This window comes from Notolepis coatsorum (genome assembly GCF_963971535.1).
Source record: "Notolepis coatsorum genome assembly, chromosome: 17".
NCBI classification, from domain to species: Eukaryota; Metazoa; Chordata; class Actinopteri; order Aulopiformes; family Paralepididae; genus Notolepis; species Notolepis coatsorum.
Window position 1 is genome coordinate 70,616,229 of NC_140181.1, and position 144,179 is coordinate 70,760,407.

Here is a 144,179-nt window from a genome sequence, read left to right on the forward strand (position 1 = left end):
CTGTACTCCTCTACTGAAGGAGTTGTGTTCCTATTCTCCTGAAGGAGTTGTGTTCCTGTTCTCCTCTACTGAAGGAGTTGTGTTCCTGTTCTCCTCTACTGAAGGAGTTGTGTTCCTGTTCTCCTCTACTGAAGGAGTTGTGTTCCTGTTCTCTACTGAAGGAGTTGTGTTCCTGTTCTACTGAAGGAGTTGTATTCCTGTTCTACTGAAGGAGTTGTGTTCCTGTTCTACTGAAGGAGTTGTGTTCCTGTTCTCTACTGAAGGAGTTGTGTTCCTGTTCTCCTGAAGGAGTTGTGTTCCTGTTCTCCTCTACTGAAGGAGTTGTCTTCCTGTTCTACTGAAGGAGTTGTGTTCCTGTTCTACTGAAGGAGTTGTGTTCCTGTTCTCCTAAAGGAGTTGTGTTCCTGTTCTCTACTGAAGGAGTTGTGTTCTTGTTCTCCTCTACTGAAGGAGTTGTGTTCCTGTTCTACTGAAGGAGTTGTGTTCCTGTTCTCCTCTACTGAAGGAGTTGTGTTCCTGTTCTCCTCTACTGAAGGAGTTATGTTCCTGTTCTCCTCTACTGAAGGAGTTGTGTTCCTGTTCTACTGAAAGAGTTGTGTTCCTGTTCTACTGAAGGAGTTGTGTTCCTGTTCTCCTCTACTGAAGGAGTTGTGTTCCTGTTCTACTGAAGGAGTTGTGTTCCTGTTTTCCTCTACTGAAGGAGATGTGTTCCTGTTCTACTGAAGGGGTTCTGTTCCTGTTCTACTAAAGGAGTTGTGTTCCTGTTCTACTGAAGGAGTTCTGTTCCTGTTCTCTACTGAAGGAGTTGTGTTCCTGTTCTCCTCTACTGAAGGAGTTGTGTTCCTGTTCTACTGAAGGAGTTGTGTTCCTGTTCTCCTCTACTGAAGGAGATGTGTTCCTGTTCTACTGAAGGAGTTGTGTTCCTGTTCTACTGAAGGAGTTGTGTTCCTGTTCTCCTCTACTGAAGGAGTTGTGTTCCTGTTCTACTGAAGGAGTTGTGTTCCTGTTCTACTGAAGGAGTTGTGTTCCTGTTCTACTAAAGGAGTTGTGTTCCTGTTCTACTGAAGGAGTTGTGTTCCTGTTCTCCTCTACTGAAGGAGTTGTGTTCCTGTTCTACTGAAGGAGTTGTGTTCCTGTTCTACTGAAGGAGTTGTGTTCCTGTTCTACTAAAGGAGTTGTGTTCCTGTTCTACTGAAGGAGTTGTGTTCCTGTTCTACTAAAGGAGTTGTGTTCCTGTTCTCCTCTACTGAAGGAGTTGTGTTCCTGTTCTACTGAAGGAGTTGTGTTCCTGTTCTCCTCTACTGAAGGAGATGTGTTCCTGTTCTACTGAAGGAGTTCTGTTCCTGTTCTACTAAAGGAGTTGTGTTCCTGTTCTACTGAAGGAGTTGTGTTCCTGTTCTCTACTGAAGGAGTTGTGTTCGTGTTCTCCTGAAAGAGTTGTGTTCCTGTTCTCCTCTACTGAAGGAGTTGTGTTCCTGTTCTACTGAAGGAGTTGTGTTCTTGTTCTCCTCTACTGAAGGAGATGTGTTCCTGTTCTACTGAAGGAGTTGTGTTCCTGTTCTACTGAAGGAGTTGTGTTCCTGTTCTCCTCTACTGAAGGAGTTGTGTTCCTGTTCTACTGAAGGAGTTGTGTTCCTGTTCTACTGAAGGAGTTGTGTTCCTGTTCTACTAAAGGAGTTGTGTTCCTGTTCTACTGAAGGAGTTGTGTTCCTGTTCTCCTCTACTGAAGGAGTTGTGTTCCTGTTCTACTGAAGGAGTTGTGTTCCTGTTCTACTGAAGGAGTTGTGTTCCTGTTCTACTAAAGGAGTTGTGTTCCTGTTCTACTGAAGGAGTTGTGTTCCTGTTCTACTAAAGGAGTTGTGTTCCTGTTCTACTGAAGAAGTTGTGTTCCTGTTCTCCTAAAGGAGTTGTGTTCCTGTTCTCCTCTACTGAAGGAGTTGTGTTCCTGTTCTACTGAAGGAGTTGTGTTCCTGTTCTCCTCTACTGAAGGAGTTGTGTTCCTGTTCTACTGGAGGAGTTGTGTTCCTGTTCTACTGAAGGAGTTGTGTTCCTGTTCTCTACTGAAGGAGTTGTGTTCCTGTTCTACTGAAGGAGTTGTGTTCCTGTTCTCTACTGAAGGAGTTGTGTTCCTGTTCTACTGAAGGAGGTGTGTTCTTGTTCTACTAAAGCAGTTGTGTTCCTGTTCGACTGAAGGAGTTGTGTTCCTGTTCTCCTCTACTGAAGGAGTTGTGTTCCTGTTCTACTGAAGGAGTTGTGTTCCTGTTCTCCTCTACTGAAGGAGTTGTGTTCCTGTTCTCTACTGAAGGAGTTGTGTTCCTGTTCTCCTCTACTGAAGGAGTTGTGTTCCTGTTCTACTGAAGGAGTTGTGTTCCTGTTCTCCTCTACTGAAGGAGTTGTGTTCCTGTTCTCTACTGAAGGAGTTGTGTTCATGTTCTCCTCTACTGAAGGAGTTGTGTTCCTGTTCTACTGAAGGAGTTGTGTTCCTGTTCTCCTCTACTGAAGGAGTTGTGTTCCTGTTCTACTGAAGGAGTTGTGTTCCTGTTCTACTGAAGGAGTTGTGTTCCTGTTCTCTACTGAAGGAGTTGTGTTCCTGTTCTCATCTACTGAAGGAGTTGTGTTCCTGTTCTCCTCTACTAAAGGAGTTGTGTTCATGTTCTACTAAAGGAGTTGTGTTCCTGTTCTCCTCTACTAAAGGAGTTGTGTTCCTGTTCTACTGAAGGAGTTGTGTTCCTGTTCTCTACTGAAGGAGTTGTGTTCCTGTCTCCTCTACTGAAGGAGTTGTGTTCCTGTTCTCTACTGAAGGAGTTGTGTTCCTGTTCTCCTCTACTGAAGGAGTTGTGTTCCTGTTCTCCTCTACTAAAGGAGTTGTGTTCCTGTTCTACTAAAGGAGTTGTGTTCCTGTTCTACTGAAGGAGTTGTGTTCCTGTTCTCTACTGAAGGAGTTGTGTTCCTGTTCTCCTCTACTGAAGGAGTTGTGTTCCTGTTCTCCTCTACTAAAGGAGTTGTGTTCCCGTTCTCCTCTACTAAAGGAGTTGTGTTCCTGTTCTACTGAAGGAGTTGTGTTCCTGTTCTCTACTGAAGGAGTTGTGTTCCTGTTCTCCTCTACTGAAGGAGTTGTGTTCCTGTTCTCCTCTACTAAAGGAGTTGTGTTCCCGTTCTCCTCTACTAAAGGAGTTGTGTTCCTGTTCTACTGAAGGAGTTGTGTTCCTGTTCTCTACTGAAGGAGTTGTGTTCCTGTTATCCTCTACTGAAGGAGTTGTGTTCCTGTTCTCTACTAAAGGAGTTGTGTTCCTGTTCTACTAAAGGAGTTGTGTTCCAGTTCTCATCTACTAAAGGAGTTGTGTTCCTGTTCTACTGAAGGAGTTGTGTTCCTGTTCTCTACTGAAGGAGTTGTGTTCCTGTTCTTCTAAAGGAGTTGTGTTCCTGTTCTCCTCTACTAAAGGAGTTGTGTTCCTGTTCTACTGAAGGAGTTGTGTTCCTGTTCTCTACTGAAGGAGTTGTGTTCCTGTTCTCCTCTACTGAAGGAGTTGTGTTCCTGTTCTACTGAAGGAGTTGTGTTCCTGTTCTCCTCTACTAAAGGAGTTGTGTTCCTGTTCTACTGAAGGAGTTGTGTTCCTGTTCTCTACTGAAGGAGTTGTGTTCCTGTTCTACTGAAGGAGTTGTGTTCCTGTTCTCTACTGAAGGAGTTGTGTTCCTGTTCTACTGAAGGAGGTGTGTTCTTGTTCTACTAAAGGAGTTGTGTTCCTGTTCTACTGAAGGAGTTGTGTTCCTGTTCTCCTCTACTGAAGGAGCTGTGTTCCTGTTCTCCTCTACTGAAGGAGTTGTGTTCCTGTTCTACTGAAGGAGTTGTGTTCCTGTTCTCCTCTACTGAAGGAGTTGTGTTCCTGTTCTCTACTGAATGAGTTGTGTTCCTGTTCTCCTCTACTGAAGGAGTTGTGTTCCTGTTCTACTGAAGGAGTTGTGTTCCTGTTCTCCTCTACTGAAGGAGTTGTGTTCCTGTTCTCTACTGAAGGAGTTGTGTTCATGTTCTCCTCTACTGAAGGAGTTGTGTTCCTGTTCTACTGAAGGAGTTGTGTTCCTGTTCTCCTCTACTGAAGGAGTTGTGTTCCTGTTCTACTGAAGGAGTTGTGTTCCTGTTCTACTGAAGGAGTTGTGTTCCTGTTCTCTACTGAAGGAGTTGTGTTCCTGTTCTCCTCTACTGAAGGAGTTGTGTTCGTGTTCTCCTGAAAGAGTTGTGTTCCTGTTCTCCTCTACTAAAGGAGTTGTGTTCCTGTTCTACTAAAGGAGTTGTGTTCCTGTTCTCCTCTACTAAAGGAGTTGTGTTCCTGTTCTACTGAAGGAGTTGTGTTCCTGTTCTCTACTGAAGGAGTTGTGTTCCTGTTCTCCTCTACTGAAGGAGTTGTGTTCCTGTTCTCTACTGAAGGAGTTGTGTTCCTGTTCTCCTCTACTGAAGGCGTTGTGTTCCTGTTCTCCTCTACTAAAGGAGTTGTGTTCCTGTTCTACTAAAGGAGTTGTGTTCCTGTTCTACTGAAGGAGTTGTGTTCCTGTTCTCTACTGAAGGAGTTGTGTTCCTGTTCTCCTCTACTGAAGGAGTTGTGTTCCTGTTCTCTTCTACTAAAGGAGTTGTGTTCCTGTTCTCCTCTACTAAAGGAGTTGTGTTCCTGTTCTACTGAAGGAGTTGTGTTCCTGTTCTCTACTGAAGGAGTTGTGGTCCTGTTCTCCTCTACTGAAGGAGTTGTGTTCCTGTTCTCTACTGAAGGAGTTGTGTTCCTGTTCTCCTCTACTGAAGGAGTTGTGTTCCTGTTCTCCTCTACTAAAGGAGTTGTGTTCCTGTTCTACTAAAGGAGTTGTGTTCCTGTTCTCCTCTACTAAAGGAGTTGTGTTCCTGTTCTACTGAAGGAGTTGTGTTCCTGTTCTCTACTGAAGGAGTTGTGTTCCTGTTCTACTAAAGGAGTTGTGTTCCTGTTCTCCTCTACTAAAGGAGTTGTGTTCCTGTTCTACTGAAGGAGTTGCGTTCCTGTTCTCTACTGAAGGAGTTGTGTTCCTGTTCTCCTCTACTGAAGGAGTTGTGTTCCTGTTCTACTGAAGGAGTTGTGTTCCTGTTCTCCTCTACTAAAGGAGTTGTGTTCCTGTTCTACTGAAGGAGTTGTGTTCCTGTTCTCTACTGAAGGAGTTGTGTTCCTGTTCTACTGAAGGAGTTGTGTTCCTGTTCTCCTCTACTAAAGGAGTTGTGTTCCTGTTCTACTGAAGGAGTTGTGTTCCTGTTCTCTACTGAAGGAGTTGTGTTCCTGTTCTCCTCTACTAAAGGAGTTGTGTTCCTGTTCTACTGAAGGAGTTGTGTTCCTGTTCTCCTCTACTAAAGGAGTTGTGTTCCTGTTCTACTGAAGGAGTTGTGTTCCTGTTCTCTACTAAAGGAGTTGTGTTCCTGTTCTACTAAAGGAGTTGTGTTCCTGTTCTCTACTGAAGGAGTTGTGTTCCTGTTCTCCTCTACTAAAGGAGTTGTGTTCCTGTTCTACTGAAGGAGTTGTGTTCCTCTTCTACTGAAGGAGTTGTGTTCCTGTTCTCTACAGTGGCTCGGGAGGTAGAGCAGTCGTCTGGCAATCCGGAGGTTCCCGGTTCCATTCCCGCTCCTCCCGGGCAGCGTGTCGATGTGTCCTTGAGCAAGACACTTAACCCCTAACTGCTCCCGGTGAGCAGGTTGGCACCTTGCATGGTCGCCTCTGCCGTCGGTGTGTGAATGTGTGAGTGAATGGGTAAAATGTGAGTAACAAATTGTAAAGCGCTTTGGATAAAAGCGCTATATAAAAAAGCAGCCATTTGAAGGAGTTGTGTTCCTGTTCTACTGAAGGAGTTGTGTTCCTGTTCTACTGAAGGAGTTGTGTTCCTGTTCTCTACTGAAGGAGTTGTGTTCCTGTTCTCCTCTACTAAAGGAGTTGTGTTCCTGTTCTACTGAAGGAGTTGTGTTCCTGTAACCCTCTACTAAAGGAGTTGTGTTCCTGTTCTACTGAAGGAGTTGTGTTCCTGTTCTCTACTAAAGGAGTTGTGTTCCTGTTCTAATAAAGGAGTTGTGTTCCTGTTCTCTACTGAAGGAGTTGTGTTCCTGTTCTCCTCTACTAAAGGAGTTGTGTTCCTGTTCTACTGAAGGAGTTGTGTTCCTGTTCTACTGAAGGAGTTGTGTTCCTGTTCTCTACTGAAGGAGTTGTGTTCCTGTTCTACTGAAGGAGTTGTGTTCCTGTTCTACTGAAGGAGTTGTGTTCCTGTTTTCTACTGAAGGAGTTGTGTTCCTGTCCTACTGAAGGAGTTGTGTTCCTGTTCTACTGAAGGAGTTGTGTTCCTGTTCTACTGAAGGAGTTGTGTTCCTGTTCTCTACTAAAGGAGTTGTGTTCCTGTTCTCCTCTACTAAAGGAGTTGTGTTCCTGTTCTACTGAAGGAGTTGTGTTCCTGTTCTCCTCTACTGAAGGAGTTGTGCTCCTGTTCTCTACTGAAGGAGTTGTGTTCCTGTTCTCCTCTACTAAAGGAGTTGTGTTCCTGTTCTACTAAAGGAGTTGTGTTCCTGTTCTCTACTGAAGGAGTTGTGTTCCTGTTCTACTCTACTAAAGGAGTTGTGTTCCTGTTCTACTGAAGGAGTTGTGTTCCTGTTCTCTACTGAAGGAGTTGTGTTCCTGTTCTCCTCTACTGAAGGAGTTGTGTTCCTGTTCTACTGAAGGAGTTGTGTTCCTGTTCTCTACTGAAGGAGTTGTGTTCCTGTTCTACTGAAGGAGTTGTGTTCCTGTTCTCTACTGAAGGAGTTGTGTTCCTGTTCTACTGAAGGAGTTGTGTTCCTGTTCTTTACTGAAGGAGTTGTGTTCCTGTTCTACTGAAGGAGTTGTGTTCCTGTTCTACTGAAGGAGGTGTGTTCTTGTTCTACTAAAGGAGTTGTGTTCCTGTTCTACTGAAGGAGTTGTGTTCCTGTTCTACTGAAGGAGTTGTGTTCCTGTTCTACTGAAGGAGTTGTGTTCCTGTTCTACTGAAGGAGTTGTGTTCCTGTTCTCCTAAAGGAGTTGTGTTCCTGTTCTCTACTGAAGGAGTTGTGTTCTTGTTCTCCTCTACTGAAGGAGTTGTGTTCCTGTTCTACTGAAGGAGTTGTGTTCCTGTTCTCCTCTACTGAAGGAGTTGTGTTCCTGTTCTCCTCTACTGAAGGAGTTATGTTCCTGTTCTCCTCTACTGAAGGAGTTGTGTTCCTGTTCTACTGAAAGAGTTGTGTTCCTGTTCTACTGAAGGAGTTGTGTTCCTGTTCTCCTCTACTGAAGGAGTTGTGTTCCTGTTCTACTGAAGGAGTTGTGTTCCTGTTCTCCTCTACTGAAGGAGATGTGTTCCTGTTCTACTGAAGGAGTTCTGTTCCTGTTCTACTAAAGGAGTTGTGTTCCTGTTCTACTGAAGGAGTTCTGTTCCTGTTCTCTCCTGAAAGAGTTGTGTTCCTGTTCTCCTCTACTGAAGGAGTTGTGTTCCTGTTCTACTGAAGGAGTTGTGTTCCTGTTCTCCTCTACTGAAGGAGATGTGTTCCTGTTCTACTGAAGGAGTTGTGTTCCTGTTCTACTGAAGGAGTTGTGTTCCTGTTCTCCTCTACTGAAGGAGTTGTGTTCCTGTTCTACTGAAGGAGTTGTGTTCCTGTTCTACTGAAGGAGTTGTGTTCCTGTTCTACTAAAGGAGTTGTGTTCCTGTTCTACTGAAGGAGTTGTGTTCCTGTTCTCCTCTACTGAAGGAGTTGTGTTCCTGTTCTACTGAAGGAGTTGTGTTCCTGTTCTACTGAAGGAGTTGTGTTCCTGTTCTACTAAAGGAGTTGTGTTCCTGTTCTACTGAAGGAGTTGTGTTCCTGTTCTACTAAAGGAGTTGTGTTCCTGTTCTCCTCTACTGAAGGAGTTGTGTTCCTGTTCTACTGAAGGAGTTGTGTTCCTGTTCTCCTCTACTGAAGGAGATGTGTTCCTGTTCTACTGAAGGAGTTCTGTTCCTGTTCTACTAAAGGAGTTGTGTTCCTGTTCTACTGAAGGAGTTGTGTTCCTGTTCTCTACTGAAGGAGTTGTGTTCGTGTTCTCCTGAAAGAGTTGTGTTCCTGTTCTCCTCTACTGAAGGAGTTGTGTTCCTGTTCTACTGAAGGAGTTGTGTTCCTGTTCTCCTCTACTGAAGGAGATGTGTTCCTGTTCTACTGAAGGAGTTGTGTTCCTGTTCTACTGAAGGAGTTGTGTTCCTGTTCTCCTCTACTGAAGGAGTTGTGTTCCTGTTCTACTGAAGGAGTTGTGTTCCTGTTCTACTGAAGGAGTTGTGTTCCTGTTCTACTAAAGGAGTTGTGTTCCTGTTCTACTGAAGGAGTTGTGTTCCTGTTCTCCTCTACTGAAGGAGTTGTGTTCCTGTTCTACTGAAGGAGTTGTGTTCCTGTTCTACTGAAGGAGTTGTGTTCCTGTTCTACTAAAGGAGTTGTGTTCCTGTTCTACTGAAGGAGTTGTGTTCCTGTTCTACTAAAGGAGTTGTGTTCCTGTTCTACTGAAGAAGTTGTGTTCCTGTTCTCCTAAAGGAGTTGTGTTCCTGTTCTCCTCTACTGAAGGAGTTGTGTTCCTGTTCTACTGAAGGAGTTGTGTTCCTGTTCTCCTCTACTGAAGGAGTTGTGTTCCTGTTCTACTGGAGGAGTTGTGTTCCTGTTCTACTGAAGGAGTTGTGTTCCTGTTCTCTACTGAAGGAGTTGTGTTCCTGTTCTACTGAAGGAGTTGTGTTCCTGTTCTCTACTGAAGGAGTTGTGTTCCTGTTCTACTGAAGGAGGTGTGTTCTTGTTCTACTAAAGCAGTTGTGTTCCTGTTCTACTGAAGGAGTTGTGTTCCTGTTCTCCTCTACTGAAGGAGCTGTGTTCCTGTTCTCCTCTACTGAAGGAGTTGTGTTCCTGTTCTACTGAAGGAGTTGTGTTCCTGTTCTCCTCTACTGAAGGAGTTGTGTTCCTGTTCTCTACTGAAGGAGTTGTGTTCATGTTCTCCTCTACTGAAGGAGTTGTGTTCCTGTTCTACTGAAGGAGTTGTGTTCCTGTTCTCCTCTACTGAAGGAGTTGTGTTCCTGTTCTACTGAAGGAGTTGTGTTCCTGTTCTACTGAAGGAGTTGTGTTCCTGTTCTCTACTGAAGGAGTTGTGTTCCTGTTCTCCTCTACTGAAGGAGTTGTGTTCCTGTTCTCCTCTACTAAAGGAGTTGTGTTCATGTTCTACTAAAGGAGTTGTGTTCCTGTTCTCCTCTACTAAAGGAGTTGTGTTCCTGTTCTACTGAAGGAGTTGTGTTCCTGTTCTCTACTGAAGTGGTTGTGTTCCTGTTCTCCTCTACTGAAGGAGTTGTGTTCCTGTTCTCTACTGAAGGAGTTGTGTTCCTGTTCTCCTCTACTAAAGGAGTTGTGTTCCTGTTCTACTAAAGGAGTTGTGTTCCTGTTCTACTGAAGGAGTTGTGTTCCTGTTCTCTACTGAAGGAGTTGTGTTCCTGTTCTCCTCTACTGAAGGAGTTGTGTTCCTGTTCTCCTCTACTAAAGGAGTTGTGTTCCTGTTCTCCTCTACTAAAGGAGTTGTGTTCCTGTTCTACTGAAGGAGTTGTGTTCCTGTTCTCTACTGAAGGAGTTGTGTTCCTGTTCTCCTCTACTGAAGGAGTTGTGTTCCTGTTCTCTACTGAATGAGTTGTGTTCCTGTTCTCCTCTACTAAAGGAGTTGTGTTCCTGTTCTACTAAAGGAGTTGTGTTCCAGTTCTCATCTACTAAAGGAGTTGTGTTCCTGTTCTACTGAAGGAGTTGTGTTCCTGTTCTCTACTGAAGGAGTTGTGTTCCTGTTCTTCTAAAGGAGTTGTGTTCCTGTTCTCCTCTACTAAAGGAGTTGTGTTCCTGTTCTACTGAAGGAGTTGTGTTCCTGTTCTCTACTGAAGGAGTTGTGTTCCTGTTCTCCTCTACTGAAGGAGTTGTGTTCCTGTTCTACTGAAGGAGTTGTGTTCCTGTTCTCCTCTACTAAAGGAGTTGTGTTCCTGTTCTACTGAAGGAGTTGTGTTCCTGTTCTCTACTGAAGGAGTTGTGTTCCTGTTCTACTGAAGGAGTTGTGTTCCTGTTCTCTACTGAATGAGTTGTGTTCCTGTTCTACTGAAGGAGGTGTGTTCTTGTTCTACTAAAGGAGTTGTGTTCCTGTTCTACTGAAGGAGTTGTGTTCCTGTTCTCCTCTACTGAAGGAGCTGTGTTCCTGTTCTCCTCTACTGAAGGAGTTGTGTTCCTGTTCTACTGAAGGAGTTGTGTTCCTGTTCTCCTCTACTGAAGGAGTTGTGTTCCTGTTCTCTACTGAATGAGTTGTGTTCCTGTTCTCCTCTACTAAAGGAGTTGTGTTCCTGTTCTACTAAAGGAGTTGTGTTCCTGTTCTCCTCTACTAAAGGAGTTGTGTTCCTGTTCTACTGAAGGAGTTGTGTTCCTGTTCTCTACTGAAGGAGTTGTGTTCCTGTTCTCCTCTACTGAAGGAGTTGTGTTCCTGTTCTCTACTGAAGGAGTTGTGTTCCTGTTCTCCTCTACTGAAGGAGTTGTGTTCCTGTTATCCTCTACTAAAGGAGTTGTGTTCCTGTTCTCCTCTACTGAAGGAGTTGTGTTCCTGTTCTCCTCTACTGAAGGAGTTGTGTTCCTGTTCTCCTCTACTGAAGGAGTTGTGTTCCTGTTCTCCTCTACTAAAGGAGTTGTGTTCCTGTTCTACTAAAGGAGTTGTGTTCCTGTTCTACTGAAGGAGTTGTGTTCCTGTTCTCTACTGAAGGAGTTGTGTTCCTGTTCTCCTCTACTGAAGGAGTTGTGTTCCTGTTCTCTTCTACTAAAGGAGTTGTGTTCCTGTGCTCCTCTACTAAAGGAGTTGTGTTCCTGTTCTACTGAAGGAGTTGTGTTCCTGTTCTCTACTGAAGGAGTTGTGTTCCTGTTCTCCTCTACTGAAGGAGTTGTGTTCCTGTTCTCCTCTACTAAAGGAGTTGTGTTCCTGTTCTACTAAAGGAGTTGTGTTCCTGTTCTCCTCTACTAAAGGAGTTGTGTTCCTGTTCTACTGAAGGAGTTATGTTCCTGTTCTCTACTGAAGGAGTTGTGTTCCTGTTCTACTAAAGGAGTTGTGTTCCTGTTCTCCTCTACTAAAGGAGTTGTGTTCCTGTTCTACTGAAGGAGTTGCGTTCCTGTTTTCTACTGAAGGAGTTGTGTTCCTGTTCTCCTCTACTGAAGGAGTTGTGTTCCTGTTCTACTGAAGGAGTTGTGTTCCTGTTCTCCTCTACTAAAGGAGTTGTGTTCCTGTTCTACTGAAGGAGTTGTGTTCCTGTTCTCTACTGAAGGAGTTGTGTTCCTGTTCTACTGAAGGAGTTGTGTTCCTGTTCTCCTCTACTAAAGGAGTTGTGTTCTACTGAATGAATGAATGAATGAAAACTTTATTTAACAGATTGCAGAATGGGTACAATACAGTACGGCTCAATACATACAATTGTTAAGGGGATGCAGACCTGAGAAAGACGTTTGTCTTGTTTCCATCAGGGTCCCCCATTTTCAATTCATATAGACATATATGACATACATGACATACAGATAGTCAGTACTGCTACATCTATACATTTATGACATACCAGATTTGCAAATACAGTACTGTTTGTGATACAGAAGGAGTCAAGAAAAGGGAGTATATACATTTGACGTAGAAACTGTACATTGGAGGTTGGGTGGGGGGGGTTGGGTACATTGGGATATTGACAACCATACTGGGTAATTTACATTGGAGGTGGTTGGGGGGGGGGGCGGGGGGCACACTGTATAAACAAGTAACACTGTACATTGAGGGGGGGGGGGAGGAGACACTGTACAAACAAACACAATTGTACATTGAACTATTGACAAAACCATACTAGGTAAATGACTGTACATTGGAGGGGGTTGGAATGATTGGGTTAGGATATTTACAGGGGCCAGTGTTGAATTGCAGTCTCCCGTAGGTGTCCCTTGAGAGAGGTTTTGAAAGTGGGTAGTGATCCACATTCCTTTACAGCTTTGGGTAGGGCGTTCCACATTGATGTGGCATAATTGCGAAACGTGTTTAGTCCCTTATTTGAGCCGAATCTGGGTTTGACATGATTTGTGGAGCTCCCTCTGGTGTTGTGAAGGAGTTGTGTTCCTGTTCTCTACTGAAGGAGTTGTGTTCCTGTTCTCCTCTACTAAAGGAGTTGTGTTCCTGTTCTACTGAAGGAGTTGTGTTCCTGTTCTCTACTGAAGGAGTTGTGTTCCTGTTCTCTACTAAAGGAGTTGTGTTCCTGTTCTACTAAAGGAGTTGTGTTCCTGTTCTACTGAAGGAGTTGTGTTCCTGTTCTACTGAAGGAGTTGTGTTCCTGTTCTCTACTGAAGGAGTTGTGTTCCTGTTCTACTGAAGGAGTTGTGTTCCTGTTCTACTGAAGGAGTTGTGTTCCTGTTCTCTACTGAAGGGGTTGTGTTCCTGTTCTCCTCTACTAAAGGAGTTGTGTTCCTGTTCTACTGAAGGAGTTGTGTTCCTGTAACCCTCTACTAAAGGAGTTGTGTTCCTGTTCTACTGAAGGAGTTGTGTTCCTGTTCTCTACTGAAGGAGTTGTGTTCCTGTTCTACTGAAGGAGTTGTGTTCCTGTTCTCCTCTACTAAAGGAGTTGTGTTCTACTGAAGGAGTTGTGTTCCTGTTCTCTACTGAAGGAGTTGTGTTCCTGTTCTCCTCTACTAAAGGAGTTGTGTTCCTGTTCTACTGAAGGAGTTGTGTTCCTGTTCTCTACTAAAGGAGTTGTGTTCCTGTTCTACTGAAGGAGTTGTGTTCCTGTTCTCTACTAAAGGAGTTGTGTTCCTGTTCTACTAAAGGAGTTGTGTTCCTGTTCTCTACTGAAGGAGTTGTGTTCCTGTTCTCCTCTACTAAAGGAGTTGTGTTCCTGTTCTACTGAAGGAGTTGTGTTCCTGTTCTACTGAAGGAGTTGTGTTCCTGTTCTCTACTGAAGGAGTTGTGTTCCTGTTCTACTGAAGGAGTTGTGTTCCTGTTCTACTGAAGGAGTTGTGTTCCTGTTCTCTACTGAAGGAGTTGTGTTCCTGTTCTCTACTAAAGGAGTTGTGTTCCTGTTCTACTGAAGGAGTTGTGTTCCTGTAACCCTCTACTAAAGGAGTTGTGTTCCTGTTCTACTGAAGGAGTTGTGTTCCTGTTCTCTACTAAAGGAGTTGTGTTCCTGTTCTACTAAAGGAGTTGTGTTCCTGTTCTCTACTGAAGGAGTTGTGTTCCTGTTCTCCTCTACTAAAGGAGTTGTGTTCCTGTTCTACTGAAGGAGTTGTGTTCCTGTTCTACTGAAGGAGTTGTGTTCCTGTTCTCTACTGAAGGAGTTGTGTTCCTGTTCTACTGAAGGAGTTGTGTTCTTGTTCTCTACTGAAGGAGTTGTGTTCATGTTCTACTAAAGGAGTTGTGTTCCTGTTCTCCTCTACTAAAGGAGTTGTGTTCCTGTTCTACTGAAGGAGTTGTGTTCCTGTTCTCTACTAAAGGAGTTGTGTTCCTGTTCTCCTCTACTAAAGGAGTTGTGTTCCTGTTCTACTGAAGGAGTTGTGTTCCTGTTCTCCTCTACTGAAGGAGTTGTGCTCCTGTTCTCTACTGAAGGAGTTGTGTTCCTGTTCTCCTCTACTAAAGGAGTTGTGTTCCTGTTCTACTAAAGGAGTTGTGTTCCTGTTCTCTACTGAAGGAGTTGTTTTCCTGTTCTCCTCTACTAAAGGAGTTGTGTTCCTGTTCTACTGAAGGAGTTGTGTTCCTGTTCTCTACTGAAGGAGTTGTGTTCCTGTTCTCCTCTACTGAAGGAGTTGTGTTCCTGTTCTACTGAAGGAGTTGTGTTCCTGTTCTCTACTGAAGGAGTTGTGTTCCTGTTCTACTGAAGGAGTTGTGTTCCTGTTCTCTACTGAAGGAGTTGTGTTCCTGTTCTACTGAAGGAGGTGTGTTCTTGTTCTACTAAAGGAGTTGTGTTCCTGTTCTACTGAAGGAGTTGTGTTCCTGTTCTACTGAAGGAGTTGTGTTTCTGTTCTCCTCTACTGAAGGAGTTGTGTTCCTGTTCTCTACTGAAGGAGTTGTGTTCCTGTTCTCTACTGAAGGAGTTGTGTTCCTGTTCTCCACTGAAGGAGTTGTGTTCCTGTTCTCCTCTACTGAAGGAGTTGTGTTCCTGTTCTCTACTAAAGGAGTTGTGTTCCTGTTCTCCTGAAGGAGTCATGTTCCTGTTCTACTGAAGGAGTTGTGTTCCTGTTCTACTGAAGGAGTTGTGTTCCTGTTCTCCTCTACTGAAGGAGTTGTGTTCCTGTTCTCCTCTACTGAAGGAGTTGTGTTCCTGTTCTACTGAAGGAGTTGTGTTCCTGTTCTCTACTGAAGGAGTTGTGTTCCTGTTCTCCTCTACTGAAGGAGTTGTGTTCCTGTGCTCCTCTACTGAAGGAGTTGTGTTCCTGTTCCAAGTATAAATTACAGGATGTACTCCTTTGCTTCAGAGCGAAGTGGGAAGATTGCATTTGCTTTTGTTATTTTACTTCCATATCCTTTTGTCTCTGCATGAATGTAAAAAATGATTAATAAATCTGCAAGCAATTATAAAGTTCTGTTTTGCATTTACAAGCAAACGTCAACCTCAGAATGAAAAAGTGTTACAAACAACAAAACAAAAACACCTTGAAATGAGAAATGGGTATATTTTGTTCTTAATTTGTCTGACCTATGTAGTTGGATAATTCCATGTTTTACACAACTATTGTAAAGGATGCAGAAAGACAAAAACTGTTTTCAAAACGACAAGATTACATGGATTCTGATAGGGGCTAATGGGACCCAATTTTGTCATTCAGAGGTGTCCTAGCATGTTTATTGCAAAGATGAGGGGTTGACTGAGCAATCTGCAATTCAATCTTGTCCTGTGCATTTTGTGTTTAGAATAGTGTTGTTGCACTCATCACTTGAACTGGTGAGTCACATTGCGCATACCGCAATGTAATAAATATTAAATAATGATCTAACTCCATCAAAAATATATATTTAGGCAAATGACATGATGTAAAAGTGTGACAATCACCAAGATCCAAGAGGAAGTTGACAATTAGATGTATTGTGACAACAGATGTAGGCTAAATAAGTCATTAGATCATTTTCATTTAAAATGTTTAATGGGCATTGCCAATTAATTTCAAAGCCATGTATAAACTATGAAACAGAGAACCATCATAACAATACAGCTGGGGTCTACAGTAAATGACTTTCAGCATAAATAGTGGCATTCTATATACTGTAGATATGTAGCCTAAACAAAGCCTGCCCAACCACAGAAGCCATAGTCCTACAAGAAGCTTAATACCTTGTTATGAGGAGTAGGCAGACAGGAGGTGTGTGTGTGTGTGTGTGTGTGTGTGTGTGTGTGTGTGTGTGTGTGTGTGTGTGTGTGTGTGTGTGTGTGTGCGTGCGTGCGTGCGTGCGTGCGTGCGTGCGTGCGTGCGTGCGTGCGTGCGCGCGCGCGTGGGTGGGTGCGTGCGTGCGTGCGTGTGTGTGCGTGCACGCGCATGCGTGCGTGTTGGGACACACACATAGAGTTGCAAAGGGTTGGAAACTATCCGGTAAATATTCTTATTTTTGAAGGAAATACACATAATAACTAGGCAATACTAGGTCTTGTGGCATGTTTTAGTTCAAATAAAGGAAATTCTGTTGAATTGCAACTCTGCACTGTGCATTCAATACACAGTCCACTCCTCCATCAGATAACTGCCAGCATCCAGAGACTAGTCTATATAATGAGGAGACAGATCACTGTGGTAAGTTTGAATGGGGAAATCCATAACACTAAAGATGGCGGCAACAACAAAAGTAAGTAATTAGGGCGCCCCAGTGGCGAACCACATAGCGCGCTCAGCCGCGACACGGCCGACCCGGGTTCGACTCCCGAACCCGTCGTTATTTGCCGAATGTCTTCCCCCCACTCTGTCTCCCATTCCTCATCTGTCTCTCCCTACTGGACTGCCCAGTAGAAATAAAGCGATAAAACGCCAAAAAATAAATCTTTAAAAAAAATAAAAGTAAGTAATTAAATGTTTAGTTTAGTAAAATTATAATTGACTGCATCTTGAGGTGAAATGTGAGTTTTAAAGATATTTACAATTAATAACAATATCTGCCAAAAGGCTTGAAATCGTCCAGTGAGTGGTTGCCATGGTAACCAAGGACTCTGGCAGAAACTACTGGATGGATGAAGTAAAAGATTTAAGTTGTGTTTCTTAAACGTCTCTTGCAGTGGGAAATTATTGAGTTCATGCAAAAGCTTGAAACTAGTTTTTCTGTACTTGTTTACGAGAACATAATCCTGCATTTCTTATCTTGTACTAATGTCAGGCTATATCTGTTGAAACTGTTACTGTTTACTTACTGTAAATCTTTACTCAAGATTTGTGAAAAATACTTGTCAAACTGTGGTTGTACTGGGCAGCACCCAGGTGTGAATGTATGTAACTATGTGAGTGTGAAGTAAGGCATTGCTGAAAAAGAGCATTCGTGCTCAGCGAACCTACCCTGGGTTACCAAGATGTTTTGCAATAAATTAAGTCTACACTTATATTTCAAACCAATGACAGTGCCTTAAGGAATCTCCATGCCTATTTTTTACAGTGAGGAGCCTCAACCACTCTAAAACCCTCTGCTCATGTTATTTCTTTAATGTTTCTTACAGGATTTGGATGTGAATGCTTATTTCAGATGTGTCACATCCATAACACCAGGATATCACATACATAACACAACTTCTCCCTCAACTGCATAGAATATAAACATTTTCAGCATTTGTTTTTCACATTTGACTTAAGAATTCACAGAGTATGTAGGCTGTCACAAAAGCCTGTTTATTTCATGTCACATCCATAACATTGATTGATTGATTGATTGATTGAAAACTTTATTAACAGATTGCAGAATGGGTACAGTACAGTACAGCTCAATACATACAATTGTTAAGGGGATGCAGACCAGAGAAAGACTTTACATTGGAGGTGGTTGGGTGGGTGGGGGGGGTGGGAGGTTGGGTAGTAGGGGTGGGTGGGGGACACTGTACAATTGTACAAGCAAAACTGTACATTGGAATATTGACAAGACCGTACTTGTTAGGACATTTACAGGGGCCAGTTTCGAATTGCAGTCTCCCGTAGGTGTTTTTTTAGAGTGTTTTTGAAAGTGGGTAGTGATTCACATTCCTTTACAGCTTTGGGTAGGGCGTTCCACATTGATGTGGCATAATTGCTAAACGTGTTTAGTCCCTTGTTTGAGCCGAATCTGGGTTTAACATGATTTGTGGAGCTCCCTCTGGTGTTGTGATCATGGTATTCACTGACCTTTGGGAAGTATTTTGACATGTACATGGGTACCTTGGTCGTGTAGTGTATCTTGTAGACCAGGCCCATTGCAAGTTGCTGTACTCTGTCGTCTACTCTAAGCCATCCTAGGTTGTCAAAGTGGGCAGGGGTGAGGTGGGTTCTAGGAGTAAGGTCAAGCAGTCTGACCAGTTTGTTTTGAGATGTTTGTAATTTAGTTTTTAGCGCCTTTGAGGTGCTTTGGTACCATGAGGTACAAGCATACTCATAGTACCCTTGAATGAGTGCTCCTGCCAGAGTCTTCAGGGTATTCTTGTTTACCAGTGAGGAGATCCGGTACAAGAATCGAGTTCATTGGTTGACTTTTTTATTACATTGGATGCCATTTTGTCACAGGAAAGATTTTCCTCTAGGATGGAACCCAGGTAGGTAATATCTTCTTTCCTTGTGACAATATTGTCACCCACTGTAACTGAGAAGCCGTCAGTCTTGCTGAGTTTGTTATTTGAACCGAAGAGAATGGACTCTGTTTTGCCCATGTGTAATGATAGTTTGTTATCAGCGAGCCATATGCAGATTTTGCCTAGTTCTGAGCTGAGGGTTTTTTCAACCTGTAACTTGTTCTTGTCGGAGACCAGCAGGGCTGAGTCGTGCGCAAACAGGAACAAGTTGCAGTCACAAGCTGACGACATGTCATTTGCATAAATTAGGAACAGTAGCGGACCTAGTATGCTTCCTTGTGGAACACCACAGCTCACTGTGAGGGGGGGGGGGGTAGGGTACCGTTTACCTCCACCATCTGCTCTCTCCCCTCCAGGTAGGATTGCATCCAGCTCACTGATAGACTATCAAAACCAATTGCTTTTAGCTTGTCAATCAGAATGGTGTGATTGACAGTGTCGAAGGCCTTTTGTAGGTCCAGCATGACCATGCCGCAGTATTTGCCCGCGTCCACCTCTTGTTTGATGTGGTCGTTTAAATAGAGAAGGCATGTGTCAGTGGAGTGGGATGTTCTGAAGCCAGATTGGAATTCGTAGATTAGATTTTTTTCCGCGAGGTATTTTTCGACCTGTTTGTATAAAAAAATTTCCATGACTTTCGAGATGGAGGTAAGGATAGAAACAGGGCACAGATTGTTTGTCATGTTGCCATATGATGACAATGTATTTAGATAATGTTGTGGGGTGTCTGCACTCTCCCTATAGGAGGTTCCATGATGAAATATGTTAATTATTTCATTTATGCTTAATCTGTGCATTTTCTGAGGCATTTTGTTGATTGTTTGGAGTCCCCGAGTCACATCCATAATGCTGGAATTGACCTGTTGTCTGACTGGATCAATGATGGAGGCAGACAACTTTGCTTCTACACTACTAAAGGCCCACGGGGCAGCAGGCCATTGATGCCCTTCTCTGTTTTTGGAAAAATCATTAGATTGCACAACAATGCCCGGTAGCATTTCTGGTTTTGGTCTGCCCCCAAACCACCTCTTTACATCTCTAATGACCTCTATATTGATTTATACAAGAATGATCTTAGGAATGGGGGTAGTCGGAGTCCTGTTCATTCACCGTGGAGGCTGGAAGAGCAGTAGTCCCCCCTGGGAGTGGGGAGGCCCTCAGGCGGCAGGTGACCTGGCCCTTGGGGGACAATATACGTCATCATCCCTCAGAACCGCACACTGATGTGTCACTCACTCACACACACACACACACACACACACACACACACACACACACACACACACACACACACACACACACACACACACACACACACACACACACACACACACACACACACACACACACACACACACACACACACACACACACCACATATATATATATTATTTTATTTAGTATAGAAAAGTCAACCGGAGTTTATGTTTAATAAATGTCAATCTACTTACATCCTCTCTGAGTGCTTTATGATGAATGCGCGTCGGCCAACTCTGCAACCAACTCCAGTGGCTAAATGGAAATTCATGAAGGATTAGCCACTTCACATGGTGTAGAGCAGTACTTCTCAAGGTGGGGTCCAGGCACCCAGGGGTCTTTGAGGAGGTTACAGAGGGCCCCCAGCTAAATTATAAATATTTAAATTGTACTATTATTTCATGCACTAAAAGTTCTAAGCCCAATTTGATAATGTATATGAATGACTGTTTTGATTATATGTTTCAGTCAACATAGGCAGCAGCTGTGGAAGTTCTGCAGGCGACCAACTCGTATTTAACTATGAATATCTTCTCAGATAGGGACACGATCACAGGATATGGGGCTAATTAATGCGTATCAGTTTAGGGGTCTGTGACACGAAAAAGGCTGAGAACTACTGGCATAGAGGTATATGGCAGTATCGCAAAGCAAGAATAAATCAATTGATATTCGGTCTATAGAGGGGCTAATCTGACAAATTTTTATATACTAAGCTGTAGTGTAAAGCACCCTGTGCATTCGTGCTGTGAAGGGTGATATAAATAAAAGTCATTCATTCATTTGTTGGTTTGTCTTACTAACAGTTCTCCTCAGTTACATGAAGGAATCATCCCAGTTATGTGAATGCTGCTGTGGCCGTCTGAGCGTAAGAGTTAGTGTGTCTACTAGAGAGCATGCGGGGAAAACAGTCACGACGAAGAATTATGCTCCATGAGTAATGTGGCCATAAATAAGTCCCTGGTCCTTTCCTACTTGTTTACACACAACAGAAAGGAGAGGAACGATAGAACCTGAATTATGCCCAAAAGACATGCAGAGAGTTATTCTCGCTGTATCACAATATATGGGACGAATTAAACAAACAAAAAGGCCCAGTGCTGAATCTCACCATTGCCATTTTTTGTTTTGCATATGGAGACAAGCTATTGACCTATCGCAAACCCCACCCCCTTGATCCTCCAATCACAACTGTTGCTTTCCTCTGGAAGAGAGGGCAGAGCTTGAGATAAGTCACACTGAAGTGGGGAGACCAAGTCATAACAGAAAGCAAACAAAAATACGTTGTATAAACAGTATAATGCATAATGAGAAATGCAGAGAGGAACATGCCAAAAATAGACTAGCGAGCGAAGTGAGAGGGGAGACGGAGAGCTCAGACATGATTATGATATTTCAATATTAATCAGCTCAGTAATATTTTAACAGGCACTAAAAATCCAATTCTGACCATATTGCCTCTGATCTCTTGGCCAATGATTATCATGTCCCGCGGAGGCCGAGGCTGCTTAAGAACTCTTGAGTGCTCTTCTAATGGGCCAGACGACTGGCCCGCAAACTGGGACCGACACACCATTTAAACTCATCCCTGAGTCGGACAGTCACTGGCCAGCCCCTCCATCATGTCCCCATGGAACGAGTCCCTCTTGACCCCCCCCCCCCCGAATTTCCCCACCATCCCATCTATAGATGAACCTCCTTTACCTGCTGCTCACATCTCCCTCTCTTGTGGGATCCTCGGACCCCCGCCCCCCCCCCTACCCCCGCTGACAGCACATGGCCATATCTGAGGAGGTGGGAGGTATAGAGGTGCCGCTGGCGGTGATTGATGAAAAAAGAGTCATCAATACTGTATGTACTAGGCCCATTCCCCGCGCTCCCACCACCCCGCCCATTAAACTTTAAACATGCAGACGTGTGATTACGCCTGTCAAGACGGAGAAGACAAGACACCAGTCTCTGAGGATACGACGTTCTGAGCTCTAAATCTCCCAAAGATGCTTCCGAAAGCCTTTGACACTATAGAAGATTATTGGAGAAAAGGTACCGCAATGAATATGACGATTCACCCAAGTCCGAGTAATCACAGGAATGTGATGGAGCAGATTCATGTACGCTGTGACAAGCTAATTATTTTGGTAATTGCATAATACCACGATTAACATAGTGCTGTAACATTAGCTACACGATTATGACAAGGAAAGGGCTCCTCCATCGTCAGTGGTGGAAAACATGTATGTATGTATGTGTGTGTGTGTGTGTGTGTGTGTGTGTGTGTGTGTGTGTGTGTGTGTGTGTGTGTGTGTGTGTGTGTGTGTGTGTGTGTGTGTGTGTGTGTGTGTGTGTGTGTGTGTTTGTGCGCGTGTGTGTGCGTGTGGTCGCGCACGTACGAGCCTGCATGTGTTTGTGTGTCCGGTTGAGGTAAGGGTAACAAAGCAGTACAGTGTGTGCGGCTGGCTGCCTGGGAGTCTCTCGCTAATGAGGCCTTATGTGTGATGCATGCGAGTCACACACGCAGACAATAGGGAACATTTAGTGTCTCCTCTCCATTCCGCACACATCACACACAGGCATCTTTTACTTACACATCCTCCGCCTCCTCCATCCACCTCCCCGGCATACAGAAGATGGAAACATCTGCCTCCATTTAAACGCTGTGTGGCACAGGTCTTCTAAACATTATAGGCTACAACAGGTGCATTTCAGACGGGAGGCAGGCGCTGCTGAAGAGCACGGCAGGCTGCAGCATACTCGCATTAGTTTACAACCGAATTCATTGACCGTTTGTGTTTTTAAATGATTCTTTTTAGCGTTTCTGACTGAATTGAAATTGTATGCTGCGTTAGATTATTAGGTTTAACTAGCTACATTTAGTGGCACTCCTATACTGTGCACGGTATACTGTAGCCTACCGTTTACATTTCTTTAAGCTAAATTAGTTGTATAGAAAAGCGAAATAAAATGTGGTGCAATGTTGAGTATGGCAAAACAGTGATGTAAAGGGGAGGGAGAGTGAGGAAGGGAGGGAGAGCGAGGGAGGGAGGGAGAGAGAGGGGGGAGGGAGAGAGAGGGAGGGAGGGAGAGCGAGGGAGGGAGGGAGAGAGAGGGGGGAGGGAGAGAGAGAGAGAGGGAGAGAGGGAGAGAGAGAGAGAGAGCGAGAGGGGGGGGAGGAAGAGAGAGAAAGAGAGAGAGAGTGAGAGGGGGAGGGAGAGAGAGCGAGGGAGAGGGGGGAGGGAGAGGGAGAGGGAGATGGAGAGCGAGAGAGAGAGAGAGAGAGAGAGAGAGAGAGAGAGAGAGAGAGAGAGAGAGAGAGAGAGAGATCTTACAGGTGTCGGACTAGGACCACGCACTCGATTGGGATAGCAGATAAGGCTACTGTGGTCACTCAGAAGCAGCACAGATAACATTGCGTCCTTGATTTGGAACTGTTTCAACAACTTAATTGTTTAGAAGTATTTCTGGAACCGTGTGTAAAGTTCGGTTCGCTGCCTGACAAGGCGCAGGGGATTACGAGCTGATTCGGAAACTCTCCCCACTTTCCCGGGCATCTCCTGCGTTACCGCCGCCGCGTGCGCTCCCATCGACTCTCAATTCGGCACGCTACTCCGGAGAGGATTTCGCAACACTGTAGTATTTTAGTCCACAAAATAGTATTTTTGGATAATAAAGAGCACAGGGTGAGTAATTTTCGGTTTCCCTTTTTATGGATTTTCATAGCCTACTATATATATTTTTATATGGCAAGATGAATGTGAAAAAAAATAGTTGTAGACATGCAGTCTGTAGGTTATTTAACTTAAATATGAGGTTACCCTAACGGAATTACTAACCCTATTATTATTATTATTATTATTATTATTATTATTATTATTATTATTATTATTATTATTATTATTATTATTATTATTATTATTATTATTAGTAGTATTAGTATTAGTATTATTAATATTATTATTATTGTTATTATTATTATAATAATCTCAGATCCACCAATTCATCATTTAAAATAGCCTAACTTGGTGTAGACTGCACATCTCTGTTTAGACATATTGTGTTTGACAGAAAGAAATAACTGTTTTGATTTCAGTAGGGTATATAGGATTTTATTATAATGAATTTTAAACTTAACATTTAGTAAATTCTTGTATATCTATATGGCCTATCTGTTAATAAAAGAGAGGACAATTAATTGTTGTTTGAGTGTATTTGTTTTTTCCCCTTCTTCCCACAGATATGGGCAGTAAGCCAGAAGAGGAATTTATTGTATAAAAAAACACCCTATAGGAAAAAAAAAAGAGGTGTTCGATGATTTCCAGGAAACAGCATCGTCTGAACATGGACAGTGGACACCCAGTAGAAATAAGGGACTAAAAAGATTGACCAGAATTGATAACTGAAGATATACACTTTTTCTCTCTGTGCACGTCAGTGAGGAGACATGTCCATGAAGTGAGATTCTGTGCCTAGCAGGGGAAGCTCTCGAGAGAAGTGCTTTTCCCCCACTTGAAGAGACTTGAATTATCCCTCATTAAACAAACACTGCCCCGCACGCCTTCCTCATCGAGCTGAGCTTGACACCTTTTCAGCGTACTTTTAATAAGCCCTGGTTTCAAAACAACCCTCTCTCCTGCCGAAACGGTTGATGTTCGATGCGGAAAACCAAAGACGGCTAGAGATGAAAAAGGAGGGGAAAACATGACAATGTACGCAACGTGTCGAAGCAAATCCGAGCCAGAGTCTTGTGCAGATCACGTAAAACGCAGTGGCATCTGAGGGTTTCAGCTTTTTAATAGGCTTTTCAATCTCTCGGTGCCCTGGACCTATATCTCTCCATCTCCTGTATCCATCTGCCCCCACTCCTTCTCCCTCCCATCGTCATCTTTGGCCATCTGCCCTTTGTGTTCTCGACCATACCTTCCTTGTTGTATACCTGATCCTTACAACTCTGCCTGTTTTGACGGTGGCCCAGTGATATAACCCCCCCCCAACCCCCCCGTGCAACCCTTCGATTGTCTCCGCAGCCTTCTGTGTGTGTCACCTTTTCATCCCCATAGTGTTCCTCTGACCGGTTTCCATCCTGGCCGGCACTATTCCAGCCAAGGGGGAGGAGGACTTCCTGACGCTCGCCGCCTCTCGGCTCAGCCGCCGGAAGCGCGTCATCGGGGCTGCAGTGGGCGTGGCCATGGTTCTGATCCTGTTGGTCGCCATCCCCCTTCTGGTCCACACCACCAAAGGGGGGAGCACGGGGGGGAGTGGGGGGACCCATTATGAAATGCTCGGTAGCTGCAGGATGGTGTGCGACCCCTACACCACCTCTCAGACCGGCCAGGAGCTGACGGCCGTGTCTCCGGCGCCCCAGGATTACTCCGGGCGTAAGACTAAGCCTGGACTCCGAGGGCCCCCGGGGAATCCCGGTCCACCGGGAGCACGCGGCCCCTCCGGAGAGCCGGGCAAGCCGGGACCACAGGGGCCCCCGGGCCCAGGCCCCGGTGGCTACACTCCCTCCCTCTACACCCCCAAGATCGCCTTCTACGCTGGGCTACGCAAACAGCACGAGGGGAATGAGGTGCTGAAGTTTGACGACGTGGTCACCAACGTAGGGAACTACTATGAGCCCAGCACCGGCAAGTTCACCTGCCCCCTGCCCGGCATCTACTACTTCACCTACCATGTCCTGATGAGGGGCGGGGACGGCACCAGCATGTGGGCGGACCTGAAGAAGAACGGACAGGTCAGTGTGTGTGGGTGTGTGTGTTCTTGTGTCTTTGTGTGCGCAGTGTGTGTCTGTGTGAGTGAGAGAGTGGGATCATGTGAGAGTGAGAGCGGGTACATACACGTAAATACACACACATACACACACATGCATGCACGCACACACACACACACGCACGCACGCACGCACGCACACACACACACACACACACACACACACACACACACAAACACACACGCACACACACCACACACACACATGTACACATGCACACACACTGCACACACACACCACGCATGCACGCACACACACACACACACACACACACACACACACACACACACACACACACACACACACACACACACACACGCACACACACCACACACACACATGCACACATGCACACACACGCACACGCACGCACGCACACACACACACACACACACACACACACGCGCACACACACACATGCACACACACACACACACATGCACACCAGTGCAAACAGATCTATCATTTCGTCAGTCCAGACCATCCCCTGTCTTACCATTGACTCACATTCACCTCTGCAGAACATTGAGCACAGTTCCCGGCACATCGCTCTCGTAGGACAGCTCAGCCGTGGCACTGCCAGCGAGTGAAACGGCAAATCCTCCTCATTACGGAGGAGTCATGCGTTATACTTTAAGAAATCACAGCTACAAACATTTGCATTCCCACATGTTCAGCACCGTGGCTAAATGACAGGTGGCAGGACGCCACAGCCGCCGAGAGGAACAGTCTAATTAGCAAGGATCATACGCAGAGCTTGATTATCGCCTAAACAGAAGTGCAAAAGAGCACGGGAGAAGTGTCTGTCAACGTGCCGACCAGTCAGTTTACACCCCCGCTAAATAAATAATGAATGTAAAATTGACAGTCCACTCATCCACTCGCTCATTCCCCAGACACTAATTAAAGACAGAGGGTGTGATGGGGAGGGGGTGGGGGGGTGCAGGGTTGGGGGAGGGGGGGATAAATCACAGGGATTTCATCAGAGAACTCAAAACTCAGGAAACATTTTCCTAAGTCACTATACATATTCATCAAGGACTCACTGTAGATGCAAATCTGCACGGATCCAAACCTTCATACCCTTAACATAGCTGAGACTGTGTCGTGCACACCCAGTACAAACAAACACACACACACACACACACACACACACACACACACACACACACACACACACACACACACACACACACACACACACACACACACACACACACACACACACACACACACACACACACACACACACACACACACACACACACACACACACACACACACACACACACACACACACACACACACACACACACACACACACACACACAGGATGATAATAGATAGACCTGCACTCATAACACAGCTGGACAGGTGCACTAAATAAGGCAAATTTATAGTGGATAGTCAGGATTTGATATATTTGCTTTAAAAAAAACTGCCTGTTGTTACAATATGGCATTCCATCATTATCCTGTATGGGATCAGAGAGGTGACCGTCTGTGTTTAAGGCTGCCTGTCTAATGTCCCATATTGTCATTCAAGTCATCCGAGCCTATTAAATCATTCATAACTCTTAGATTAGATCCCCAGAACACCAGCTATGCCCTCCTCCCCCCCGTCCCCCTCCCCCCTTGTTCATTGATTCTCCATTAATTATCTTTTCACTCAACTCAACTCAATTATTTAACCTCATCCAGGTCCATAACTTGCCCAATCAGATGGGCCCCTCCACACTCCTGTTAATCAGGCAGTTCATCTACCAGGGAAACTACCTCAATTGAGCTGCTGGCCATTTTGTTTAGGTGAAAATCTGGAGTAGATAAAACGCTACAGAGTCCCATGTCATGTGCGGGTGATATGGTGGAGCCCTAAGGCAGGCTAGCACTCTGCCCGAGGCCATACGAGTGTCCGTCAGAGGCTGGTGTTTACTAAATGGGGCCGCTGTGTCTGACATGTTGCATTCCTGATGCCAGAATCATACAGCCTGGTCTTCCCCCCACCCCCCATATCGCCGTAGGTGCGTAAAGTTCCTTATTGTCTGTCCATTTGGGTGGTTCTTCGAAACTAAAGTAAATTTAAAGACGCACTAATACAGATTTTTCAATGATTTGAAAGGAAGGCCATGTAGACTCAACCCACGAAACACACAATTGACCTATCTCAAGCCCTGCTCCTTTTTCTTGATCCTCCGAAATCACAGCAACGGTTGTGATTGGAGGATGAAGAAAGGAGGGCGGGGTTTGAGATAGGTCCATTATGTCGAGTGACGTCAAATGAGAGCCGTGTACCTCAATCGCTGAATTACATGCTTATTCCACGTGACTGTATGTGGTCGAGTCCACGTCGTCCTCATTTCAAGTGGTTGAACATCTTAGTGGATCTTTCAAAGTCGTGGAATTGCCACGGCTATAAACATTTGCCACCCCCGCGTGTGTGCGCTGACAGATGAGGTCATTTGTAACCTTGCACTTAGTGGGCGGCCAGTCAAAGGGATTGAGTATATCGGCGAGAGTGAATGGAGCACGGGAGCCATCACTGGGACATGCTCAGACATCCACTACCATGACAGTGAAAGGGAGAGCAAAAGAAGACAAGTGAGTTGACGGAGAGATCAGGGGAGGAGGAGAAGGAAGATAGATGACTTAATAGAGGTGTGGAGACAGTGGGCATGGTAGACGAGGCATCAGGGAGGCCGGTGGCGAAGGCCAGGATGAGAGATCAGGCCTGATGACCAATGGACGCCCACCCGCCGTGTGGCGGGCTTGACAAGTGATCAAGGCCGGCAGCCAGAGAGAACGCCGGGAGATGTGTCTAGATGTTGCGTTTCTAATAAAGCCTGTAAAATCAGCATGCTAATGAATCCCCGGGTCTCCCACGGGACTCCTCCAGGGAAGTAACTTCGCCCCGGCATCGTTGCTAATGAGTTCACAAGTTTATCTACTGTGGTGCCGGTGTAACTGTTGACGAATAGGCTGAACGTAAGCAGATGGTGACAGAGTGACATGGAAGGGGGTGCGCCGTGATCGCCTTCAGGCTCCTGGATGTGTGGAGGATGCGCTTACTGTGACACGGACACCTGTGTAGATCCATTACCGATCGCTTGAGCTAAATCCCCCGCTCTGTACAACCTATCCACCCATACCTCAATTTAAGGCTCACAAAGCGCCGGGGAAGGAACCACAGAGCCAGATAGAGTCCGGGGGGGGGGGGGATTCACGTTTGTACTGTCTGGACGTAAACGGCATACCTCTAATTCCAACTGTGTAATATATATTCTTTATACGTTTACCTTTTATACTGTATGCAAGTCATCCAGTCCCTGTGGAACATCACATTGATGTCATTGTGTTTTAAAAGCAATAAAACATTACAAAATGCTACTATACAAATAGCCATTCTGTTAACTAGGCGTGTAACGATTATTAAACTGGATTAATAGCTCAATCAGAGAAGACGACGGGTCCAAATCACATCATTATGACACTTAAATGATTTAACATTGTATCCAGCAGATTCCTTGACTTCGACGGTTGTGAACGCACTTCCCTTCGCCGTCAAAGCCAATGCGAATGTATGCCCCCCCGTTCCCAATTTATCATCGGAGATATATGGGGGTATGTGCTACTTAATATTCCGACTTGGTTCCAAATGTTATTAAGTGAGCATGAGTCTATGCTAATGCTGGCATGCTTTATAAGATGTCACAGGGGGCAATACGTCACGCCTGTTTTTTCAACGGAACATCTCCCCTTCCCCTCATTAACTTCCGTGGGGCCTGTTCATCGGTTAATTTATAGTCCCAGTCTGCTCCCACTGTGTATATTATATGATATCTTAGATACAACGTGAAAAGCAGACAAATAGACATTATACTGCCCTTGACTCCCGAGTTAATCTCTCCCTTGGTTCTTCACCTGTCATAGGCTCTTTTAATAGATTGGTTACAGTAAAGGTCAACCTATTTCACAAAGTAGTGTTAAAATGGCATGGCTTTGCTGTAATGACCTCTACCTGTATTAACTCCCCTCAGTACTGGGCACATAGATACGCAGGAGTTGAAATATAATTAGCCTTTTGGTGCAAGGTGTGTGGAAGAAGACCAGGCACCTAATGCACTTCTTCTCTATGAAGACAAGTATAATGAAATGTGTTTCTTTCTTCTTCAGTGGATACCATAACTCGTGAAAAGGGAGGTATTTGAACGCCTTTGAATAATAAAGGAATTAAAGACTGACTTCGATAAGTCACGTGTACCGGTACTCATAGTTAAGACCAATTATGTACTTTAGGGCCACAGGCTATAATACACAATGCCGATAACAATCGTCGGAAAGTGCTATGCTACAGTGGCTTGTCTCTGCGTAATCCCCAGTTTCCCCGTGGAGAGAGAAAACCTATCCAATAAATATTCTATTTCCACTGGCTTCGCCCCCCCCCCCCTTGCCCTGCCTGCCATGTGCTGGGGTCCCTTAGGTAAGTTTAAGAGCTACTTTTCTATTGTCTCCGCTCTAAGAGGTCAGTATATCACATCGAATGAATCCTGTCAGTTTTATTACCAGTGGAGCACGGCACCACGGATATAAACAAGACTTCATATGCCCTCACATCTCCCTGGTCTCACAAAATAGCCTCGCTTGATCAGTCGGTTACTCTAACCCCCCCCCCCCCCCCGAAACCCTCACTCCCCTTGTTCAACCCCCTGGCCCTTGGCTGGCTCTCTCTCTCTCTCTCTCTCTCTCTCTCTCTCTCTCTCTCTCTCTCTCTCTCTCTCTCTCTCTCTCTCTCTCTCTCTCTCTCTCTCTCTCTCTCTCTCTCTCTCTCTCTCTCTCTCTCTCTCTCTCTCTCTCTCTCTCTCTCTCTCTCTCTCTCTCTCTCTCTCTCTCTCTCTCTCTCTCTCTCTCTCTCTCTCTCTCTTTCTCATTCCTCATTTTGCTATCCTTGTCTATCTTATGCTCCACATTTATGCTTGTATAGAAAGTGACACAGCAGCTGCCCCACACCACCTTCCTCCCTCCCCCCCTCTGCTCCGCTCCTCTCCTCTCCTCTCAGCTCCTCTCCTCTCCTCTCCTCTCCTCTCCTCTCCTCTCCTCTCCTCTCCTCTCCTCTCCTCTCCTCTCCTCTCCTCTCCTCTCCTCTCCTCTCCTCTCCTCTCCTAAGGCCCCTGTCCCCAGGTGTGTTTACCAGAGGCCCTGTAATGAAAGGGACCAGGCGGAGACAGCGAGCGACAGCCAAAGGCGAACCCCCGGGGTCCCGGCCTCATGGCTCACAGCCCCTCCAGCCCCAGGATCAGCTCTGCGGGCAGCATGGCTCTCCCAGCTGTATCCCTCCTCCTCCGTCTTCTCTCCGGCCTAATCCCACTATGGCTCCCGCTACGCCTCTCTGTCTGGGGCCAGCATTTATGGATGACTTACATTATCCCTTCACACACAGGCGCGATTGAAGTCACAGATAACATGCAGTAGATCATAGATTGACGGGAAAAAACGACATTTTCTTTACTGAGTGATATTCGTGGTGTTATTCAAACATTCAAGCATGTGATTCGTGATAAGCTGTGACCAATCTGGCTACAGGAAACCCCCTATTCTTACATGTACTTGCTGCCTTGATATGGGCTTCAATGTGTTATTTTCATGTAGTTATCCAGTTGCAAAATTGTAGACAAAGGTATAAGAAGCGGAACGTATGATGTACATGTTGATCATAGCGCCACCATCTGGCTGACTGATGTGATTTGTTGTGAGGCAATGGCACACTATCATCTATCAGTGTGGCAACTTTAATGTCTCTCGTGTGATTTTTGTGAATATGGCCATACTTCTTTCCTAGGAGCAAACATGGGTGTCATGTTTGGTGACTATAGCACAACGTGTTTGCATCTAGTTTTAAGTTTAAAGGAACACGCCAACTAGGGTTGCCACCAAGAAATAGAAATAAGGGACACCTATCATCGAGCGTGCATTTTTTGGGAGGTTTTGGGGCGTTTTTTGGGCGAAAATTGGCAGATTTTGCCACTATATATATATATATATATATTTTTTTTTTTACTTTATTTCGGTTTTAGGGTTAGGGTTAGGGTTATGTTATTTAATTATTTTGGGGAGCCAGCCCCCCAAACTCCTGAAATGCATAGAAATCTATGAAATCGCGGTTAGGTGGCCGAGCGGAGATTGCGTTCGTCACCAACCCCGGAGCTGTGAGCTGGATTCGCCTGTTCGAATCCAGCTCACAGCTCCGGGGTTGTCACCAGCTTGGCTGGCCGTCTGCACTAATACAATTGGCTGTATTAGAGGGTGGGAGAAGCTGGTGGGGTGGGTCCGGGTCGTTGTAAACAGCGACTCCTACAGTTCGGTCGGGGCGCCTGCTAATCGCGGATAGGACTTGAGGGGGATAGTGTGGTCCTCCCACACGCTACGCCCTCTCGATGAGAATCCGCGCTGCCAGGTGAAAAGAAGCGGTGATTGGCTGGACGTGTGTCGGAGGAAGCACGTGGTAGCCTCCACTCTCCCAGATGATCTGACTGTGGGGGGTAAGTGCGCAGCGACCAGGAAGGGACTGGGAATTGGCATACGACTAACATTGGGATGGGAGAAAATCGGAGGAAAATGGAGGGGGAAAAAGATAAAAAAAAAAAAAAAAAAAATCTATGAAATCTAAATAAAACAATCTATGACATTTATGTTAAAAAGAGCTAGCCCCCCAAACCCCTAAAATACATAGAAATCTATGCATTTTGGAACAGTTACTATATATAGTCAAGAAAGCATTTAGTCATACTTAAAGTTTAAAGTGCTTTATTTGCTTTTAACATTGTTTAAATAAATTGGCTGAACTATAGCCTCAACTTGAGCATAATACTGTATGCATATAAAGTGCTGTAAAAACAAAGCCTGGGAACACTTTTACTGAAAGAGGACAATAATACAATGAAACACTTGTGTGACACAAATTAAAAGATTAATAAAAAATAAAGTGCAAAGAAGAGTAGGCTCCTGGCTGCCAGGGCAGGTAAATAGAAATACTGACATCTAGTTAAAAACACAACCAGATAAATAAGATGTAATATCCCATACCGAATCAATCTCAGGAGATGTTTCAGTCAGAACTGTGACACCTGTGCTTGGGTCCTTTGCGTTCTTATATTTCTGGCATGTTGTTCTCCTGAGGCATGCTGTTTGAGATCAGTCAGTCCACCATGCGCCACAGAAAACACACACCTACATACTTTGCAATTTGCTTTGTAAACATCTCCACTGACCCTATCAAGCCAGTGGTTTGCCTCTTCCCACTCAGGTCTGTATTTCTGGCAGCGTTTTGTCTTTTTAGGACGCGGTGGAGTCACAGTGTCTGCTGTAGACTTTCAAATCGTCTTCGAAAAGAAATCACGCAGCGCACAGACAGAGGATTGGCACAACGGCACAGAACTCTTCTTAGCAACGTGAAAGCGCTAATTCTCATTGGTCGGTGAGCTGCTGAGCGCACGCCCATCATACCAGAGTTGCCAAGTCTGTTTATTTCCCGCAACTTTTGGACACAATTTTGCTTGTTTTTGTAGGTCAGCTGGCTTATTTCTCTCACTAAACTGGCAACCTTAAAATACGGGACAAAGGGCGTCCCGTATCAGTTCAATACGGAACGCGTCTTTTAGTTTCCAATTACGGGACGATTCCGTATTTTAAGGGACGGGTGGCAACCCTAACACCAACAATTAGCTTACCGTCTTCTCCAGAGAGAGACAAGAAGATAGATACCAGTTTCCTCTCTGTGCTTTCAGTAGAAAGCTATCTGGCTACATGTAAGCCTAGCTTAGCACAATGAATGGAAGCGGACATGACTGGTTAGCCTTCGGGAGAGGTGTTAGTTGGACAATACCTAGGCTAACCGGCACTGTCCGCTTCCATTCATTGTGCTAAGTTAGGCTAACATGCAGCCAGATAGCTTTCTACTGAACGCACAGAGAGGAAACTGGTATCTATCTTCTTATCGCTCTCTGGAGAAGACGGTAAGCTAACTTCCCAAAATGTTGGCGCGTTCCTTTAAACTTAAAACTATATGCGAGGCAATCAGATTCACGACCCAATGCATTCTACCCTGAGTATCGGACTTTGCCTGCGGGGGAAAAAGAGCTCCATTTCATTGCACAGTTTGGCCAAAATAATGAGCAGGATGACATTATGCTTAGTGTCGATAGGAAGTCACAACAACAGCATAGAGAAATGGCCAAAGATGCAAATGCAATATCGGCTGTTGCCACAGATGTCAAGCATGATGACAATATAACCTTTAAGGATGACAAGGGATTTGTAGCGTTATTTGGTAGAGGGTCTTTTGAGGAACCGAGAAAGGGTAAACATTGCTTAGTTATTCTTATAAGTCTCGAATAACAGAGGGGCACCACCACATTCAGCTCGAGGGAGGAAATAATCGAATCAATTACCTTGTTTATATGCCACGCTACTAACCACAGAGAAATGTAGCGTGTCGTGTGTGTGTGTGTGTGTAGTCTCCACAATGTGAGCTGTAATGGAGCAGACCGTTGCTGTTGTACTAGTGTAGACCCAGCTGTAGCTGTGGTCAGTTTTTACGGTGCAGTAGCCAGGGCTGTGAAGCCCCAGGAGATGGACCGCCCTGCTCCCTTAATCAATCTGGTTTAGAGTGGACAGGGACACGCTTAACCGCTGGCCGCCAACGCGCTCCATGTCGGATGCAGCGTCCGTGACCTGCATCTCATTTGAAGCAGACCCTACTACACACACACTGACCAGGTGACGGAGAAAACAACTCCACCGCTGATAGATGGAGAACAATGAGCAGGGACCAGAGCCAAAATGGTGGTCGTGTAGAGGAGGTAGGGGGGGGGGGGGGGGGGGCGACCCTGCCGCTCTATAATTGACTGTTTTTAAATTGGAGTGTGCTTATTGGAGAGAAAGGGGGCCCCCCGAGTGATGGGAGTGACGTGCCGGTAGTTGAGTTGCAGATGATATTCTGGAGCTGTCGTGGGGACGCTGCGCGCCTCGTCTGGTGGCTGACAGAGATTGAGTGCTCCCAGCGTAGATGGACATTGGGCCAGACACAAGGCCACTGATGGCTGACACATAGCTGATGATTGGACTTGGTACACTAGCATTATTGATACATTCTGCTTGTGAGGCTGTGAATGTAGCCTAGTGTATAATAATACTTTTATTTTTTGGGGGGCATTTGTAGAAAAATACTTTGTTTAATACTTCAACTTTAAACTTCATGAATCTTTTGTGATGTCCACATAGATACTTTCTAAATGCCTATATATTTGATGTAGCTTACCTTTCCACTAAGGCATGATAAGTGTAATTGTATGTAGAGAAATCACTGAGTAATATAAGTCATATAAGATGTAAAGCCTCTAAACGTGTAAATCGGGAACAAAATGGACAAATCTCCTATTTCCTCTGTACTCGTAACTCAATCCAGGCATGTGTGTCTACAGTATGTGTCCACATGAGTAAACCCAATTAAATGTGTTAACAAACAAGTAAAGATCCAGTGCAGCTGAGTCAATACGGCCCGAACTCACAAACAGCATGCAAATGTGAAACTGTCGGGACTCTGCCACAGCCACTCGATATCATGCATATTGAGCTGACCTAGGATCATAAGCAACAGAGGATAGTGTTTCTGGCGCTGGCTGGCTTCCCCACAGACAACCTGTTGTCCCCAGCGAGTCCACTTATCTCCACAAACCAATCAGATATCTGTCCTTGGCTCCGGGCCCACGGCCACAGCGGAGCTGGTCCGCTGATCGATAAGAGACAGTGCGGCCGTGTTCTCAATCCAGCCCAGGGTCATAGGTCACTGCCCTCATCCATCTGTTTGTCCAGGGTGTAGACAGCGTCAGGACCTGATGTCATATACTCTCGCACCTCCTCAATTGAAAGTTGTTGATATGTGATGATCGGTGAGGCCACAAAAAAAAAGAAAAAAGAAAAAAGAAAAACTACATTGTGATGAGAAAGGAAGAGGTGTGACGTTGTTTGTCGTTTTTCGAAGATTGTAGTTTTGAGCATTAGAGCTGCTCTAACACGGCTGCTCTAGCGTCGTGACATTTGCAGGTATTCAGTTCATGCACTAATTGTCACTGTGTGTGTGTGTGTGTGTGGCTTCTGTGTGCGACAGGTAAGGGCCAGTGCTATCGCTCAGGACGCCGACCAGAATTACGACTATGCCTCCAACAGTGTGATCCTGCATTTGGACGTGGGCGACGAGGTGTGTGTGCAGCTGGACGGGGGCAAGGTCCACGGAGGAAACACTAACAAGTACAGCACCTTCTCCGGCTTCCTCATCTACCCAGACTGAGTCCAAAGCACCTGACAAGAGGACTGGAGTGATGGGAAAGACGGCAACATACACGGGACACTATCAACACATGCACACACGCTCGTACACATAAGAGCGTGCGCACACACACACACATACACACACACTTACATACATACAAAAGTGCATGCGCACAGACACACACATTGAGATTATAGTATGTGGTGGTAAGAGTCGTGGGGATAAGTGGAATTGTGTGATATCGAGCCAATCATCATGACCAAGTGCATTTATTGACCCCTTGTGTGTGTAAATATCGATTTCAGAATATGTACAGTACAGGTGCACAATACAATTGCACGTCGTGGCTCTGAAATATCCGAAATATTCTAACGTGTGCCAATTTGACTGACGTCGTGAGTCGTACGGTATGAGCCGACACCGTCGGTCTATTCGTTCATGGAGTCAAACCTGGTGTGGAGGTCGGCGTCAGGCTACATTCACACTGCAAGCCTTAGTGCTCAATTCGGATTCAGTGCTCAGATCCTCGCGGTACTGAACTGACCTGCATGCGCAAAAGAAAACATTAACAAAGACGTCACACAAAGTAAACACGGAGGCCACTGAAGGCAGCGTTTACAGTTTCATGTTTCATATTTTCATTTATAAGTTGATGTGCGGTGGAAGCCAGCGGATTTGTGAGCAGATGATAACGAGGATGAGGAGAAAAAGAGCCACATTTTCAATTATATGATGTAATTTTGTGGCGCAATGGCTGCTACTCCTGTACGGAGGTGTGCGTGGATGCGGAGTCCGAGCCAGGAGTGGTGGGATCATGACGTGAATGGCTTCACAGAAACAGATTTCATAGCTGTCTTCCATTATATTTGTATTCACGAGTGACTCCCGCCAGCGCAGAATTGTGACAAATGTCGATCCAGAGTGACGTAAAAGTCGCATGACTTCCGATATGACTGTTCAGGTCGTGTTGCAAAATATCTGACCTGTATCTGATTCAGGACCACAGATGAAAGTGGCCCAGATCAGAATTGAAAGGTTCAGATTCCATGTGATTTGTGCTGTTCACACTGTTATGAAAGGAAAACCCAGATTTGAGACACATCAGCTTTGGGCCACTCTTGCCCGCAGTCTGAACGTAGCCTGGCTTCTGTAAACCGAAATGTTCCTACGTTTTCTTTTCTTCACTTCATTCCCTCTTTGACCAAAATGGCCTGTCTTACCAACGTGGCGGTCGTATACATGACTCCCCACTGTTTCAAACTGAAATACCACGGTTGAATCCAAATATAAATCCCTGTTATGCATCACCAGGCAACAGTACCGATCACAGTAGGGACATCTGAATAAACACAGATGTCAGATCCCTCTTCTCACCATGAGACAGGACATGGCATGGTAAGACACTACGCAAAACAACATTCTACAGATAAGAAAACACGATGCATTTCATGGATGTTCATTGAGTTGTGTTATTAAGCCGACCTTAATTATCAAGTGCATTACTGTCCTTGTGTGTGTGTGAATGTATGTACTGTATGTGTGTGTGTGTGTGTGTGTGTGAATGGATGTGGATATAGATCTGTGAGATTATGAGCAGCATAGATGTGACAGCAGCTGCGTTTTACTTCCATTACATGCTGTACAATGCGTCACATCTTTCTTTTTGAGGAACCTCTTTCAAAGTGACATCATCTTATGTGTAAACACTGTAACCTTTGGGGTGGTTCTACCTGATAGGCTGAATAGGATGAGTAGAAAATTGCTATTAAAACTATCTACATCAACACTGTCCATCTCACTGTTCTTAAATGTCGTTTTCGGGAAGGTTTAGGTCTATCCGTACCAGGAAGGAAGGAAGCGTGTTCTGCGTTCTTTTCTCACTCTACACTCCTGACTAATTCAAATTTCAAATTTCAATAAAAATGTTGAGAGAGGACGCACGCACACACACACACACACAAACACACATCACCCGTCTTCAATTAGATATAGGAGTAAACATGTGGACCGTCTGTGCAGAATTGGAAACATGGCCCCGAGTGCGTGGACACTCGGCGGCCGGGATCGAACGGCTGACCACTGTCACTTACTGCTCCGCCATGGATTTCCAATATGTCTAAAGACACCGCCGGAGAAGCAAACATTAATATATCGATCTGCGCCAATAATATACACCCAAGCTCCATGAAGTCCGACTGATGTACTTTTAAAGCGAGACAATATCTCTGTTTTGCTAAAATGTTGGTTCTGTGTTTGATGGGACTTGAGTTTCTTTAATGTGGAATTTGAAGCAGGGATGTAATATAATGAGGTAATTTGTTTGAATTTGACTAGAAATAATCGAGGGAATCTGAAATGCTACGTAGCTAATGATGGTATATTTCTCTCAAGTCATTAGCATTTCCAGATTAAAAAAAAGAGGCTGTGCATGCAGATACTATAGGACATCATTTGCCAGGCTTGTTAGAGTGTGTCTTTATGTCTGGAAGTATATTATGCTTAGAGTGTTATGGTACATCGTTGTAAATGCCAAACATATTAGCAATCTATTAAATTGGACAAATAATACTCAACCCTATTATTCTTCATCACTTAGTCAGTGCATTAATCAATATGCAATGAAGGATAATTGTAATTTATATTCATATTACTGTAGCATTTTCTCAGCAGGGTCAACAGGAACGGCAATTATAGTCCAGGATTTCATCCGTTTTCATTTAGCTTGAAAAGTCAGAACTAGCTGTAAATAACTTTTTTTTTTTTTTTTTAAGAAGCTGAAGAAGTACAAAATACAGTTCATTAAAACATTTAAAACAAGAAAGGAGCATAAAAAATTTAAATAAAATAAAAGCCTATTTGATACAGAATTAAAAACAAATAAGATATGGTTAGAGATTATGAACAGGTGTGTTCTGAGTGCCAGTGGCGTGCACAGATAGGGCCGACGGGGGGCTTGAGCCCCTGCCCTTTTGCCCCAAGTGCCCATCCCAAGTTTGTATTATTTCTTTAGTCAAATATGAACACTGGGTGTTGGTGGGTTAAGTGCCCCTTTTGTAGCTTGAGCCTCTGCCCCCCAAATTATCTTGAGTTCCTGATGTGAGTGTGGAGACATTTGGAGGCTGGGGGGGGGCAGTGGAAAAGGCCCGGTCACTCCAGGTTCAGTGCCTGGTTCTTATTGCAGGCGAGAGGTTTGCATTTGCTGATCCGAAGGTGCGTGTGGGAGTGAAAAGCTAATATAACGCAGATCCGCCTTAGGTGGTGTAACGTTACCTTTCCACTGCATCATAGCTACCTTAAAGGAACACGCCAACATTTGGGGAAATTTGCTTACCGTCTTCTCCAGAGAGAGACAAGAAGACAGATACCAGTTTTCTCTCTGTGTGTTCGGTAGAAAGCTATCAGACTGCATGTTAGCTTAGCTTAGCACAATGAATGGAAGCAGACAGTGCCGGTTAGCCTTCGGGAGAGGTGTTAGTTGGACAATGCCAAGGCTAACCGGCACTGTCCGCTTCCATTCATTGTGCTAAGCTAGGCTAACATGCAGCCAGATAGCTTTCTACTGAACGCACAGAAAGGAAACTGGTATCCATCTTCTTGTCTCTCTCTGGAGAAGACGATAAGCTAGTTTTCTAAAATGTTGCCGTGTTCCTTTAAGTAACTATACACCATGGCCTGTGTGTGCAATTTAAGTAGTGTAAACCGTTACGCTCGGGGGAAACCCCAAACAATACAGTAGAATTCACTGTCCCCCAATCGGTTCATCTTAAATAGAATGTTGTACGAGTGGTTTACTTACAAAAACAACAAATCTTCAATATTTGATACCATGTTAACATTTTCCAAGATCATAGCACTGTAAATAAAACACATTACATTTTAAGTGGATCTCCAGCGTTAAGGAGGAGGGAAGCGTTTAATTAGAGTTGAGTTAATGGCATCGTGGATTTTAAAAAGGCTTTGGTGAATCTGATGCTTGTGGGAAGAGGAGGAGAGTGTCTGGCTGCCTGGAGCCCAGCCCCCTTTCTCTCCCTCCCTCCCTCTCTGGGCAGATTCCAGCTGAAAGTTAATTGGACGGGGAGAGGTCTGAGGAAGGCTGCACTGAGGCCCATTAGCGATTCCCCTGTCGAATGCAGAGCCACGAGGATCACAGACTCACAAATAGGCGGATTAAAATAATCAATAGAGTTGACTTCCATCGAACACACACACATATGTGCGCGCGCACATACACGCGAGGAGGCACGCACACAAGAGTAATTAGTTGACAACACATTCGGCAGTGGACTATGATACCCCCCTGAACCTTCTCTCTCTCACACGTCGGCTTCACACCCCAATAGCTGTGGTGGCTAATGAGGGGAAATAGCTGTGAGGAGAATGAGGAGAAGGTCAGGGTGTCGCTGAACAGCATTCTGCTGCTCATATCCTAGCGCTGTCACTGAATCACGCCGTGCCCCAGTGGGGAAGCTGGAGCAGACTATTTCAGCGTGATCATGTCAGAAATCAAGCCAAGGGCAAACCTTGTTTGAGGCTGGAATGTACAACCACCTAAAAAGCACCGGGGGGACAAATGACACATTTTCACATCTTAAAGGGGAACTATCTTATAAATGGCCTTTTTGAGTGTTTAGCATTGTTTCCTAGCTATGTGAACTTATATTAATATGATCTATGTCTCAAAATTCTCATATTGGTGCATTCTTCCAATTCTCCTCTCACAATATTCACCCTCACTGAACTGAGTCATCTGAAAATGTGCGCGATATGTGATGTCATAAAGACACCGCTGCATGATAATGTTGAGATACAAGATGAGCTGCACACAGTGGCACCTGCACCTGCAGCCCAGGCTCAAAACGGCTCGAGATCTTGAGGTAGAAAAATGCTGTTTTTGAGGACTTGATTAGAAATACAAAACAATGAATAAAAAAAATATATATATTACAGAGGTGTTCCATAGACTCACAGGAATTGTGTAAAAGTGCCCAAATAGTGAAAGAAATAGTAAAATAGTTCCCCTTTAAGTTTTTTTTCCCCCATCACTCAAATCCACACTCCTGACTAACTCTGCGTGCTTCAATCGTTACAAATAAAACAGCGGATGATAACTTCTTTCTCCTGTTCACGTTCACTCTTAACAATAATGTATATTATTTTCACATTTATGTGCAATACTATACATACTTAAAACTGGTGAGTTATGAACCGAAGGCATCCTTTTTGAAACGCAATGGTTTCTTTTTGCAGCAACACTGCCCTCTGCTGTCGATGTGAAAACGGTACTGTACTCCCACGCCACACCAGCGGTACCTTTAGTTCAGTGGTTCACAACCCCTTTCTTTAGTGTGCAGGGGTCAGCAACCTTTTGATTCAAAGTGCCATTTTCAAATGCTCTTATTAATCAGTGTGCCATATCAACATTAAGTTAAATTATGACAAAAAAGATTATCAAAATGTAAATCACCAACAGATCTGTGATTATATTCCATCCATATAGGCAGTGTGCATAGCAATCATTTTAATAACCATTTTCCTCTCATAATTATATAAGAGCGCTCTACAAGAATGCTGCCATCTTTATGAGATGCTTGCTTGCCATACCTGGACACATTCAGCCTCGTCTGCCTCATCCTTTAAAGTTTTCACATTTGGTCTCAATATGGCGTTTAAACTCTCAATGTTCGGCAAACAACAACAGATTGACCCTTCTGATTGGCTCTGACCCTGAAATATCCCTGGTATATCAGTCAAACTACCATAAATAACAGGCTGTGCAACTGCCAAAGGCTGTGAAAGAGGTAACTCTGCATGGGGATGAGGACACTTCACAAACAAGCATCCCTGTTTTTAGGGGTCACAAACAGGCATCCCTTTGTTTTTAGGAGTCACAAACAGGCATCCCTTTGTTTTTAGGAGTCACAAACAGGCATCCCTTTGTTTTTAGGAGTCACAAACAGGCATCCCTTTGTTTTTAGGAGTCACAAACCGGCATCCCTGTTTTTAGGAGTCACAAAAAGGCATCCCTGTTTTTAGGGGTCACAAACAGGCATACCAATATATACATACTGCACTTTGTGTATACTGTATACTTACTTCATCAGAGCATATATTTAGCTTTTTTATTATAATATATATATTGTAACTATATTTATTGTAGGGCAAATATAACAGAGGGCATAATAATAATAATAAACTTTATTTGTATAGCATACCCTCATCTTGACCTTTTCACACTGCATACTTACTTACCCATATGCGCATGCCCAGTTAATTATATTGTTTACACTGCCTTTTTTTTTTTTTTTTTTAACTTCTCCACTGTACTATAAATTCTATGACCTGTATCATGTCTCCTACTACCTGTACCTCCCCTCCCCCATGCTGCTATGATGCCTGAATTTCCCCAATGGGATCAATAAAGGAATATCTTATCTTAAAAAAGGTTGAGAACCACTGCCTTAGTGGACCAAAAACATCCTCAATAAAAATCCATTATAGCGTGAGAGCAATCTTTTTTACTTTTGTCAAATGACAAAATCCGAAAGAAATTCTCAAACGAAAAGCAATTTAGGTTTTCAGAAAATCATTTATTTGAATGCAGCAACAAATCAATGGAGATTTAAAAACATGGGAACCAATGGAAATGGTTGCATTTCTACATAATTGTATGGCTTTTTTAACGTATCCGTTAACTGCATAGCTCAGGCAGCTGTATAGGAGGGAGATGTTCCCAGCTAAAGCAAGTCTCAGCCAATAATAATATAGCAGGTCACTGACCATCATCCTCCATAGCAATGTCCCGACTGACATTGACACACTGTCGATCATTGTCCAGAGAAAGGTAGTCTTTAAGTGCTGCATCTCTTGGAATGTTATTGCAGACTACGCAAGCACAAAGGCTCCTAATTACATGCAAGTTGTTCAAATATAGTATTACAAAAAGGGCCAGGCAGCAATAGCCAGGTGTGATTTGTGGTCTCAACGGGGGAATGTAAAGGCACTTCTGAAAATAAGAAGGTGTAAATATAACATAAGGAGAAAGGTTAACAGTAGGGATGTGACGAAATATTGAACCACAAACTATCACCAGAAAGATATGATATTCACTGTGGAGCAAAAAAAATAGGTTTACGATAATCACTACCTACTAGGGCTGTTGGAAATATTTGGATTTAACTTGAATTATTAAAAGAAAATTATAATACTATTCAAATGCTGAAATTGCCATTCAAATGTGTATTCATAATTATTTTTAATTTATTGTATTTATTTCCCATTCAAATACGATAGGCAATGAATCCATCCAAGTTAACATGATTAATTTTGTGCCTAAGCTTAATTATTACTTAGCAAGAAAGCCATCACCTGTTGGTAATTCCAAATATTTATTGGTAATGTTACAACAAAACAATAGCTTTGAGTGGATGGAATGCCCTCTAGTGGACAGAAGATGAAATATATTAATCCCCTTGGGGAGATAATACTCTTCAGGGGTAATAACATCATTGATAGTGTAGGCATTGGCCTATAGGTACATAGTAATAGGCAACATTTAGCATTACAAATTCTAATATAATTTGAATGTTAATAATAATAAAGCATACAAATTCAAGTGGGATTATAGAGGAAGATTGACCGCCCTACTACCTGCCTACATCACCAACTAGAGGTAAGACAGTCTCTGGCTCTTTTGTGCCAAAGGTGTAATACAGAGAGCTGTGATCAACCATTTGTCAGTCTGCTAAAAAATTATATAAAACTAACTACTGGATAAAGATCACTTGAATAAATGCAGTGCCCTTTCTTTCTCTTTCTCTGGTCTGCATCCCCTTAACAATTGTATGTATTGAGCTGTACTGTACTGTACCCATTCTGCAATCTGTTAATAAACTTTTCAATCAATCAATCAATCCCTCACGTACGTCACGTTCCATCCTCTCCAGTCCACTGTCGTTTTCAATCTTGACTCGTATTGGGAGACCAACGGCATAGTCCTCAGAGATAAACATTCGTCGACTAACTATTCTCAAGGAGCCGCTTTGATGAGACAACTGACGGGCGTAAAAGAGAGAGGGCGAGGAGTGCGCGTTCCAGTGATTCTTTCACCGCTCGTTCCGCTTTGACCGTTCGTATTCAAGCTAGGTTTTGGACTCTAGGTTCGTCCTGCGTTTCATGATGAATATGGAATCGTGAACCCACAGTGTCTCGTGTCCTGAGTGTATCGTCACACCCCTCGTTAACAGCAGGGTGCTGAAAGGCTAATTGCAACAAAAAAGAGGGTATATGTAACAGAAACAGGGGAGGAAAATGTGAAAATAACAAAAAAAAAAAAAAAAGGAGGAGGGGAGAACAAAAAAGGAGGAGGGGAGAACAAACATAAAGAGGAATGGTCTTCATCCTTCACCCGCTCATGACCATCCGGACCAGTTCTGAAAGAGAAAGAGTAGAGTTAGAAGCGTAGCCCACCGCCTGGCGGAGACCCGCTCCCAAGTACAGCATGGACAAGCGGAGACCCTCCTCATCCACTGAGTCTGGGAGGGAGATGCTGTACTTGGAGGCTGATCCCCCTCACATTCTAATCCAGTCAACACAGAAAATAAGGGTTGAACAGGGAGGGGAGGTTGAGTTGAGAGAGAGAGAGAGAGAGAGAGAGAAAGAGTTGAGGTAATCATCTCTATCTCCTACTCAGCCAAGCAGATGGGATTTTTGGCCATGGGTTCTATGGATCTGAGAAGAGACTGTTAGCTGTTAGGGAAGCCATCGTCCAGGTTGGGTTTGTGCCTCTACTTGAGGCACAGAGAGAGAGAAGGGGAGGGGGGGTCAGGGGAGCTACAGTCAGATCAGATAGCGCCCAGCTACAAATCAGCTTCCATCAGACAGAGAAGAGAGAACACCAGCAAAATAGAGCAATTCACTGCAATTCTGTCGGTTAGCAGAAGAAGGAGTGGCTGATCCCCTCTCCCAGAGCTGGTGGATATATATTATAATGTTGAACAAAACCTGCAAACATGCGTGTGCGGTATATGATTTCAGTGATTGTCATAGGCATGACGCTCATTTTGGAATTGGCAATTCTCATTTGAGTCTTACTAAAAATAATTAAAATTATTCTCACTTCGTGACCACAGGACCTGATGTCGATGAGACGTCTCAAATCGACCCATCTCAAACCCTGCCCTCCCTTCTCGATCCTCCAATTGCAACCGTCGCTTCCCTCGGACAAACGTTCCGTGAGTTGCGACGGGAGGATCGAGAAAAGAAGGCAGGGTTTTGAGACGAGAGAGGTCAATAAACGTGGGCTGTCCCGGTCACGCCCCCAGCAGTGAGACCCGAGTGAGACCAGGCACTCCCCGGCACGTCTACCATGTCCCCCTGCAGACGAGAGGGGGATGCCCTGACAAGACACATGCAGAGGGGCATGCTGCAGCCAGGGGGGCCAAGAGAGAGGGCTGCAGGGGACAGAGCAGCGGGTCGAGACCTTAAACGAGAGGGACCGCCAGGCTTTCCCACCAGGCCTAGCATGGTCAAAAAGAGGAACGATGCTATTCCTATAGTCTTAAAACAATCCGGATATGCCAGTGAACGTGGACAACTCTCTCTCTCTCAAAATCCCAAAACTAGAATGCCAAGACTAATTTGGGAGGTTATCGGGTATAAAAGGAGGGCTGGACGATTAATCGAGTGTCAATTTCAAATTATGATTTTGGCTTCCCACGATCATTGAAAACAAGATTATGGAGACACAACGAGTATTTAGTATTTTGCAGTAGGTTGTGGCAGCAAGTGCATCACAGGATAATTAGTTATATTAATTTGTATTTATTATTTTGTATTATCATGTATTTGATTTATTTATATATTTCTTCACTTCACACATTTGTCATTTATTTCTTGTTTTTCCAGTTCAATTATATTTAAAAAGTTCAAAGTCATTGCGTTAAAAAGAAACAACAGCCTCAAAGTTCAATAAACGCATATTATGTTCTCGAATCAATGAGTAATCATGTTTAATAATCGTGATTTGAATATCAATCAAAATAATTGCGATAATGATTTTTGCCATCATCAAGCAGCCCTAGTAGTCCGACGCTGCTCCTTAAAACAATGGATTGGCAGATAATAAAGGTGACACAGAGCACCCAGAGGGATGTTCTGAGTAGAATGGGTCCATTTTCTGTTTCAGAGCCAAGAACAACACCACTATAGAATAAAGCTCATTTGGGTATAAAAGAAAACAAACCCTATGGGCCCACAAAATCATTCTCCCATTCATCGCCCATGGAGCAGCTCCAGGTTTTACACCCGATAGTGATGACATCACAAGTTCGAGTCTTACGTCTCTGGCTTTCCGGCTTTGGGAGAGAGAGTGGCTCATGTTCACTGGACATTTCCTTTAGGCCACGGAAAGAACACATGATTCGGGCGGTGTTTCCGCTTTGAATCACAGTGGCACCGAGTAGAAAACAACTAGAGCTGATTGGAAGGGTGTGGTTGGGTCATGGTCTATAAGAACTAAGAGCAGGAAAGCCTGGGTGGAGCCATCTGCTGGTATACCCAACGCCCGTACCGGCCGCTCAGCCAGACATGATGTGGCGGACAAAAGCTGTGGAGGAAGAACAGTTACACAACATCAACAGCTGATACACACACACACATATTTCCCAGTCATTCAGTACACATGGTGTATTTGTACGACTGTTCATACGATGTTACATTAAGATTGTATCTTTTTGGGATATCAACGCCCTCCGCGAACACCCTTTTGCTCTGACTTCCTGTTTAAAAGGGACACTGTGCCATGGTATAACATTATATTATAACACATTCACATTGGTATAAGTTTGTGGGTTAGCCTGCACCTTCCATTTGGTACACGGATGTGATGTCTGATTGATTGGATGATTCCCCCCCACCTCCAGAATGTCACCTTTTTGGAAATTGTCAAAATATATATCACAAATTCTTTACAATCAGAATTTACGTGAATAGGAAGCCGCCACGTAACATCACTACGGATTCCCTAGAAGAGGATGGAAGGAATGCATGGTAACAACTAAGTGCAAATACATGTACCACTTTAATGTGACAGATGTGTCCAATGGCCGTCTTCAGAACGCCAGTAATGCGTTTCAACAGGAATACCAGTGTATCTCACCAGAACAAACCTTCTCTCTGCACTCGCACAGCGAACATGTCGTCTTCATGCATAACTAACGCTGTTGACCGCGTTTTCAGGCTTGGTTAAGGCGATCAGACTGAGTGGTTTACAGGTGTAGCCCGACGGCAACCTAATTAGTGGCTAGCATCTCTTCCTGTCTCCGTCTCCTTCGCTCACCTTCATAATTGATGCAGCCATTAGCGTCTTCGTGTCCCGCTAGCAGCGTCTCCACTTCCTCCTCCGTCATCTTCTCCCCTGGGAATGAAAACAAAATAATTAACACACTATATCAGGTGTGTGATACTACTGCATGTCACCAATATGTAGATTTCTATTAGATTCTGTAGTAGAACTTTCTACAATGTGTATGTGTACAGTATATCTGTATATACTGGGGTGGAGCGGTTCACAAGAATCACGGTTCGGTTCATGTCATGGTTTTGGGTACGGTACTGGTCAGCGGGGAGAAAAATAGCTAATTCAAATAGTATTAGGTAAAGATACATACATGTCTATTATTAATTATTTGTTCATTATAGGTGGCTCTCATAAGGGGGCGTGTCTGGTATAATCAAAGAGTAGTGGGCAGCCTGGTAACTTTGCTCTGGAGTCCATCCTTCTGTGTAAGTCTATAGTGGACATGTTGGATAAAATGCTGCCTCCCGACTGTTCCATGTTTGGAAATTACCTGTTGTTGAAGTGACTATGAGAGGAAATATTAACGTTGTGGCTCGACGTTATGCACTGAAATATCAAACTATGCGCGACTGTATTGGGCTGCACCAACAAGCTCAACAAGCTGGTGAGGAAGGCTAGCTCCGTGGTGGGAGTCGAGCTACCTAGACTTGAGGTGATGGCAGAGAGGGGGATGATAAGGAAGCTGGCTGCCATCATGGAGAACCCCTACCACCCCCTCTACGACGAGCTAGTCAAGATGAGAAGCTCGTTCAGCCACAGACTCATTCCCCCACGACACTCAACTAACCGCCTCGGACAGTCCTTCATACCAGCGGCCATCAGGCTCCACAACAGTGGGCAGCGACTAGCAGCCTCCAGGCTCCACAACAGGGGGCAGCGACAGCGACTGCTACCAGACATTGACCTGGGACTTATAGGAACCCAAGGAGGACAACCTACACTACCATAGGCTTACTGCACCTTATGTGGACACTGTGATACTGTGAATAATGTATATTTCAGTGGATACCGTGATACTGTGAATAATGTATACTCAGTAGATAGTAAATTATAACACTACCTCATGCATACTGCACCTTATGCGACACTGTGAATAATAATGTGAATATTTCTTCAGCTAGTCAGATAGTAAATTATATTGACCATATTGACCAAATTGTTTACACTGCCTGTGTTGTTTTTACTACCTGTACACTGTTGTTTACTACCTGTACCCCCCCCCCCCCCCCCAACTCCCCCCCCCCCCCCATGCTGCTATGATGCCTGCATTTCCCCAAGGGGATCAATAAAGGAATATCTTATATCTTATATATAGTTGGCTATAAATAACAACATTAAGGATTTGATTATGGATTTTGCCGTGTCAGAATCTAAATGCAGAGGTTGTTTTGTATAAATACATCGGGGAAAAGGAGTTGCTTTGGCCCAATGTCAAATGGCCCAAAACATTAAATGTATGCCTCAGTCGCCGTTTAATCCGTCTCTATCGTAGACTAAACTAAATCTGTAATGCGCCCAAACAGCGATGCTGGAGAATATTATTTGATATAGCTCATCTTGTCTACTTACCAGTAATTGCCATTCCACACATAAAGCACTCAGCAGCTCACGTGCATAAACTAAAAGGTCCCGCTCAGTTTTGTATTTAAATGCAGGGGGTATGAATTACTAATGTTAACCGAGTGTAGTATTCCTTATTCTTAAGTGTTGTATGACAGTAAATGGAAATAGTCAAAGGCCAGTTACAAAAGCACTCCAAACACACTCCAGGAGTGATGCATTAGGCTACAGGATAGGGTTCCACAGTAGTGAAGAAAACCGTCTCTAGGTGCCTCGAACCATGGTGGTTGAACTGATTTCTTACACGAACCGTTCCATCACTTTATACACACACACACCACACATGTACATATAAAAGCTTAAAGAAAATACAGCTCTAGACGCCTGTGATAAAAGTGTAACCTACCTAGCGTGGTGAGGACGTGACGAAGCTCTGCTCCCATTACTGTGCCATTGCCCTCCTTGTCGAAGACACGCAGTCCCTCCACGAAATCCTCAAAGGATCCCTGGTCCTTATTCTTAGCGATGGCCTGGAGCATGGGCAGGAACTGCTCAAAGTCCAGCATCTTGTGGTTCATCTCTGCAAAATGATAAGATAGTAAAGCTGGATCAGTGAGACAAGTCACAATGATCTCTGAATGAATACTAAAACATCCCCTAGCTCAACAGTGCTCCGAGCTAGGGGACATGCACAGCTCTCACAAGTCTTTGAAGTGGTCCAAATCATTCATGGTAGTGCTACAAACAATCACCATGTTTCTAATCAACAAGGAAGCTGCTAGCTTACTGGTTTCAAAATTAGCCTTCTAAGTCTGTCCATTTTAAATTAAAAACACCAAGCCGCTCTTGTTCAATTCTTTACAAATAGCTTTTGTTATAAGGATAATGACCTAGCTAAACCAGTTTCGAACATGAATGACAATATTTTTTCAATAATTAAGAATGACGTTCCTCCTCTTATAAGCATTCAAGAGTGGATAATCCATGCAGTGTTAGAGTTGTGTTGCCAGACTCAGACGAGTATTTTGTTTTGTTGATAAAACACTCTAGGTTGTGTGATTTCACAGGAAATCCTGCCTCATTGTTCTCAAGCCCAATCACAACCTCCACAACCATCTGCTGTGGTGCGCGGTGCGTTTGAGAGCCTTCTCTACAACAGGAGTAATAATTAAGCTTTCTCTTCATTCCAAACAAACTGCTGTTGTTGCTGCTGGCGACTTCAAATGCATCACTTCCCCTTTTTCTTAAGCCTTGCCTCCCATCTCTGTTTTTGTTGTTTTTCTATGCCTAGTGGTTAAAGAGTTTTAGTTTGTATATTTCTATAAGAAATCCCCCATGTATTTTGTTTTCTTTCTGTTCTTTTAACTTTTCGTAATCTATTTTGAAAGATGTTTGTATGATTTTAAATGTTTAATAAAACATTTCAAATAAAATGTATCACTTCCTGTTTGCTGGATTCATTTCCCCGGGAATGTCCTACCAGACTCCAGTGTCTAGAACAGCAAATTTAAAAGCACTCATGAACTGGGTATCATGATTGTGTTATATGAACTTTGGCAATAGAGTGTAGCAAAATAGAAATGTATTTATATTAAAATGTTTGACATTATTACTTTAACAAGGTTGCTTTGTATTAATGCTTTGTCAGCTGATAGAGTTGTACCCTTCCTGCTGTCTTGTTGTACAAAACTTGTAAGTCGCTTTGGATAAAAGCGTCAGCTAAATTACGAAATGTAAATGTAAATGTTATGGTATTTTCAGGTTCAATAATTTTTTTTATCATCATTGTTTTCATATTGAATACAATGTACTTTGGTTTGTAGGCCAGCCTTGCATCAGTTTGTGCTTACATTCCAGTTAAGCGTTTGCCTGAAATAAGTATGGTTGAATACCGAACCCGAATTACATCAGCACTACCGATTCACACTAGATCAATCGGTACCAAATGTCAGTACCTTTACATGTTTAGTATAAGAGTGTAATATACTAGACAAGAGGAAGCCTTTTCCACAAATATATATATATATATTACTGTCTACCAGTCTACTGTCTACCAGATGAGGTCAGAGGAGTTTGATAATATTTACTGAGGATGTGTTGCAACAATAAATAACAAAATGTACTAAATAAATAACAATGTTGAAATTGGGAAGTTTGGACTTTTATTTATTATTATTATTATTTGTTTTACAACTGAAATAAATGTATTTGTTATTACAGAGAGTTAAGTAGCGAAGAAAGGTACTGTTGGGTACAGATACCGAATTCCAGGAATTGGTTCTGGTACCGGTTCAAATGTGAAGGTACCCTAGAAATAAGACAACTCAAATTCAGTTAATTAAAGCTCTCAACCAAGTAATCAAATAATAAATTATTTATAATTTTTGGACCCATCTCTACTCCAAGCAGTTGAGTAGGAGATTAGAATTGTGATAAAAGGACAACAAGCATAAGTCAAAACAGGTAACTTTGAGGAATTGCATGCTGGCCGGTGTGCGGAGATAATTCAGATATTTATTCATTCATCTCTGTCCCACAAGACATGTCATTCCCCAGTCCATTCTGTGCGTCTGCCCATGTCCTCTCCTCACCCTCAGCCTTGGGGTTGCCGAGGACCTTGAGCACCTCAGCGTTGACAGGGTTCTGGCCCAGGGCCCGCATGACATCCCCGCACTGGCTGTAGCTGATCTTCCCATCGCCTGTCCTGTCAAACAGCAGGAATGCCTCCTTAAACTCTGGAGGGGGGGCAGACACAGGAGGGTCAGCACGGAGAACCAATCAGAGGAGAGGTGAGTGGGTGAGTGAGTGAATTAAGGAAGTAAGAATGAAGTACGGTTAAAGATGGTAAGGTTAAAGATTAGAGAAGCAGGCTTGTGATAGGAAGGTTGCTGGTTTGAACCAACAGGAAGTGAATGAGTAACGCTCCCCCCTCCCTCAACAACTACTGCTTGTTGAGCAAGGCACTGAACCCCGATTTGCTCCAGTGGAGCTGCTCAGTGGCCAAAAGTAGAAGTCTGTGTTTGTACTGGGCAGTTCCAGGTGCGTTAAGTCATACTTTATTAATGCCCATGGGGAAGTTATCCTAACCACTTAGAAGCAGTGTGGGCAGCTGCTGGAAACCAGGGAAACCCGAATACACACGGCAAGAACTACACAGAAAGGCCCCTTGTCGCTTTCGAACCCAGGACCTTCTTTCCAGTGTTAACCACTGCACCACCCAACACACACTGTGTGTGAGTGTGTATGTAACCCTCCGACACCCTGCAACTACTCCCCCAGGCAGTTGCTGTAAAGAAGAATGTGTTCTTGGTCAACTTGTCTGGTTAAATAAGGGTGTATGTGAATATCTAGTCAACTTGTCTGGTTAAATAAGGGTTTAAGTGAATACCTAGTCAACTTGTCTGGTTAAATAATGGTTTAAGTGAATACCTAGTCAACTTGTCTGGTTAAATAAGGGTTTAAGTGAATACCTAGTTAACTTGCCTGGTTAAATAAGGGTTTAAGTGAATACCTAAGTCAACTTGTCTGGTTAAATAAGGGTGAATACCTAGTCAACTTGTCTGGTTAAATAAGGGTTTAAGTGAATACCTAGTCAACTTGCCTGGTTAAATAAGGGTTTAAGTGAATACCTAGTCAACTTGTCTGGTTAAATAATGGTTTAAGTGAATACCTAGTGTGGTGGTTGCCTGGTTAAATAAGGGTTTAAGTGAATACCTAGATTGGGAGGGGTCGGGTATGAAAAATAAGAGTTTAATGGAAATATTATGAAAAGACAAACAGAGCAGCAAAAACAACAGAAGACTGAAAACAAGCAGTTTAGAGAAGGAACATAAAACATGTGACAATTAGTTTGTTAATAAACACTCTTCATGTGAGCCTAACTTCTTAATTTGAACCAACATGCCTCTATTTCACTCTTCTCAGTATATCTTGGTCACTCCTCACTGAGTTGATTAGATCAACATGTCGTCCGAGAAGGTAAAATGAGCAGAGAGTAGTGGAACAAGCCTGATCAGGTTCCAATCCACGGGCTATCCTACCCAGGATAATTAGAGCGTACTCTAAAGGTTAAATGAGGTCAGGATAGGATAGGAGGTTGGGGACTAACAACACCTGACCGCAATGACAACTAGACCTGCTTGGAAACTTAAGTCACTCACACAATCCTTAGTTAAGGAAATTAGATTGGCAACATGGTGTTTACTAAACAAATCAGACCTGGGTCAAATAATGTTAGCAAGTATCCGTTCGAATTTTGGTGAGTTTGTCACATAGGAGAATAGAATGAATACCATAACTTTTAGACAATCACAGGATAGTATTTGAAAGTAAAATAAGTAGATCTATACTTTTCTGTGATTTAACACCTTAGCCGATGTCCAGATGCAGTAAAACGATTTCCTCCTTGCAAGTTAAAACACATTTTAAGTAATAGGCTAATAATACCAAATGCCATTTGACCCAAGTTTGAAACATATAGCTTGAAACTGTCTGAACTATCGCTCCAGTGTTCCATAAAGCCACAATCTAGTGGAATTGAAAATAATCTTAGCCCAACTAACCTCAATGACAATTTGGATCAGAATTCTTGAATTTTCAAACTCCCTGCAACTCATAATTAAATTTCAAATGCTTTGAGAAAAAAAAGACAGGGCAAACAGACAGACAAACAAAAGAGCAAAAAGACATCTAGCAAAAATAATGTGATGTAGAAGTGATTCTGCTGTGGTGCATTGTGTTTTAGCATCGTCTCATCACTCCTTTCCTTGGCAGTTACTATATAAAGTCTCCCAAGCTTTACTTCATTTGGCAGTAAAGCCTTAGAAAGCCCCATCCGACACCCCTACTTTGATCATACCCCAATTTGATATGAATTCTTTATGATGTTGTGGAATAGTCAATGTAGCCATGATAAGGTGTTATCCGAGCCTACACAGCATTCAGATTACCATATTGTTTTTGTCAGGAGTTCAGTAACATAGCCTGTATCAGCTATCAGTCATGACTCAATCATCTCTGTTGATATCATATCACACACAGTTGGTTCATTTAGCTCTTAATCTAGTTGGTTAATCTATCTAATTCCTAGTCATCTGCACATAATGGTTTTGGGGGTTTACGTAACAGTTGGATGGAAGGGCAGGTCTGTGTAATAGTGTGTGTGTAATAGTAGGGGATAGGCCTATTCCCCAAAAAGCTTAGGCACTGTTGTGGAACTGTTCCTGTTCTCAGGAATGTGCCTCTTCCCTTCAGGCCTCCAGCACATTTCCCATCACCATATTAGGTATTGGAGGAGTGGAGGAAAGTAGGAGGAGAGTGAGCTAGCTGTAGCCTATTATGTCAACGATGATTAAACAAACGAGACAGAGGATGAAAATCATCCCAGTGTGCTGACTGAGCACCAAAAAAGGGCACACTTCACCACGATGACTCCTGGAAGATAAGGGGCTAACTTTATTTATGGTTCGCAGACACAATAAGGGATGCATACATTCTAATTCGGCCGTAACTATAATAGAACAGATGTGAACTTTGTCTAGATTTGGCTCAGATGATTAAATATTCAACACTTGGAGTTGGACCAATCGTACATAACAACGGACACTGAATGCAACACAGTCAAAGCAGCCAAGTTAAGTATGATAATAGTTCTTAAGTTATGACTACTTTCAAATAACCGAGATAGCACTCCCAAGCAACATGGCTCTCACTCACTCACTCACAACGACACACTGTTTATCCGGAGACTAAACATACAGAGTACACCTTGAAGACCCAGAGATAACATCACTAGAGCCCATGGGTTCCTTGTCACCAACTTACCATGTATCTGATCCAAGTTAAACTCAATCTGGAGAGAACAAGCAGTTGCAAGTGGAAAGAAGAGACAGCAATGAAAGGAAGAAGGAAAACGTATACACCTAATGCTAAAGGATGACAGGTGACAGGGAAGATATAAAGGAAAAGTTGGCTTCTAAGCGAGGATGGTGGCATGCAAAACAGAGAGCAGCTGGAGAATGTAACAACACAGGCTTGCAACTCACCAATGATTTGATCTTCCGAGAAGTCAGACTGCTCAAAGAGAAATTGTGCTAACTGTTAAAATGATGTTATTTTGCTAATGCACCAATAGTTAGCTAGCTAAGCATAATACAGCTCACGTTAGCTAGGAACTTCAACGAGACAGTTAATGTCGACTTTCAAACATATTTCCGTGTCTTGCTAACAAGAGATGCATATAATTTGGAGAAACAAAAAAAAATGAATGGGCAGACATTCAGAAATCACAACGTCACAGCGAACATTATAACAAAGTGCAATTAGCTAAATGTTAGCTAGCTAACGTCAGCTAACGTTTAACTTTAATACCTAAAGTTACTTCCGCTAGCTGTCAACAAGCGAACCAGATACTCTCGTCAATAGCATGACTAGCTACACAATATCGCCAAAAGCATAATTATTCGAAGACAAGTGAATTATTGATAATCTGTTTGCTAAATCCGGGGAGCCGAAAAACCCACCATGGTTGTGTGGTCGCTGAGGTGTATCCGAGACGTCGGCAACCCAAAGAATGTGTGGTGGAGAAGGCAGGGCAGGGTGAAGAGCCGACAGTAGAAGCGCGTCACAGCGGTGTAGTGTGTTGAGTGTACTTGTGCAGCGTGTGCCCGTGTGCACTGTCTAGTACGCGCAGCGCTCTTGGGAGGAGGAGCACAGAAACGTTATTTTTTTCGTGGCCGCATTTTGCGGAGACGCTCTCTGATTGGCCACTTGATTGATTGATTGATTGATTGAATTGATTGATTGAAAAGTTTATTAACAGATTGCAGAATGGGTACAGTACAGTACAGCTCAATACATACAATTGTTAAGGGGATGCAGACCAGAGAAAGACTTTCGTCTTGTTTACATCAGGGTCCCCCATTTTCAATTCATCATAACATATATGACATACATGACATACAGATAGACCGTATTGCTACATCTATACATTTATGACATATCAGATTTGCAAATACAGTACTGTTTGTGATACAAAAGTGTCCAGAAACTTCATGTGACATGTGCGCCCAATCGTGTGACGCCTGTTTCTACACTGGTTAAGCTTAGGCACTCTTTCGAAGTTGGTTAAGGTTAGAGTTTGTCTTAGAGCAGGGCGATAGAACACCAGCCCTGATTCCAAACTCTAACCTTAACCAACTTCGAAAGAGTCGCCTAAGCTTAACCAGTTAGGCGTTAGGTAGTTTGCATGCTGTTCGAGGCGGAAATGGGCAAAAACATAGCTTGTCACGCGATTGGGCGCACATGTCAGTGGCCAATCAGAGAGCATCAGTCAGTGGCCAATCAGAGAGCGTCTCCGTAAAATGCGGCTACGAAAAAAAATAACGCTGCACAGAAGCCATGCAAGGCAAGTCCGGGCGCGTGTATATTTTCCCTAACGCACTTTCACTTCCGCGATCTGATTGGCCACTGACGTTTCTCTCAGCGCCAATCGCGTTACGCCTAGTTATGCCTCTAACAGTATATATATATATACCTCACGAGATAAAGCTGGGAACGAGGTTACTCTAACAGCCTGCTAGCTAGCTAACGCCTAGTTCTATCAGTGGTTAAGCTAGGCGACTCTTTCGAAGTTGGTTACGGTTAGAGTTTGGAATCAGGGCTGGTGGTCTATCGCCCTGCTCTAAACCAAACTCTAACCTTAACCAACTTCGAAAGAGTCGCCAATCTTAACCAATGATAGAACTAGGCGTAACGCGATTGGCGCTGAGAGAAACGTCAGTGGCCAATCAGATCGTGGAACCTGAACGCGGAAGTGAAAGTGCGTTAGGGAAAATATACACGCGTCCGGGCGGGTTCATAGAGGTTTGTGTCTGTGGTTTATTCGCAGCTTTGTTCCAGTGTTTCCCAATCAGAGCGGAGCGGCCAGAGCCTCTGGCCTGGGGACCCCCAGGGGTCCTTGAGGGGTTCTTCCAGGGGGTCCCCAGCTAAATAAATTGTTTAATTTCACTATAATTTCACTATGTCGGCACAATGTGTTATTCTTATATGTTTCACACTCCACTGAAATCTCCCTTAGGATTATTTAGCCCACTAAAGCAAGCATAAATATTAATAACATGTCTTCTCAGGTGGGAATGGGAATCAATTCTGGGGTCCTTCGCCTAAAAACAAGTTTGAGAACCAAATCCACATGACTGAATTGGATTGGCTAGTGCAGGCATCTTGGTTATTGGACTACACTCGATATTAGATCTGTTTTTTTTTTTTTACACTAAAAGAAAGTGTTGCCATGACATATAGCCTCTATAGGCAGCAGAGCAGACAGACACATTTAGTCACTCATCTATCCAGGCACCGTTGATCAGGCCAGATATACTGAAATGCGTCAATACATTATTTTCAACACATGACAAAATAACATTTAAAGCATAATGGTGATGAGAGCAAAGCTATAAAATACCACCTGGACAAAAACAGTGTGCCAAGCCTAAAGTGGGACAGACAGATGTACAGGTTTAAAGTAGAGCAAGGCCTTCCACTCGATCCAATTTCTCAACGTTTCACTGATTGGCTGTACTGTATACATAACCAAATGATTTATTCAGTCCACTGTCCACATTTCCTTAAAAGCTTCTAAAAGGTGTTACATTTTCACCACAGATCCATGGATAACCAGATCAAAATGTTAATCTGTGGTGAAAATAAGTGCTGTCAGGCGATTAAAAAAAGTAATCTAATTAATTACAGGATTTGTAATTAATTAATCTAATTAATCGCATTTTAATCGCATAACCATTTTATGCCTGATATTCTATAATCATATTTCAAATTGCATGTGTCCGGATGACAGAATTCAGTACTGTATCTACAAAACCTTCTGTTTAATCATCTTCCATCTATTAATTTGCTTAGAGTTTTCAGGTCTGGTCAATTTGAGCATAGTGTTATTCACAGTCAAAGATTAAAAAAAAATGTCATTGATATTCTCATTTGGTTCATACAATTTACTCAAGCCTATAACAGACACAGTATTTCTGACACTGGGAATACATTCCCTGAGATCCATAGATGTCCCATAGAATCAGATACCAAGAACATGCAAATACCATAAAAAAAATTCTGTAAAATGGGTATTCTACGTTATTATGGAATGAATGAGATAAAAAAAAAAAAAAAAAAAATATTTTTGTTTTTTTGTAATTAATTTTGAGTTAATTTTCATAACGTGATAATTTGCTGTGTAATTAATTAATCTAATTAACGCGATAAACTGACCCTAGATTTATTCAGTCCACTGTCCACATTTCCTTAAAAGCTTCTAAAAGGTGTTACATTTTCACCACAGATCCATGGATAACCAGATCAAAATGTTAATCTGTGGTGAAAATAAATACCCTGTTATCGATTCCATTTCTATTTTTAATTTAAATGTATTTTTAAATATAACAAGCCCAACACTTCCAGACCAACTTTTCCCACTGTTCACACTGAACAAAATGACTGGCACCCTCACAAAATTTACCGACATGTCATGGCATGTCAAAATGTAGTGGCACCAACACTCTCTGTCATATTGCACAGAACATGAACTCTTTCAACAAAGAACCCACCTCTTCACCAAATTTGTAAATGACTCTGCCTGATTTCCCTTTTTTCTTTTTCTTTCCTTTTGATTATTATTTTGTTGTTACGTTGTTCCCTGTTCCCCTCCCTTTGGGTCTCCTGAAAGGCGCTATATTTAAGATATTATTATTATTATTATTATTATTATTATTATTATTATTATTATTATTATTATTATTATTATTATTATTATTATTATTATTATTATTATTATTATTATTATTATTATTATTATTATTATTATTATTATTATTATTATTATTATAATCTATTGGAGTTGTTTTTTTCAATTAACTAATTATCCAAAGTTTGTCAATTGGAGTGTCGTTTACCTATAGTTAAAGATAGTATAGTCATTTGGGCGGCTACGTGGCGTAGTGGGCAAGGCGCTCGCCACGAAATGCTGGAGACGCTGGGCTCGTCAGTTCGAGCCCAGCGCTCCACATTTGCTTTCAGTTTAGCTGGTCGTCCGTACTAATACACATTGGCCGTATTTGGGGGTGGGAAACTGATGGGTGGGGATCGGGCGTTGTGGAAAGCGACTCCTACAGGTCGGTTGGTGCGCCTGCGCAGTAGAATCAGGAAGTGTCGGGGGCAGCGTGAGCCTCCCACGCATTACTCCTCGCCATTGAGAGATCGAGCTGCGCAGGTGAAAAGATGCGACTGCTGTTACCTCGAGTACCGGAGGGGACTCGTGCTATGTATGACTTAGTCCACATTGCAGCCGGCTTGTGGGAGGCAAGAAACAGCGTCCGTGACAGGGGAGGGTTGAATTGGATGATACGAAATTGGGATGGGAGAAAATATAGAAAATGGGAGAAAAAGTGGATAAAAAAAAAAATATATATATATAGTATAGTCATTTAAGCCTTTTAAGAGCTCTCTAACGCCTGTCCCGTCTCCCTGTCTCCCTGTGAGTTGCTGTCCCGGAGTGTTGACCGGAGTGTCGGACGTCCCGTGATGAAGACCGGGAGGATGCAACCCTCTCTGCGTGCCCTCCTGTCTCCCTGTCTCCGGCGGTCTCGTAGTGGTGACCGGAGTGCTGGACGTCCCGCGATGATGTCGGGGAGGTTGCGACCCTCTCTGCGCCGCCCCCTATCTCCCTGTCTCCGGCTGTCTCGGAGCGATGACCGGAGTGTTGAACGTCCCGTGATTAAGACGGGGAGGACGCGACCCTCTTTGCGCCGCCCCTGTGCCTCAAATAGATTCGCTATCAGCTCTATCTTTAATCTTTCAAAATGTTCAGTTGCTATCGCTATCAGCTCTATCTTAAATTTTTTGCTATTGCATGCACTCATCTGTGTTTCACTCACTACACACATGAGTGCATGCTTACCAACTGTCAGTCTGCAACTCTACTATTATATCACCGACATCTAAGACATCTCTTGAATGGCCCTTCTAAGGTTTCTCTCCTCCACACTGCCTGTGGTGCATTTTCCCCTATTGTTAGGTTTTAGTGAGTTTTTCCTTACCTTTGCGTGGGGTATGTCTGGGAGTGTTTGCATTGCATTCATTTATTTGCACTTATTTAAAATTTGTTGGACCTTATGGTGTTCTTGTTTTGTTCTTGACTTATTGTGATGTTTCTTCTTGACTTGTTTAAAGAAGACGTGTCCGGCCCATGGGGACATTAACGTGTGTTGTCGGGCCTTACAAATACATTTGATTTGATTTGATTAAGGTGATAATCTGCACATTCACTCTCTGAGTGAGGTTGACTTTACAACTACAAATACATGTGCTGTCTAAAAACCTTTTTTTAAACAGATTTATGGTTCTTCTTAGCAAGGGTTCTATTAATCAAGAGATTAATCAAAAAGAAAATAATCATTTGTTGGATCCCTACAGGTAGTACACCTTTTTTGTGCTAAATATTTAAAAATCAACCCATGGAGGGTGCCACAAATGAAGAAGATGGTAGTGAAAGGTTAACCTTCTGTAGTGTGGTAGTGAAAGGTTAACCTTCTGTAGTGTGGTAGTGAAAGGTTAACCTTCAGTGTGGTAGTGAAAGGTTAACCTTCTGTAGTGTGGTAGTGAAAGGTTAACCTTCTGTAGTGTGGTAGTGAAAGGTTAATCTTCTGTAGTGTAGTGAAAGCTTAACAAATACTTTTCAGGAAAATAAATGCACCTCAGATGTTAGCATGGCACTTTAGTCAAATGTAGTAACGGCCATGGATTCATGTGGCATTTAAGACACATTCTTAAATAAAATGGAAGCCTATGGCAGTGGTGAATCGTCAAAAAATTACTTATTATCAAAAACCTTTCAGTAACGGTAAAATATTATGAAAAAAAGAAGGGTGCCTTGATTTTTTTTTTATGGAATGACTCAGAACCCACACGTCAAAAAGGCTGGTCTGGTCCTTTAATGTTGCATGTGTCTGACCTGGAGAAGCATCCAGAGTGGTTTGTGGACGACCAACGATAGCTTATAGTGTTGGGTGGAGACAATGCAATGTTATTGTATCTTGTAAAACAAAAACAAGTGTTAAAAGATAGCAGGAAACTGTAAAGGCTCTTGTCTTGTGAGCGTGCAACACTGAAGATCTGAATCTCACACTGTGTTGTAAAAGTAATTTAGAGCGCATGTCTGATCGCTAACAACCGCTGTGACGTTTTGAATTCACTCAGTGTATTGTGTCGATTCCGACGAAGGTTGTTCACGAGAATAAGGAATTCATCTATATATATGTATATTACATAGAGAACACAATTAACCTTAACCTGTATACACGCAATAGAATGTTTCCAAAAAACACACCTTGTAGGGATACTTTAGTCATTTAGCTGAATGCTTTTATCCAAAGCAACTTACAAATTCTGTACAACAAGTCAGAGGAAGGGTACAACTCTGGCATCTAAGGGTAAGTAAGATTGCTCATCAAACAGTGTCGAACTTGAGTGCATAGTAGTATAGACATATTATCATGATACAGTAGGTAGTACTAGTAGTATAATATTAAGTATAGTAGCATAGTAGTAAGGAATGTACTTAAAAGACAGTATGTTTTTTTCTTCTTCTTTATCTACGCTAAACATTCCTGAAAGTAAATAAATCGCACAGAATCTCAATAATATTTCATTTTAATAGACATTTTAATTGAACATTAAACATTATAACATTAACATTGAACTCTTAAGCTGCAACGTCCCTCATATGGGACGTTTTTCGGATTTTTTGCAACCGGCACTTTGGCTCGGTGTGCATATTTTGTAATACAATATGTATATATATATCGAATTGAAGGCTTATTTGTTGCCTGTCAATAGCGACAAAATGCGACAAAATCCATTCAGCGGTTCTCGAGTTACATGCCGGTATTTGAGGCTTGTGCAAAGTACACGGTATTGCGCAAAATACCACTCCCGACTCAGGCTGCAGTAGTTCCGTCAATCTAGATCCGATCTCGAAAATGATGGATCGTTGTAGCCAATGAGTGTGGCTTTCCAATGATACCCCACATGGGGATCTAAATAAAAAAAACAAAAAACACGAAAACAGGAAGAGCAAAACAGCCGAATGATTGAAGTCTATGAGAAAACTGAGTTTTTCTTTGTACACAGTTTACCAAAACCAAAAAGTCCATCCACGGAGAGGGGGGCCCTGAGGAGGAGAATTCTCCTCTCCTCCTCCAGGGGAGACAGCATCGACAGCATCCTAACCCTCCCTGCGGTTATAGCTTGCGGCTGGGTCAAAAGCTGAATAACCTCAAAACCCTGATAGGATCGAGGCCTTTGCCAAGAATCTTCGCAAACTGCATGCTACCATGTCCTCCCTCCTCACTCCCCCCCCCACCCCCACCCCCCTCATCTTTCTCTGCCGAAGACTTTGCGATCTTCTTTGAGGAAAAAGTGGAGAACATCCGCAGCTCCTTCTCCCAACCCCCACCCATTCCAAAAGCTGAATCGAGAACCTCATCCTTCACTCTGTCATCTTTCTCTCCCATTACAGAAGCCAAGACCCTGACACTGGTAACGTCGAACCGTCCGACTACATGCCAGCTGGACCGGCTACCCTCCCCACTCCTCCAGACCATAGCACCAAAGATCCTCCCATTCCTAACTGCAACCATCAACTCCTCACTCAACTCGGGGGTGGTCCCCACCTCCCTAAAACAAGCCAGAGTCACGGCCCTCATAAAAAAAACATCCCTGAACCCTACCGTCATAGGCAACTACCGTCCTGTCTCTCTTCTCTCCTTCCTTTCTAAAACACTTGAACGTGCTGTATCCAACCAACTTACTGCTTATCTCTTACAGAATGACCTCCTAGACCCTAATCAGTCAGGCTTCAGGACTGGTCACTCCACACAGAGACAGCCCTCATTGCGGTCACAGAGGCACTTCACTTAGAAAAAGCAAAAGGCCTCTCCTCTGTCCTGATTCTCCTAGATCTTTCTGCAGCCTTCGACACAGTCAACCACCAGATCCTCCTCGCGGCCCTCGCAGGAATGGGAGTGGCTGGCTCTGCGCTGACATGGCTGTCATCATACCTCAATGACCGCTCCTACCAAGTGTCATGGAGAGGGACCCTGTCGGCCACCCGCCCCCTGCGGACGGGTGTCCCCCAGGGCTCGGTTTTAGGACCCCTTCTCTTCTCCCTCTACACTAAATCACTGGGTAACATTATCACATCTCATGGCTTCTCCTACCATTGTTATGCCGACGATACTCAACTCTTCCTCTCCTTCCCTCCCTCAGATATCCACGTCTCTGAGCGGATCTCGGCCTGTCTGTCCGACATCTCCGCCTGGATGACGACCAACCACCTCAAACTGAACCTAAGCTAAACAGAATTGCTCCACCTGCCGGCCAAATCCTCCCCCCTGACCGACCTTTCCATCACAGTCGAGAATGCAGCTGTGACCGCGTCCCCGACCGCCAAGACCCTTGGTGTTGTCCTCGACGTCGCTCACATCGCAGCGACAACCAGAACCTGCCGATTCCTCCTGAGCAACGTCAGAAGGATCCGCCCCTTCCTGACAAAAGAAGCCACCCAACTCCTCGTCCAATCAACAGTCATCTCCCGCCTCGACTACTGCAACGCACTGCTCGCTGGCCTCCCGGCCACTGCCACTAAGCCTCTTCAACTCATTCAGAACGCAGTGGCCCGCCTGATCTCAAACCTACCGAAGTCGGCCCATGTCACCCCACTTCTTAGGGACCTGCACTGGCTCTCCATTGCTGCACGAATCCGCTTCAAGGCCCTCGACCTAGCATACCATGCGGCAAAGGGAACCGCTCCCGCCTACCTCCGGTCAATGGTCTCTAACTACACACCCTCAAGACCCCTACGCTCTGCATCTTCTGGCCGCCTCAGACCTACTCCTATCCAAGCTCCGGGAGGGTCATCAAAGAGAAGTCGCCTATTCTCAGTCCTTGCCCCACAATGGTGGAATGAACTACCCACCCCAGTTAGGACAGCCGAAACACGTCCAATCTTTCGCCGTCGACTAAAGACGCACTTCTTCAACCATTATCTGAATTTAAAAATAAATAAATAAATAAAAAATCTAACCCTAACTAACCTTACTGTCATGCACTTGTCCTAATAAACTAACCTACACTGTAGCACTCAACACTTTGATGAACATTGTTGCTCAGCTGATAGAGTTGTGCCCTTCCTGATGGCTTGTCGTACAGAACATGTAAGTCGCTTTGGATAAAAGCGTCAGCTAAATGACTAAATGTAAATGTAAATATTCCTGATATTCCACTGGTTCTCGTGTATTATTACTTAATTGTAGAATGCCCATTAATTATCACAACAGGAATCTTTTAAAATCAACCTTCTAAGAAATTCTCTCTAAAACAACATAGCCTACAGTACATATGTATATTAAAATGAGTATATCTCCCAAACTATAAGGGCTACAGATATACCTGGTGAAAGCTACTGTAAAACTTGTGAGATTACAAATCTGGGGTCTAACATAATGTAAATATTACCTAATTACTCTGCTGTGAATAGATAGACAACAGCAAATGTATATTTCCTTCAGAAGTTTTCTGATGACTCTGTGATAGTGGGATGTATAAAGGACGGTGACGAGAGGGAATACCGGGAACTTCGTCACATGGTGCGATAAAAACCACCTGTAGCTAAATGTGGCGAAGACCAAGGAACTGGTTGTGGAGCTGGGGAGGAGGAGGAGTGCACCTGTGACCCCCGTTTCCATCAGGGGAGTCGATGTGGACATGGTTGAGGTGTACAAATACCTCGGTGTGCACATCGACAACACACTGAACGGGGCAAAACACACAGAGGCACTGTACAAGAAGGGCCAGAGCCGACTCTACTTCCTCAGAAGGCTGAGATCCTTCAATGTCTGTACAAGGATGTTGAGGATGTTCTATGAGTCGGTGGTGGCGGGCGCCTTCTTGTACGCTGTGACCTGCTGGGGCAGCGGACTGAGAGCAGGGGACACAAACAGGCTGGATAAGCTGGTCAGGAAGGCCAGTAGCGTGGTTGGGGTGGAGCTGGACTCCCTAGCGAGGGTGGCGGAGAGGAGGAGCCTTGCTAAGCTCCAGGCCATCAGGGAAAACCCCTCCCACCCACTATACACAGACTCGGCTGACAGGAGGAGCATGTTCAGTGCCAGGCTCACACTACCTAAATGCAGCACTGAACGGCACAGGAAGTCTTTCATTCCAACAGCCATCAGACTATACAATGCATCACTGTGCCTCACTGCATCACTGAACACAGAGTGACAGTTACCATCTTCCTGGACTCTTAGTTTTGAAACAGCACTGTGCAATATTACACCTACTGTAGACCTCAGTATATTCTTACTGTATTTATTTACTGTATATTTTAATCCATTTTTATTCTATTTTATTCTACTCTTATCTTAGGCAACTTTGATTTGATTTGATTTGTTTATTATTCTTATTCGTGACCCCTATTCCCCGTACCTGGTTCAACTAAGTCGATCAAAAGTCCCATTATCCAGATTCAATTAACCTGATGTTTGAATCCGCGCTTTCCCTGTTCCTCAAAGGTGGATTCAGTCTCGTTCATTTGAACCAGACTTGATGCTCAGGATCAGTGCGCGCGGCCGCCTCAGCTGAAAAGACAGCAGGTGTCGATCGCAGAAATCCTGATTTTCTAACGGTATTGATTGATTGATTTAAAACTTTATTAACATATTGCAGAATGGGTACAATACATACGGCTCAATAGCCTCGCCGACAAGTTAAATGCATAATATAGGCTAATGTTAAATCCCTCATTACCCCAATCAATCAGATTATATTTCTTTAAATGTGCCTGTAGGCTTAAAATGGAATGAATAATCGAATGAGATCTATTGCTAGCGAAAATAATTAGTTAAACTCTTTCAGAATAAGTAGATACAAACAAGCCCAAAGAGTATCTAATTGATAAGAATTAATAGATGCTTATGAGGATATCTGCACTGTATGCGCTCGGCTTAGGTAGCATGTACTTTATATATAAATACAATTTTCAAGGCACGACCCCCGAAATAACAGAGAGGCTTGGAGCCGGCTATACAGTTTCACTATTAATCAGGTTTTTATCTGTTTCGGACATAATCCATATGCATTGAATTGATTAACCTTTGGTTTATACCAGTGACGCATGTTCATCATCAGATAACAGTGCTTGAACAGATAAATGCATTTTCTCAAATGCATTAATGTGACGTCAACGGCTCATTCAATTGCTCAAATCTGTCAAACAGCGCTTCTCATCAGACATTTTAATCCCAGTTACAATATCACAATAACGTGTGAGTGATGATACAATTCAACAATCCTCAGATTCCTCGTAATTCATAATCCACAAAGACCACAATCCACGCATAGACACTTCAATTTTATGCTTGAATGAAACACAATCCGGGCGCTCCGTTAAGCAAATCTACAGCGGAGAATATATGAAACTAATCAGAGCCAAACGGCCGGTTTCATTCATTAAAAATATCCCCACGGGATTCACATTTGCAATGCGCCGTTATTAAAATAACCACATGCAGTGTGTATCGCGACTCCGAGCACCGTATATGACGTGCATTATTTTATTTAGGACAAAGTAAATCTATAGGCTGAATATGATTTATTATCAGAATTTAGTTCTATTATTATACATTTCAAAAGCCCCCTCTAGGAAAACGAAGCACAAAAACATAATTTAGAATGGTATAATGCAGATCTACACTGTGGTAATTATTTCAGGAAGCGAGCTGGCACTTCTTTGCGAGGGTGTGGCCATGGTTCATCCAGCTAACTGAACTTAACCCTGCTCCGGACCAGGTTCAAACTTTCTGATCTGTTACCATAGCGATTTAGAAAATCCGACTTCGGGGAACGGAAATGTCTGGCTTAAGTCAAGCTATGCTGAAAATTATCCGGCTAACTCAGTTAGCCATGTACGGGGAATAGGGCCTTTTCTGTCTAAATGTTTAGGAAGAAGAATAAATCTTTTTTTTTTTAAACTTTATTTTTTTAGCATTTTTATCGCTTTTTCTGGTCAAGCATGACCGACAGATACAGGGTGAAACGGGATATAGATCAGGGGAAGACATTCTGGTAAATGACGGCGGGTCCGGGAATCGAACTCGAGTCCACCAGATCCGTGACGCAGCACGGTTTTCCCCGACGCAGAAATAGCGCCGAGATATGCGGTGAGCTACTGGAGCTCCCAGAAGAAGAATAAATCTTATAGTTACCTGCCCCTTATTCCTAAACTAAACAAGTATTTACTTAATGGTCGGCGTACAACCTAATTTACACAAATAATCATTCATACCATTATACAAGAAACACACAATCCACAGTTAAACAAGAAAAAATTTAATAATAATAATAATAATAAAGAATAAAGAATAAAAAAAAATCACATTTGATTTTCATACTGACTAATTTTTTTTTTTATAATTTCTTTTTGAATTGATAAACACTATTACATCCCTTAAGCTCGCTATGGAGAGAATTCCACAACTTTACACCAATAACTGAAGGACACATCTGTTTAAGTGTGGTACGTGCAAACTGATGTTTAAAATTGTATTTTCTCCTACTAAACTCACTTTCTAAATGAAAAAGATTTTGATTATCTATTACATAAATGACCTCCTAGACCCTAATCAGTCAGGCTTCAGGACTGGTCATTCCACAGAGACGGCCCTCATAGCAGTCACAGAGGCTCTTCACTTAGCAAGAGCGAAGGGCCTCTCCTCTGTCCTGATTCTCCTGGACCTGTCGGCAGCCTTCGACACAGTCAACCATTAGATCCTACTTGCATCCCTCGCAGGAATGGGAGTTTTAGGCTCTGCGCTGGCATGACTGTCATCCTACCTCAACAACCGCTCCTACCAAGTATCATGCAGAGGGACCCTGTCTGCCCCCCACCCCCTTCAGACGGACGTCCCCCAGGGGTCCTTGGACCCCTCCTCTTCTCCCTCTACACCAAATCTCTGGGTAACATTATCACGTTGCATGCCTTCTCGTATCACTGCTATGCCGATGATACTCAACTCTTCCTCTCCTTTCCTCCCTCAGATATCCATGTCTCTGAGCGGATCTCAGCCTGCCTGTCCGACATCTCGGCCAGGATGACGACCAACCACCTCCAACTGAACCTAAGCAAAATAGAGCTGCATCACCTGCCGGCCAAATCCTCCCTGCTGACCGACCTTTCCATCACAGTGGAGAATGTAGCCGTGGCTTCGTCCCCAACCACCAAGAACCTAGGTGTAGTCCTTGACGACCGGCTGAACTGCTCCGCTCACACCGCCGCAACAACCAGAACCTGCCTCAGACCCACCACTCCTATCCGAGTTACGGGAGGGTCATCAAAGAAAAGCCACCTATTCTCGGTCCTTGCTCCACAATGGTGGAACAAACTTCCCATCACAGTTTGGACAGCCGAAACACAACCAATATTTCGCCGTCGACTAAAGACACACTTTTTCTATCAATATCAGAAATGTGAAGAAAAACTACAATAACCTTCTTACTGTCTTCTACTATCATGCACTATTCCACCAATTACTCTTCCTTGTCTATATTACTACCTACTATACTAATATGTCTCTACTACTATGCACTAACACTGCAGCACCCAAGTTTCAACACTGTTTGATGAACATTGTTACTCAGCTGAAAAAGTTGTACCCTTCCTGCTGACTTGTCATACAGAACTTGTAAGTCGCTTTTGATAAAAGCATCTTACAATTGGGGACTGAGGATGAAAATTTGCATCCCTTGCTAAATCCTGTGTATTTACAGTGCATTATATGTATTGTCCATTAATACATGCTGTCCCTTCCAAATAAATGAAAAATGAAAATCAGCTAAATGACTAAATGTATCTCATGCAATCACTGAAAGAACCCTGCAGTAATAGCACATGGTAGCAGTCTGTTCCTCCCTAAGGGGACAGCCTCGGTCTCATCCATGTCCTATTTTCTATCTTAGCCTGGATCATCCCTACTGCATCCCAGATACTGGTATTATGAAAGCTTGTTCTTGTTAATAAACCTAAAGATTTTTATTGTTAAAAGAATTGAACTACAGCAGAATTAATAGACAGGTGGTGGATTGATCATCCCTTGAGGATGTAAAATATATTCCTGCTTGTGTGAAATTCAGTCTACTTGCTTTGGGAAACGAGGCCTATTTTCAGCATGCTATTACTCTATTAGGCTATTCGACACCAACAGAGACTTCACCTACATATTGACCTAATACATGTCCGTCCCATATTAACTTTGGCACAGTGTTGGATGGATGTGGTTACGCCACTTACCTCTAAGGTGCTCGGGTCAAACGGGGAGTCAGAGGGACGCAACATCCTCGGCTTCTGCTCCAGCACCGGTCTTGGGGCCGTGTGGAGGCAGGGGAACGGGGGCCCAAGTCTGGGCTGGGCCCCTGGCGATGGGGTCTTCTTGACGGAGGGCTCTCTTTTAGGGGCCATTCCTGACGTCGTCAAGGGTAGCAGCGGCCCTGCACTGCTGGTGTGTGGTTGGTGAGACGAATTGGAACGGAGGCGGCGAGCGATGAGAGGAAAGTGTGTCAGATGTGAAAATCTTATGGATATGTGTGGGGGGGCGGGGACTGGGAGAGGTGTGAGAGAGAGAGAGAGAGAGAGAGAGAGAGAGAGAGAGAGAGAGAGAGAGAGAGAGAGAGAGAGAGAGAGAGAGAGAGAGAGAGAGAGAGAGAGAGAGAGAGAGAGAGAGAGGTTGATGATGCCCGGGGGACTGGCAGGTAGATGAGGCAGAGGTGGATGCGTGCGAGAGCGTGTGAGTGAGTGAGTGAAGCGTAGGAGTGGTGGAGATGAGAGATAGAGAGAGTAGATTGAGGGGGGTTGCAAAAAGAGCCAAGCTGCATGACTCTGAACACATGCTTTTATTTGGGTCAGAAAGCCACGTGTGTGGGGGAGGAGTCGGGGAGCGATGAATATGATTGCTTGTTTGTATTTGTACACAAGTTCCTGCTTGCCGCTGGCTTCAGCGGAAGACGCCTTCTGTGATGTTATGAACAGATATTGTGTGTGTGTCCTTGATATCCAGTCAGCTAATAATAGAATGTCCTATTTTGGCTTTGTGGAATAAGATTTAAAAAATTCTGTCTGTATACTCCCATATTTTCTCCCTCCCACCTCCACTGACATGCTATGCCCAGAAGAGGAGGCTACATGCCAACCGTGGAGTGGGGTGGAGGTGTAAGAAACCCGCCATATATTTCTGCCACATTTAGATTCTCTCTGGAGAATATATTGAACTCTGTGGAGGCTGAACTTCACCTATAGATGATTCATACAGATGGTGCAGCCTGGGCCGTGTGTAGCTCCACAAGTAGCGTATGAGGGATTACATATATACACTGTGAGAACAGTGAGTTTCTCTCTTTAATCTGAATTTTGCATACGAATTGATTGAACCATTGTTCTTTTTTGGCAATTTAAAGGAACACGCCAACATTTGGGGAAATTAGTTTACCGCCTTCTCCAGAGAGAGACAATAAGATAGATACCAGTTTCCTCTCTGTGCGTTCAGTAGAAAATTATCTGGCTGCATGTTAGCCTAGCTTAGCACAATGAATGGAAGCAGACAGTGACGGGTAGCCTTCGGGAGAGGTGTTAGTTGAACAATGCCTAGGCTACCCATCACTGTCCGCTTCCATTCATTGTGCTAAGCTAGGCTAACATGCAGCCAGATAGCTTTCTACTGAATGCACAGAGAGGAAACTGGTATCTATTTTCTTGTCTCTCTCTGGAGAAGATGATAAGCTACTTTCCCAAAATGTTGGCGTGTTCTTTTAAGCACAGTCTAGATTAGGGTTCCTCAATGGGGGTGGTACCACCCCCAGGGGGCTTTCAGAGAGTGTCAGGGGACGCTGGGTGCAGAGTTGTTGAAAGAGGGGCGTTGAGATGCTCTAGGCCTAGGGGGTGCTAGTTTATTTTATTTATTTATCATTGTTTTAATATCAGGATAACAACTTGACTGGAACCAGAGAATGGCCTACATGCAAAGAGCACAATCAAAATCCTACTTCAGAAACAGGGAAAGTGTCACTTTCTAGCAAAGAGAATGTTTACTTTTTGTAATGTTTAATTTATACACACTGGTAGTAAAAAGTATAATGAGTAAAACTCTGAATCCAGAAACATTTTAATTTGAGAAAAGATTATGAAGATTCTATTATACCCATTGTTAGAAGCATTAATTTGACACACAACACTGAGCCAAATATAAATATTAATGGCTGATAATATCATATATACCCATGATAAACAGAAAATAATCATAAGCATCGACACTGAGAGCCGAACATTTTATTTTCATTGGGTTTAGGGGGTTGAGGGGGACTTCAGATAGTTGGGCATTGGCCCAAATAAAGTAGAGAGCCACTGGTCTAGATTGACATTTGGCATGGTGCACTCGAGGAATGCAATGATATCTTACTTTTGACATTTGAAGGCATCAGGTGTTTTCCCCAAGTACAAAACATGTGTTTCTTTGGATAGAAACTTGGAACATTCCAATCAGATAAATGGAAAATAATATTTGTTCCAACTATCTAGCCATTAGTACAGTAGTTGACCACTAGGTGTCGTTATTGTACAACCAGAAAGCTTGGCTTTATAGCATAGGCCTACTAACAAATTTAGCTTTGTCAGTTAAATCATTTGCGGGTTCTGATAGATTTTTGACGCAGGTCTACTCTAAACACAATAGACAACACCTCTTTTCAAAATACAAGGAAACTCACGGGTCCGTAGCCAGTACACAGCCACAATAGGCTAATTGTAAATATGGTTAAACCTTCAGCACTATACATTTGTATCCCAATTTTTTTTTAGATGGAATCACATTAAAAAAGCAATTCTAGGCTATACCATTGTCAAATGCAAAAGCAACGTGATAATAACACGAAATAATAATTGCATATGTATTTTTATTTAACTTTTTTTTATTTCTTTATTTGTGTTTTTACACGCGGGAGGCCGGGGAGGGTGTACATTTTCCTAAATCATAGCTAACCTAACTTCAGATCCACAGAGAACATCGATTCATCAATACATTTACAACTTCTAGCAGTAGCGGTACTTTGCCCGTTCCTCTAATAATCGAATCTCTCCGCCCCTCAATGGATTTTAGGCACAATCCATCGCGCGCTCAATGGGCCTTGAAATCACCGTTTATGTGTCTCGAGCGTCAGAACAATAGCGACATAAGACCCTCGCTGAGAGACCAACGGCACTTCTGGCGCTTAAATAGCAGATCGAATATGCAAAATTAAGAGAATAACGACCTCCTAACAAAGTTATACCCAGCCCTGTATCATAATGGCAAATCATAATGGCTGTAGCATACATTTCCATCATTTTCACTTGTGCAGCTGGGAAATGCTCTCCCCTGCGTCATGCGTGTGCAGCACGCGAGGCTAGTGGGGCCCCACGCAGGGCCAGCTGAGAGGAGTCTGCCGAGCAGACAGCATCGTGTCAAACAGTTTAAGAAGATTAGTAGCCAGTGCACGTTTTCCCGATCAGCACAACAATAATCCACCACTATTGGCTACTAAGCAATTGTGTCTGTTTTTCAAATAGACATTTTACGATTGGGAAGTGTGCCCTTGCCTTGGCCGCACTAGAGATGTTGACATGCAGGTCCCTGCTATAGTTCAGACATGTCTAAAATAAATCTTTGAAATTACTGGACACTTAATTTGAAAAATTACCCTATAATAAAAATGTATCTTTCTTCCGTTTTTGTGTGGCCTGTTGTGAGAACAAATTAAATTACTTCCAAGTTAAGAGAAATGTTTCAACAGATCCTCTGAGGTCCCCCGACTGACTAATGAAATTATGGCAGTTCTCCCACCTAATGCCATTCAAAGTCCCCCCCCTGCCACGGCAAATCTCCAAACCACCTGATTTATTTTTAATGATATTACACCCCTCAGTTGGGCTGTGTCATGGTAATAATCGGAGCTGCTCCAGCTGCCTCTAGATCACATTAGCTGGGCTTAATATTGACAGTGCCGGGCCTACTAAACAATGAGGCTTTGGGGATGGGGAGCTTAGAGGCTGCCTAGCCAATGGGCATACTGCAGGAGGTATGGAGGTGCAGGCCAGGATGCCCCAGTTCCCTATGCCCTGGAGGCCTGGCACCATCATTAGGCAGCTTCTTCTCTAGTCCTGTGGAGCTTTAAACCCACTGCTCCCGCAGAAGAGACCCCACCCAGACCCCAGACATCAAAACCATACTGACGGGGGACCGTGAAACTAGTGGCAACTTGATTCCCTGCTATTCTTCTACTAAGGTGTGAGGAGCTTTGGTACAGCAGCTCAGAGGCTGGTCCCTGTGGGAGCCTTCTAAGCACGACAGAGTCTTTTACTAAAAGATAGAAGGTCAGAAAGGTCTGTTATGGTTTCTCTGTTGACTTCCATCATAAAACTAGACCACACGGAAATGTCATAAAAATTGTGCCTATTTGTACTTTCACTTATAGTGACAGGAGGGTGATTTTGTCTATATTTTCTTTGAACCTGTTGACAGAGTCAGCTATGGAGCGACAATAATGTGTTCATGACAACAAGGTTTCTCTTTGGCCTTTGGCGTGGTTTATTTCACATTGCACCCAACAGTTACACATGAGTCCTTCTCTTGTGAGAGCGACGGAGGAAGAGAGTGAAGGGGGAGGTAACATCTCCTTTTATACTTCTCACCTGGCGTCAGCTACAATAGCTACGCCTATAGCGCCCTCTTGTGGAAACAGTTAGACAGTTACATGCAATCATACATAACATCTAACTTCAACACTCCCACTTATGGTTGTCTTGTAAGTAAGTAAGTAAGTAAGTAGGTAAGTAAGTATTTATAAAGCACCTTTCATACATGTCATGTAGCTCAAAGTGCTGTACACAAACATAGGCATATATAACGATAAAAGCAATAAAGTCACAGTGATCAGTTAAGATCAATGTTAAAAAAAAAAAAAAAAATAAAAAAAAAAAAAATAATAATAATAATAATAATAATAATAATAATAATAATAATAATAATAATAATAATAATAATAATAATAATAATAATAATAATAATAATAATAATAATAATTACGTAAAAATGAAAATAACGTAAAAATGAAAACATGAAAACAGTCATTTGCTTACCAGTTTGGGAGAACAGGTCCGCACAAACATGTCCGCTCAGTAGCAACCAGAAATAGGAAATGCACTGAACCAATGCACTTATACGGTAGGTAGCAATGTTAGCTCTTATAACGCTAGTGTAGTTACGTTTTTATTATTGGTCAGAGTTGGGTCCACAGGACTTATCCAAGCCCCATGGATCCATCAGTGGCCGTGTATTGTGTGCGTATGTACCCGTTCCCTCATGTGGTCAGTGGTCAGAGTTGGGTCCACAGGACTTATCCAAGCCCCATGGATCCATCAGTGGCCGCGTATTGTGTGCGTATGTACCCTGTTCCCTCATCTAAAGAGTTGGGTCCATAAGACTTATCCAAGCCTTACGGATCCATCAGTGGTCGTGTATTGTGTGCGTATGTACCCGTTCCTTCATCTAAAAAGTTGGGTCCACAAGGCTTATCCTAGCCTCATGGATCCATCAGGTTTTTCCAAGCCATAACTATTTGTAAGCTAGACTGTATAGGTACGTTTTTAATTTTCCTTTAAAAATGTGTATGGAGCTGTATGTATACTGTACAACTTTTTTTTTCAAAGAAGAAGTTCAGAACATCAAAAAGAATATGGCAGTCAATATTACATAACAGGCAATATTTACATACCAAACATGACCTCTGCAAATCTTCTCAATTTCAGTTTGGAGACATGCTTTGTCATAGCGTCAGCTACCATGTCGTCTGTAGGACAATAAACAAGTGTCATCCTTTCTTCCCTGATGACAGATCTGATGAAATTATATTTTATATAACATATATCCACATGTTTACACCTCTGTCGGCATACAGGGTTTCTAGCAATTGCAATGGTTCCCTGGTTGTCTTCATAAACAACAGTTTTCTTATATACATAGGTATCCATTCCTTCGAGCAGTTGTTCTAGATAAATACATTCCTGTATTGTCATAGCTAGAGCCATGTATTCGGCTTCACAAGTTGACAGTGCCACTGTGGGCTGTTTCTTTGTTTTCCACGAAACCAGTGAGCTGTTTGTGTTCAAACTCACACAATACCCTGTGGTACTTCTTCTGTCTGTGGCGTCTGCCGCCCAATCTGCATCACTGTAGGCTTTAAGCCCTAAGCCCTCGCTGCTCTTTCTGAAACAAAGCTGTTTATCTGCTGTACCTTTGAGATAACGAAAAACATGTTTAGCTGTAATCCAGTGCTCCTCTGTGGGGTCAGCAAAATGCTGTGACAATTTACTCACTACAAAACATAGGTCAGGGCGAGTACATGTTGTCAAATAAATGAGGCTACCTACAGCTTCTCTGTACATTTTTACATCTGTCAATTTCTGAGCATCCTCTTGGTAGTCTAGTTTTTGATCACATGGTGTTTCCCTTGTTCTACATTCTTGCATGTCAAAACGTTTCAGGATCTTTTCCACATATCTCTTCTGGGATATTTTTACACAACTGGCTGACTGTTTGAAGTCCATGCCTAGAATTTTTTTTAACCTGCCTAGGTCTTTCATTTTGAATCTGGTGGAGAGCATACTTTTCACCTGCTCTAGGTTTCTAGTGTTGTCCGCTGCGATGATCAAATCATCCACTTCTGTATTTAAACATTGATCCACTTCTGTATTTAAACATTGATCCACTTCTGTATTTAAACATGGAGTACCCTCCTTCTGTATTTAAACATGTAGCTACCCTCCTTCTGTATTTAAACATTGAGTACCCTCCTTCTGTATTTAAACATTTAGCTACAAACCTGGCTTTGTACTTGTCGTGGCCTTCAATACCCTCCTTGATTGAGTACCCATTTTCCTCCCACTGTCTGTCTGCCCTCTGGCAACTTGGTTAGAGTAAAGGTGTGGTTGTCCTCTAGGGACCTCATCTCCTCATCCATTGCTCTCTCCCATTTTCTCGACTCAGGGGACACCATGGCCTCTTTAAAGGTCTGAGGTACACCACTCACTACTCTGTAGCAGTAATCAATGCTGGTAAGTGTACTGTCATCCTCGTCACTTTCTCTCCGGGCATAGTCTTTCAGATACTTTGGGGGTTTGTGTTCCCGTGAGGGATACCTCCCACTGCATGAGGCACGTGACGTCACCCTCAGGTGCTCCTCGTCATCATCCTCTGGGGGTTGCTGACTGTCTGTCTGCACGACTGTGCTCAGTACACTAGGCTGAGGTGTCTCTGTTTCTTCACACCTTACTCTGGAGTCCAGCTCTGGCTCCTCTGTCTGTGTCTCGTTCTCACATGTTGTCTTTGTGACAAATCTGACTAGCCTGTGTTTTTGCACTTTCCTTTTACCGGGATAGTATACTAGAAAAGCGGGGCTTCCTTTGTCGTGCCCTACAAAGAGTCCTTTTTCACATCTGGACTCGAGCTTTCCTCTGTCCTGCTGGTAAGCATAACACACTGATCCAAATTTGTGCTTCCTAGCTAGATCACTTCTTTCTTGTCAGTGCTGTATACGGGGTGGTGCCCGTGTGCTTATTAAAACATCTGTTTCTGGTGTAAGCGGCTTCTTGTACCGCATAATGCCATAGCATCTTAGGTAAGTTACCAGCTATTAGCTTACACCTAGCCATTTCGAAAAGAGTACGTCCTTCCCTCTCTGCCACCCTGTTCTGGTGTGGGGAGTACGGACATGACGTCTTGTGTCTTATCTTGTTCCTTCTCAACAGTGATTGGAACTCTTTATTTGTGAACTCGGTTCCGTTGTCGGACCTCAAGCATCTTATGTTGCCATAAGGGGCTACATCTGCAAGGAATTTCTCTGTGGCCTGGAGTGTGTCACTCTTTGCTTTGAGAAAGTAAACAAACACTGCCCCTGTACACACATCTGTAAAAGACTGTACATATCTAAAGCCACCTATGGACTCGTTGCTTACTGGACCGGCTAGATCTGTGTTAACTAGCTCAAGTGGTACCTTTACTTGTTCTGTGGGACTTCTGTTTCTCGATTGAGTGAACTTCCCCTTTATGCACACTTCACATTCTTTGTCAGGTCTACGCTTTTCACCTTTAATGTGCATGTCTTTCCTTCACTGCTTGCAGTTTCAGTAAATCCTCGTAATTACAATGACCCATGATCTCATGCCATGTCTGTATATTGTGACTGACAGTCACATTACACATATCATTATTATTACACTTATCGTCATCATTACACTCTGTTTGTAGATAATACATTCTCTTGTACACCTCTATGTTAAATCGTGTACCGTTAGGCTCTACAAGAACATCTTTACCTTCATTGAAGAACACTTTGGCACTGTTCGCAGTAGCAGATTTTACAGAGAATAGTTCTTGTGGGAACGAGGGTATGTAGAGAGCGTTCTTTAACATCACTGTACACCGGCGCCCCTCACTGTCTATGAGGCATACCTGTGCGTCTCCTCTCCCTTGCGCCAACCCGTAAGTGCGCTTCCCGTCTGCCAGCTCCATGCTGTGTCTCTCCGGCTCGAAGGTGTTGTCAAATTTCTTGGATCGATTCCTGTCGTTGATGACGTGGGACGACGCACCTGTGTCCACGATCAGTCCCTTCCTTTGGGCCTGCTGCTGCTGCGTTGGCTGGGTGACGTATGCTGTCTGCGCCCCGAAGATGAAGTCCTCTCGTCCCGCTACTCTCCGGGCGTCGTCTCGACTCGTCTCACGTCTACCGTCGTCGCCATCTTGTCCACAGCCGCCATCTTGTCCATGCGCGTACCGTGCGCTCTGGTCGCGTTTCTTTCTACACACTTTGTCTGTGTGCCCCGTGGATTTGCAGAAGCTACACCAAACAGTCTTTGTGCAGAACTCTTTCCGGTGCCCCTTTTCTCCGCATCGCCAACACGCCAGCTCCGTCGTGGGTCTGGTCTTCTCTCTCGGTGCCGCCCGGGCCTTCAGCACCCTCTCTTCCGCCTCCGCGGCGACTGGGTGTGTGTCTTCTGAGGCCTCAAAGTTCCGCAACTTGGCCTTGAACTCTCCCAGCGGCATGTCCGCTGAACCGTGTGTCACCAGTAGTGTGAACGGTTTGTACAGCTCCGGTAGTCCTCTCATAACCATCGCCATCATTAGTCCATCGCTTGGTGCTTCTCCTGCACTCTTAAGCGCCGTAATGATCTGCTCAGCTCTGATGACGTATTCGGTCACAGTCTCGGTGTGCGCCTTCTTCAGCGCGGTTAGTGTTATGTAGAGGGATACGATTCGGGGTCTTCCCCGTCCGATATAATGTTCTCTCAACACTTTCAGGCTCTCTCGGCCTTTGTCCTTAGTGTCGCGGAATATCAACCCCAAGCTTGTGTCGTCTAGCAGTGGTGCTAACTCGCAGTATGCGTCAGCATTTTATTTGGTGTCCAGGGCTCGCGCGGCCGCCGTTACTTCTCCCGTGGGGGCCGTCAAGATCGTTGTCTTCAGTCCCACACCGTGCATGCAGCACAACATTCGCTCTTCCCAGAGCTCATAGTCCTCTGCTCTTCCGTTGAATGAGGGCCATTTGCTCCTTCCTTTGGTCGCCATCCCTTTTTGATGGTAGGCGTTAGCTTAGCTTTAGCCACGCGGTGCTCCCAGTGCTAAACTAGCCTATACTTCAGCTAAACTTGCTACCCTTATTATTTCGCCCCTGCGTGATCTGGGCCCATAACCTGTTGACAGAGTCAGCTATGGAGCGACAATAATGTGTTCATGACGACAAGGTTTCTCTTTAGCCTTTGCCGTGGTTTATTTCACATTGCACCCAACAGTTACACATGAGTCCTTCTCTTGTGAGAGCGACGGAGGAAGAGAGTGAAGGGGGAGGTAACATCTCCTTTTATACTTCTCACCTGGCGTCAGCTACAATAGCTACGCCTATAGCGCCCTCTTGTGGAAACAGTTAGACACTTACATGCAATCATATAACATCTAACTTCAACAGAACCCCCCAGGGACTGGACAAAGAACACACAACAAGTCAACTATATATTCCATAGTGTGTTTGAGTATTCTGATGTACTCCCTCAAATCCCATTATGTCACATTCAAATATTGAGGGGTGCTGGTCTCAGCTTTATTAGCAGGAAAGACTAAACAATATCCCAAATGACCGTTTGATTTCCCAAAGACTCAAGGGACTTTAGCAAAATCTCAGTATATATAAACTGATGAATAACAATGACATTTCCCACACCCTTTTCTGTTTATTCTATTTAACTAGGGTGCTATATATATATATATATATATATATATATATATATATATATATATATATATATATATATATTAGAGCTGGGCCGTTAACGGCGTTAACGTGCTGCGTTATCGCAAGACTAGTATCGCGCGATAATATAATTGACGCCGTTAATCTTTTTCTCAACGTTGGGTCTGTATTGTCCTTAAATACTTGCCGTAGTTCCCAGCTGTGGTACCAGGAAGTGATTGCACTACCGGAGCTGTAGTCAGAATAATGTGTTAAACTAAAGTAGTGGTCCGGTAATCATTGTTATACAGGTGAGGTTAAGAAGTCCTCAGGATATAACACAATTCGGCGATGAGGACGTCTGAATCTGCGCAATGCAAGAAAAAAGAAGTCCGTTGCAAGCTTTGTTTACATTACGTTAGCGAGTTAGCATGTTAGCTCACGTTGATACGGGCGGCACTGGGAAACATCTACAAGAGGAGGAAATCCACTTTACACACTAAAGGAAGGATCGACTGGACTATCGTGAGTGTTTACAACAGAAATGGCTTGGGTTATTGGAAATATTGGACCGTTTGATGACAATGTAGCCCCTTTCGTGACTGTGATGCACGGAGTGAATCCACAGTCACTTGCTCCTCAATAGGAAACTAACCTAGATTTACCATGAAGGACTGGTTCTGGCTGAACCGTTCGTTATACAAGAATCACAGAGACGTTTCAAAGGTGCTCACAGTTGCACGAGGGTTTCGGACAGAGATACGGGATGGTTTGAAAGCTCTGTGTTGCTAATAAACATTTTAAATAATTTTTATAAACTGCTCAAAACGGCATTATTTCCGCCGTTGGGTGATCACAGCGCATGCGCACCATCCCTTATCTCTGTCCGAAATCCTCGTGCAACTGTGAGTACCTTTGTAATTTCTCTGTGATTCTTGTATAACGAACGGTTCGGCCAGAACCAGTCCTTCATGGTAAATCTAGGTTGGTTTCCTATTGAGGAGCAAGTGACTGTGGATTCACTCAGTGCATCACAGTCACGAAAGGGGCTAATGACAATGTGGAGCAAATAAATGAAAATGGGGGACCCTGATGTAAACAAGACAAACGTCTTTCTCTGGTCTGCATCCCCTTAACAATTGTATGTATTGAGCCGTACTGTATTGTACCCATTCTGCAATCTGTTAAATAACGTTTTCATTCATTCATTCATTCATGGAACTGTTACACTGAGCTTGCACTGAATTTGTTGAGAAACCTGCTTCTGCAGCAGTCTGTGTGTGAGCAACCAGTCAGCAGCATTGTGAATTTAGAGATTCAATAAAAGACACATTGAGAGACAGGTTTGTCTGTGGATTAAGAAATGAAGGTTCACAGAAGAAACTACTGACAGAGAGTGATTTGACACTGGAGAGAGCTGTCAATATCAGTGTAACAATGTTAATGGCATCAAAGGAAGGGCACAGAAAATTACGATAAATCTGGTTTTAAAAGAAACACTGGAAATTACAAAAAGAAGAGACATGTTCATGCTGTTGAACAAGGAGATAGAACAGCTAGTGACTCCTCAAATGAAGAGGAGAGGATAAATCTCCTCCTCTGGTCATTATTTGGGTAGAACACACCTATTTTGAACACCTTCGGCAGACTTTTTTTTTTTTTTTTTTGCCATTTTAATCTAGATTAATCTAGATTAATTCCAGGATTGCAGGTACATTAATCTAGATTAAAAAAATTAATCTATGCCCAGCTCTAATATATATATATATATATATATATATATATATATATATATATATATATATATATATTAGTGCTGTCAAACGATTAAAATATTTAACTCGATTAATCGCATGATTGTCCATAGTTAACTCGCGATTAATCGCAAATTAATCGCATTTTTATTTAATTTTTTTTTTTACCTTAAAGGGGAACTATCTTATAAATGGCCTTTTTGAGTGTTTAGCATTGTTTCCTAGCTATGTGAACTTATATTAATATGATCTATGTCTCAAAATTCTCATATTGGCGCATTCTTCCAATTCTCCTCTCACAATATTCACCCTCACTGAACTGAGTCATTTGAAAATGTCAGAGAGACACCGCTGCATGTTAATGTTGAGATACAAGATGAGCTGCACACAGTGGTTGGAGCCCAGGCTCAAAACGGCTTAAGATCTTGAGGTAGAAAAATGCTGTTTTTGAGGACTTGATTAGAAATACAAAACAATGAATAAAATAAATATATATATTACAGAGGTGTTCCATAGACTCACAGGAATTGTGTAAAAGTGCCCAAATAGTGAAAGAAATAGTAAAATAGTTCCCCTTTAAACAGATCTTTTTCAAGTTCAAGTTCAAGTTTTAATACTCTTATCAACATGCGAGTCAACAAATGCTTGCTTTGTGCAGCCATTTAACACAAAAGGATGACTCTCATGCATTGCAAATTTGCATCAAATTCAAAACAGAGTGATGCACAAAATAACTTAAAAGAAAATAATAATTTAAAACAATGAATAAAGTGTGCATGAAATAATAGGGGAAAAAAAACGTTAGGAACTTGTTACATTCACACACACAAGGGCTGATTAATCACACACCCCCCTCTCTCCCTCACACACACACTCCCAGCTCTTTTTCTCTTTTGCCCCTTCCTCATCTCTCTCACCCCCCTCTCTCTCTATATCTCACACACACACACACACACACACACACACACACACACACACACACACACACACACACACACACACACACACACACACACACACACACACACACACACACACACACACACACACACACACTTCAGAAACAAACATAGTATCAATGAGAGCATCAATAATACACCTGAGTGAAGTCTAGTAAATTTTTTTTTTTTTTTTTTTTTTTTTCAGTTAATCTTGAGTTAAAAAAATTAGTGGCATTAATAGAATCGGGAGTTAACGCGATATTAACGCGATATATTTGACAGCCTTAATATATATATAAAAAAAAATATGAAACAATATTTTACCATGTGTATACAATCTCAACTTAAAACCATGGGTTTTTACACGATTTTATAGAAAATAATATGTATGTGACAAAAATACATGGCAGTCTTATTTGATTAGAAAGTGCTTTTATCCATTAGACTAATTTAGGTTGCTGCCTTGTCTAGTTCCTGTATTTGCATAATGGTCACACTGGGAATCAGACTGGGCCACTTGTGGGTAACTTGCACCTGATCACAGATACACTGGATGGCTCTCTGCCAATCACACCTACATGGCAGTTTCTTCCTATTTAAAAACATCTGTACAGTATATGTCATTGTGTTTGTCAGGTTGTTCAACATCAATTTGATATCCTTGTGTTCTAAGGTTATATCTTCTTTCCCAAATTGTTGTTGGAGCAGAGAGGATTTTGTTTGGGGGCCCACAGATTACCGTCCTTGATTAGTGGTTGGGTGTAATCCTTTCAGCCCTTCTCTCTCCCGCTCTCTCTAAAACACCCCAGGGATATGCCCGTCTCCCAGAGGACAGCCAACATGGCAGATGGAACCCCCCCGCCCCCCTTCTGCCCCTTCTAACCGCACACCCCAAAACACAGTTGATGCCCTGGGATGGAGGTTGTAAAGTATCCTGAATATGAAACCACAGGCACCTTTGTTTAATGGCTCTCTCCCCACTTAGTGAGAATAGCCCCCAGGCCCAATCCCCATTCTGTAGCAACATTTCTGTCCAATTGGAATGTTTTCCAAGTCCATTAGCCCAAAAGAAGACAAATAAGCTGCAATCTGTGCTCATATCGCTTAGGATTTAGTGCTTCAGATCTTATCCTTACCAAAAACATACTTATTCATACAGTTGCGGAGACTATTTGTTTACACTTAGATGGTACATGGATAACAACAACCTGTTGGTTGAAAGTTTTTATATGCAGCCTTAGAGTAGATAAAGACTAGGATCTAGCAATTACTGTACCTATAAAGGGCAATTCTGGAACTGTTCTGCTTAGCCACATCTCTATTCACACATGTGTGAGTGAATCTACAGCCATCATAAAATCTTGACTGCTGTCATGCGGCGAGATCTATGTTGAGCAGGCTGCAGGTGGCGTACTGTGGAAATGAGCAATTTTACGCTTCCAATTATGCGTCCGTCTCCATGTATAATATGGCTTTGATTTACACATGGAGACAGACCCACGCCTTCACCCCCCCCCCCCTCTGTCTAGGAAAAAGAGATTTTTGGGGCTTTCTACATCACCATTAACTGGGAAATGTTCTTCTAACATAATGGCATTATCTAAGGTTTCAACAGAATGTTATGTCTTGTCTTCCCTGATGGAACCTTATGTTATCTTAGTACATTTCACAGTTAATGGTGATATAGAAATCAGAGCAGGGGTAGCAAAACCTGTTGGAGGGAACAGGGGCGAAAATGTAACATGGGTTGAGGGATATTTACAAATGTACAAATGTAGTAAGTAAATAATGTGTCATGTCAAGACTTTGTTAATATGCCTTGAAATAGCCTATCGTCTAATGTTGAGGTGGTTTTAATAGGCCTCGAAATTAGCATGTTATTTAAAAATATAAAAATAACTATTATAATGAAAAGCATCAAAACAGACCAACTAGAATAATTTGTCACTCTGGAATCCTGTGAACGGTCAAAAAGAAAGTTGTAGATGGCCAATTTGGTACAACTTTGGGCAGCCCCTGATTTAGAGCATTCACAAAAGGACTATTGAACTGAGGGCAGATAGTTTACATTAAACTGAAGTTAAAGGTCTAAGTGACACTCTTCTCCCTCTCTCTCTCTCTCTCTCTCTCTCTCTCTCTCTCTCTCTCTCTCTCTCTCTCTCTCTCTCTCTCTCTCTCTCTCTCTCGCTCTCTCTCTCTCTCTACTGATGTTCTCCAGTGTACAGCAGTCAGTCTCTCCCCCACGAAAGTCTGCCCTGTAACCATATTCAGCCTCAGTAACCAGCAAATGGAGAGAGCTAAGTTCAGGGAGTTCTTAACACACATACAGACACACGCACGCACACACACACACACACACACACACACACACACACACACACACACACACACACACACACACACACACACACACACACACACACACACACACACACACACACACACACACACACACACACACACACACACACACACACACACACACACACACACACACACACACACACACACTGTAAAACATACAAATAGCCTTCAAATAGAAACCAGAAAACACACTGACAGAAAAAGAGCACATTTATAAGCAGGAAAGACAGTGTTCTGATGATCAAAACTAATAATTTCAGTTAGATACTCATACAACTCTACCCAACTGTGCCCACACACACACCCATCCCTCGAACACCCCACCCCTCTCTCGCCCATCTACGCTCCCTCTCTATCCTTTATCATCACTACAAGGGGCTCAGCTTTCAGGACCGGGCCGGGGAGCATGTGTGCAAAGCTTTAATTCCTATTGTATTCGTGCAGTCTTGGTGTGTGCCAGTGTGTCTGCGTCTGTGTTTCAGCGAGCGAGGGAGATGGAGAAAAAGACAGGAACAAGGACCCATCTGTCAGCACAGCGTATGAATCCCCCGGGACACGAGCGAGAGACAACTCAATCCCCCCCCAGGGACAAGAGCGAGAGACAACTCACTTGTGGCAAAGGGTTTTTTGTAAGGGGGGGAGGGGTGGCTATGGGGGCACCCAAAAATATCAACACCACACTTGAAGACCTAATGAGAGAAACCAGCCTGGCACTCATTTTGAGGTGTCGTCCACTCGAGGTGCTTGAGCTAAACGTGACATTCAGGCCTGATGCTTCATGCGTAGCATGTGGAATTCTCAGCTGTACTGTCATCAAGATCAAAAACACACTGACACGCCAAGTTAGTAAACACACTATCATACCAATTTATCAAATGAACCCTTCAGATGAAGAACCATATTTTCATTTTTAACTGCGACCAGCAGCTCTATAGGTCACCCTGTCAGTTGGTTGGTTGGTCGGTCGGTTGGTCCAGACAAATGTATCCAATCTCTAGCGGCCACAGGTTTCACCCTATAAGGCTGAAATTTGGCACGGAGGTCAAGTGTGTGTGTGTGTGTGTGTGTGTGTGTGTGTGTGTGTGTGTGTGTGTGTGTGTGTGTGTGTGTGTGTGTGTGTGTGTGTGTGTGTGTGTGTGTGTGTGTGTGTGTTCATGCCAATTGGTTGAAGGGGGTGTGGCAATGGGTATGACCTATCACAAAAAGGTTGCCGCTATTGGGAATTTGTTTATTGTATATTTGCAGTCAATCCAAATCACTTTATGTATGAACGTGATCCATCAAGTACTCAACTTCTGCTGTCTTTAATTATGAATGTACATAACATTCCAATTTACCATCTTTTGATAATTAGGGTTGAAGACATCATTCATCTGAAAAGTTAAAACAGACTTACTTACTTATGGTTCTTCTTTTCACCTGATTCAATTCTACTCATCACCATTTCACATTAGATATCCCTGGTGGAAAAAGTACAACATATCTTTACTCAAGCAAAACTAGAAATACCGCCTTGTGTTGTACGGCGCCGCCAACCAATTGAAATTCCTAACTCATAACAGTTCAGAATCAGAAATCAGAATCAGAAATGTCTTTATTGCCAAGTAAGCTCACACATATAAGGAATGTGTCTTGGTCGTTTGGTGCATCAATATTAACAGACAATTAAAGTAGAATACAATTAAATGGAATATATAAACTAAATTTGAATAGAAATACAATAGCATATAATATAGGACAGGGCTGTACAATTGACAATTGACACATGTTAGACCGTGTATATAGCAACCAAGAAATCCATGTATGGCAAACTCCTTCCCACTACAGTGACCATGATGTGATTTGGGTTGCTGTTCTATGAACAAAGTGACTTAGCTCATTCAACACCTGCCTTCGATCAGCTCATCACCTCTTCAATATTTAAGCCCTGGCTCTTCACACGTTCATTGCAAGATAATTTTCTCAGCTACAGTGGGAAAAAGTCAGCAAAAAGGCACCCTTGCATGTTTATGAGTCTGTTATGTATATAAATGGTAAATGGTATATGTGATGTGTTGTGCTGTCATGTCTGTGCATCTCATTCCCCTACCCCCCTACAAGGACCACAATGGAAATAAGCTCTGAGCTTTTTTGTGTTAATCCTTGGCAGTATCTCCTGACTGTGCTTTCTGTCACATGTTATTTTTATATTGTCAAATAAAGTCATTCATTCATTAATTCATTCATTCAAGCAAACCTCCCTAGTCTAGTGTATTAAACTATTCCTTTTGTTGTTGTCTAGCAGCTAGACTCTAGCTTGTTATACACCTCATACTATAGTCTACCCATATACTCTGTATGATAGCATGTACAACAATGCTGTATATACTGCATATTTACATTTATATTTTTATATTTGCCGCATATATATATCCATATGTGTGAGGATTCGCCTGTCCCTGGACCTTTTTCCTGTGTTTTCCCTGTCTACTCTCCTCAACAGCCCCCACCCTTGCGATGTTTTACTCTCCTCTACTCTTCACCAGCCCCCACCCTTGGACATCCTTGATCCTCTACCTTCACGCACCTGTTGGGAGTTTGCAATCACCTCGGGAGAGTACATAGGTTGCAGACTCCCCTCCAGTCCTTGTCGGGTCGTTCTGTGTTCTGGACTCTGTATCTGTGTTCACTCTGTGTTCATGGAGTTCTGTACGTTACCATCCTGTACGTTACCATCACCTGCCGCGTCTCCGGTGTGAGACGACGTGCCAGCCATCACCACCTGTCGCCGTTTGCCTGGAGTGGGACACCGTCTTCGCTCTCTAATTCTCTACGGGAGGTTTTCCAGTGTTAACCACTCCAGACGTCAAGCCGGCTCGTCATCGCTCCCGATTCCACGGGAGGAAGGCGTCTCTTCGTGATCCTCGTTCCTGGGGGTGAGGCTCGTCGTCGCTCCCTAGTATTCCACGGGAGGACGGCGTGTGCCCATCCCATTCCCCTTGGACCCAGGCTCGTCGTCGCTCCCTAGTATTCCACGGGAGGATGGCGTGTTCCCATCCCGGTCCCCTGGGACCCCCTTTGTTCTGCGCTGCCCGTCTGCAGCATCCGAAGAGGAGGAGGAGGATCCCCGTGCCAGGCCTCCGCCGTCGGGCCCCTGTCCCCATGCCAGGCCCCCGCCGTCGGGCCCCTGTTCCCGTGCCAGGCCTCCGCCGTCGGGCCCCTGTCCCCGTGCCAGGCCTCCGCCGTCGGAACCCTGTCCTCATTCCCTGTAAGCAGCTCTGGCCCTCGCCCTGTCCAAGGCCTTAACCCTGTTCTCTGTCCCTGTCTCCAGCCCGCCTCTCCGGGCCTCTGTCCCTGTCCCCCTCTCCAGTGCCCCTGGTCCTGGTTCTGACACTTAGCCCTGGTCCTTAGCCCTGGCCCTTAGCCTTAGTCCCTTAGCCTGTTCGCCTCTTAAAGGCACAGTGCCGCATTTTCCATATTTCCTTGACTCTAGTGTTTTTTGTGTTTTCCCTTAAAGGGACTGTGCCGCTTTTTGTTATGTAATAATTACTAATAAATAAATGCCCTGTTTTGGCTTACTCTCATACCTGTCTTGTGTTGTGCGATTGGGGTCGGTTACAAACCATAACACATATGTGTCTGAATATACCTGCATATAACCCCTCTATATACTTACTTATACACCTGCATATAACCCATAGCTCTGTATGATAGCGTGTACAATAATGCTGTATATGCCATATACAGTGTATATTTATTCTCATCACATATATATCTATCCACACCTGTCTGTACTTACCTTCACATAATCCTTTTGCATATCTGTAGATACTATATCTACAGATCTACGCTGCTGGCCAGTATGACTACTACCACACTGTCTTTATATCTGTATCACTGTACATATTATACTTCATACCGCCTTCTGTCTGGCCTGCAGTGCTGAACTTACCTGCTCTGCTCTGCCCTGACCAATTCTTTTTTCTTTTTTTTAAACTTTTATTTATAGCATTTTCAGTTTTTTCTGGCCACGCAGGACCTTTTGGCCATGCAGGACCGACAGAGGAGAGAGGGTGAAACGGGAGGAGAAGAGGGGAAGACATGCGGCATATGGCCACCGGGTCTGGGAAACGAACCCGGGGCGACCGCTTCGTGACTCAGCGCGCTATGTGGTGTGCTACTGGAGCGCCCTACCCTGACCAATTCTGAGTGGTTTCTCCTGCCCCCCAGGGCATAAGGCACTGAGCTATTGTCTTGTATCTCATCCTGTGTATACATACTTGCAGTAGTTCTATCTATTACTCAATTTCACAATTTTCTTATATACTTTGATTCTACTGTCACCATGTATGCATATGCTAACTACATGTATTTATTGCTCCATCTCCGCCCACTACAAACATGGGAACTCTCTAACCCCCCCCCATCTCTCTGAGTGGTTGTCTCGTAGTGTTGACCAAGGTGGTGGATGTCTCGGGGTCTTGGCCAAGATTGCAGTGACTGTTCTACATGCGCCACCGAGGCCATGGATCAGCTTCTTACCGTCTTCTGTCCGTGGTCTGTCAACGTGGTTTAGACGTGGAGTTCATTGCTGGGTTAAGTACTTTTCTATTCACATAATATACTTACTACATATATCTATTCTATTTACATATATGCTTACCACTTGTATCTATTGCTATGTCCGCCCATCACAATCACGTGAACTGTCTAACGCCTGTCCCGTCTCCCTGTGAGTGGCTGTGATGACCGGAGTGTTGGACGTCCCGTGATGATGACCGGGAGGATGCGACCCTCCCTGCACCGCCCCCTTGCCTCAAATAGATCCGCCATCAGCTCTATTTTTAATCTTTCAAAATGTTCAGTTGCTATTGCATGCACTTATCTGTGTTTCATTACGCTTGTGAGTGCATGCTTTACCAACTGTTTTGCCTGTTTTATTGCAACACTACTATCACCGACATCTAAGAAGAGAGATCCCCCCTTGAATGGCCCTTCTAAGGTTTCTCTCCTCCACATTGCCTGTGGTGCATTTTTTCCTATTGCTAGGTTTTAGTGAGTTTTTCCTTACCTTCGCATGGGGTATGTCTGGGAGTGTTGCATTTATTTTATTTATTTGAAATTTGTTGGACTTTATGGTGTTTTTTGTTTTGTTCTTGATTTATTGTGATGTTTCTTCTTGACTTGTTTAACACTTTGAGCGCCACGCCGTGTTTTCCTTTTTACCCCCTTGAATGCCACGGTCCACTCCCAATGTTAACGTTAATGTCGCCTAATCTATGTTTTAAATTATGGCTATGTGTCTAATCTGCCCGTCGCTTATCAAAGAATCATTTTCCAGTCAGTGTTGTCAAGGCAGATTGGTTTTTTATCGCTTCATTTCCGTTTGAGAGCATTTTGAAAAGCACCCGTTTTCAGGTGAAAAACAGCCCATTCTGTGATAATCGCCTTTTACTGGAATATTCCAGAACGTTGATATTTGTCTGCCTATTTATGAATCGTTTTCAAATAAACGCTAGATGATCAATAGTATACGTGCATGCACGCACGTTCGAGCCGCGCGCTGATAATAGCTGATTTCATTTCCTCATGGATTTTTACAGTGAAACAGATAAGAGCACATATCACAAAAAAGCTTATATCTCCTCGAAAACGAGTCTGATTATCCTAACACTGATAACATAGATTCCTTACCTGACATCAGATGGTATCCAAATGGTATATTCCAATTCCTGATCATCATTCAAAAAAATCGATATGTGTACGTATAGATCTAACGTGTATACAGTAGAACTCATGAATGAACTCTGGTAACTCCGGCTGCATCAGTGGACTGGAAAATGTGGACTGGAATATTTTTCCCCCCCCATCCATTTTCATTGAGTCCATTCCAAAAGGGTGATTTACCATCTGGGAGACGATAGGGGGCGCTTTTTTCACATCTGATCGCCGGCGGCCCTTGGGTAGGCTATAGTAGGCTCGCGTGATGCAATATGATTTCAGATCGCTAAAAAATAATAATAATAATAATTCCGAGAAATCTCGTGAGTGGCTTTCAACGTAACTATCGTAACCACGAGATTAGCCGTGAGTGGCTCTCAAAGTGTTAGACGTGTCCGGCCCATGGGGACATCAACGTGTGTTGTCGGGCCTTACAAATAAATTTGATTTATGATTTGATACTACAACTCTGTACTTCTGATTAGCTATACCCAGTAGTACTAATTAGTATATTTTGTACCCAGTTTAATCACCTGTACATTGTATATTGCTGTTGCACTTACATTTGCACTCTGGTTGGATGCCAAACTTCTTTTTGTTTGTATTGTACTTATGATGACAATACATTTGAATCTAATTTAATCTAATCTAATCTTATTCATTGGCTTTCCCCTTGCCTCAGCTTTTCTTGTTTTGCTGTATGTCTATTTAGAGTCAAATACACAAAATTGTATGTGTTCACATGCTTGGCATGTGGTCACAATATCCCCTTCTGTTCCTGAATAGTTGACTAATGGCCAGAAAATAACATTATGATGCCACTTTGACAACCTAGGATGGCTTAGAGTAGACGACAGAGTACAGCAACTTGCAATTGGCCTGGTCTACAAGATACACTACACCACTAAAGTACACATGTACATGTCAAAATACTTCCCAAAGGTCAGTGAATACCACGACCACAACACCAGAGGGAGCTCCACAAATCATGTTAAACCCAGATTCGGCTCAAACAAGGGACTAAACACGTTTAGCAATTATGCCACAACAATGTGGAACGCCCTACCCACAACTGTAAAGGAATGTGAATTACTACCCACCTTCAAAACCTCTCTAAAAGAGCACCTACGGGAGACTGCAATTCGAAACTGGCCCCTGTATTTTGTCCAAACCCAACCCCCTCCAATGTACAGTAGTTTCCCCACCTACCCAACCCCCCCCCCCCCCCACCCCACCCACACAACCACCTCCAATGTACAGTTTCCCCACCCCCACCCCACCTACCCAACCTCCTCCAATGTAGTTTCTTCCCCCTCAAATGTATATACTCTCTTTTTAGACTCTTTTTGTACTCACAAACAGTACTGTATATTTGTAGATCTGGGCCCCGTTCCCCGTACCTGGATAACTGAGTTAGCCGGATAATTTCCAGTCAAGCCTGACTTAAGCCGGACCTTCCCATTCCCCGACGCTCGATTGTCTAAATCACCATGACAACAGATCAAAAAGTTTGAGCCTGGTCGGGAGCAGGGTTAACTTCAGTTAGCCGGATGAACCATGGCCACGCCCCCGCAAAGAAATGACAGCTCGCTTCCTGAAATGATTCTCACAGTCTAGGATCTGCATTATACCATTCTGAATTACGTTTCTGTGCTTCGTTTTCCTAGAGGGGGCTTTTGAAATGTATAATAATAGAACTAAATGCTGATAATAAATCATATTGAGCCTATAGATTTACTTTGTCCTAAATAAAATAATGCACGTCATATACGGCGCTCGGAGTCGCGATACACGCTGCATGTGGTTATTTTAATAACGGCGCATTGCAAATGTGAATCCCGCTGGGATATTTTTAATGAATGAAACCTATCGGCCGTTTGGCTCTGATTAGTTTCATATATTCTCCGCTGTAGATTTGCTTAACGGAGCGCCCGGATTGTGTTCATTCAAGCATAAAATTGAAGTGTCTATGCGGGGATTGTGGTTTTTGTGTGATATTGTAACTGGGATTAAAATGTCTGATGAGATGCGCTGTTTGACGGATTTGAGAAATTGAATGAGCCGTTGACGTCACATTAATGCATTTGAGAATAAAGAGATAAAACTTCATTCAAAAGTAAAATATTCTAAACACGGGTCTCTCGTCCATTAATGGATAAACAATGAATTTATCCTGTCTGGCACAGTGGCGCAGCGGCTAGTGCTGAATCCTGGCAACCGGGCGACCGGTGTTTGAAACCCCGCGTTTCTAATATAATTTTTTTGGAATATAATATTAATGATTATACGCAAAAGTAGCCTAGTTTTAAGTTAAAATATTATAAATCTACATGCATTGAGGATGTCATTCTTTATATAGCTCTCAACGTGCACCAAATTGAATTATTCCTACATTGCAAAAAGAAGGAAAAGACTAGGATTCGAACCCGGGCCGTCTGCGTGAAAGTCAAAACCACAAACCGTTACACCACAGTGCAGATAAGTAAAAGATCCACCATACATCAATCAATGGGTAAGAGAGCCGTATCCTTATTCTGTATAACAGTTAAACTAATTATTTTCGCTAGCAAGATCTCATTTGATTATTCAATCCATAAACCTACTGCCAGCAGGCAAGTTTAAAGAAATATAATCTGATTGATTGGGGTAATGAGGGACTTAAAATTAGCCTATAGATCATGCATTTAACTTGTCGGCGAGGCTATTGAGCCGTACTGCAATCTGTTAATAAAGTTTTAAATCAATTAATCAATCAATGCCGTTAGAAAATCAGGATCTCTGCTATCGATACGTGCTGGCTTTTCAACTGAAGCGGCCGCGCGCACTTATCCTGGGTCTCAAGTCTGGTTCGAGTTAACGAGACTGAATCCACCTTCGAGGAACAGGAAAATCCCGGCTTCAAACATCGGGTTAACTGAATCTGGATAATGGGACTCTTGATCGACTTAGTTGAACCAGGTACGGGGAATAGGGCCCTGGTATGTCATAAATGTCTAGATGTAACAGTACTGTCTATCTGTATGTCATGTATGTCATATATGTTATGATGAATTGAAAATGGGGGACCCTGATGTAAACAAGACGAAAGTCTTTCTCTGGTCTGCATCCCCTTAACAATTGTGTGTATTGAGCTGTACTGTATTGTACCCATTCTGCAATCTGTTAATTAAAAAAAAATCAATATATCAATCAATCAGTCACAGGGAAGTTGACCTTTGACCCTTTGGATATACAATGTAATCACTTAATTTGATCCTATTAGACATTTGTATGAAATGTTGTCATAATCAAAAATGTGTTATGGCCAAAAATTTGTTTTGTGAGGTCACCGTCACAGTGACCTTGACCTTTGACCATCAAAATCGAATCAGTTCATCCTTTTTGTGCCAAATTTGAAGGAAGGGCTTAAGTGTAGGAGGTGGTGCTAACATTGACCAATGTCCCTGCTTAGTCAATGATGCCACCTGCAAGTCTGTACAACTAACACTTCTAGAGTCCAAGTGGATGTTAGTGCCAAATTTGAAGAAATTCCGAGAATAGGACGGATGGATGGAAGGATGGTCTACGACAAACAGTTCATGAGATATGAAAGAGGGAGTGGCTTATGCATAGGGGCGGGGTGTACACATGGGGGCGTGGTTAACCTCGACCAATGAAAGTAGTAGTCTGTATTGAGTTCATTGACACCTCCCATAAGTCCATACGACAAACAGTCTTCACGAGAGAATGGGACGGACGTGAGGTCACACTGACCTTTGACCTTTTGACCACCTAAATAATCAGTTTATCCTTGAGTCCAAGTGGATTTTAGTGCCAAATTTGAAGAAATTCCGAGAATAGGACGGATGGATGGAAAGATGGTCGGACAACCCAAAAACATAATGCCTCCAGTCACAGCTGTGCGGAGGCATAAAAACAACATTCAAAGTTCTACTCAAATATAAAATATTACAAATATTTGTTAATGAATATACTTGAATACTGATATTCTTGTTTTTCAGTGCTTGGTGTGGGATATTTGTGGATATCCTGAAGAAGAATGTTCTCAGTCAACCGAGGTCAAGATAATAAGGTTTATTAACCAGACAGATAGAAATATACATGAGTACATATAGAGAGAATGGCTGAGGGCTCTCCCCAGGTGGTCAGCTGAAATCACCCAGGTAAAAGACCTGGATTGATCTCGGGAGGAGACTTATATAGTTAACAAGGGGGGGATGTGGTCCCATTTGATAGGTCAAATGGGGGGGGGATACAGGTTTGGGGAGAGGGGCACAGGATTGGGGAGAAGGGGGGGGGGGCACAGGATTGGGGAGAAAGGGGAGGGGAATGTCTTATTCCACAGAGAGGGGGGGGGCACAGGTAAGGGGACACAGGGGAGGGGAATATCTTTACATGAGGACATTATATTAGGAATCAATCAATCTTCAATACATAAACGTCCACACATTATGTTAAAGGGGTGTCAATATATAATTTAAGTCAGAAGGACACTTGGACCATAATTATTTATATGAGGCACTCATATGGATCCATGCAAAGCCTAAATATGAATTTATACCACTATAGTACTATACTATTATTTATTCCACTATAACCTTGTCATCAATATACTGTATACAAATTGGGGAAATTATACATTTATTCTTTTTAAGTTAATCGAAAAAGGTTGCTTGCAGCAGTATTAGCAACATCTTGGGATACAATATAGATTAAATATACCGGTTTGAATGAAAAAGCACCATAGTACAACAAATAATAAAATAAAAACGTCAAAAAGATGTCAAATCACACTAAGTTGCATGGGGAAAAACAAAATACCAAAAATGTTGTTAAACCATCAAAAATAAGAAAGATTTGTGATATCACATTTTGATCACATCGCCCAGCCCATGGAAAAGTCTGTACATGCCAGTGATTTCATATCGTGAGAAGTTGAGTTCTGATCAGGTGTTTTGCCTCTGACCTCTTCCAGAAGGTTGGCTATCTATGTTACAGGAGGACACAATTCCCCTCCGTCATCCAGTCAGTCATTTGGGACACCGACAGCTATGAGGGAGGCGAAGCTCTAATTCCCTGCGCTGGCTGCAGGTGTGATGGAGGCCAGGCTCAGGCTCGTGGGACATCACATGGGGTTGTGGAGGGATAGGGGTGCGGGGTACCTGGGGAGCGTATAGAGGAAGCAGACATTTCACATTACAGACACTGGGTGCACACTGTTGTTGCAATGTAGGGTTCACATAGGGCGAGCGAACACACACACACACACACACACGCACACACACACACACACACACACACAAACACTGTCTCTCTCTCGTCTACACGCCTTCATGGCCAGTGAGCTGATGAGGAGCGATAAGGGCCGTTAGGACTCGATAATATGCTGTTTCAGCACGAGACATCATCTTCGGCAGGCGAGTGACGCGTGAGCATCCAAGCAACAGATGCACCCCCTATATATGGCTTCCTGTATCATGGCCATCTGTTCAAGTCCCTTCAATAGTCGTTGGATACGTGCCTGTTTTACACAGAGGTGCTGATTAGTCATCATGAAGCCACAACTCAAACACGGAAGCCTACTTAGTAAAACAAAATGTTCCGAAAAAAAACCTATGCAAATTGAAAAGTTGTGGCGGTATTGTTTGTAGGAGAGAGAGAAAGAGATAGAGAGAGACTCAGTCGCGAGCACAGATGTGCGCACACAATGGGATCAATGCGGGGGCACGTGCGACTCGCAAGCCCCGCCTGTTAATGGCTAATGATTACAATGGACCCCCACTGCGGTGCGGCTCGCCACGCACCACGTCTCACATGCGTTTGTTGTTATGAAATGGCATTTGTTTTTAAAATAGGAGGAAAAGAATAATAATCATGCATTAAATGGGAGGGACAGAGATATTCATGCGCGGGTGTAGGTTGCAGCCACTGAACATCTTTCATGATAAAAAAAAATATATATATCAGAAAAGTAAAGTCAGACTTAGCATAATATTCTGGCACTCAAATAGGCTAATTAACCAAAAATAACAACATTAAACAGCATATCTATCTATCTATCTTTATCTATCTATCTATCTATCTATCTATCTATCTATCTATCTATCTATCTATCTATCTATCTATCTATCTATCTATCTATCTATCTATCTATCTATCTATCTATCTATCTATCTATCTATCTATCTATCTATCTATCTATCTATCTATCTATCTATCTATCTATCTATCTATCTATCTATCTATTGATTCTAATCAAACCACTTATTCTGGTTTGATTCATCCAACAGTCCTTGAGAGCCAGGATGGGCAAAATATGACTAATAAGCGGAAGAAAACAATTGAATGAGCGGGTGAACAACGCACACACCTGCTCTTACCGCACCAAGCTGTCAAAATCACTTACATACACGAGATGGAAGAGCGTCTCTCATTCAACGAAGGCTACTGTGCGTAATTAAGTGGAAAATTCCTAATCCAACCGACTAATGAATGGCTAGCGACAATCATAATTATTCAAAATGTATGCCAGACATTGCATTAAACAGTACAAGGAGCCCAATCTTATTTTCCAAAGTGTAATTTTGAGACGAGCAAAAGCAAAATGTGCAAATGACAACATCGCCCGTCTCTCTCTCTCTCTCTCTCTCTCTCTCTCTCTCTCTCTCTCTCTCTCTCTCTCTCTCTCTCTCTCTCTCTCTCACACACACGCACGCACGCACAAACACACACACGCGCGCATGTGCATGTCCGTTTGTTTGGTGAAACTTTTGGCCACGAGCCCGCCACGCGCGTTTGGATGAGCTGAATATGGGTGGGGTGCTCGAAGGAGGGGCTTGGGCAGCAGCTCGCTAAAGGCAAACATCAGACTTGTTCCTGCCAGTCAGAGATGAAAGTCCCACGCAAGCTGATGGCTATCTGAGGGAACGAAAGAGTGGGCGACTGGCAGATACATAAATGCAACAATAATTGTGGATTTTATTTTTCTAATTTAGTTTGGTTGTTGGCCTTTGAATTTAGCCGGGCGTTTGCCAATTTATTAAGAGCGAGTTGTGAATCTAAACAGGTGAGTTTTTATTTATTTATATAAAATACTTTATATAGACAAATATTTCAAAGTCGTTGATAGTGAACGAATTCCAACATCGGTTAACTTTATGCTGTTGCTTTCCATGTTATGGAAAAATGTATTAACCTACAAACATGGTCAAGAAAATTACTATTATATATTCGAGGAAAATATCAAATATTATTTTAAGTGCCAATATTCTAAATTGTTCTGTCCAGACAGTAAGTGCGTGCGTAATTATTCATTCATTAGCCTACTGTAGCTAAACTGTCCTACTTTACGCACTGCTGCACAATAACCTACAAACTAGGACAATTATGTTCAAAACAATAGTATTTTCTCTGTCTGGGCGCTGTATTTAAATATGACGTATTTTACCAAACACAAACCTATTGAATTAATTTAAATGTATGTTTAATTATTTTGAATACCGAATTAAATAAGCGGGGTGGCGAAAATACAGAAGGCACATCAAATCAAATGTAACTTTAAAAACTGTTCGGGCCGCTTGTGTGTTGATTTGTATGCGGCTCCGAATTTCACGAAATCCCATCGTGTCCCAGATTGATGGCGTCTTTGAAGCGACAACGAAATAACAGCAGGGAACTGTTATTCCTAAACAGTTCATCCCCATGGTCCATTATCTCACTTAGTAGAATGCATTTCACACATTTCAAACAAGTACATTTCCTCTACATAACTTCAGTCTGACTCTGATGTTAACAGGCCACTGAAAACGGTTGGGATTAGAGTGAGCTGTCCACTCAAAGGTGCTGAAATAAATGGTGTCTATACGAGACACAAGCTTAGAGACACCAAATGGAATACAATTCCGGTTCAGACATGAATCAATCTCGTGCCAAATTAATCCATTCGGATTTCATACAATTTTGTCAAATATCATCTTAAACTCAGTGGAATGGCATAGACACTATTGAGCTAGTTGAATAGTTGACTGACTAATTAGTGTGTTGTTCTTCTTCAGATCACAATGATGACCAAGCCTTTTGGGAAGCCTGCGGATATGAGTGAGCTGGTCAGCTCACTGGGCTGGCTAGAGGAGGACGTTAGCTCTCAGGACGGAGAGGGGAGTCCGGACATGAGGGGACGCTATGGGCTGGCTGCCCGGGGCTCCATAGAGCTGGGGAGTGAGGACATGGAGGAGGAGGAGGATGAATTCGATGAGGATGAGGAGGAGGACATTGGACCAGATGGAGAGGAGGCTCCCAAACGCAGGGGGCCCAAGAAGAAGAAGATGACCAAAGGTAGACAGGAGAGGTTCAAGGCCAGGCGGTGCAAGGCCAATGCCCGCGAGCGCTCTCGTATGCACGGGCTGAACGACGCCCTGGATAACCTACGGAGGGTGATGCCCTGCTACTCCAAGACCCAGAAACTGTCCAAGATCGAGACCCTGCGGCTGGCCCGCAACTACATCTGGGCCCTGTCCGAGGTGCTGGAGAGCGGCCAGTCCCCGGAGAGCCACGGCTTCATGGAGATGCTGTGCAAAGGCCTGTCCCAGCCCACCAGTAACCTGGTAGCCGGCTGCCTGCAGCTGGGACCGACTCCCATACTGCACAACAAACTGGACGACAAGTGTGGCGGCCCGGGGGTAGGTGGTGTGGGGGGTCAGGCTGGCCACCCCCTCAGCTACCCCTCCCCTGGCCTGCCCAGCCCCCCCTATGGCTCCCTGGAGGCCTCCCACCTCCTTCACATGAAGGGCTTCAAGGGTCCGTCCTACGACAACCCTTCCCCTAACGAGTGCAGCGGCGGTACCCCTCCTTACGATGGGCCGCTCACCCCCCCCCTGAGCATCAGCGGTAACTTTACCCTGAAGCAGGAGCCCTCCCCCAATGAGTCAGAGAGGAACTACCCCCCCCACCCTGCCCACTATCTCTCCTCCCACCACTACCCCTCTATGGGCGGGCTGCCAGTAGGGCCTCAGGGCCACACGCTCTACCAGGCTTCGCGCTACGAGCTTCCCCTGGACATGGCCTTCGACACCTTCGCCCCTCCTCACATGGTCGCCTCTCAGATGGCCACCATCTACAGCGAGTGACCCGGTTGTGAGACCGGCCAGGGGAGAACTGCTGTCAGAGCCACTGCCCTCCTGTTGACTGTACAAAACACTGTCTTGTTCTCTGGGAGAACACGGAACACTCTGAGACTCATCACCTCAACTCAATCTACCTGATACAAACATGCACCCACAACTTTCAGTTAATTTATTCCTTCTTTTGTTGTTGTTGTTGTTGTTGTTGTTGTTGTTGTTGGTGTTGTTGTTGTTGTTGTTGTTGTTGTTATGATTATTTTATGTTGACATGATTTGCATTGTCATTGTTTCTGGAGAAGTTGCCCCTTCAAGTTGGAACCAGATAGCTAAATATTAGTTTGCCAAATCAAACATGCAGGTATTAGCACTGCAGTAGTCAGAACGTTAAGGCCTGTATATGACCGGAGAAGGGAAAATTAATTAAAGAAAAATGAATCCACAGAAACATGAATTGTGCACTGATGCCAATAGCCAATGTCCCTCTTGCCATATGAAGAAAAATCCAACTATTTATATCTGTATTTATTATTTATTTTGATAAATAGCGTCCTTTTTGTATTCCTTTTCAGCATTGTTTTTATTTAGCTGCTTGATACATTTGTCACTGGCAGCTTTACTGATGAAGTATTTAAGTAATTTATTTGAGCTCTTTCAGGTATCTGTCTCTTTTGGTGTTGTTCACAATTTCGTCATACTGTACCACTGTAAATATTTGGTTGTTTCGCACTTAATTGAATAAATATTCTTATATTATATACTATTTCCATAGTAACACAGTGTTGCCATGTTTCTTCTTGTTGCTGTGACGCTATGATGTAATCATGATGACTAGATACATTTGCTTTGACAACAGTAATAAGATCTGACACACTTGACAGCAGCGATTTCAACAAATACATCTACTAGATGTGGTATTTAGTACTCAACAACAGATAAGCAGTAACACCACGTTCTAGGATCTTATAGTTGTTTGTGTGTTTAAAGGACCATAGCACTCTTTTTTGACATACTTCTTGTGATACAGAAATTGCTGTGCTGTTCTTTTTTCGTAATCTTTTACCATTATAGTTATTTTCTGCTTATTCACCACTTCCACAGTCTTCCATTGTATCTGAAAATGTGTCTTCAACATCGCATAAACCCTTTAAAGTCACCACATCTGACTAAAATGCCATGCTAACATCTGAGGTTCATTTATTTTCCTGAAAAGCTTTTGTTTTTTCCCTGAAAAGTTGATCCACACATTTTCAGATATACTTGAAACCAGTGGCAGTGGTAAATCGAAAATAATCAAACATTTCAGTAACGGTAAGATATTATGAAAAAATAATAGCACAGTGATTTTAGAGAAAGATGGCGGAAAAAGACAGGCATAAAATTAGTACATAAAGTGCAGACATATAAAATCACATTAGGATCTAACATCCCAACAGGCCACCTTGTTTATTAAGGTTTGATTCAGTTTTAAAAATAGACAATAATAAGCACAGCGAGGGAGGGAAATGGTGAAGGTAGTGACCTCCCACGCGTTACACTTCACCAATGAGAGTCCTCGCTGCCAGGTGAAAAGAGGCTGCTGGCTGTCTCCTATGTATCGGAGGAAGCATGTGATAGACTTCAGGGCTCCCTAGACCGACCAGTGGGGGGCACATGTGCGCAACGACCAGGAAGGGGAGGGGGGAATTGGCATGAATTGGGATGGGAGGAAAATACAGAAAAATAGTAGAAAAAGTGGATAAAAAAAATAGAGAATAATAAAAAGAGTAAGATATAGACAGAGTAAAATAGTGCAATAGTGCAATGCAGTAAGTAGTAGAATAGAATAGACATAAAATGAGTACATAAAGTGCAGAAATATAAAATCAATTTCTTTTTACAGTGATAAAATAGTTTACTGTTTAACAGTTTAAAGCCGTCTTTACCTTCTCTGTTATCAAGGCAAGAATGACTTGGAACCCACATGTCAAAAAGACTGGTACGGTCCTTTAAAAACACATACTCACACCAGCTAGGTTCTGGTTTGGTTTAGAAAGTTATAATGTGGAATATAATGTCTCACTCCGGTGCTCAGATTAGAAAATGAAACGAGTTGGAACAAGGTTTTTTCTACATCTAGTTGCTGCAGCTTTTGTATTGTAGCCCAGATGCTGTTATATTCCCCATCCCTACACACTAGCTTCACATACAGCTTCAACTGTTTCCATCAATTCAATTAGCCACATAAGTAAGAGTTTCCTGTCCATGTTGAAATAACATTTCTCCACAATGGGTGCACCTGGTTGTCTTATTAAGATAAGATACGATAACATAAGGTAAGGTAAGGTAAGGTAAGGTAAGGTAAGGTAAGGTAAGGTAAGGTAAGGTAAGGTAATATAAGATACGATAAGATAAGATAAGATAAGATAAGATAAGATAAGATATTCCTTTATTGATCCCCTTGGGGAAATTCAGGTGTCATAGCAGCTCAGGGGAGGAATGGGTTACAATTTATTATTCTGAAATAGAGACCGAAATCAAAATTATGATACGAAAACCAGGGAAAAAACTGTGGTGGAAGAAGTACACAGTTCCTTTACTTAAGTAAAAGTAGAAATACCCAGATAAATTAGTACTCTGGTAAAAGTTCTTCATTTGAAATTATACTTAAGTAAAATAACTATTAAGTGGAGAACTATTTCATATTGAATCTACTTACTGTAACCTCTTAAGCCCTAGCCATATTTTCAGAGAATTTACCTACAAATACATACCTAAGTAAATGGAAGAGTGTTCCACTTCTACAAGGACCATTTGCATGTTCTTGGTATCTAGGGACATCTATGGATCTCAGGGAATGTATTATCAGAAATAATGTGTCTGTTACACTTGAGTAAATTGTAATGAACCAAAGGAGAATATAAATTTTCTTCTTTATTTTATAAAAGAATTTCAGCTTTGACGGTGAATAACACCATGCTAATATTAACCAGACATGAAAATGGGCTGGCTGCCCGGGGCTCCATAGAGCTGGGGAGTGAGGACATGGAGGAGGAGGATGAATTCGATGAGGATGAGGAGGAGGACATTGGACCAGATGGAGAGGAGGCTCCCAAACGCAGGGGGCCCAAGAAGAAGAAGATGACCAAAAGTAGACAGGAGAGGTTCAAGGCCAGGCGGTGCAAGGCCAATGCCCACGAGCGCTCTCGTATGCACGAGCTGAACGACGCCCTGGATAACCTACGGAGGGTGATGCCCTGCTACTCCAAGACACAGAAACTGTCCAAGATCGAGACCCTAAGCAAATGAATAAAGGGCAGATGATTTACAGGAGATTTTGAAGATACAGTACTGAATTCTGCCATCCGGACACATGCAATTTGAAATATGATTATAGAATATAGAATATCAGGCCTATAAATGACCTTATTATGGCCAAGTCACACATCTATGGATCGGGCCAAATCGCTCCTTTCCAATGGCAGAGTTCAATCTGGATTTAGTACCACCAGGCGCCCCTGAGAGGGCAGCAAATACCGTGAATGAAATGTACTGTAGGTACAGTTACTTTTTTATAATGTAAATTACTCCGCCATTTTTCATCAGTTTGCAACGCGTTTTTTTGCTAGACGTTCACAGAAAGGTAAAGCAACTAAGTGCGTTCTATTTTATGGCAATACATTCAGGTTTGTTCCACCCGTGAGATAGGATCCTGAAAATAAAGAGAAAAAAAAACCTTCACGCTAGAAGTCAGATGATTGACAGGGGCTGGCGTGAGCTGGGAAGTGTTGTTATTTTCTTATTCGAAAGCCCATCGAAAGCTCTGGGTCTCTTCTCTCAAAAGACTACACTCAAGTTAGTCCTCCGTCAATATGTGCATTTTTCCGAGTCAATGCGCTGAGATTTCTATAAACTCATATTTTTACTAATAACACTTAAAATAGTTGGTAAACAAACGTAGTGCTAATATACACTTTGACTGCTGTTTTGACAGGGTTAGGGTCTTTACACTTGGCTACATTTGAAAAAGAAATGCAACATTAATTAATACGTTCTGTATTGATGGATTTATGGCACGATAAATATATTATTATTATGTGCGCCCTTGCTCATTTTGTGTTCTACAGAGGGCGATGTAGTAAATCCAGTATGTGACGTCACTGACGTTTCCTTTCCATTCCTGTTCCGGTCTATTATTTGTCAATGATTGTTGTTGATATATATAGCGGCACTACGACCGCATCTCGCCCCGCCTGAGAAATAAATATGCCTACGAGGCTAAAGATGATCAATGAGTCAATTGAGTTCCATTCAATCGCCACCGCAACGCACTCCGTTTAACAGGTTATGGGCCCAGGAATGCCAGTCTAGAGTGACAAGGTGAATAGAATAATATACTAACTAAACCGGGAATGAAGACGGTACCGGGAGATTTCGTGAACAGTGAAGACACGTCACGGAGTTTCTACAAGCCGCAACCAAACGTTTGGATATAGTAAACTCTGAAGAAACGTGAAAATGGCTGTAGCAGGAACAATACACCAGCAGATTATATTCGATGGAAAAGAAGATAGATATGATCTGTGGGAGACGAGATTCCTTAGCCGTTTACACATTCTGAAGCTAAAAGACACGATTTTGCGAGCGCCCATTGGTGAAGCTGCATTAGCTGCAGACGCAGCGAGGAATGCAGACTGTTACGCCCAATTAGTGAATGCGCTAGACGATAAGAGCCTTTCATTGATAAGACATGATGCGGCCGATGATGGGAGGAAAGCCCTGCAATTATTGAGGGAGCATTATTCGGGAAAAAGCAAGCCCAGGATTCTAAACCTGTACACATCATTGACCACCATACAAATGGAAGACAATGAGACTGTGACTGATTACATGATAAGGGCTGAGAATATAATTTCAGCTCTTCGTGATGCAGGAGAGAACATGAGTGATGGGCTGCTTGTAGCCACTATTCTGAATGGATTACCAGACTCATTTAGGCTACTAGCTGTCCATGTAACACAGAATGAGGACAATGTTACATTCAAAGACTTCAAGAGAAGACTAAGAGTCTATGAAGAGTCTGAGAAAATGAGGACAACTGGCACTGCATATACGGACAGTGTGATGAAGACTAGCACAAGGCAAAGCAAACAAGGCACCAAGACATATAGGAAGGATGGGGAAGCCACTCTGACATGTTACAGGTGTGGAGAAAGAGGACACACCCGAAACAGGTGCACCCGAAAAGTGTGGTGCAGTCACTGCAAGAGCAACACACACACAGAGTCCCTGTGCAGGAAAAAGGGAAAAGAAGGAGCAAGAAAGGTCGCAGAGGTGGACACCGGCGACGACGATCAATGCTTCATGGCCAAGCATGCAAACAACGAGAGGCCATCAGCCAACGTGAAGAAAAAGGGGATCATGGTGGACGCCGGAGCGACATCCCACATCGTGAATGATATTGCCAAGTTCAAGAGCTTTGACAACACATTCCAGCCTGACACCCACTCAATGGAGCTGGCAGATGGGACCAAGTGCAGCGGGTTGGCACAACGCAGAGGAACGGCGCTGATCTACCTACTAGACAACGAGGGACGGCAACAGAGAGCACAGCTACAGGATGCACTGTATATGCCGACGTATCCACATGACATCTTCTCAGTGGCAAGAGCAACCAATGCAGGAGCAACGGTGACTTTCAAAAAGGGGGACAGCCACATGATCGCCAAGAAGGGCAACAGGTTTGACTTCCATGAAAGTGGTAATCTGTTTTATTTGCCAACTGTTCAGAAAAAATTTGATACATGCAATATATGTCATGACATGCAAACTTGGCATGAAATATTGGGTCATTGCAATTATGAGGATGTACAAAAGTTACTGGGTGTGGTAAAAGGTATGGAGATAAGAGGCAGTGCAGTCAGGCCAGCACAGCTGTGTGAAATATGTACAAAAGGTAAATTCACCCAGACAAGGAATAGGGAGCCGGACAGAAAGGCTACAGAACCTTTACAGATGGTCCACACTGATTTAGCCGGTCCCATGAGAACCCCAAGCTTAGAAGGTCATAAGTATGCACAGTCTTTTACAGACGACTACTCAGGTGCCATGACTGTGTATTTTCTCAAATCCAAAAGTGATGCAGTACACGCCACAGAGAGGTACTTGGCAGACTCAGCCCCTTATGGAAAAGTGAAATGTTTACGATCTGATAATGGAGGTGAATTTACAAGCAAGGAATTCAAAGCACTGTTAACCAAAAATAGGATTAAGCATGAGACATCTGCACCCTATTCACCTCACCAAAATGGCACAGCAGAGAGAGGTTGGCGAACCCTCTATGAAATGGGCAGGTGTATGCTGTTAGACAGTAAGTTGCCAGACAAGCTGTGGAGTTATGCTGTACAGACGGCAGCCTATGTGAGAAACAGGTGCTACGGTAGACGCACAAAGAAGACACCATATGAGATGCTCACAGGCAAGAAACCAAACATGTCCAAACTTCAGAAATTCGGATCTGTATGTTTTGCCTACACACAAGAGAAAGGGAAGTTAGATCCCAGATGTGAGCAGGGTCTTTTTATTGGCTATGACAAAAACAGCCCAGCTTATCTTGTGTACTATCCAGACACAGAGAAGGTCAGAAAACACAGGTTAGTGAAATTCACAAATGAGACAGCCAAAGAAAAAGAAACACAGACACATGGATCACACATTGAATATCAGGACAGAGATGCACAGTTACACCCCAGGATCCTTGAAAATGAGGGAAATGATGATGAAGAAATGGAAAATGCATCAGGTCAAAGTGTTCAAAGAGATGTTTCTGAGGCTAAATGTGAACAGCCTAGCACTGAGTGTCAGGGTAGAAGGTACCCACCTAGAGTTAGGAGAAAGCCAGTGTACCTTCAAGATTATGTGACTGAGGATACAGCAGACAGACTGGTAACATGTGTAGACTCTTGTTATAGAGCAGTTTGTGACATACCACAAAATTACCAGGATGCCATAAGCTCAACCAAGTCACATCTGTGGGTAGACGCAATGAATGATGAAATACAGTCACTGAAAGAGAATGACACATTCAAGATCACCCAGTTGCCACCAGGCAAAAAGGCAGTGGGGGCGAGGTGGGTCTATACTCTCAAGAGTGATACTGATGGATCAGACAAATGTAAAGCAAGATTTGTGGCAAAAGGTTACAGCCAAAAGCAAGGTATTGACTACGAGGAAACATTCTCACCTACAGTTGACATGACAACGGTTAGAGTGGTCATGCAAAAGGCAGTGCAGGAAGATTTATTTTTACATCAATTGGATGTCAAAACTGCATACCTGCATGCACCAATTGATCGTGAGGTCTATGTGGAACAACCTGAAGGTTATGAGATAAAGTCAGAAACAGGAGAAAAGCTAGTATGCAGATTACAGAAATCCCTATACGGTCTAAAGCAGTCAGGCAGAAACTGGAATGCTCTGTTACATGCATATCTCACTGAGAATGGTTTTGAACAAAATCCTGCTGATAACTGCCAATACACAAGGGAAAAACAAAATGAAAAAGTGATTCTAATTGTATTTGTTGATGATTTAATCATTGCTGGTAACAATGAGGAGGTTGTGAAAGGTGTCAAAATGATGCTTGCTGAGAGGTTTAAAATGAAGGATCTGGGAAAACATTTTCTAGGGATAGATTTTAACCAGTCAGAGGGTCAAGTCACAATGTCACAACAGTGAACAAAATCCTCTCCAGATTTGGAATGCAAGAGTGTAGGTCCAGAGAGACCCCATGTAAATCAAAACTTGAATACACAGAAAATGCAGAAAGATTTGGAGACCCGAGGATGTATAGAGAGGCAGTGGGAAGTTTGATTTATTTGGCTACATGTACTAGACCAGATTTAAGTTTTGTAGTCAGTAAACTTTCCCAGCATCTTTCTGAACCAAGTGAAGAGCATTGGAACACTGTAAAACATGTGTTCAGGTATCTTAAGGGTACAACAGACTGTGGCTTATGTTTTAAAAAGAATGATACAGGTGAACTAGGCCTAATAGTCCACAGTGATGCTGACTGGGCATCAGACGTTGTAGACAGACATAGTACCACAGGGTATTGTGCCAGTCTAAGTGAGAGAAGCTCTCTCATTTCATGGAAGAGTAGAAGACAACCAACAGTTGCACTTTCTACCTGCGAGGCAGAATACATGGCCTTAGCATCAGCCATACAGGAGTGTATGTATTTGCAACAGCTACTCAAGGGTAACAGTAAGAAGCATTTTGTATAAAAGTATTCTGTACTTCTGTATGACAACTATTAAAGAAACTTGAACTTGAAACTTGTATTGATGGATGTTAGTATGCACAAACCAAGGTTTATGATGATAACCAAGGAGCTATTGCACTAGCCAGGAATCCTGTAAACAGGCAAAGATGTAAACATATTGATATAAAATATCACTTCATAAGAGAAACTGAATAGTGGGAGGATATGTTTGGAATATTGTCCTACTGACAACATGATTGCTGATGTGATGACAAAACCAGCCACTAAGCTACAACTGAAGAAGTTTGCTCAGTATTTGTTTGGCACTTAGTTAGAGTGAAAGAAAAGCATGGATGTGCCAATATGTTTTTTTGTTGTTGTTTATTTTGTCTTGAAGGCCAAAGAGGGAGAATATATATATATATATATATTTTTGTTTTGTACCACAATAAGCTAAGTTCGAGTGGGGGTGTTAAATATATTATTATTATGTGCGCCCTTGCTCATTTGTGTTCTACAGAGGGCGATGTAGTAAATCCAGTATGTGATGTCACTGACGTTTCCTTTCCATTCCTGTTCCGGTCTATTATTTGTCAATGATTGTTGTTGATATATATAGCGGCACTACGACCGCATCTCGCCCCGCCTGAGAAATAAATATGCCTACGAGGCTAAAGATGATCAATGAGTCAATTGAGTTCCATTCAATCGCCACCGCAAACGCACTCCGTTTAACAGTACCGGTACCGGACCGCTCTGGCTTAAGAGGTGTGTCAAAAATTACACATTCTATGTGACATTCCTGTATTTCAGTGCTTGGGAGCATTCAATCCTCGACCTACTGACATCTGAAGGTTATAATAAAGTGTTAAAGTGGTCCAGTTATGCTGCTCTGATTATGTCCTCTTTAGGATGGCTGGTTTTAAAATCTGTACTTGGAGTGCTGATACCACATGGAGGCTGACACAACACTCTGACTAGGAGTGGATGGAGAACCGGGCTTGAACAGGAACAATGATGAGCTGATGGCAGGCAGCTGTGTAGGCAGAACAGGCGAAGGGAATGAATCAGGATGAGAGGAAGACATCCATATGGTCATAGAAAGCTTCGCTGTATTGAGAGCAGACAGACACAGAGCAGAGAAAAAAAACTAGGGCCTGGCTGTGGCTGTGCCAATATCAGTGTTTGACAGATTTAGAGAGATTCTAATTTTAATCACAAACTTTAAAAAGTAGAAACTGTTGGGGCGCCAGGGTGGCGCACCACATAGCTGCGCTGCAGTGCAACGCGGATGTCCCGGGCTCGACTCCCGGACCCGGAGACCCTTGCCGCATGTCTTCCCTCAAGTCTTCTCCCAAGCTTCCTCTCTGTCGGGCCTGTCCGAAATAAAGCAGTAAAATGCCAAAAAACAAATCTAGAAAAAAAGAAAAGTAGAAACAGTGGCTCAATCCACACTGGTCAATTTGACACAAACCAGCTTACAAGTCACTCTATAATTAAAGAACTGACTATTCAAAAGAGTATAATAAGAATAAAAAAGTGGCCTCTTTGTGTGGCCATGCATTGGACTCTGTGTGTGTGTGTGTGTGTGTGTGAGTGAGTGAGTGATGTCATTCTATGGTGTGCCGCAGGGTCTCCCTTTACCGGGTCAGGCAGCCGGCCACTGTGGGCCATGGGAAAATGGCTCTGGGGAGCAGGTGAATGTGTCAGAGGCCTTTCTGACTCTCTCTTTCTCTCTCTGCTCCACACATGCCTGTAATTTTCCCATCTACCTCATGCCAAAACGCTCTAGGGCAAAAACCCATTTTTAAAACAATCCATCAAATGACACTAAAACATTTTTTTTTTTTTTTTATAAATACACAATTTTTTTTTACATATGCTACAAGTATTGAAAGTGGAATGCTATATTTAAAAAAAGTTATCTCAGAACCTAATTCAGACGTTCGTTTGGCGAGATCCTACACACTCAGATTAACCTGGCTAGGGTCCTGAATGACAACATGACAAAAGTCTCTGTTTGACTTCATTGACTGTTTGAGAACACGGTGGTTCTTGAGAATAACAAAGGGTCGGTGGCAGAGTGCAAAGATGGAACGGAGAGAGAGAGGGAGAGAGAGAGACACACACACACAAAGAGAGAGAGACAGAGAGAGAGAGAAAAAGAGAGAGTGAGATAGAGAGACACACACACACACAGAAAGAGAGGGTTTTTTTAAGAGAGAGAGAGAGACAGAGAGAAATAAAGAGAGAGACACACAGCAAGAGACAGAGAGAGAGAAAGAGAGAGTGAGAGAGACACACACAGAGAGAGAGACAGAGAGAAAGAGATAGAGACAGAGAGACAGAGAAAGAGAGAGACACACACAAAGAGAGAGACAGAGATAGACAGAGAGAGAGAAAGAGAGAGAGTGAGACAGAGAGTGAGAGACAGAGAGAGAGTGAGAGAGACAGAGAGAGAGATGGAGAGAGAGACACACACACAAAGAGAGAGAGAGAGAGAGACAGAGAGAGACAGAGAGAGAGAAAGAGAGCATGAGAGAGACACACACACACACACACACACACACACACACACACACACACACACACACACACACAGAGATAGACAGAGAGAAAGAGATGGAGACAGAGAGACAGAGAAAGAGAGACACACACAAAGAGAGAGACAGAAAGAGAAAGAGAGAGTGAGACAGAGAGATAGTGAGACAGAGAGAGAGAGTGAGAGAGAGAGAGAGAGAGAGAGTGATAGATGCCCACTCAGCCAGATGGTTCTGGGACTCTGCTCACAAACACAAGCAGAACCACCAGACAGTAACCACACTGGACTAAATCAAATTATAAGAAAACAAAAAGAAAACTATCTGACACATTGGAAAGAAACAACCCAAAACCAGAGCAAATTGAAATGCTATTTGGCCCTAAACAGAGAGTACACAATGGCAGAATACCTGAGCACCGTGACTGACCCAAAACTAAGAAGATCCTTGACTAGGTATAGACTCAGCGAGCACAGCCTAGCCATTGAGAAAGGCCGCCATAGGCAGACCTGGCTCCCAAGAGAAGACAGACTATGCACCCACTGCACACAAGATGAGGTGGAAACCGAGCTCCACTTCTTAACAAATTGCCCACTATACCAAGACATCAGAGACATATACTTCCCACAAATTGCAAACACCCAAAGAGACTTTGAAAACATGGACAATAACTCAAAACTCCCATACCTACTGGGAGAAATACAAGAATGTGCAAACACAGCAGCAAGATTTGTGAGCTGCTGTGACAAGAAAAGGACATCCAGCGGAATGCAACCACCATAAAGACTGTACTAGAAATTCCGTCTGTAATGTACTGATTTATTTTGTTTTCTCTGTTTGATTGTTTTGTTTTGTTTGGCTTTGGCAATGTAAACGTATGTTTCCCATGTCAATAAAGCCCAATTGAATTGAAAATTGAAATTGAATTGAGTGAGACAGAGAGAGAGAGAGAGAGAGAATGAGACAGAGACAGAGACACAGAGAGAGAGAGAGAGAGAGAGAGAGAGAGAGAGAGAGAGAGAGAGAGAGAGAGAGAGAGAGAGAGAGACACACAAAGAGAGAGAGACAGAGAGAGAGAAAAAGAGAGAGTGAGATAGAGAGACACACACACACAGAAAGAGAGGGTTTTTTTAAGAGAGAGAGAGAGACAGAGAGAAAGAAAGAGAGAGACACACAGCAAGAGACAGAGAGAGAGAAAGAGAGAGTGAGAGAGACACACACAGAGAGAGAGAGACAGAGAGAAAGAGATAGAGACAGAGAGACAGAGAAAGAGAGAGACACACACAAAGAGAGAGACAGAGATAGACAGAGAGAGAGAAAGAGAGAGAGTGAGACAGAGAGTGAGAGACAGAGAGAGAGTGAGAGAGACAGAGAGAGATGGAGAGAGAGACACACACACAAAGAGAGAGAGAGAGAGAGAGACAGAGAGAGACAGAGAGAGAGAAAGAGAGCATGAGAGAGAGACACACACACACACACACACACACACACACAGAGATAGACAGAGAGAAAGAGATGGAGACAGAGAGACAGAGAAAGAGAGACACACACAAAGAGAGAGACAGAGAGAGAAAGAGAGAGTGAGACAGAGAGAGAGTGAGACAGAGAGAGAGAGTGAGAGAGAGAGAGAGAGTGAGACAGAGAGAGAGAGAGAGAGAATGAGACAGAGACAGAGACACAGAGAGAGAGAGAGAGAGAGAGAGAGAGAGAGAGAGAGAGAGAGAGAGAGAGAGAGAGAGAGAGAGAGAGAGAGAGAGAGAGAGAGAGAGAGAGTGTGAGTCATTGTGTTCAGGCGACTGAAAGAAGGGGAAGGCGCCTCGGAGGCTGTTGTCTGAGAGCTCTCCCCCTTCTTCATCCACCTCTCCGGCGGGTTCGTCTTTTCCAGCCCTGGCAGCGGCGGCGGCAGCAGAGAAAGGCCAGGGCAGAGAGAGGAAGGAGAAGGATTGTTGTAGTGGGAGCCACTGGTCCATTGTGAGTGCAGCCTGTTCTTTCTCTTGACCTGTGACCCGCATTGTTGTGGGGCTTCTCGTTTGGGAAAGGAGAGACAGCTGGGGGAACTGCAGGGGGGCTGACGGACAGCTGGGGCAAATTGGAGGGAGAGGGAGAGAGAGAGAGAGAGAGAGAGAGAGAGAGAGAGAGAGAGAGAGAGAGAGAGAGAGAGAGAGAGAGAGAGAGAGAGAGAGAGAGAGAGAGAGAGGGGGGGGGGGGGGGGGCGAGGGCAGCGGAGGTGAATGAGGTCCTGGCTCCTCATTCACAGGCGACTCCTCTCTGGCCCTCTGTGTGTCAGGCCTGGGCAGAGGAATGACACATAGCTCTACACACACAGCCAGACATGTGGCCTGTGAGAACGTGTTGGCAGAGTGAGCCAGCGTGCTTTTTGTGTCATCGTTGTTTTGTTTCAGCAAAGTGGTAATGGGGAGGAGGAGGGGGCTGTGGATTATCCTTCTGACACAGAAATACACAAGCAGAGAGGGATATGGATGTAATCCACTTAAATACATTTTGGATAAAATAATGTTTTATACAAAAGTGCAGCGGTTGCAGGACAGGTATAGATTACTCAACAGGGGAGTAGTGTGTGTGTGTGTGGGGGGGTAACCAATCTTTTTTCTTTTTTTTTATGTTTCTTGCATTGATCAGGAGAGGAGATGGAAGAACTATCAATCTTTAAAAAATATATATATAATAATAATTATATATATATAAATATCCAAAACACTACTCACAGTAATGACACATACATTCAATTGACCATATTCACACAGCAGCCATTTTGCTCTTATCTCAGTTCGGGAGCATGACAAGGAATCCCAACCTGAGCACAACATAAGATCAAAATGGCCACCATGATGAATGGGGATTTCTGGGAATCTGGGATGCTCCGTCATGCCATCTTGGCCAGCGGGGTAGTGGAGGCAGCAGCCTGCGACCTGTAGCTCTGTCCCCTGGGGACACAGGAAGGTCATTATTACAATCCACAGAAACGTCTTGGGAGCATTATATTACAGACGCTTACCGCTTGGCTCCTCCAATGCCAAAGCTTTAGCACAGTGTTCAATTGTTTTGATTATGAGTATGAGCTCCGAGCCTTGACATTTAGCCTTTATCCTATTTTCACACTAGCGCGTGTCTCCCTATGCTTTCTTTTGTTGTTGTTGTTGTTGTTCTTAGCTCTATTCTATTTAACAGTCAAATGACCCCTAGGCATTTTTTTTTTTTTTATCTACTTTTTTTCCCATTTTCTATTTTTCTCCCATCCCAATTTCGTATCGTCCAATTCTACCCTCCCCTGTCTCGAACGTTGTTAGGCCATGCCTCCCACAGGCCGGCTGCAATGTGGACCAAGCCTTGCATCACGTGTCCCCTCAGGTACACAAGGAGGCAGCTGTCGCATCTTTTCACCTGCACAGCGCGATCTCTCAGTGGCGAGGGTCTGCGTGGGAGGGACACGCCGCCCCCGTTGCTTCCTGATTCTGCTGCGCAGGCGCACCAACCGACCTGTAGGAGTCGCTGTCCACAACGTCCGATCCCCACCCACCAGCTTCCCACCCCTAACACTGCCAATTGCGTTAGTATGAATGACCAGCCAAGCTGGTAGCAAATGCTGAGAGCTGGGCTCGAACCCAGCATCTCCTGCATTAGTGGCGAGCGCCTTGCCCACTGCGCCACTTAGCCGCCCTCCCCTAGGCATTTTCAATAAATGTATCCTCGTCACTCGGTCGAGCTCCAGCTCTGTCACTCAATGACTTTTCCTAAAAGTACCCGTTTTATCTGGCACGGTTTCTGAAATTTCTAAATGACTTCAGGAAAATGTAATTAGAACGTTATTCCACATATGGGACGTTGGAACAGACGAAAGTCACAGCACTTTGCGAGCGTCTAGCGCAGGGGTGGCCAACCCGTGGCTCGCGAGCCGCATGTGGCTCTTTGCCCGTCAATGTGTGGCTCTTCCATCCAAAAAATTTAAAATTATTATTATTATTATTTTCTTTTTTTTATATATATATATTTTTAAATGTCACTCAAACCTACATTTCATTGTGGTAAACCTCATATCTTTATATTCAGAGGTAATTATATAGTTTACACTCTTTATTTTTCTCATATTTCTCATATAAGCTGTCGGGCCATCTGACCCGTTCCTGGCGGGAATTAGTGGCATTTTCTCCATGGCTGTGCTAGTGTTAAATCTTTCTAAAATGTTCTTATGTACCCCAGTTGCTATTGCATGTACATATTTGTGTTTTATTACACATATATGTTGTCATACATACCAACTATTTCGCCTGTTTTATTCTCCACCCATCGATCATCCATAGCAACACTACTATCACTGACATCCAAGAAGGGGGATCCCCCCTTGAACGGCCCTTCTAAGGTTTCTCTCCTCCACATTGCCTGTGGTGCTTTTTTCCTATTGCTAGGGAGTTTTTCCTTACCTTCGCTGGGGTATGTCTGGGAGTGTTGTTTTGGATTTCATGATGGTTTTCTTTTGTTCTTGATTTATTGTGATGTTTCTTCTTGACTTGTTTAAAGAAGACTTGTCCAGCCCATGGGGACATTAACGTGTGATTGCGGGCTTTACAAATACATTTGGTTTGATTATAGATTACTATCGACATCGCTACGGTTGTGTGATCCCTATGAGTTACCGTATCCAGGTCAACCTTCAAAACTGTAGAGAATTTTAACACTGTAGAGCAGTAATGACACAGGCTAATGTAGCCTCACAAACGAGAACCTTTGAAACCTTTGCGAGACGGGATGGCTGGGTGCTGGAATAGTGCAGTCTGAGCCTCTCTATCTTTCTGGCGCTTATATTTAAGGGGCCTTTCTCACTCACCAATCGGGGTCGAATCAGCTCCCCCGGGGACGGGGGGGAGTGTTCTCACTCAGACGGACACACCCCTTTTGGGTGCGAAACGGCGCTGATTCGGAATACCCCCCGCTGAACCTGGGACACTTGAAATAGGTGGTCTCGGGTGCGGGCCAGTGGGAGCGGGGGGCGTGACACACACAACGTTGTTACTGTAATGCTTTTCATGCTTGCTTGAATTTTGGGCAGATAAAACCACACAGCAACAACTGGACAATACCCACAAAAACGATATTTATGGGCAATTTGAGAGTTCAGACCTCAACCAAAAACAAGCGTGTGGAACCTCACAGCTCAGTGGATGAAAACATGAAGCCACGTTACAAAGCACAGCACTTCTGGCTCGCATTAGGCCTGGCAATTTTGTTTGCCATGCTATGTCTATACATTGGTTTCTTGTTCGAATTCATTTATTTCTATTAGACCAGTGGTGCCCAACCAGTCGGCCGTGGTCGACCAGTAGATCAATGACATTCAATATAATCGATGCGAGCAATGTTACTAGTAAAGGCTAAGCTAACTAGCATTAGCCGTTAGCTTAGCGTTATCGTTAACCCTGCAAAACGCTCAAAAGCGGACTCTACAAAAGAGTTCCATTCGTGAGAAAAGGGGGGTGGGTTATATTGACAAGGCTTGACAACAGAGGTTCAAATATAACTTCATATTTATTGGTTATTTGTTTCTTTTATATCAGCATCCAGTCTCCAGTCTCCGTGTTAACACACTTCCTGTTTACATTTTCGAGCGTGACATCATCGCCTACGGCAAGCGTAAACGCTCAAAACGCAAACCGTAAACAGAACCCGGAGCGAACCAAGACTGAAGTGTGTACACAAACTAGAGGGGGGAGAGGGAGGGGGGAAGTTCGCACCCAACCCGGAATGAGGACGGTACGGAATGGAACGGAACCGAATGGGTGAGTGAGAAAGGCCCCTCAGTCTCTCTGTGGGCATGGGCAGCACACTTAATCCACTGGCTAAACAAGGGGCGGCTCCCACCAAAATGAAAAGGTCCTGATCCATCGGGGCACGATGGAAGGGATAAAGCATTGTGAGTAAGATTGTATTAATGGAGCCATAGGAGGCTGGAAGGCTTTAATCAGTGTCCGTGTACCAGTAAATCCCTCCGCCTTTTAAGCTGGGGGTGAACACTGTGATCCCCACTCCTCCTCCTGGGCCACAGTGGGCACACACACACACATGTACACCTCTGGTGTGGAGCACGGAGAAGGGAGTGCCAAGGTCGAGAGGTGGAGCACCCTGAAAGTGAGACGCTGGGACTCGAGAGGAGCAGCTGGCGGGAGGAAAGAGGGGGAGACGGACGGAGGAAGAGATTTGGGGAAGGAAGGGAGAAAGAAACGATGAGAGAACAGGGGAGGCAGAACCGGAGCTGGTGTGAGAAGACATGAGGACGATGGAGAGGAGAGGGGGACACTACAAATATCAGGCCGAACTTGGCCAAATTACATGTTCAGCAACTTCTCATGAAAGCACCTCAGAAGTTTATTATTATTATAATAATAATAATAATAATAATAATAATAATAATAATAATAATAATAATAATAATAATAATAATAATAATAATAATAATAATAATAATGTTGACGTATGATCTCACATAATGATGTTTGAGAACTGAACAGGGGGTGACAGTGGCTCAGGAGGTAGAGCAGTAATCTGGTAATCGGAAGGCTCCTGGTTCGATTCCAGCTCCTCCCAACACAGTGTGTCAAAGTGTCCTTGAGCAAGACACCTTAACCTCTAATTGCTCCTGATTAACCTATAATTGCTCCTGATGAGCAGGTTGGTACCTTGCATGGTCGCCTCTGCCATCAGTGTGTGAATGTGTGAGTGAATGGGTGAATGTGAGGCATACAGTAAGTTGTAAAGCGCTTTGGATAAAAGCTGCTATATAAATGCAGTCCATTTACCATGAACGTCATAAAGGCTACTAGATGTCGGCGGCTTCAACTGGACAATAAACAAACATTCTAAATGGACTACATTTGATCTCCTGTTAGCTATTGAAACTAGCATACACTGCAACAGGAAATGAACTTGGGTTCAAGCTGTTCCCTGGCAGCGCTGAAACAGTCTATTACAGTTCTGGAATTCTAATCTCTTAGTTTTCCCCCCCGCAAATATTTTTATTATTAAGTTAACTAAGTTAAATGAACACGCCAACATTTTGGGAAATTAGTTTATCATCTTCTCCAGAGAGAGACAAGACGATAGATACCTGTTTCCTCTCCGTGTGTTCAGTAGAAAGCTATCTGGCGGCACGTTAGCCTAGCACAGCACAATGTATGGAAGCGGACAGTGCCGATTAGCCTAGGCATTGTCCAACTAACACCTCTCCCGAAGGCTAACCGGCACTGTCCGCTTCCATTCATTCAGATAGCTTTCTACTGAACGCACAGAGAGGAAACTGGTATCTATCTTCTTGTCTCTCTCTGGAGAAGACGATACGCTAATTTCCCAAAATGTTGGTGTGTTCCTTTAAGTCCAACATCATTAGTTCTCTCATCTTTACAATAATCAATGACAGCAATAACCACAACAATGATCACTATCATAGGCTAGGCAGTATGGTCAAAACATGACATCACACATTTTCTTCCACTTTTGATGGCATGATACATGACAGTATCTAGTTCTTCTAGTGGTAATTACAGTGCGATCACAATACTTCTGCAATAAACGACCCCTAGATCAGCCCAAAAACACACGTACAGTACAATTCCATGACTTCCTCACATCGGTGGCAGCGCAGCAAAAATCCACACCCCTGCATGGATCCATGATGGCTGATGGCACACTCCAATATTTGACATATCTTCCAGCTTTACACCATCACCACCACCATCATGATAGAATTATATATACTGTATGCATATATATACACACACACAAGTAGGCTGAATTGCTTCCTCTTTTTTTATCTTCAAGTGCAAATTTTAATTAATAAAAAAGAGGAAGCAATCCAGCCTTCTTGGGTGCAGTGACCTCCGTAACTTTGCTGCCAGGTATCTCCAGCTGGAACTCTCAATCCACCTTCTGACCATGCCCCTAATCCGAGTCTTTGGGGAGTAGTTCATGTTTTTAGTTTTATGAGAATAGCGCCACCATGAGGCCAGGTGAATCAGAATCATTTTCTGTTTGCTATTAGTTTTTTCAGATATTTGATTGGATCTGGTAGTCATATGGTTTGGCCGATCAATGATCTAAATTACACATTTAAAGATGGTAGTCCCCATATTCTACACAGCAGGTTTGGTGAGAATCAGGTGAACAGGCTAGGGGGAGTAGGACCTTTTTATTATTATTATTTAATTTTTAATCTAAAATGGCTGAATTCTTTGACAAGCTTGTTGTCAATGAGTAGATGCATCTCTGGATATACTGTATCAGCTTCATGGCTGCATGACTAATGGATCAGGAGACACTAGGGCTGTCCCCGACTAAGGATTTGGATAGTCGACTATGATTGGCCGAAATTTGCAGATAGTCGACTATTAGTCGACTATGAAAAAAAAAGATTTGAAAAAAAAAGTATTATTTTTTTATCATTCCATTTGGGCTGTGGGGGGTGCTTAATGTCTGAAGGAGTCAACGGAAGGCTTCTTGTCCTCTGCAAAAGCATGCAATTGGTCCACTGGTGGATACATCTTGATATTTGTCTAGTCTAGTGTGTTCATTAGATGGGTGAAATCCTTTTTCAGTGCCTCTGTGCCTGTTTTCTTAGGCAGTTAGCCTCTGGTATGCGTGCCATTAGCGTTAGCCACGCTTCTAGGCCTCTTTTCTTTTGGAAAGAATGATAAATAATTTAAATAAAAAGAGGTTGGCAGTTGACTACGGCTCCTTTCGATCGATTAGTCGACTAATAGGGGTCAGCCCTAGGAGACACACTTGTTTGAAAATTTAAGGTTTGGCCTGAAGGTTGCACTACTAGGGGAAACGTCATGGGGTCACCAAAATCAATAAGGTTCTTCCTCTAGGGGTCATGAATGGGCACTGCAAATGTGAAAATATTAGAATAAAAGTGATTTGAGTTATCATGGTCACATATTCTATCTGCCATGGCAGTGACAGCAGTCGGGCTGAATCCATAATTATCCCTGAACAATCCAACACTGGGATATAATTACTCATCTGACGTGTCCTGCACAAAGAATTAATGACAATGCTGTGCACGGGACATCCATCTGCCGAATTAGTCAAAATATATTTATACAGTATTTGCACACACACATTTTATTTTTATTTAACCAGGCAGGTCAATTAAGAACAAAATCTTATTTACAATGATGGCCTAGTGAGAGGAACACATTTCCTCTCGAAGGGCAACAGGGAAAGGGGACAACAAATTAAAAGGGTAACAGTAGTGACCTTTGATGAAATTAAAGTTGAAGATATTAGAATTCTGATTACATTTTCTCTTTTTAACATTAAAACTGAAAGGGTCAACAGTAAACCCTGAAACAAACAAAGAAATAATTCTACCCTGTTGTGGCAGAATGTTCTAGAACAGATTTATAAAAACAAAACAAATCCACTGAGAAAGGAAATGTAAACCAGCGAGTCTAGTGAGGGAAATAATGAAAGATTAATGAGGAAAAGTGAGATTAAATAGCAGCTTTGGTCCATCAAGCCAGAAAGACATGACAAAGAAGTGGAGTTGGTGTAGGAGAGGGGGGGGGGGGGGCAAACGGCAATACCTATGGGAGTGGGTATAGAGGGTGATATTGTGTGCGTGGGGATAAGGGGATGGCCTTCCCCACCCAGAGTTCTGTGAGAGTACTAGGGTGTCGAGAGTTAAAGAGCTTCTAATGGGATCTGGATGCTGTCGTGTTTACCCTGCCCCTCCCCCCTCCCCCCTCTGCACGCCCACTGCATTGTGGAAGTTGCCCGGCTTTGAGACACCACAATGGGCCAAGTAGAGGGACAGATGGAGGCCCCTTTGGAAGAGGGCACAAAAAGCAGCCAAGGTAGGAGGGCCGTGGTCTCTGAGAGCAGGCACTGCTGCCATCGGAGACGAGGGAGAGAGAGAGAGAGAGAGAGAGAGAGAGAGAGAGAGAGAGAGCAAGGAGACACACAAAGAGGGTTATACTTTCTTTCCAGTTATTATGCAAGGAGCTGTGTGTGTGTGCGCAGGCACGAGTGTTGCGTCGCTCTTGGTGGTGATGTGTCAGCGAATTGAGCAGAGTCCAGACACGGGTCAAACAGGTCGTCCTCTTGGGTCAAGACCACTGCTGTGTGAACAGGCTTTCTCAGCCTCCTGAGCAGCCTGGGCCACACAGGACCTAATCACACGCCAGCCTGGAAGTATTTCAAGTGAATATTCTGAAACAGATCCCTCGCAAGGAGGGGCACGAGACAAATCCTACGTATTCAGATGATATATATATACGGTATTGTTTTAAAGGGGTGACCTGGGTCAGGGGTGAGGGTGTGGATGTGTAGGGTGCATGAGGGGAGGGGGCAATATAGCGATGGAAGCTGATGAGAGCAGTGGGAGGGGCCAGGCGCAGGAGCAACAGATGGGGCCTAACAGGGAGCTCAGGTTGTAAACGTTCTGTTGGCAACATCTGTCCGTTGGTCCATCTGCTACAGTCGCTAGCCGTTTACATACAGGACAACGGTCAGTTTGTTGAGCAGAAATACATCCAATTAGGGAAGCGCACGAGAGGCCAATGGTGCAAACCCCAAACCACACTACATTAGCTAGACATGACAACATAACCGGATGAATGCGGGAAAGAGCACCACAGTTAATTTGTTTAATGGGCACAAATAGAAACATATTTGATAGGTTTATGTTTTTTTAATATGGTCTGAAAATATGGCTGGGCGGAGGTATACAAACTGCCCCCTGAAGCTTAAGCCCTACCCCAATTACATTCCAATTAAATGAACAGTTTGAGCTCAATACCCACAGATAAGCCCATCTATCACATTCTGTGCAGCAGGACAGTCACATGACGGCATCCTCCGTGTTCATTTTCTAGAGCGCACGTCAATAAGTGGATTGACACCGGGTGTGGATTTAAGCCCCGATTAGGGTTACATTAGCAATTACTGTAAACATGACCCTTGTGATCTATGCACTTATATGCAAATTCCACACCACTCACCTAATCAACTGTTAAAACCATTATTATTCATGTGTGGTGAAGCCTGGGAAGGTACATTCAAATGAATATTTGCTGTTCCTTTACTATACTGTACGTAACCATAATAAGGGCAACAACAAGGGAAATTCACAAGAGCGTGGTTCATCATAAAACAGCCTGGATGAAAGACGGATTCAGAAGGGTTTAATTTTTAAATGTTACATCACCTCTATGGGCTTTTATCTTTTGGGGGGGGGGGGGGGCATTCCCTCTTCAATTTGCTCTGTGGCAAGGGGATGAGGCAGAATTAAACAGCTGATCTGGGCTCAGTGGCCAGTGTGTTACATTAGACATTAATCCAGAACAGTGGGACGGTCGAGATGGATGGGATAGCATCTCTAATCCCGCTACCCATCCACAGAGATACTCATTCCCACAAAGCGAGCCAGCCCACCATTGCTTTATAGCATTGAATCATACCTGCTACACTAAAAGCCACATAAATCATAGGGCTCTGGTTCAGCATAGTTGAATGAAAATATGACATTTAATCAAATCCTTCTAATTAATGTACGACAGTATGCTGCTCGCACTTCTCGAAAAGGCCAACTGCAAGATTCCCCGTTCTACAGTTCCCAGTCTTCCAATATAGTATTCGCCACTTTCCTAAACCTCAGTCCCGCTCCCAGCCAGGGCAAGCCCAGAGTCCCGGCGGTGAGCCCCTCTAGGAGCACTGTGGTCCCCTATACGTGACAGATGTTACTGGGGCAACAGTTGGTATTGAGAGGGAGGGGCTTCAGGCCATCTGTCCAGGGTCAAGGTTTGAAAAAGGGGTGGGAAAGATGTTGGCACGTTTAGGAAAAAATGCATGTTTTCTGGTTTGGGAAAAAAAGAAAAAAAAACAGGAATATAACCCATATTGTAATTCTGTTCAGTGTTTGCTTTCATTCATGTTAGTCTGGGGGTGTGAGATGGGAACTTTAGAGTACTTGCCAGTGACAATGTGAAAAAGTGTCAACTTAGTTCTAGTGCGAAGGCACCATCTTGTGGTCAATGACAACACTACATACAAATAAAAACATTTGTGTTTATTAGGTTACATCATTAAAATCTCACAGGGCGAATATCATCTTGTGTCCCCCGGGGTGTGGAATCAAACGCATATGAAGTCAAGCCAGAGATCTCAGGCTCATAAGGGTTTTATCCATGTCATCCCGAAGATATGAAATCTTCAGATTGCAAACCTTTCTCTACAAGACAAACCGCAGAAGGTGAAACATCCACTACATGGTGAATACATTTATTGCATAATGATCTACATAGAAAAGACCAGTGTTGACTCACCATGTAGACGTGTAGTCTCTCCTTCTCCATTTTAAAGTACTCAAGCACAGTTATCTTGGAGAAGTCTTTCTTCATGGAGAGGAAGGCACAGTCAGGAGTGCGCTTGATGTGCTCTGACCTAAAACACAGTAAAGTCAAGAAAACAAAAACAGTTCAGGATGAAATCGACATTCACACCCTGTGAAACTAGGACAGCAGCGATTCTGATAATACATATTTATTAGCATCAACAATTCTCTCCCCAAAGCTAAAAACCAAAAGAAGAAGACCAACATTGTACAGATGTACATGAGGACCTGTTGCTCTGTGAGTTATATTACGGTAGTGCCAAATTAATCTACATACTAGCTACTATCAAGAGTCACCTTCTTGGTCCTTTTACAATCCATTCTCTATAGAGGTGAATATCGGTGCAAGAGATTATGTGGATGTGACGACCCTCTCCCATTTCACGATATTCTAGTATTCGATCGCAAACATTTTGGACGGAGAATACCACACGATTGCAATCAAATAACAGGCGATGGTCATTAAAGGACAACTGTGGCCAATGAGCTGTGGCATGGCGCCATATGGCAAATAAATAAGTACAACTTTTATTTGTATAGCACCCTTCTCAGCACGAGTGCAATGGAATAAGACAACAAAAAAGACAAAGAAAAAAACGGCTATGGGTGTTTAAACACACTATGAATAGATGATGATGATGATGATGATGATGATGATGATGGATGGACAATAGTCAGTAGACCACCTGGCTTGTTGGGAATAACATTTCAAATGTCAAGTACAGCATTACTCCTTATGGGTATAAAGTTGATATCTTGTACAGTCAGTAACTTGGCAGTATTTCAGGGACAGTGGGGGACTTGAGGTGTTCTTACCAGGGGACATCGTCAGGTTCCCAGCCTTCCAGTTCTATGAGGCAGAAGAAGCAGCAGGATACGTCAGGCTCGTTCTCACTTGGACAGTGGACAAACCCTGCCGTGGCCATCTGGAAACATACAAGAGGACTAGCTCACTTTAGGGTGCAGGGTGGGCTAGGGTAAGGAGAGGACAGGGCACCCCTACAGTACTTGCCCCGGGCCACTACAGAATGGCAGGACCCTGTGCTCTGACCCCACTGGTGAAATACATAATGGAGATCGGCCCGATACATCAGACCCCTGGAACACTGCAAGCTAGCATAGCATTCCATCGGTCTGACATGCATGTCAAGCTGAGATGCACCAATATTTCCAGCCCACATTGGCTGATACAGATAGTTGTAAGAATTTTGAATACAAATGCAGGTGCAAAACAGGTTTTTCATACAGGGTACAATACAAACATGTCAATTAAAAAGTGCAAAATAACCTGAGACATATTTCGTTAACAAAATACCTTGTTAGTATTATTCTGTTGTTCACCTGGCTCTTTTATTAAACAGAACACTCACAATAAGGTCACAACTAAGGGCCAACAATCTGGTATAGACGGGACCATTTACAGTTAGTCCGATTTCTTTAGTTGTGTGTGTGTGTGTGTGTGTGGGGGGGGGGGGGGGGGGGGGGGGGGCATGCACAAAGAGTTTCCCCTGCAGACTTCCGGGATGCACTACCACAAGTCCAAAATTCGGAATGCGGAGGGGAAAAAAGACCAGCTCCAGTCCCTGCCTATGCTCAATTTCATATTGATTCATTAGCTAGCCCATCGAGGAGAAAATGTAGACAGACGGACCGCGTTTTCCTCATTTTGTAGTAGGATACACAACACCCAAACTGCAGCAATCCTTGTCAGTGAGGGGAAACTAGAGGATGATTTCCACACGGCTCGTTGGGGGTTTGGTATGTAGTGTGGCTCATCCAGCGAGCAGTCAACACCTCACGTCAAGACCAGGGTGGGGTTGGCAGTGGACTGAAGTCGGGGGAATGGGCACCTTACATCTGACGAAACAAAATCTGGCACCTGCTCAATCGTAAATCACCACCGTCTGTCATAGCTGTAGAGAAGGCTATACTAATAAGAGCAAACTATTAAAAAGTACTAAACACAATCCATTTCCTGTTAAGGTATTGGGGTAAACTCCTTGCGACATGCAAGTGGTACTCATGTAGACCTAACCAGAAATGCAGGGTGTTAAGGAATTTAAACAAGCCTTCTTATTGATGGGACTGATCAGGGGGGGGGGGGGCAACCATTTGCGCTTTCTATCTTATACTGTTCATTGAGCTTTCCCCACAAAACCGAGTTGTAATTTTTTTTGAGATTGTGCTTCATAGAATCATACAGTAAAAAAAAAAGTAGCAGTAGACCGGCGACCTTACCGTTTCAGGTGTACATTTACAGTCTTCTCGAAAAGGCCAATCTTTAAAGCTTTGGAGACGTAATTCATAACTGTACATTTGATCAAAAGAGAAGTATCTTGTGGATAACTGGCTTGTACTGGCCGTGGCCATCACTTTGGTCGAATCCTATGGGCAGTGGATTCACCAAGGTGCTCGGGTCGGGATGACGTCGACTCGTCGAGGTTGTCGCTTATGTCTTGCAGGTGCTGCTCAAGTTAATTAATAGACCACCGCGACACTTCCGGTATCTAGAGCTAATTGGAGAGCGCGGGGGGGGGGGGGGGGGATCAAAGGAATCAATTATGATTAGAGCCTTGGCCCTTGACGTAAATGGTTGTTTGTAGCTACTTACGTCAAGGCTCTAATTAATTAATTCCCCCCTTCCCCCCTCCCCCACACGAGCTCCATGTAACGCGGAAATGCAGTGGTCTCTAGATACATTCGGCGTAGTGGCTCCTTCTTTGATTCAGATTGGCTTGACCTGTTTGATCACCGAATATGATTGATTGATTGCAAATTTGATTAACAGATTGCAGAATGGGTACACTATACAGTACAGCTCAATACACACAATTGTTAAGGGGATGCAGACCAGAGAAAGACTTTCGTCTTGTTTACATCAGGGTCCCCTATTTTCAATTCATCACATATCCATGTAGCCTGTCTCGCCGCCTGATAGTTATGGCGATTTGCCATATAGCTTGAATAAAAAGTAATCAAGCATACAAAATAGAAAACCCCTGTACATTTGGCTTACATTTTATTTGGCACAGGCTGGCATCATCTGTCATTATGAATTGAAAATGGGGGACCCTGATGTAAACAAGACGAAAGTATTTGGTTGAGCCACTGTATTGTAACCATTCTGCAATCTGTTAATAAAGTTATCAATCAATCAATCAATCAATCAATCAATCTTCTAAGTAGCCGCGGAAATGGCTCCCCCTGCTGGGAGCTAACAGAAAAGTAAGAATGCTTATACTGTAACTGCAAGAAAGGACGATATTTGTATAGAAATGTTCCACAGCCGTAATCTTTACGTGCTATAGCAAGGTAAACACAGCGGTTACTAATAACAATACCCGTGGGTTCATTTGGGTGTGGCAGAGCCCTAGTAGGCTATTGTATTGATCATTCTGGCTCATCAATGCCATTACAACGGTCAAACAAATTTAACATTCTACAACACGTAACATGCCATTCAGTGAACACTTTTCTTTGTACCACCTTGTAGGCTACCATTAACATGTTAGTCCGGTGCACCTCTAACCAGTGTTATTGTCATGCACTAGCGACTAGCCTACTTATTGAGGCACCGGAACAAATGATGTACCCTGCCCTCAGCTGTTACCTGTGAACTAGGTAGCAGCATAGGTTCAGTTTATCTACTAACTTATCAGTGGGCAGTACGGTACAGGCAACTATATTAGTGGTTGAGTCAAGTCAAGTCAAGAGTTTTATTTGTCTCCGCAGGGGCGGACCTAGCACATTTGGCGCCCTAGGCGAGATTCACCACTGCATTTGCTCGGCACAGTTTTGGCGCACCCCTCTATATCTGCAACCATTATTTTTACATAAAAAAAATTCTAACATAAGGGAAAATGAGCCAAAAATCTAAAACGGTCGGTCGGTCTGAGCCTCCAGGTCTTGGAAGTTGTACAAAATTGCATACCTTTCACCTTGGCACGTTTCTCGTCTTCTTCTTTTCTTCTCCTTTTTTTTTTTTTTATTGATCTTTTTCCCCCTCCATTTTTTCCTCCGATTTTCTCCCATCCCAATGTTAGTCGTATGCCAATTCCCAATCCCTTCCTGGTCGCTGCGCACTTACCCCCCACAGTCAGATCATCTGGGAGAGTGGAGGCTATCACGTGCTTCCTCCGACACACGTCCAGCCAATCAACCGCTTCTTTTTCACCTGGCAGCAGGGAACCTCCCTGAGAGGGCGTAGCGTGTGGAAGGATCACACTATCCCACTCAGGTCCTATCCACGCTTAGCAGGCGCCCCGACCGAACTGTAGGAGTCGCTGTTTACAACGACCCGGATCCACCCCGCCAGCTTCTCCCACCCTCTAATACAGCCAATTGTATTAGTGTGAACGGCCAGCCAAGCTGGTGACAACCCCGGAGCTGTGAGCTGGATTTGAATCCAGCTCACAGCTCCGGGGTTGGTGACGAACGCAATCTCCGCTACGCCACCTAACCGCCCCTTTTCTTCTCTTTTTAAACTGGATGGCCGGATGGCTTTTGCCTCTTATAGTTCTCTAATGTTAGTCTTTCTTTCCTCAACGCTCAATTCTATAAACACTTGACCGATACCCATCAATGCACAGCGCTCTAGCATGTTCTGACCTAAAGCTGAGGCTCAGACCGACCGACCGTTTTAGATTTTTGGCTCATTTTCCCTTATGTTAGAATTTCTTTTATGTAAAAAGAATGGTTGCAGATATAGAGGGGGGCGCCAAAACTGCGCCGAGAATTTTTTATTTTTTTTGGCACCCGCCTATATCGCCTGTAGGAAGGTCCGCCCCTGTGTCACGGCATACAAGCATACAGTGAAATGTGGGTGGTCATGCCCGCAGCGATTGTGCAATAATACAAGTAATAGGAATAAGACATAACAGGTATAATGTACATAAAGTTTACAAAAAGCATGGTAAAAGACATGCTAAGGTCCTGCGATAGTGCAATACAGTGTTAGCTACGGATGAGGCACTGGGTCTTATGTACACTACTATACAATACTATACTATAGGTTAGTGATGCCGAAGATTAATAGCTAAAGCCGAAATCTCAGCTCAGTTTGCGAAAACCAAGACTTTAAAATGAAACAAACAAAGTATTGATCTTTCTATATGTAGCTGGGTGGATTATCACTGCTTCGTGGGAACGGGTGTGCACAGTCACTGGGTAGCGAGACACAGTAGAGCTCAGTCTGACTGCACCTTCGTCTTTGGGCCTGGAGCGTCAAACTGGGGGCCAGCAGTGGGAGTGGATGGGGCCCGGGATTTACCAACCTGGTCTGGTACTCTGGTCTTCCTCGCCTTTCCGGGACGGTCAGCAGTACTCCCCAACTCGCTCTCACCTTCCCCAATACCTCAGTTAACCCTCCCACACCTAGTGACTGAATTGTAAATAAATAACTTAGTTCCTCCCGCAAGCAGTACCCTCCCTAGTGGAAAGGGGGAAGTTGGATAGGAAGGGGTTAATTGTGTTAACGTTACCCACACCAAAAGGGTTAATGTCGACCCTTCTTTCTTCCGAGAGAGTTGACGTCCATCATACTCATCGGAGTGTACATCCCACCACACGCAAGCACTGGGACCGCACTTTCAAAACTTCACGACGAGGTAAACAAACTCCAGACAGCAAACGTTGACGCTGCCATTGTGGTTCTGGGCGATTTCAACAGCGCGCGTCTTAAAAAGGTGTTGCCGAATTTCTATCAGCATGTGACCTGTCCCACCAGAGGCGAGAACATATTAGACCATGTATACTCGCAATTTAAGAATGGGTACAAGTCACAGGCTCTTAGCCCATTCGGTAAGTCCGATCACGCCGCCATTTTTCTTTTGCCAAAGTACAAACAAAGTCTCAAGCGAACGCCGGTGGTCTCGCGAGAGGTTAAGCGTTGGACCGTGACGTCAGAGGAGTCACTCCAAGCTGCACTTGAATGCACAGACTGGAGTGTATTCCGTGATAACACAGCCAATATTAACGAATACACTGAAACGGTGCTTGACTATGTCTGTACTCTGGTAGAAGAAACAATCCCCTCCACCACAATTAAAATCTACCCAAATCAAAAGCCCTGGGTAGACAAATCCGTCCGTGAGGCTCTGAAAGTGCGCACATTAGCATACAACACCGGGCTGGTGACAGGCAACATGGAAGAACACAAGATGGCAAGATACAACGTCAGGAGAGCAGTAATAGAGGCAAAACGGCGTTACAGGGATAAAGTTGAACTTCAGTTTGAACAGGCTGACTCTAGAGGCATGTGGCAGGGCCTCAGAACAATGACAGATTACAAAGGCACCTCCCTCAAACTGAACAGTGACATCTCCTTAGCAAATTATCTCAATTCCTTCTATGCAAGGTTTGAGGCTGTGAATAAAAACACCAGCCTACAAACCACGGCAATGGGGGGGGGGGGGGGGGGGGGGGGGGGGTCTGCTGATGGAGACTCAGTGTTCAGGGTAACAGCATGAGGTGAGACGGATCTTTAGAAAAGTGAATATCAGGAAGGCAGCAGGACCGGACGGCATCCCCGGCCGCGTCCTAAAAGTCTGTGCCGACCAACTGGCCCCGGTATTCACTGACATCTTCAACCTGTCCTTGGAACAGGCTGTCATCCCCACCTGTCTGAAGAAGTCCACCATCATCCCTGTACCCAAAAAATCTACGCCCGCTTGCCTCAACGACTACCGCCCTGTAGCCCTCACCTCCATAGCCATGAAGTGCTTTGAGAAGCTAGTGAAGGGCTACATCTGTTCCTCCCTCCCCATCAACCTGGACCCTCTGCAATTTGCATATCGCCCCAACAGGTCCACGGAGGACGCCATAGCCCATGTGCTGCACACAGCAGCATCACACCTGGACAAGAGGCAGGGGAACTATGTGAGAATGCTGTTCATCGACTACAGCTCAGCATTCAATACCATAGTCCCCTCCAAACTCATAGCCAAGCTCAGGGACCTGGGCTTGAACTATGACCTCTGCCAGTGGGTCTTGGACTTCCTGACGGGCAGACCCCAGGTGGTAAGAGCAGGCAACTGCACCTCCTCATCCATCACGCTCAACATAGGGGTCCCCCAAGGCTGTGTTCTGAGCCCCCTCCTCTACTCCCTGTACACACATGACTGCGTAGCACAGCGGAACAACAACACCATCATCAAATTTGCTGATGACACAGTAGTGGTGGGCCTGATCTCTGCCAACGACGAAAGGGCCTACCTGGAAGAGGTAGAGAACCTGTCACAGTGGTGTCAGGAGAACTGCCTCTCCCTGAACGTCAGCAAAACAAAAGAGATGATTGTGGACTTCAGGAGGTCGGGGGTCAAGGACTACAGCCCCCTCAGCATCGACGGGGCACCGGTTGAGAGTGAACAGTTTCAAGTACCTCGGAGCCCACATATCCGAGGATTTGACATGGACCACACACATTGACAGTGTTGTGAAGAAGGCACGACAACGCCTCTACTTCCTCAGGCGCCTAAGGAAGTTCCAAGTCAGTCAGAAGATCCTTAGGAACTTCTACTCATGTACAATAGAGAGCATCCTGACTGGCAACATCACCTCCTGGTTTGGGAATAGCACTGCACAAGACCGTAGCAGACTACAAAGAGTGACACGTTCAGCCGAACGCACAATTGGAGGGGGGCTTCCCACCCTCCACAACATTTACAACAAGCGGTGCAAGGGGAAGGCTAAGAGAATTATTAAGGACTCGAGCCACCCGAACAACTGCCTCTTTGAACTGCTGCGGTCAGGCAAGCGATACCGGAGTCTTAAGGCGAGCACAGAAAGACTCAGAAGAAGCTTCTATCCCCAGGCCATCAGGCTGCTAAACGAACAATAAACACTATGCAACAACCATCAAATGCACACAGCACACACACCCACACGCACACACTCACTTAAACAAACAACACACTGCAGCACCCACTCTCCACACTTTAGATCACACAAACACACTTTATATTTATTGATAAAGGATTTGCACTACAACTCGTACACCTACTGTAAATTGTACCTAAATTGCACCTCATCCCATTTCTGCCTTGCACTATATAGTATTGTATATTAGTACACTGCACAGTATTGTATATTATATGGTAACTCAGTTACGTCTATTCTGCATCGAACATTGTACATATGTCTAAACTGAACACTGTGACCTAATTTTTTTTACTTCTAATTTACATGCTATACTATGTTATTTTATTTCATACTTATCTTGTCTTGCACAGTCTCTGGAGCGTAACAGTAAGAAGCATTTTGTATAAAAGTATTCTGTACTTCTGTATGACAACTATTAAAGAAACTTGAGAAACTTGAGAAATGATAGGCTCAGGAATGGACACGCACACAGGACTCCCATCTACATTCTTTACTCTTATTTGTACGGTTCAGTTACAAATAGTCAATAGTAAAGGGTGGTGAGATCGAGCGAGGAGAAGATCTTGGCCTGCCCCAAGGTGTCTAGGGACTCCTCGATGCGAGGTAGGGGGTACGCATCCCGGTGCGTCACGTTATTTAGGCGGCGGTAGTCACAGCAGAACCGCACGGAGCCGTCCTTCTTTATGACGATCATGGCTGGTGACGCCCACGGACTGCAGCTCTCTACCAGGACACCCTGGTCCACCAGGTCTTGTACGTGCCGCTTTACCTCTTGGAACACGTGGGGCGGTATTCGGCGGTGCCGTTGCTTGACCGGGGGTGCGTTACCGGTGGGGACGTAGTGAGTGACCGTGGTTGTGTAACCATAGTCCCCGTCGTCTACGGAGAACACCGCCTTGTGTTTCTCCAACACTTGATTTAGTCGGCTCACTTGGGCTGGTGTGAGATCCTGAAGGTTCGCCTGTACGGGCACGGCGAGCCCTCGGGTCCTCCCGTCCACCACCGCCGAGGGCGGGCTGTCTTGAGCCTCAATCGCCGTCACTCTGACGCCTCCGTCTACTTCCTCCACGGTCACCCTCTCCTTAGGCCGTACTTGACGGGGGCAGTGGAGCTCCGCCAGTCTGGACCGGGGTCGGAGCACCATCTCGGCGTCGGTCGGATTCAACACCCGCACAGGCACTCTTCCCTGTCGGGCGTACGCCACCACGTTCGTCACCAGTAGTCCGGGGGGCAGGTTGGTACTCGCTGTGTTCTCTAGCATCACGGGACGCCGCATCCCTGCCGTCGTCTCACAGCGGCCTGAGACGACCACTTCGCTGTGCGGGGGAATGACCACCGGCTCCCTGCCGGCCACCTTGACGTACCCCATCCTTCCCGGGGCGGTACACTCTCGGGCTTCTTGGACCATGGCGGCGACCACACGGCGGATGGCGACGCTTCTAGCGTCGACGCGGCTTCGGCTCTCCAGGCGCATCCCCTTGATCCCCTTGAACAGGCCATCTACTCCGCCAAGCACGTTCATGCCCAGAAGTCCCTGGACCGCGTCTCCTGGGGGCACTCGGGCGGGATCGTCTTTTATTATGAATATGCATTTTCCCGTAAATGTCATATCCAGGCACTTCACCTCGGCGTAGAGACACCCCACCACTGGGATCTCCAACCCGTTGGCGGCGGTGAGAGTGATCCAGTTGGCGGGGGTCAGCTTCGTCCGCGGGAAGTGTCTTCGGAAGTGGCTCTCAGTCATGGTGGTGACCTCTGCGCCTGTGTCGAAGAGGCAGCGGGTCTCGACCCCGTCGATCTGGACATCTAGCGTGAAGCACTCCCCGTGCACGTCCTGCGTCTCGGGGCCCTCCATGGCCGAGTCGGCGGCTCCTGCCGCTACGGCGTCGACTGCCCTTCGTGGTCCGGATCGGTACCCCGACCAGGGTTTCCGTTAGAAAAAATTGTTGCCGGCCTCAGTGTCCGGTAGATTTCAATCTACCGGTCAAATGAGAGAAATTCCGGTCAGAGTTTATTGAGCTTAAAAACAATTGATAGGCAAAAGAATGACAACAAAACAAAAGAATGACATCATCAAGGCATGTAGATTTATAATATTTTTACTTAAAACTAGGCTACTTTTGCGTATAAAGTCATTATATTCCAAATAAAATAAGTCCCGAGAGCCTGGAGCGTCAAACTGGGGGCCAGCAGTGGGAGTGGATGGGGCCCGGGATTTACCAACCTGGTCTGGTACTCTGGTCCTCCTCGCCTTTCCGGGGCGGTCAGCAGTACTCCCCAACCCGCTCTCACCTTCCTCAATACCTCCGTTAACCCTCCCACACCTAGTGACTGAATTGTAAATAAATAACTTAGTTCCTCCCGCAAGCAGTACCCTCCCTCGGTGACATTAGAAACCTTATAGTGGAAAGGGGGAAGTTGGATAGGAAGGTGTTAATTGTGTTAACGTTACCCACACCAAAAGGGTTAATGATAGGCTCAGGAATGGACACGCACACAGGACTCCCATCTACATTCTTTACTCTTATTTGTACGGTTCAGTTACAAATAGTCAATAGTAAAGGGTGGTTCTATGTTTACTTCAGTTGTAATTCCATCTCTTGTAACACTTGTAAAATACACCCACACCGTATAGAACCAGGTATTGCAGACCCAAATATAATATACTTCAATGTGCTTGACTCATCACCCACGTCTGGGTTAGTACCAGGGATAATACCTCTCTCAGGCTTTACTTATATAGTAGTGATAATACCTCTCTAAGGCTTTACTTATATAACATGTCGGTTACCTCCCCAAAGGGAAAGGGTTAAGTAGATGGGAAAATATTATTAAAGAACAAACACGTTATCACACTCAAAGAAAATGAAAAAGGTGGGCCCACTTTACCAAACAAAAGTCCTATACTAATGCCGGCATGTAATGTTTATGGGGTACCCCTATGAACTGTAGTTAGCAACATTAACTTCGCCCGTATGCCGCGCCACACTGTGTACTGTGCAATACGATCCTGAGCACCGAAGCGCCAGTGTACTCAACCAAGATGGCGGCCTCGCCGCACCACCACTGTCCGGGTGGTAAGATGGCATCGAACGCTCTCGTCCCAGGAGCTAGCAAGCTGTGTTAGGCAGAGGGGGCAGTAGTGGGCTGGAGGCGCGTGCTGGGTGATGGCGACCTCTGCTGGACGGGACGAATTCCCGTGCTAGGCTGACGACCGCCGGTGCAGAGAAGATGTAGACCGCCGGCGCTGACAGGCTGCTGGCTGCCGATGCTGGGTTGACGCGCAATAATAATCTGGAGGCTACCTTAACTGAAGCTACTCTGTGGGTCCTAGACAGCCCTCCTGCTAGCCGAAACATACAACAACGCACGGTGCCTCTAACCACCAGTTCTCTTCAGGCCACGCTGGCCGGGCACCTCGCTGGAGGGGATAACGTTAACATAAGCCAACACTTGGCTATACCGCTTTCTTCTAGGATAACTTGTTGTATCACTAGGGTTATTCAGTGGGGACATGCAACACGCTACTACGCTTATACTTCTAGTATAACCCGTAATATATTCAAGTTCAATACGTTCACCCGCGTGATCCACTACGGGGCTCTTCCAACGACACGACCATTCAGGTCCAAGTCCAACGTCGAAGAGGCTGGTTCTCTCCACTTCCGTTTCAGTTGACTTGCTTCTCCTCCATGCCTCTCTCGTGCGCTCCGCCTGCCACCGCCGCCCCCTGCTGGTACCGCCAACTAGCCCCACAGGAAGAACTGGGTGAATTGAATATGATTCAGTTTAATGTTTATAATCCATATTCCAGCCGGTGAGAGAAGGAGAAACTCGAGTCATTGTTCAAGAGAATATCAATGGAAACTAGTTAATATGTCTTTGTGCACAAAGGGGAGATAAAAGGCAAGTCAGCACTTCTGAATAATAGTAGAATATTCAGGGTGCTACATATAGGCCCATGCGTTATGGCTCCATTAGTACTCACTCCTCCCGCGCCAAAAGACATGCATGCTGGGTACACACTCCTGCCGCGGGCCTTGACGAAAGTAAAACAGCCGTAAAATAATGTGAATCCCTATGTTGTGTATGTGAATCACAACGGTGTTCACCGGGCCTTTAAGATGGCACGGTAATGTTGCGACACTGCTGTAATATACCGTAAAGCGTTGTGGTAATGGGAGATGGTGTGTGTGTGTGTGTTGTGCACTGGTGGAGCGGATCAAATAAACGGTCAAACGTTAAGTCGCAGTCCGGTGCGTTATTTCAATACATAATACCCTACCCTCCTTCAAAACCGCTCTCAAAGAGCACCTACGGGTGGCTGCAATTAGAAACTGGCCCCGGTAAATGTCCAAACCCCCACCCACCCAACCCCCTTTTTCTCTTACACAGTACTGTATATTTGTATGTCTTGTATGTCATAAATGTCCTGATGAATTGAAAATGGAGGACCCTGATGTAAACAAGGCGACAAGTACTGCATCCTCGTAGCAGTTGTTTGTATTGAGCTGTACTGTATTGTACCCATTCTGCAATCTGTTAATAAAGTTTTCAATCAATCGATCAATCAATCAATCAATCAATCAATCAATCAATCAATCAATCAATCAAGTACTGGCAGTACAAGTAGAGCTGGTCTCTGGGCACCTGTCTGTGGCTGCCCACCGCTAAGTAGGATGGGTCAAATGGTGGTGCAGTGATCAGCCAGTGACAGGTCTGTTGTATCTGAGCAGTGATAGCCAACCTGATAATGGATGTATGCTAGATATGCATAGGTCTACTACATCCCCACTTCAGTAATCAGCCTTCTCACAGATGCCCTAATGACACGTGGACCGGAGTGTCTAATAGAGAATTGACTTCAACATGTCAATTCCCACTAAATAAATTTTTTTGGAAGCCCCCTACCACCACTCCAATTAGCGAGCGTTGAGGGGCACCGTGACTTAACGATGTGGGGCGTTATGTCATCCCGGGCAGCCAACTGTCAACTTTAACAGTTTGTAGTGTGTGAATTCTACCGACTTGTTTATTACTGACAGAGGCAGTCTTGGTCGTACCGTGTCCCTGTAACCCAACCCCCAAGGTCCCCTGCCTGCTGAAATGTGCTTACTGCAGTAAGCTGCTGTCCTCCGCTCTAACCTTCTCTGCATGCAGGCTGCCTAGACCCACTGTCCTCCCCTCTAACCTCTGCAGGCAGGCAGGCAGGAGAGAGAGCCGAGACCCACTGTCCTCCACTATAAGGCTGATAATGTGCGATGCCGCTCATGTATGTGGATCACACTCCCCACTACGCTGCACGCTGAGCGGGTGTTTATTGAGTTCCCACAGCCATGGCTATATGGAGTGAACTATTGGACACGTACACGCGACGACACATTGCCTCACAGCTGCCCGCCCCGTTGGACTTTGCGGCACCGCGGACACCGTATAGGATAACATGTACCTTTGAGTTTTTGCAGGTGTGCGCGACCACTGTCCCTCAGTACATGAACCAGGCATTAAATTCTTTCCCGTTTTCTACATCACAGAAGCCAGTGCTCGCGGAAGACTTTCCCCACTTTCATTCACATGTTTAAAATGGTCTATGTATTGTATGAGCTTCACGTCACAGACACCTTGTGTTATACGACAGCTCGTGTCACCTATTTAAGGAAGTTCAGAGGACTCTGCTTACTTGGCCCTCCTCGGTAGATAGTCCTTACTGATGCTTTTAGAAGCTCAGGATTTATTCAATGTGACATAAATCTTCTCCTTTCTGTACAGTAGATGCCATTTCTCTTCCCTGTGTAGTGTACCTCATTTCCCCCTTCATGCCTTCATTGACACATGACTCTCCTGCCCCCCCCCCCCCCCCCCCCCCTCTCTCGACACAGTTGTCCTCACTTATTAAGGTCTTGGTGAGATTAGCAGTTGGAATCTTCTGCACTTGTTTTGCTTTCTCACAGTGGTGAGACAGAGAGAGAGAGAGAGAGAGAGAGAGAGAGAGGTAGGAGAGAAAGAGGGAGGGAGGGAGGAGAGAGAGATGTAGAGAGAAGGAGGGGGGGGGGGTGAAGGAGTGTGTTTGTGGTCTGTCTTCTTCCACATGTCCCACGCACAGTGGTAGTGCGAGGGCCGCGTTTGCATATGTTCCTCTCGAAGTCTCTTGGAATTAACCCGACTAGCCGGGGATCTCTCTCTCTGTCTGTCTCTCTCTCTCTCTTTATCTCTCTCTTTTGTTACGCCTTCATCCACCCTTCTAGAAATCCCTGAATAGTTTGATGCCTGGAAGGATTTCACACAGGAGGTAGCTGTGTTCCAGTCTGCTTGGGACAGAGCCCGAGGTTCGGTATCGCTCGCAGGGAGGCTAGGAGAGAAGCGTCAGGATGTGGAGCTCAGGTAAGATTGCCTCTATCTCTCTGCTTCTAGCTGACACAACGCCGCACTGTCTCTCTGGAGAGGAGACAAATGAAGATATCTAATACACTGCAGTGCAGATATGAAGCTACTGTAGTTGGAACTGGCGGAAGTTGTGTGTGTGTGCTTGAGACCTTTTCAGTTGAGATATTCGTATAGGTTAAATAAAGTGGTATTCTGGTTGCTATGGTTGGGTTTTTGTAGCACAGCACCAAAATGTCCTGTTAGGACATGTCTCAGACTGCTGTGGGCAACTTTGATTGATTCTGAATACATATAATACACACTGTATATTATGTGGTGTCTCCATAGTCCCGCTGTATGTATGTATGTGTGTGTGTGCATGTGTGTGTATATTCTGTGTGTCTCTGTCTCCATAGTCCCACTATACATACGTGTGTGTGTGTGTGTGTGTGTGTGTGTGTGTGTGTGTGTGTGTGTGTGTGTGTGTGTGTGTGTGTGTGTGTGTGTGTGTGTGTGTGTGTGTGTGTGTGTGTGTGTGTGTGTGTGTGTGTGTGTGTGTGTGTGTGTGTGTGTGTGTGTGTCATGATCTCCAGAGATGTTCAGTCCTCTTGGACCAAATATACACTCACACGTCTGTTTGGAACAGAGCTGACAACCTCCCTGACAGCTCCACCTGTCTCCTCCACCTCACACCCAGATTGAACACCACACATTTGGACTGGGCCTGATCCTGCATTGTGTGTGTGTGTGTGTGTGTGTGTGTGTGTGTGTTCGTATGTGTGTGTGTGTGTGTGTGTGTGTGTGTGTGTGTGTGTGTGTGTGTGTGTGTGTGTGTGTGTGTGTGTGTGTGTGTGTGTGTGTGTGTGTGTGTGTGTGTGTGTGTGTGTGTGTGTGTGTGTGTGTGTGTGTGTGTGTGCGTGTGTGTGTGTGTGTGTGTGTGTGTGTGTGTGTGTGTGTGTGTTTGTATGTATGAGTTTGTGTGCTTTGTGTGTGTGTGTACACATGTGTTGGAGCGGATGAGGGTGTGGTTTGTGGTTTGCGCGCTGGGCACGGGGGGGTCAGTTTGTTTTTGTCCATTGTTGTGTGTGTATACTCTGTGAGTACAAGTGATTGTGTACAGGAGAGAAGATTTAAACAAGACATCCCATGCCTGCAAAGCATGTGGCCCGGGACACGGTTTTGCAGCGGAGACACGTTTGACCCCTGACCCCTCTGTTGGTGTCTTTTCATCTGCCTGTTCACCCCTTCAAGCTAGAGGAATGTCTGAGCTTTAGAAATAGCCTCCGCTGTGTGCGGAAGGTAATTACCTTAAATTGCAGTGTACTAAAATACACAATATCGCATAATGGTTACTTGGAATGTGTTAGCCTAAAGTATTTAGTCTAGCGCTGGGTGGAATTCCGTTATGGCTTTCTGCTTATGAAGGCCCAGCGGTTGGCGGTCTGTTCTGGTTCGAGTTGCATGCTGTGATGGGATGACTATGGGATGAGCATGGGATTAGAGTGCGAGAGAGAGAGAGCGAGAGAGAGAGGGGCTCTGTCCTCCAGCGCTGGTGTGAAACTGGCAGGGACGTGTGAGAGAGTGTCGCAGTCAACATCCACATTCTCTGTCTCCACAGGCAAGGGTGGGTTCACACAGAAGACACACCCACCTGTGTACACACATCTCACACACACACGCACGCACGCATGCGCGCGCGCACACACACACACTTGTGTAGACATAACATTGCCTGGTGGCATGTAATTCAGTCCAATTACAGAGTCCAAAAGCAGCCAAAATACTGCCTCGTTCTCTGCAGCTCCAAAACGTCCATTATCGTCACTGCTTCTGTATTGTTTATATAGATGTGGTTCTCATCACTGCATCCTGTATGATATGATAGATATGGTTCTCATCACTGCATCCTGTATGATATGATAGATGTGGTTCTCATCACTGCATCCTGTATGATATGATAGATGTGGTTCTTATCACTGCATCCTGGAGACATTTCAGTCGGATTAGGACTGGCCATAGCACAGAATCAGCCCTCCTTAAAGTTTCAAATGACCTACTCCTCGCCGCTGACAACCGTGCCTGCTTTGTTTTAATGCTGCTTGACCTCAGCGCAGCTTTCGACACTGTTGATCACAACATTTTATTAGATCGTCTCCAACATGGGGTTGGTGTCAGTGGCATTGCACTAGCATGGTTCTCCTCCTATCTCACAAATAGAAGCTTTGCTGTCAACATTGCCAACTGCTCCTCCCCCTCAACCTCCCTCTCCTGTGGGGTCCCGCAAGGGTCCATCCTTGGCCCGATCCTGTTCTCTCTTTACATGCTACCCCTTGGTTCAATCATTCAGAAGCACAACATCTCTTTACATTGTTATGCTGACGACACACAGCTTTATGTCTCTCTGAAACCTAACAACCAGTCTTTACTTAACAGTCTCATATCCTGCCTTGATGACGTTAAATGTTGGATAGCACAAAACATTTGACAACTAAATGAAAACAAATGTGAAATAATCCTCTTCGGCCCCCCAGACACTGTCACCACCCTTACCAACAGTCTTGGCTACCTGTCCTCCCTGGTCAAGCCTTATGTCAAGATTAAGAACCTAGGTGTCATTTTTTATCTCCAATTTAAATTCGACAGACAAGTGAACTCAGTGGTGAAGGCATGTTTTTTCCAATTACGCACCATTGCTAAACTCAAAGCCCTTCTCTCCCCTGCAGACCTTCAGAGAGTAATCCACGCTTTCATTTAATCTAGATTATACTACTGCAACTCCCTCTATATAGGCATTAACCAGTCTTCCCTGTCCCGCCTACAGCTAGTACAGAACGCCGCTGCCAGACTGTTGACCGGAACCTGTAAGAGAGACCACATCACCCCTGTCCTTGCCTCCCTTCATTGGCTTCCAGTATGCTACAGGATAGATTTTAAGGTTCTCCTATTAGTTTTTAAAGCCCGTAATGGTCAGCCCCCCTCCTACATCTCAGACCTCCTATCCCCCTATTCCAACACCAGGTCCCTCAGGTCAGCCGATCAGAGGCTCCTGACAGTCCGGAGGTCTAACCATAAGCTCAGGGGAGGCCATGCCTTTGCTGTTGCAGCCCCTGAACTGTGGAACAGCATCCCCACCTCCATTAGGCTTGCCCCCTCGATAGATGCCTTCAAATCTAGGCTCAAAACCCACTTCTACCTATTAGCTTTTCCCGTTCACTGACTCACATGCCCTGTTTTCCTGTGTGCTTGCCTGTGTGCCCTCCCGTAAAACGGAGTTGTGATTGTTGTCTATATGTATCTATGTATCTACCCTCTGTACAGCACTTTGGTTGACATGTGTCATGTTAAATGTGCTATATAAATTGATTGATTGACTACATCCTGTATGATAGGATAGATATGGTTCTTACCACTGCATCCTTTTGTTTTATCAAAAGAAAATTAATCTTTTGACCAACTCGGCCGCAGCGGTCCACAAATCAATACCTGCTTGACCCACCCCAACCACCCGAGCAGTCGAGATCTCCAAATAAATAACGTCCAGTAGTGTCAGGGAATTACCGTGAGATTCTCAGGTTCCTTCCACCTCATAGCGATAAGCTTTTTGGCTGCTGTAACGCCTGCCAGAATAATTATTTTCTGTTGTATGGATCTGTTGAAGATATATAGTTTAGAAGTAGTGTTGCTGCCGTGAGTGGAATCGATATGTTACAGATGCCCGAGAGTCTATCTGCTATAGATTTCCAGAAATGGGCCACTGGTGGGCAATCCCAGACCATATGCATAAAGTGCACCGGGAGTCGGCCACCAGTCCCATAGCAAACAGTTTCCTAGGTGTGAGATACGTCCTATGAATATAATTCAAATGAATTTGTTGGTGATTAGGGTTGCGGGAGGCTAATATAGCATTTGTCCAAACGTCGTCCCAGTCAAACTCAGGGTCTAGCTCTGGGATGTCCCCTCGCCAGATTGTATCTAATGTAAATTTTTTATATGTGGATTTGATTAAACGTATATACAAATCTGAGACAAACCCTCTTGTGGTTGTCTTGTCACCGATAAGCCCAACAAAAGGGTGTGGGTACACCGTGGGCCCTGAGAGCCGACCTTAGTTGAAGGTAAAGGAAGACTGATTTGCCAGGTATATCATAAAACTCTTTTAGGTCCTGAAACGCTCGAAGACAGTTTTTATCATATATATCTCCCAGAGTATGAACTCCCCTCTTCTCCCATTGAGTAATATTAACAGGTTTGTGCCCAACAAGTAGTTGCTGGTTATGAAAAATTGGAGAGTCGAGGTGCCACGGGCATTTAGCCGCACAGGACCTCTCAACATTACGCCACGTTTGAATCACGTGGGATATGATTGGTCCATATTTTAGCTGGCATTTTGATATAGGAATAGTGGAGTATACTACATCCTGTAGTCTTTGTGGTGAGACCGCTGCTGCTTCTAAGCAGCGCCATGACACAGCAATTTCAGGGTCCAGCCACTTTATCAAGGGCCTCAGTGAGAAGGACCAGAAATATAACTTAAAATCAGGGATTGCCAAGCCCCCATCCTGTTTCCTACAAGTGGTAGTTCTTTTGATTCTCGGGCGTTTATTATTCCAAATGAATTTGGATATCATAGTTTGAGTCTTACGCTAGTGGTCTATTGGAGGAGGAAGGGGAAGCATTGAGCTGACAAAATGGATCCATTTGAATTATGCCTGTAACGAATTAGGAAGGCTCGACCATCTATCTAGGTCCTGATGGATTTTATTATATGTGCCTGTGAAGTAAAATTTAGTTGTCTGATTCAGTGTGGGAAAGATCTCTATGCCCAAGTACTTAAAATGTTAATATGGGGATTTCAGCTGGTAGTTGCACCACTTTGGCCAACTCATTAACACTTTCAGTGCCAGCCATAACGTTGGTTAATGTCCTTGAGTGCCATCATCCACTTCAATGATAGCGTTAAAAACGCAAAATATAAAGATTCCCTCATAAACGGCATTTATTGGAATATTCTCGAATACACTAGACACGTTGTCATTTGTCAGCCTATTTATGAATCGTTTTCAAATAAACGCTAGATTATCGATAGTATATGTGTACTTAGGCACGCTATAGAAGCGAGCTGAGAAATCGATTACCTCATTTCCTCAACATCACACACACACACACACACATACACATACGGGACACGCTGTTATCTCAGTGAATACAGCTCTGATTATCCTAAAACTGGTAACATAGACTCCTTACCTTAGATCAGATGTTCTCCAAAAAGATTATTCCAATTCCTGATCGCCATTCCAAATATCGATCGCGTTTATTGATTGATTATTGGCTGCTGTAAATATATATTCCAGGCTGCTTTCCAACTCGCGATCACTTCCCTCATCATCAGATCCCTCAACAGCATAGTGGAGCGAGGAGGCTCCCCCTCCACAGATCCACCAGTATAATCGAATGGCCTGCAGTTACACAGGGATAGACGATAGGGGGCGGTATTTTCCCATCGGAGCTCTTAGAGGGGCTGCTGTACCAACGGGAGACTCGGTTGATGAAATATGAATTCAGATCGCTAATAAAAAAAATCAAATGACAATTTGCGTCGTCGTCACTCAACGGGGGGCATGAAAAGACGACATAACACGTCACTGGCACTCAAAGTGTTAAGAGGTAGACAAGCTGATTTGGGCCAATTCATTGATTATATTAAATTCACCACTGTATGAGATTTATGGTCTATCTGACACTCAAATTCCCTGAGCACAGACTAAACTTGGGAAATCAAATCAGCCTTAGCTCACACTAAGAATCAATACTCCACTATCCTATGGGCACTTTGATTACATGAAAAGCATTATTACAAATCTACTTGCTTCAGTTGTAACTGTTTTAAATTTAGATCTTTCAAAATCAGTTCAAATCTTTTTTTTTTAAATGTGTGTTTTATCTAGATTGATTTTCCTTTCCTTTATTTTATTTTGTAGTTTTTGTTTTACCCATTTTAATATGACTGTAATCTCGACGACATTGCAAATGAGGGTAACCTCAATGTAATCTGGAGAGAAAATAAAGGTTTGAATGAATGAATGATGGTGCGAACACAATGTACAGTACACACTCACCCACACACGTACATACAGCACATTTCCTCCTCTATGTATCCATAGCCTGATCAATAGTCTAAATATAGTTGGGTGATCATCCCTCACAGTTGCAAACTGATATGCTTATCTGTCAGACTCGCAGGCTGTGGCTGGTTCAAGGGGAACGGAGAGGTTCCTTCCTTCTCCTACTGTGTTGGCTCAGTTATACGCCAGCTGCCTAGTCAAACTGTTATCTGACCAAAACGGAAGAAAAAATATATAGAAACACTCATATAGTGAATGTACAGAAATGTCTCTTGGGGACATGATCGTCAACAAGTACCACTAGGACTGATACACCTTGACAACAAGGGAAGAAGTGGTTGTCAGGAAGTTGTGGTCAAGCGGGGACTGTAATTTATAATATCATGATAGAAATGGTTAATTTTATTGGTGCGATCAGAACAGATTGTCTTTCCACTGGTTTAATTTCCAGTATTTATTTATTAATTTTTCTTTATTATTATTATAAATTATTTTAACCTTCAGGTCAATTAAGAAAATTTTTTTATGTACAACGACGGCCTGGTGAGATGATAAATGGTCCTCTCAAAGGGAACGGGGACAGAAATGTTTAAATTAAATCAAATAGAAAAGAGACATATGATATAATTAAAACACCCATCAAACAAACCAAATTAAAACGTATCTAATACATGAAGCTGAACAGTCAGGATTACAGTGAAAAGGCCGGGTGACAGTTTTCATGGTCAGATCAGATATTTTATCGCGTGGTTACAGTGGCAAGTGCACTGTCTGGCCTACCCACATTACCAAGGCTAGTGCGTGCCTGGCCCCCCCTCACCTTTGACCTTTCCAAGCACTCTCTAAATTCACCACCCGAGCGCCAAAAGAAATGCAAAGCATGATATATGGCCTGAGCACAGACCAAAGGAATTAACACAAGCCCCTTTCATTACACCAGCAGCCTCCACCAGGAAGAAAAGGTGAACTAACGTGTCTGGAAAGTCATGGAGTGCCCCAGGCCTTGGGCTCATTGAAATATAGCCAGAATTTATGATCAGGAGACGGCACAAGGGACTCGACCATTGTTGACAGTGCATCTGAGCTCCAGTAAGGAATTGAGTTACAGTCTGTCTCACAAATTATTTCAAAGGAGTTTGGATTTACTGTGTGGTTCGCTTCCAGCCAGGCAAGAATGTGGAAGAGCGGTCATTAGCATGATGGGGATTGAAGGGTTAGTCCCTCAAGTTGGGTCAATCTACCGTACGTGATCGCTGTACAACAGTTTGATAAATCCTTCACTCTCAGCAGTCGTTCGTTATAAATCTGACCCACTGTACTCGGGTCTCCCGCCGCGCCGCCTTGTCGTCAACTAATTCCTGAAACAATTCCGGAATACTGAAAGTAAATTTGTTAAAGGGGCAGTCCACCTATAATGTATGTGAACTCCATTTTGTTACAGTCATCGGTGTAGCTCGTTGACTTTTCCAACGTAGATTATTGCTGTGGTCTTTAATTTAGATATGTGGTTGACATGTTTTGTTTTGATTTAAATTCTGGAAAGAAAGGAACGCTATTTACTGTACTAAGTATTTCATTGAAGACGAAGTCTTTATTCGTAGCACATAGCACATAGCGCAATGTAGTCATGCAGCGAACACACACATGCGAGATGGGCAGCACACACAGGAATATTTTTTTTACATGCATTTTTTGGGGGTCGTTGATGAAATGTTCCTCTCTGTGTTTGACGCGTTATTTTCAAACCTAGCCGCATTTTGCGGAGACGCTCTCTGATTGGCCGACGCCTGTTTCTACACTGGTTAAGCTTAGGCACTCTTTCGAAGTTGGTTAAGGTTAGAGTTTGTCTTAGAGCAGGGCGATAGAACACCAGCCCTGATTCCAAACTCTAACCTTAACCAACTTCGAAAGAGTCGCCTAAGCTTAACCAGTGATAAACTAGGCGTTAGGTAGTTTGCTGCTGTTAGACCCGGAAATGGGCAAAGACACAGCTCGTCACGCGATTGGGCAAACATGTCAGTGGCCAATCAGAGAGCGTCAGTCAGTGGCCAATCAGAGAGCGTCTCTGCAAAATGCGGCTAGGTTTAAAAATAACGCGCGTTTGACCCATCCCGTTGTCCTTCCCCCCCAAGGGCAGCCTGGAGCAGACATGGGCTGCGACGTGGGGCCGCGCCCGGGGACCAATCCAAGTGCTCCTGTCCGTCTTCGTCAGGGATGCTACAGCGCCGTTGGCGATCTGTTCTGCATGTTTTTTCATTGGGTTTATCTCTT

General features: G+C 44.0%; 3 protein-coding genes across 6 annotated transcripts; 2 read left to right on the forward strand and 1 right to left on the reverse strand.

The window, feature by feature from the left end:
- Window positions 1–24,244: 24,244 nt before the first annotated feature.
- c1ql4a (complement component 1, q subcomponent-like 4) lies at window positions 24,245–35,167 on the forward strand (the record flags this gene model as incomplete). Its single annotated transcript, XM_084333753.1, has 2 exons — window positions 24,245–24,793; window positions 34,988–35,167. The coding sequence occupies 2 exons, from the start codon at window positions 24,245–24,247 to the stop codon at window positions 35,165–35,167; spliced, it is 729 nt and encodes a 242-aa protein (XP_084189879.1).
- A 6,548-nt stretch (window positions 35,168–41,715) lies between these two features.
- On the reverse strand, window positions 41,716–68,637 carry LOC311244559 (myosin light polypeptide 6; the record flags this gene model as incomplete). Of its 4 annotated transcripts, XM_084334140.1 has the most annotated exons (7): window positions 41,716–43,578; window positions 45,717–45,752; window positions 46,485–46,562; window positions 48,472–48,645; window positions 50,657–50,800; window positions 54,110–54,137; window positions 54,587–54,729. In XM_084334140.1, the coding sequence occupies 6 exons, from the start codon at window positions 54,587–54,589 to the stop codon at window positions 45,724–45,726; spliced, it is 456 nt and encodes a 151-aa protein (XP_084190266.1). In that variant the 3' UTR covers window positions 41,716–43,578; window positions 45,717–45,723. The 4 variants fall into 4 exon arrangements, with proteins under 4 accessions (XP_084190266.1, XP_084190264.1, XP_084190263.1 ...); XM_084334138.1 differs by lacking the exons at window positions 45,717–45,752; window positions 54,110–54,137; window positions 54,587–54,729 and adding exons at window positions 53,889–53,916; window positions 68,470–68,637; XM_084334137.1 differs by lacking the exons at window positions 45,717–45,752; window positions 54,587–54,729 and adding an exon at window positions 68,470–68,637.
- Window positions 68,638–97,301: 28,664 nt separating this feature from the next.
- neurod4 (neuronal differentiation 4) lies at window positions 97,302–98,366 on the forward strand (the record flags this gene model as incomplete). Its single annotated transcript, XM_084332792.1, has 1 exon — window positions 97,302–98,366. One exon carries the CDS (start codon window positions 97,302–97,304, stop codon window positions 98,364–98,366), a length of 1,065 nt encoding a protein of 354 aa, XP_084188918.1.
- Between the last annotated feature and the right edge of the window lie 45,813 nt (window positions 98,367–144,179).